Source organism: Apteryx mantelli, chromosome 4, assembly GCF_036417845.1.
Source record: "Apteryx mantelli isolate bAptMan1 chromosome 4, bAptMan1.hap1, whole genome shotgun sequence".
In the NCBI taxonomy this organism is placed as follows: domain Eukaryota; kingdom Metazoa; phylum Chordata; class Aves; order Apterygiformes; family Apterygidae; genus Apteryx; species Apteryx mantelli.
Window position 1 is genome coordinate 69016022 of NC_089981.1, and position 144179 is coordinate 69160200.

Below are 144179 nucleotides of genomic sequence, written 5' to 3' on the forward strand. Positions count from 1 at the left end.
CTAGTTGGAGGCCTGTAGCTAGCGGTGTCCCCCAGGGGTCAGTACTGGGTCCAGTCTTGTTCAACTTCTTCATCAATGACCTGGATGAAGGGACAGAGCGCACCCTCAGCAAGTTTGCTGACGATACAAAACTGGGAGGAGTGGCTGATACGCCAGAGGGCTGTGCTGCCATTCAGAGAGACCTGGACAGGCTGGAGAGGTGGGTGGAGAGGAACCTGCTGAAGTTCAACAAAGGCAAGTGCAGGGTCCTGCACCTGGGGAGGAATAACCCCATGCACCAGTACAGGTTGGGGGGTTGACCTGCTGGAAAGCAGCTCTGCAGAGAAGGACCTGGGAGTCCTGACAGATAAGTTAACCATGAACCAGCATGGTTAACCATTAACCCTTATGGCCCAGAAGGCCAATGGTATCCTGGGGTGCATCAGGAAGAGTGTTGCCAGCAGGTCGAGGGAGGTGATTCTCCCCCTCTGCTCAGCCCTGGTGAGGCCACATCTGGAGTACTGCATCCAGTTCTGGGCTCCCCAGTACAAGAGGGATGTGGCACTACTGCAGCAAGTCCAGCGGAGGGCTACGAAGATGATTAGGGGACTGGAACATCTCTCTCCTATGAGGAAAGGCTGAGAGAGCTGGGCCTGCTTAGCCTGGAGAAGAGAAGACTGAGAGGGGATCTTATCAATGTATACAAATATCTCAAAGGAGGGTGTCAAGAGGATGGAGCCAGACTCTTTTCAGTGGTGCTCAGCAACAGGACAAGAGGCAACAGGCACAAACTGAAACACAGGAAGTTCCATCTGAATGTGAGGAAGAACTTCTTTACTGTGAGGGTGACAGAGCACTAGAACAGGTTGCCCAGAGAGGTTGTGGAGTCTCCTTCTCTGGAGATATTCAAAACACGCCTGGACGCCATCCTGTGCAACGTGCTCTAGGTGACCCTGCTTGTGCAGGGGGGTTGGACTAGATGATCTCCAGAGGTCCCTTCCAACCTCAGCGATTCTGTGATTCTGTTGGGGGGAGGGGGGGTGCGGGGAGGAACTTCTCTTCTACTTGTATTTCCTGAAAGAGGACATGACAGAGAACCTCATTCAGTGGGAATTCACACTATTTATAATGTGTAATGAACCCATAGGAAATAGAGACAATATCTCTGGGGCTGCAAGTCTCCCCTTTCAAGGTAGTTCAGAATAAAATAACTAGGCCTATGTTACAGAGAATAAAAACAACTTGCAAAAAATCTATCTCTCTCCCCTCATCAAGACCTATACTTGTAAAGAGTGAGAAAGAAAGAAAAAGCATGCAAAGAATTTAATCAGAAACAGTGTCAAGGACAGGGATAAAAACACAGTTTCATCGTTCTGTTACTCCATGTATAGAATTCTGCTCTCCTGGAAGTCATGAGTACATCACACAGTCTTTGTAAGCCAGGATAATAAAATGTCAGAGTCAATGTTACAGCAAAGGCAGAGGAGGAAGGCCACTAAATAGGCACAAATGTCCTAGAGCATTATTAGTTGATGATGATGCTGTTCTTGCCTAATGGAAGAATGGGCTGTAAATCTACAAACTGGTGTGAAGCAGCACTGTAGTAAGAACAGCTGGAAGGAGATCCCTGGAAAGCAGAGACATCCTAGGTGTCAAATTGTCTCACTGAGGATTTTGTCCTGAATGCCCACCAGTGCTGTAGGCAAGGTGTTGCTACAGTTATTCCAGGTCATTCTACACAAACTATACCTTTCCTTTCCTGGCTCATTCTAACTTCCCACCAAAGAAAATAAGTTATTTCAGCCACAGCATTTTTTGGAATGACCAAGGGGTTTATGCCAGCCAAGTCATGCATACTGGGCGTACATTTCACCTCTTAATAACCCTGCCCATCAGACCCACATTTCATAAATGTTTAGAGCTCTGGCTCAGTGAATGTATTTTTAATGTACCTCTTTCTCTTTGGGTTTCTTCCTTTTGTTTTGTGAGCGTTGACTATCTTAACATTTTCTGTGTAATTAAGTAAGCAAATTAAAGTAAAGTCTTGCTTATGACTTTCCAGACTATTTCTGTTTCATCAGAATTAAAGGGGACACTATTTAGAAGGTTAGATATTAATTGCTTAGAATTCATATCAAGCAGTGTGAGTGTCACAGGTAAATATACACAGGAAACTCGTTTAAGCAACCTTAGTAGTAATTAGCCCATTTTCCCCATAATGCTATGAAAATATTATTTGAATGCTTTAGCAAATGCATTTTATTTGCCCAATAGGCCAGAACAGTTTCTCTGGAGCCATTATTCTACACTGTGTAGAATACAATAGTCTATGTATTCTGCACAGACTGTGTGTCACATAATATCATTCCTCTATCTGCATATACTATATATTTTATACCTTTGGGGTTTTTTTCAATTCTATTTACTAGTCAGCTGCAATTCAATTATACTTATGAAAAATAATGCTGAACCTGAATATTACTGCACATCTCCAGAAATGTGCATAAACTTCCAGTAGGTACACAATTAAACAGACTGTGACTGGATCTGCTGAGATCACAGCAGCAACTTGTTCACAGTGCAACTCTGTTTTCCTGCCAAAAGTATTGGTATGCTGCACTCATTTGCATGTTTTTTCAGGTCTAATAAATAATGCAGTTGCTATCAATATAAACCTTTTTCTGAGATGGGAAAGATGTAGAACATCCACCATCTACTTACTTTGCAACTGATATTGAGATTAAGGATTAAATGAGTAAGAACAACTCCTGTCTGCTTTACAGAAATACAGAACAAGAGGGTAAAGGAAATGGCACTAGTTTGACCATTCCAGAGAAGAATGAGACCTTTACAACAGCATATGTAACTCTTTTCCAGCTTTTAAGAGCTGATATCATTGACTGCTGTGATAATAGTTACTTCTCTTAAGTTCGAAACACAGGGGAAAATAAACTGGCAATCAGACTGATGTCATTTTTATGACTTGACAGTTCACTGTCTTCAAGAAACTTGGAGTTTTCAAGATTTCAACACAGCAAGGCATTTACTGCTAGCCATGATGGCTTGTGACCTGTATGGGTTATTTCCAAAAGACTAGAATCCATGAATATTTACCTTCCGCTAATCTGAGAAGACGGGAAAGTGAGATTTTTCCATCCTGACAATAACAAAAGACTTCTTTCTCACCAAGTATTCACTGAGCAAGACAATCAGAGCAAATGCTCTGTGATCCACACAGTCTCCAAGAGAGCATCGCTCCTTCACCACTGTCCACCCAGATTCAGAATTGTTTAAGTGCTAACACAATTCAGGAATCTCCATAAAACTGAGTGAGAGACAGCCCTCTGGTGAGGGGACCCCTTCAGAGAGTACAGTCACCAATTCAACAATTGGAAAGCGGCTGCTGCCATGTTTAGCTGAAGTAGGACACCTGCCAGGAAGCAACCTTTCCTCTCCATTGCACTTCCACAAATCATCTTCCCAGAGGTAAAGGCTGTGCAGAGTGGGAGGGGAGAATGTCTGATCTTTTACTGGAAGGTTGCAGACCTTACTTGCTTAATCAAAACATTTATTGATTACACTAGCATAATACAACAAGACAAAACTTAGAAATGTTGAATCTGGCTTTAAGATTGTTCCAGTATAAGCAGAGTCCTAACCATACAAAGATATTCTTTTGTTCACATATGCACAAATGAAGAAAGATCCCTTCCTGAGCTAGAAAGAAATAATGAAAAACTATTTTCAAAGTATTGCTTTACAACAGGTAATACAGCAAACAACCTTGACTTGCATTTAACACTGTAAAGTGATTGGTTTGTCCTGTTGTTTCAGGGTTTGATAAGTACTTCAAGGGAAAAAAATGACAAGCTGCTGATAACAAGACACTGGATCAAAATGAGAATGAAAGAGCATTTAGGCCATCCAGTGCTCCCGAACTCTCCTCCTTCCCTCCCTCCCACTGACTTTCTAGTTTTCATGTCTTCAGGTTTCCTTTCAACCTTCTAACACTTCCACTGAAGTTTGTGCAAATAGTAAGTTATACTGTTCCCTGCATCTTTTCCTTTAAGGGATTTAATTTGTTAATACCCTTAAAATCCCATGTGGAGCCATCAGCCTTCTTGCTACTCTTGCACCCTGGAGGGAGGAGGTATAGGCACATGAAGAAAACCCATTATGAGTCAGACAAACTATTTTGATGAGGATATTGAGGGCTGCCTTCTTTAAGAAGGCCCTCACAATGCTCCCTAAACACATGACCAAAATATGTCTGCTGCATTCCCAAAGTGGGTAACAGGTCATTCTAAAATGCTACTGTGTTCTGGTGAATGACTAGAAGATATCTATTAAGTTTTAATCACAGCATAGACTTATTGTTATCAGAAAATGGGGAAGGATTTGAAACATGTGGCCCTTCACTGACCTCCTGAGACTGTTGGATCCACTCCAGACAAAACTTTTTCCCCTGATGCAATTTATGAACAGACCTCTTGGTGTCACTCCACAGAGAGTGAGAGATCATCTTCCCCTGCTCCTTTGCAGCCCCTCTGCACAGGAATTGTGTCACAAAGGTCCAAAATATAGTTAGAGTCTACCTCCAATTCAATATCCCTTTAACATACAGCTATAACCACTTACTCTCATGAACTCTGGCAGAAATGTGCCATGAACTGGAGAGGCCGAAACGCACTGAATTTGAGCAATTACTGTTAGGTAAGACCTGTAGCAATAACCAGTCAAGCAAACAGTTGCTTGAAACTATGTTGTCAGCTATACAGGCTGGAACAGGGCTTTCACTTTCACCTGCCATCACTGAGCAGAACCATGAATCAAGGCTAGGGTAGTCCCTGCTACCTGATGTTCTGTATTTAGATACAACAAAGCACTAACAGTAAAACAAGGGGAGGAAACTTTAAGGGAAGATAAGGTTTTTGGAAGAAAATGAGGATATGCCATTCCTGAAAGATATGCATGTCTGTGGGGCTTGACTGTTCCCTCTCTTCCACTTCACACTATCTTTGCCTTTAGACAAGGAGGAATAAGTTAAAAGCTGCTGCTGACAGGGCAGCATTTGCTAGCTGTTCTGCAGGGATGAAAAGGGCTATATAAAATAGAGGAGCAGAGATTAATTGGGGTATTTTTCCCTGACCTTTTTTCATTTTCTTTTGCAAGTTACAGTAGCACAGTCACTTGTGCTTATTACATTGCACTCAGTGATTTAGTTAGGGTTGGAGATTCAGGCGTAAGATTGGGAGAAATTAGGAAATGAAAGGATTGGGAAGAAAAGCAGAGTATCAAGGGGAGGAAAGCAGACAACATAAGAGTTCAGTCCTCTGAAACAATTAAAAAAAAAAAGTTAAGAGCTAATAGTAAGAAAGAATTAATCTGCAGCACAGATGAATAAAATAGGCTCAATTACCCAAGTGGCATCAATGAAGTAGCCGATCCATTGGCAGAAAAGTAGTAAAAGCTGGAAATGGTAATTAAATAGCAACAAAGAAGGGCCAGTCAAAAGGTTCAAATGTCCTACAGCATTGACCAGGCAAATTAAATAGCAGAAACAAGCAGGCTATGCAATGGCTGGATGAAGCACTGACAAAGTTTGAGACAGAGCAGCGGAACGCACAAGAAGTCAGAGCTCAGTACCACCTGCAGTCTTGAGGGCCAGAAGAAAGGAGGTCCTTCTGACTGCTGCAGCTGGAAATGGACTTTTCATAGTCTATTGTGGCAGTACCCATAAATTTGTTCTATCCCTGTTGTGTGACTAGTAGTTTCTACTTGAAGTTCAGAGATTTCTCCAGACTCTTATCATGCTATATGCTGATGAAGATCAGGCTACCTGCAGAAAGAGTTCCTTTATCTTTTGAAGATGGATAGCTGCCAGTAGTCTTGGATAAGTACCTTTTTCTCCATCATTTCTTGAGAATGAATGGCAGTATTGATAACAGGTGATGCAATCTACTGTTTTGGATGGAAATTGAGACAGAGGCAGCTGGGAAGTGTGGGCGGGTGAGTGATACTCTATTTGACAAGGAACTGGTAGCCAACAAAATTTAACAAAGAGTAGAAAAAAGGAAATTTAAGAGACTTAATGAGATCAATTCATTTTGCTTGTGAAATGAAGGTTAAGAGGCCATTTGATCATCATTTGTATGGAGGTGCATGAAGAAAGTGGTCTTTACTCAAAGTAAGAAGTAATCCAATGGTTGAAAATTCAAGATAGACAAACTCAAATACGTAATTAGCATTGAAGACAGTTAACCGCTACCATGGATTAACAAGAGTTTGGTTATCTTTCTTAACTATGTTCTCTCTCAGCTACAGCTTACTAGGCTGAACACAAATAATTTTAAAGGAAATTGAGGATTCTCTATGTGAGACAGACACCTTAGATGGTTACACAACCTGTTTTAAAATGTAAAACCTGTTAAAGATTGTTTAATTTCATGATACAGGGTATATAAAAAAAAGCATTTCTAGAATTTACAAAATGTATGAAAATAAACTAGCACATGAAAAGTGAGGTATTTCTCATTTTTGTGACTGCTTCTGCTCTTTCTTGTGGTATTTGTTTGCACACATTATCAGAAACTTCTGTTTTAATGAAAGCAGAAAACAGAATTACAAGCAGATATGATAGGCAGCAAGAAGCAGATATGATAGGCAGCAAGAAATCTGCTGTGGCTCAGTTTGCTTCCACCATTTCTAGCTAAGAGAATTACTAGAAGCGCTTTGTTCATCTGAACTCAACTAGATGAAATATCTAGGCCTCTGAAACCATCCTGTATGATGTAATAATACCAGTCAGATCTTCCTCAATCTGTATTAAAAGCAAAAACAGACCCATGCAGTCATGTTTTCCTTTTGTACCATTATGGCTTCATTGACCTTTTAAGTTACACCAGTGCACATCACCTAAAAATCTGAACCATAAAGCATACACTATTTTATCCTTCTACAGTAGCCTTCTGCCTGATAACCTCCACCTACTCATGAGAAGGACGTCCCTGTGAAGGAAGTTATGTTCATTTGTCCCATTTTAAAGAATAAAGTATCTGCACAGCCCATAATTAATGTGTTTTTGACATGTAGTTCTTTCAAAGCAGGTCTTTAATCTTTGGGTTCTTCATCTGAGCACAAATCACCTTTTTGGACCAAGCTGTGCCAGGCATTGCATGCATATGCAAAAGAGACAGCCTTGCTGATAGCATGCTTTTCAAAATTCAGTGCAACAAATGTAACAAGTACTTAGGAAGACAGAGGTTTCTGAAAATAAGCATTTAGCACAAGAAGAAAAAAATTAAGAAAAATATTTTAATTAAGTAATACTAAAAGTCATGATACGTAAATAAAAACAATCAAGCATGAAGAATTTCAGCAACAGTGACTACCTCCTACTGGCCACCAATCTACTCATTATCAGCTGACAACTTAACATTACAAAAGAAACCACTTACAGGAATATGGAGTGTTTTTGAATTTAGGTTAGTTCAGGGACAGTGTCCAAAGCATAAGAGACAGAATAAGAAAGAGTGTGTAGACAGATGTGGGATAACAGATCCCTGGTTCTGAGATTTATCCTCCCTTGTTTTGGCAGATTGGTCTTGGAGATAAACACATCAGTGTTAAGAGTATAAACACTGGTGTTTAAAACACTTACTAAATGTAAAAGAAAAAAGAGCATTACAAGTATTTCTGGGTTGGACCTGCTAGGTTACAAACACACCGGACAATTAAAAAAATTAAAAGTAGAAAGTGCAGAAAGCAATTAGCAATCAGTAACGGAGAGTTGAGGAACTGTAAATAACGAGGAAGAATCAGACAAATGCAGACAGACATATAGAGCATTCAAAATGCTAACAGATGACAGACAGCTCAATGCAGACGAATGAAATGTAATTATGACTTTGATAAGCCTTCATGGCACAAGACTACTCTTTGTTCACAATAAAATATGAGGAATAGAGATGAAAACAGATGAAAAATTGAGAGACAAGTCATTGTGCATCATTAATGACTGATAAGAAACAAAGAAGAAAGACAAATCAATGCATTTAATGAGTCTTAATAGTCCAATTGTGGATGTCTGAGGATTAGTATGCACATGCTTCATAAAATATGAGTATTAAAAAGAATAGTGAGAAACAAAAGTTTCATCTTCATGTGCTGTTAAATACAAGGTGTCTTGCTGAGCACTCAGCTAGAGAAATATCAGTTTCCTTGACTTCTGCATCTTCATCCACAAATTTTAATCAAGATACATAACTCAAACAATTGGCTAGGTGGCCTACGGATTTTTTTTTTTTTTTTGCACATTTCTGTAAACTGTTATACAATGGCAAGGCCAGAAGTAACAGAGTGTCAGCATAGCTGTACCAATTCTTGGATTCATTGCAACAAAAGCAATGTGATCTGACTCAGCTGATTTGGTGGAGTTTTCCCTGCTAAAGGCAGGAGACCTTTTTTCACCCACTTCTGTCTCAAAGGTATAGAAGTCCAGATCTGCAACAGTAACCAAGTCCATAGACAGCAACATCATGCTCCTTCCTTCACAAGAACTACAGGAGAGATATTCCCAAACAATCTATCTCCATGTCTCTGATGATAGATTTCTTATGATCTCATAAATTTCTAATATTACTGCCTGGTTAATCTAGAATAAGCTTAATTAAGTCAAATCAATCCTATCAGAGCACAAGGTAAGTAACAGCAAAACTAGGCCCTGAGGATGTGGACAATGGAGAGTACTCAGGCATTGCAACCCTCAAGCACAGCATGGCACAAACACGACTGAGCATTTCTGGCCAGTTAGAATGAGAAAAATGCATGTGAACGCAGCCTTTGTAATAACAAGAAGGGAGGCAAAACCAGAACTGGGAGCTCTGATCATCTGCAAGTCACACACTTGAAAATTATGAGAATCAAACTGCATTTCCATTGGAAAACAGGATGAAGTGTCTAAACACCAATTTAGAATTTCTTTTTTCCAGTAATTATCTTATTCACTTACTTTGTATTGGTTGGTTAGCTGGTTAATTTGTTGTTGTTTTGCAATTTGAGGATTTGCATTTTTGAAAGTTAGAGGCTTTTTTTTTTTAATTAAAGAAAGCTGTGACTATTGACTCATTTGCAGTGGCAGATCAGAAGAGGGCTGGTTGAAGCTACCACCTACCCCAGCTGTTCACCCATCTCTTCTCATTTTCCCTTATCAGGAAGAGCTTTCTGAGACCTGCAGTAACTCCTGGTAGTCACCAGTTTACAGCCTAGCAGAGAAAGGGAAGCTGAAAAATTGACCCTGGTCAATATTAACATGTCTTTTGCTGTTAACTGCAGAGGTTCAATACATCCCTACATGCTGTTCTAGCCCTAGGGCTAGAAGTATCTGCAAGAGCACAGCAGAGAGCTTTGAGCAACCACCACTTCAACCACCTTAGTTTAGGCGATTGCAATAGTTTCAAAGTCTTAAGTAATCACCTTACTCTAGGAATTAGCTATGCCAGGTTATTATGGGGGGGGGGGTGGAACAATACACAATTCACAATGGTAATACTGCATCTCCTCTGAGACTGTTTCAATCTCATGAACAGCAATGAGAGACTAAAAAAAGTGAAGCACTGATACTATCTTTAATGAGCTTAAGAACATTCTCACACATAGATGAATAATTATGTCAAATATTAACTGTAATAAACTAGCTAGCATGGATTGGTAAAGTCATCTACTGTCTGAGATCACAGCGAAAGCTTGTGTTTGGTGTGCTTATAAAATGGGCCCTCATAAATGCTGTAGAATGCGTCATTCATCTATTTGCCTGAAAACATTACTTGTTTGTTGTAAGTCAAGAATGCAGTTCCTGGTGATTAATATGTTAAAGTATCCGGGCCCTGAGAGCACGCATAGGCCTTGACTACCCTGACCAGCCTCCCCTGGGACCCCCACATACACCCTCTGCCCCAGGCCAGGGGTCACATTTCAGTACAGGCATACCTGTTTCCAGCTCTGTCTTCTGGATGGACCTTGGTGTTGCAAGCAAAACAGTCTCTCCAGCTCTGCTAAGCAGTCCCTTCAGGGTGTTCCTGCTCCAGCATGGACTCCTCCATAAGCTGCAGCCCTTTCAGTGGTGTAACTGCTCCGGCATGAAGAGCCTCCTTCCAAGAGTGCGCCTCTCATCGTGTCTCCTGCAATGTCCTCTTTACTTGCCTCCTCTGTTGTGTTTCTCCAGATGGATCTCTCTGCACTTCTCAGGTGTCTCCTCTCACATGCACTCTCCTGCTTCTCCTCCTGTGTCTCTCACCCCTAGCAGGGATTGCCCTTTCTTAAATACATGAGCAGTAGCAACACCTACTCCTCCAAGTGTAAGTTTTGGCATGCAGCAGGTCGTTTCCATCCACTGCAGAGCCCACTGGAAATGACTGTGACTGGCACAGGGCAGCTCGTGGCCACCTTCTGCACAGGGCTCGCCCTGCAACCAAAACCTTGCTTTTAAAGCCAAAAATATCCTACTCCTTGCCTCCGAGAAACATATTTAAGACAATTTGAACATACATCCATTGTAAACGCTACTTTTAACATCATCACAACCTTAATATACATGCATTATAAGTTTTACTCTTTCTCCCAGACAATAGGGATTGACATTGTTACAGTGTGTACACACATTCAGTAGAACTCTACCCCATGCCCTTGGGAACCAAATCATCATGGTTAACTCCCTTACAGGCTGAATACTACTCTTCACAACTCCACCCACCTCTTGTCCCTGCATACCAGGCTGCAGGGGCTAACACTGTAACTAACTGAATGCCTATACTACCAACTTCACCCCCTCCTTGCCCCTTTAAAACACAGAACTAAGAAGATACAACAGTTTGAACATACCTATTACCATCTCCACCCCTTGCTTCTACAGACTATATTATTCAGTTTAACATCACAATAATCTGAACTCTTATAATGAACTTCAGGTCTTGTCCCTGCAAATCACATAGCCAAGACTGAAGAGCACACAGCAGTCTGAATATCTATTCATTACAAACGCGACACTCTGTCCCTCCACGGGAATATCTCCTTTGTGGGATTGGCAGGATCAGTCCATTGCTGCATATACCCCTACACCAGCTGGTCCCCAAGCCCTCCTCCATTGTGCACAGTGGTGTTTGGAAGTGGCGTAGTACCCAAGCTCTCCTCTCTGGAGCCATTAGCTGTATCCCAGTGGATCCGGTTTCCCAGCACCGCCATAGCCACTGCAGGGGCATCTCCCTGGGACAGCAGCTGGAAGCGTCCTGCATTTAAGTTCACTTTGAGTGAAGGACCATCGAGTGCTTGCACTCTTGAGTGCAGTGCTCCCACAGGTCAGCCTAATCACCGGCCTGAAAGGGCTCCGTTTGTAACCCGCCAAGTCGTCCGTCCCCGTTCCAGGAGTCGGGCCTCTGCGGGCTGGCGGCTTCCACGGCCCAGCGCCCAGCCGCTGCCGCGGCGCTTCCGACCAGGGGCCGGCCCTCCGCGCCGAGCGCCGACCGACGCCTCTGTTAGCAGGCCATTATCCCGACAAGGCCTGCCAGCTGCTCTCCCCACCTCAGCCAAGGCATCGCGGCCACTCCAGAGCCCTGCTGGGGCACCCGGCAAGCCTTGCCGCCCCACCGCCCGCAGCTTCGGCTGGCACTCTCGGATGCCGCACGCGGAGGCGGCCCCGGCTCCAGACCACCGCGACAGCAGCTCCAAGCAGGGCCCGTCCCAGCTCTTCCCCGTCGCCTTCCCATCAGCAAGAGCTCTCCCGGCCCCCCTTGCACCAAGGCCTCCACACACCACAGCACGACACGACCAGCTCCTCCAGAGCCTCAGTCGCCACGACTGCCCCAGGCCCAGCCCGTGTGCTGCCCGTGCTCTCTGACAGTTCCTGTTGTGGGAAACTCGGTCTCTCCAGCCCTGCTAAGTGGCCCCCTCGGGCTGGGCCGGGCCGGGCCGCACCTGCCCCGGCGGCACCCTGCGGCCACAGCCCCTCAGGGTGCTGCAGCTCCCCCAGGCAGGGGCCGCTCTTCCCCAAATAGGCCCCAGCAGCGGCGCCGCCTGCTCCTCTGATTGGTCACAGGTTTGGTGCGCGGGGCAGCGTCCGTTAGGGAACCGGCTGGAACCGGCGCAGGGCCGCTCATTGCCTGCTCCCGAAACCCTGCTGTTTATGCCAGGTACAGTGAGTGACAGCCTTGTCTCCAGCCCTGTTGCGCCCAGCTAGACTCCCTGGATGGATCCTGAGCCAGACAGGCTGCCTAGCCATGTCTGCGTCTGTTAATGGACCCTGTTACCAGCACCATGCCCTGCGCACCCTACCCTGATGCCGGCACAGCCTCTGTCTGCGGTCACCCTTGGCTCCCAGATTGTCCTCCTTCATGGAGCAGCCCTGCTCTGCTGGTGTTTGACAGTAATTTGGACAGTAAGCCAGTAATCACCGAAAAGCCAAGACTGGCCCTAACAAAATTTCATAGCCAACAAGCAGGGACCAGAGAAATACAAGAACAGTGGCAGTGGAACTGTATAATTAGCCTGTTTGTTCAGTCGTGGTTGAGTTTAACAGTGTTGAGCAAATGCATAAAACAAACTCCAGAGGCGTTCCTACAGTGAAAACCCAGCTTGCCTCTGAGCTTGTAGACGTCCATCCCTCTGCTGAATGAATGCTGACAACGATGCACATGCTTCGAAAATAAAATGGATGAGTCAATTCCTGAAAACTCTCTTTCTCCTGAAAAATCATTTTGTTTGGACTCACTAAAAGTTACCAATAAACTATTACACACTCAAGCTTCTTGATTCTCTTCAGGGAGAACTTCACTGCCTTCTTGAATCCTACCAAAAAGAATAGTTATAACTTCTTAGTATTCTTTTTTGCCTGAAGCACAGAAAGGAAGATCATTTTATGATGTAAGTAAAAGTTTCAATTTATCCTGGGGGCATATTGCTGACTATTCTTAGTAACTATTCTGCAGAGGACATTTCTGTGTGCAGTGTGTTTAACCAAATAAACCCATACTTGATTCTAGGTGAAATGTATCACCACCAAGTAAGCAGAGTTAACTGAAGACAAAACTCATTGTGACTTGAGGAAGACTCCATTTGAGTCAAAAACAAAGAAGCAGACTTAGTCAAGTATTGCTTTTAATTCAGTACGGTAATATAAAAAATACTGGAGTATGAGCTACACAAACCTTCTCATGTGCTACATGTGTACAGAAGTTTTTTATATAAAATGATCAGCACTCTTCACAGGCTGAATGCATGTAGTACATGTAAAGCTGATATAGGTCATTCCCTAGAGACTCTTCAAGGTCTTGAGAATTGCGGAGACTGCAAAATGAAAAACTAAGAGAAGTGGAATTATTATTTTCTAACAACTCTTTCTACCTGAATTAAACTAACTCTGAATTTGTAATCCTGGTGCAATTTAGCAAATGGCTTTTCTCACCAGACTGGTTCCTTCAGTATTACGTTGGTGTAATAAAATTCAGAACCTTTCCAAGTTCTTCTGTAGTACTGGAATGAAATTAAGACAAATTTGGCTGATACCAGTGATAAAATATTTTTCATAGCCTCAGTGCAATAAGTAGCCTCATACCTTTCAGCAGGGTATTTCTGCTTCCAAGCAGTACACACACCTCATTAAAGCACATCCCTCTATTTCTTTGCCAGCAGGCAATATTTAACTGAGTGGGTGATGAATGTTTCACTGGTTTGGTAAATCTAGTCAGAGATCCTTGTTTCCCCTACCAAGAGTTCCTCTAAGTCTAAAAGGCAAGACCTCCCTGTTTACAACGATCTATTAAAGTGGCATAATCTGTAGATTTAATTACTAGATCTTAAGAAGTTTAGGACTGAACAAAATGAAGCTGGTGCCCTATGTTTTGAAACTGCTCGAAGAGTTGCTGACAGCTCTGACAACCTTTTTATTCCCCTCAGTCCACAAATCTGTGACATGGGTGCTTTGTACTGCTGAAGAGCAAGATGAATGGTTTCACAAGATATTTTCACTACCTCAAAATCCTCTCAAAGGCCTGAAAGCTTAGTGCCAATTTATCGGGATGCAAAACAGATACCATCTGCTTAGTCATTCTGCCTGGATTTTTTGCTTTCCTTTCAGGTGATCAGTCTGTACCATGGTGACAAGCTTTTCTGCTCTCAAGTAATAGCCATTGGAAATAGGACCTTCTAGCAGAGCAGCATGCAGAGATTCTTGCTCATTTATTTCTGAATTTGGAGGTGTAATAATGTAGCCTCTGATTCTTGATCCTTGATTGTCAAGGTAATGTCTTTATACCTTCTTGTGAAGGAAACTGAATCTGATTTTCCTTTTTGCCTATCCCTTTTGCAGCAACATGTTCTAAAATAAACAAACAGGAAGGGTTAGAAAAGGCTTCACAAAATGGCATTACCTCTTTGTCATAATTAAGGAATTAAACCAGAAAAAGCAAAAATCAATAAGTTTCAATAGAAAATCTACATTCTTTTTTGTATCCTGTTACACATAATTAGCTTATACTAGAATTGAAGGATGGTTAACAACTGTTTCTAGATAGAGCTCAAGGTTTTTTAAAATATTTTAGAATACAATTTGCTAGTCTTATGTGAGGTTCTACATGGAAGTCAATAAAATTAAGAGTTATGCTAGGAGACCTGGGGTCTATAATAATATAGCATTTTAGTATTTTTTTCATGTTATCACTTTAAACAATATTGCAAGAGAAACTTTGACCACGCTAATTATTTTAAAGTAATTTTCTCCTCTCTGACTTCCATAAATCGTCATACTTATAAAATCTGTCCTTTCATGTTTATTGAGCTGAAAGAATACTGGATCCTGTTAGATCATTTAGAATGACCTTTCCATAATTGTAATAGTCCCCTTGAAAACACAAAAAGTTGCAGGAAAGAGCTTAACAGTGACAGCAGCGAAAGAATGAGTTCAGCCTGCTGAATCTGTGGATAAGAAGTACAAATTAATCTGTTTTTTAATCAGTAGAAAATTAGAATGAGCAAGCTCTTGAGGTCCCTTGGGAGATAGGGCAGATGGCCTTGTGATCAGCAAGTGATGCTGTTTCTGGAATAGATTGATAGCCCGCCTTCTAGCCTTCTCCCCTTAAAGTGAAAGAAGAGGGATGAATGCATAAATGAATGCTGTGTGACTTTCACTGAGGTGGTTTTTCAGTTCTATATAGTGCAGCCAGAGTATGTGTCTGATCGAAGCATGTGGATTGTTTTCCAAAAGGGTAAAGGTTCAGTCACAGAGCCAGGTATGGAAAATTTTCCTTTATTACAAAGTCTGGCTGTGATGGTGAAAAGGACCTTAATGATTTTGTTTAGAGTCTGTTAAAGAAACAACTTACCTGGATCATTTTTATGCTATTCACAAAGTTTTACTTACGCTTTCCACTCCCACTATGGTGAGTAGTGAGGTGATAATAAATAAGCTTTCTTTTTTTCTCAGGTGTATTGATTTCAGCCAGATGCTTTTCTTGTCCTTCCATTTTTCGCCTCGTATTTTGCATACCTGAAAAAACAAAGAAGCAATGCATAGCAATGTTAAATTACCACCACATTCTTATGTCCCTTATGATTTAGCCATTTAAATTACCTGAATTTGATCAGATTCAATTAATTGTTGGCTGGATTATTCTATATTTGTGCAACTGTTTTCAGCATAAAAATTAAGATGGGCAACTGACAATTTATCTGTAGAATTTTGTCTTCTCTACAGTCTCTTTATTTGCAATGAGAAGGCACAATATGCAACATGATTTGTCATAGTTTACTTTGGTCACAAAGCGTAGTCAGAAAAAAGTTTTTTTTTTAACTTTTAAAGTACAATAAAATATTATAGTCAAGACTTCCTGTCTTGCCTGTTTGTCCATTTCCAAAGTGTTTGCCATCAGATGGCATCTAGATGGATCTATTGTGATTTGAACAATATTCAACAAGAGTCTCTAAGGTGTTCATAAGGAAAGGAAAAGTGAGATTTTTCAGCAAATTTTGACCAGCTTATTTCCTGGTTTCTTTGGAAATCAACTTGACAAAGAGGTTGCAAACAGAAAACCTTGAAATATCCTCCTCAGGCTTAAAGACAAAAAGAGATCTACAAGACTCCCAGATTCCTCTGTCTCCTGGGACACATCTGTGAAGGATGGCCAAAGGCAACTCTTAGAAACAGTTTGTCATGATACTGTCAAAAGCTAAATGCAGAAATCCCTTGGAGTAAAGAAGGGAGAGCCTCTACGAGGTCAAGGCTATGAAGTGCAGCACCCAAGGCACTATGCATACTATTACAAGGTGATACCTAACAACACATACAAGTCAAAAACCAGAAGGTAATTGTGGGCTGAGGGAAAAGGGGGAGGGAAAGAAAAGCTGGTGAGAGACTCAAGAAACGAGGACAGGCTAATGATATATTTTTGTTTTGTTACTGTTTAATTTTAGTTAGAAATAAAATCCAATTCCTGCACTCCAGAATTGTAGAAATTTACTGTTTGAGAGTCATATCACGAATTGTGTTGAAGTCTTGGTTGCAGAACCAATATGATATTTTCATTTTAAGCTCACAATAGAAGTGAGAGCTCAGAGAAGATACGTTTATGTTGAGTGTGGGTTTTTTCCCTAGTCTAGTGTAGTTCTAGTCAAAGTACTTCATTTGTTTTAAGTTACAACAGAACACATTTATCCCTTCATCTTGTCTAGAATTCAAAATAGAATATAATGATGACTTAAAAACTATTGGTCTGTCATAACATACATTTTTGTGTCCTTTAAATACAGCCAGGAAACAAGCTAGACAAAATCATTCTAAGGTCAAAATTTTCTAAAGCTCCCTTTCCCTTCCCTTCCCTTCCCTTCCCTTCCCTCCCTTCCCTTTCCCCTTCCCTTTCCCTTTCCCTTCCCTTTCCCTTCCTTTCCTTTCCTTTCCTTTCCTTTCCTTTCCTTTCCTTTCCTTTCCTTTCCTTTCCTTTCCTTTCCTTTCCTTTCCTTTCCCTGATTTTACCAAAATTTGGTGAAGAATTCATATTGTAATTTTTCTGTCTGCTGTGTGAGTTTAAGGCCTGATCCAAAGTCTGTTGACACAACTCAGTATGTTATAGACCAGCCTCCTAGTTACAGAAATACTTCTAGCTCCTTCTACCCATCTCTTGCAAGCTGCAGATACCATTCTAACAATATAGCTGAAAAAAAGACATTTGTGATGAAAAGTCGCTTTTGTAATGTTTTTTAATGTTATACTATTTCACATACTCTTACAATAACTGAGGTTGTATTATGGATCACTGGACCATCACTTCAGGCTAGCCATCTTGTATGATCACAGACAATTTAAAGAGAATATATTTCTATATTCTCCTTTCAGTTTACAATCTTTCAACCATGCAAAGTGGTTTGTTAAAAAAATGCTTCACACATTTATAGTAGAGAAAAAATGTTTAAATTCCAAGTAATCAGACTGTAGCCAAGATTAATAATTGAAAGAAGGGGGGGGAGCTTAAATGTGGTCGAGGGAGAAAATGGGGGAAGTTTTAAAAAGCTGTTGTGTAGCAGCCCTCAGCCAGGCTGCAGCACGGCTGCGGCGGCTGCCGGGCGGCGGAGGCGAGCGCTGTGCTCTGCTGCCCCCTTGGTCGAGCGGGGGGACGTGCAGGCAGCCGGCGCGCCGCCCGCCCACCTCGCTGCCCGCCGGCGGCTCTGCGGGCAGCCAGCTGCGGCAGCTTCCAGTTTACAAGGTTTCCATTTTGCACACAAGCGGGGCAATGGAAACTGTAATCATGACTCTGTAACCTGAATCGATCAGGCCTAATCACCCTCTCCACTTATATCATCGGTTATTATAAATAGGACAAGAATATATGCGATGTATAAAAGGTTCTTTGGGGGAGGGGGGAGGTGTTCCTCAGAGGAGGTTTATTTGCCTTTTCTGTTTAAATTCAGCAACTTAGAAATGTAGGAAGGAGGCAAGTAATGTTTTCTGACCATTTTCTTATTATATGATTCTTCTCCGTCTTTGTCCAGTCTTATCTTACGCCTTTAATGAAGAGAGAAATCAGATCCCCTTCATGCGCACCAACCTGCCTCTGTGTCCTTTCTGCTGCGTGACTGTTACAAGGCTGGGGCTCTGGAAGGAACTCCCTGCAGACCATCCCACGTCCAGGCTCCGACTGTTGTTCAGCTGCGGTTAGAGAAACCCCCTCCTTTATGGAGGCAGAGAAGGGAACAAAAACACCATAATTTACTGAAAAAAGAAATATATATATATATAAATGAATAATAGAAACCCAGTGGAGCTCACTAATGTCTACATCTTCATGTTACAAGTGCTGACAGCGTTGTGTCGCCATCAGACTCCGAGCTGGTGGTGTTGAGTTTGGAAAGGTTTTGTGCACTTCATTTCATCTTTGAATTGCACATGCTTGCTTTTGCATTTTCAGGCTCTTTTTTGCTTCGAAGGAAACATGTTCTGACATGCTGGAGTTTGCTGGTGGTAAATATTTCCTTTGACTACAGAGTGCATCTGTGAAAAAGACTTTCATTTTTTTTCCCATGGCAATACATTTCTTTCTGGCTTGCTCCTTTCTCTGTTGTTATTAATAACCAGTAAACGAGTTGAATCCAAAGGTCTGAGTGAAACAGCACTTTCAGATCTGTACTTTCAGCTGCATCATGCTGAGGAAAGTGCAGAAGCTCTGTATATGCATGTGTGAGAGATATTCAAGCGCTGTGTATGACAGTTTGCATACCAGACTCTGTGACAAAGTAGGGACCACAGGTGAGTTCCCAAGAGATCTCCCTTGCTGTGGGGATTGTTCCAGCCCCTAACCACGGAGGAGAAATATTCAGCTCTCCAACTCTTCCCCAGAGTTGATGCTTCTGATTTGTTTCAATTGAAAATAACCAAGAATAGAAACTGACACATAATAAAAAGTCCTCAGCCCTCAGTGTGTTGCGATTGCTCTCAAATGAGCACTCCCACATGGACTGAGGTCTCAGTGTCCATGCGACAGAAAGGACTGTAAAGGGTTAAGCCGCTGACTTGCTTGCTAGGCAAAGTTTGAGGAAGAATATGTCTAAGGCTGAGTACGCTGCAGCCACACGTTTGAAATCTGTCACCCTCACTTAGGAGCTCTGCATCTCTGGTTGTCACCAGTGAATAATGATCACACATCGATAAGATCGCTCTGTGGCGTTGCGCTGGAGTCGCCAGGGGAAGAGAAGAAAGGAAATTACCAGGCATTTAACCACTTTAGCCGGGCGTTCTTCAGTGTCATCAGTGGGGTGTCAGGGCTAAATGACCGGCTGGACAGCAGCTTGGAAAGTAAATTTCCTTCTTCTTTTCCTTGAGAGAAACCTTGGATGATGGTTACCATTGGCAGCTATGGGAAAAAGAGACCTTGGTGGTGATCCTTAAAACAATACCATGCCGGAGCCCAGCTGTTCTGCCACCTTCTCCCCTTTCAACCTGCCTGACCCAGTGGGCTTTGGGTGATCTACCGAGGAGGACCTACCTCAGCGGAAGCAGGTAATGGCTAGATAAGTCACTTTTCGATTGTCACGATCTTGATTTGACCAAAGTGTGTCCTAAGTATCTTTCGCTAATTTGATGTGCGGGCTGAATAAGGGGCCGCAGGCAGGGAGGGATAGTCTCTCTCTCAGACGGTGGGGCACGGCAGCAGCCTGCAGCCTTGCAGAAGTTTTTTAGCGTTTTCACTTTACTCCGTGACTGAGGGGAGTGAGGGTGGGGAGGCAGAAATGTCTGTCATCGGCCAACATCTGCTTTGTTTTATGTGTTATCGACAGGTTACTAATACCGGGAACGCAGAGAAAGAAGGGACGGGTGGAGAGGGGATGAGGAAGGTTTAAAAGGGGGAATTTGTCAGGAGAAAATGCACCGGTTGTCCATCAGCTTCAGGAAAGAGGTATAAATCATGTGCAAGGAGGTGCTTTGAAAAGTATGCACGGAGAAAAAATAGAAAAAGAGAAACAGCAAAAGAAGACCAGGCTTAAAAGAAAATAAGGACCCAAAGCAACCTTTGAAAGAGATTGTTCATTCGCTTTTGGACACTACAGGGCTCCTGCTCCTTTCATTCTTCGGGTCCAGCTGGGATTTGCGGGCAGAGACTCGACTTCAGAGCTGCCCCGTCTCTGCCGGGGAGGTTGGCTGCCCCCGCGGGCCGGCGCCGTTCAGACCGCTCCTCCCCGAGCCGGCGGAGTTCTGCGGAGCGCACCGGGGGTGCTGGAGCAGACCACGGCCCCGCGAGGCGACAGTATGGGGGGAGCGGGGGGTCTCGCCGTCATCTCTTTTCGCCTCGCCGAGTCCCCCGCGAAATGCCAGGCTACCTGCGCTCCCCTTCCGCGCTTCCCCGCCATCGCCCCGCGCGGCCTCATAGGCGAAAGGTGCTGCGCGGCACCGTGCCGGGGCGACCTCTTCTAGCGGGCAGGCAGCACGGCTCGGCTCGGCATGGCTCGGCTCGGTATCTGAGTGCACTGTAAATAACCCGGCTCTCTCCTAAGCCCCCTTGGAGGGCGCGGGGCGGGGGGGCGGCCGGGGCCCGCTGGGCGGGTGCCGGAGCGCGGGGAGCCCGCGCCGGGCGCACACACCGACGGGCTGACCCTCGCACCGGGCTCCGCGCCCAGGTTCCTCGGCACGGCTTAGTGAGCCTTTGAAGTCGTGAATAATTTAGCCCTCCCCAAGTGAATGGCGAAGGAGGTGCGGGACAATGGCGAGTGATTCAGCTTTTGAGGTACGGCTGAGCAGAAAATCCAAGCTAGTGTGCAGCCAAGGGTGAGGGGGAAGCAAACCCCAAGGCATTTCAGTTGCCTTTTCTAGTTCCTCGACACATGGCATTGATCAGCTCGCCTCTTCTCTCCTCCATCCCTCCCCATCCCCTCTCTTAAAGTAACTTGCAGCAAAAGTCATATTGTGCATTTTCTTTAATAATGGAGGAGTTTTAGATAGTTTCTCGTCTCTTCGCACACCCCACGTCCTACCTTGACGACTCTATCCTATCACTCAAATGTTCCTCGGAATTAAATAGTCCTGTCTTTATCTGGACTTGTCAGGACAAGGCAGGAGCTTACTAGGCAACTGGGCGGCGGGGGAAGGGTTACCCCGAAAGAAGCGCAGACAACCCAGAATGCACGCCCACGCACACGCACACATACACACTCTAAAGGTGCTGAAGGAGACATTAGTATGGGGCGGGGCGGGAGGGGAGGAAGGCTGTTAGCGCTTTGGGGCAAAAGATGGTTTCTCCAGCAGTTTTAAAGTCCTTCTGACTGATTGTAGAAATCAGACGGAATATTAAAGGAGGTCCATCTATTCCCTGAGGGTTGGACTTTCTTTTATTCTGTTACATATATTCCGTGCTGCTACTGCCTACCTAAAAGTTCGCAGGGGAGAAGGAGAGGGAGAGAAAAAGGGGGGAGAGGAGGGGGCGGGCTCGTCGGTGGCTGCACATGAAATAACGCCATGTTGGTGGAGAGCACGGCTGTAATTACTGCTAGCAGGGTAATCTCCCGGCTGGGACCGCAGCTCGGGGACTTGCTGCTCTTTCAGCTCGCTCCCTGCCTTCCCTTCCGACACCCCCGAGAGCCCCCGGAGCAGTGGGGCCGAGGAAGCCCCGCTGTGAAGGGCGGCGAGAGCGCGCCCTGGCCGCAGTCCCGCGCCTTCCCTACGTGCAGCCCCGGCCAGAGAGTCCCGGGCTGCGCACCCCGCCGCGGGGGTGGCCTGGGCTGCGCACCCTTGCCGCGGGGGGATATCCTGGGCTGCGCACCCCCCCGCCGCGGGGGTGTCCCGGGCTGCGCACCCCCGCCGCGGGCGTCGCCCCGCATAGGCCCCCTCGCCGCGAGCGGGGACGCGGGGGGCGAGTCCAGGGAGACGGAGCTCGCTAAAGTGCCCTCAGCAAGGAATGGGTTAAGGGTGGGGGGGGAGAGAAAAAGAAAACCTAGCCTGACTTTGCCTCTTGGAAAGCTTTAGGTTGCAGCCCTGCCTTCCAAGCATTCTTTAAACTAGAAATGTGGGAGGGACTCCAGGAGAGAGAGAGAGAGAGATGGCTATCAACTGAATTCATTACTGTAAACATCTCCCTGGGGTGTCAGGCAGGGAGGAAAAAAAGGCACGATTTACATTAGCAGGGAATAGTCAGATCTAAGGCATCATTACTGCTAAGATCAGCCTGCAATCCCGGCTGAAGGCAGGCGCAGGACTTGAAGAGACTGACACACGCTCACACATATACTCACATATATGTGTCCGATGCCTCCTCCGACTTCTGAGGGTCCTGGTTCTCTGTGCCTGCTCCTCATGTGATCCTCTTACCACCTCCAGAGGACAGAGAGAGAAAAAGAAAGAAAGAAAGAAAGAAAGAAAAGAAAAGAAAGAGACAAAAAAAAAGACCAGGCATACCCGCCGTCCCTTCTCATTTATTTTTTACCGGAGAAGGAGGAGCGGCGGGGGGAAGAGAGCGAGCGGATCGAGGAGAGAAAGTGCGTTGGGGATGCCAGAGCCGCGGGCTGCGCGCCGGAGGAGGAGGTGGCGGAGAAGGGGGGAGGACGATGCCGCTGCCTCGTAAGGGAGGAAGGCGAGGGAGGTGCGGGGGTCGCTCCGGAGCGGCGGCGGCGGCCGGCGGCGGCCGGCGGGGAGCGGGCCCGCGGGGCCGGCCGGGACCGGCGCTGGGCGCCCGCACTGCGCGGCGGGCGGCGGCCACCAACGAGGAGCGGCGGCGGCGGCGGAAAAGTTTTGGTGTGGGGGGCAAGAGGCGCGGAGGGGGATTATGATCGGTGCCGGCGAGGGATTCTCAGACACCGCCAGGTACAGTCGGGATTTCATTTCTTTCTCTTCTGCTTCCTGGTAGTTCTAGTCCCCGGGCGGTTTAAAGCCCCGGCGCCCTTTGCCTTCTCCGAGCAGGCAAAGTTGACCAGCCGGGATCAGGTTCTCGCTCAGAAATATCGCTCCCGCCTCATTAGAGACCTGTGTCAGCGAGTGTGGGGCACCAGGCACACACACGCACGGATTTATGAATGGTCGGCGGCAAGTGTTAAAGAGGGTCTCGCGGTTATTTTGTGCCAGCCTGGGTGTTAGGAGAGCTCGCAGCTGCAGCGGGGCCCCCGGGGCCCCCGGTCGCCGCGCGCCCAGGCGCGTCGCAGCGCCGAGAGGCGGGCGCCGACCCCGGCCCCCGCGGGCGCCCCGAACCCGTGGCGGGGCGCTCGGCGCCGGGCTCGCCGGGGAGAGCCGGGCGCTGCTCCTGCAGCAGCAGTCTCGGCAGGGTGCGTGCGTTAGCATTACCGTCAATATTATTACTATTTTCGGGGCGGTGGTTTTGAGAAACGGGAGCTTTAAAAGATGAGCCTTGCTCGAGAGAGAAAGTAGGTTTAGCTCCGCGCTGGCAAGTGTTAAGAAATCTGAAGGCAAGGGAGAGCAGGGAAGTGTGAGCGACAGGAGAATTCATCGGATCCGATCGGCAGCCTCAGGAGCGGGGGCTGGTCGGAGAGTGGGTGGGGGCGAGGTAAAGGAATCAGGGCTTCTGAATACAAAGGAGCCCCTCTTAGACCTGCTGAATTAGATAGTGGTCGCTGGTAAAATAATAATAAATAATGCAGAGAGGGGGAGGGGAAGAACAAACAAAAAATCACATCCCGAAAAAGAAGTCAAACAGCTGAAAAGACCTCTCTACAACATGAGATAAAACCCCATAAAAGATAAAAAAAATCAGCAGCAAAGTAAGGGAGAAGCTCTCCACCTTCTTTTCAGAGTGGGAATCAGTCAACAGGAGCTTTTAATTAATTTTAATGGAGGAAATCTGTTTTAAGGCTTACAATAAGCTAATAAATCCAAGGCACAAATCCGTGTAAATTCCTGTACTGTGTGTGGAAGGTACTGATTAGATTTCTTCAGATGCTGCTTTTTGCGATGCAGAGCTCAGCTAAATAGAAAGGAAGAAGTTCCTTGCATGAGAATCAGGAAAAGATACTAGAGCAAGTCAGACCGCTCTCTCTCTCACACACACAGACATGCACACAGACACACAGAAAGACAGGGTGTGTGTTAAAGAGAAGTTTATTTACTGCATCTAACTTCTCAGTGCTTGCAGGGAAAATAAAACCAATTTAGAGGTTGAGACTGATCCCTACTCAGGTTTAAAAAAAACAAAAAACCTTCCCTGGACTTCATTCATTGCTTCATTCACTGACGTAGTCTTTCTCCAAGAGTACCTTTATATAATTTCATTTTCAGAGGAAATTCATTAATTGGTTCAAAAATACATGTATTTGGAAGGGGGAAAAATCTGTCCTGGCATTTTATCAAATCATTTTTAAGGTACTGCACTTATATCCCTACCTACCTATCTTTCCTTTCTTCCTTAAGAGTCAATGTATACAGTGTTATCACTGAGACATAATCTTTGCATCACCAAAAAGATACAAGTGATGTTATTTGAAAGTCACCATTTCTAAGTGCGAAAGGTGAGGTTAAAATGTTAGTGATAATTTTGTTCCTGAAAATGGTGCAAGAGGAGAAATTTCAAACATCTTTACCATTTGTAGGAGATTTGCTATTTAAAATGGTAGGCAGCTAAAAGTAAGAGAGTGAAGGCCTGGTATACAGTGTGTAAAGCAAGTCAAATCACTGTGTAAATACCGTGTCTGTAAAACTACCTGTGACTAGACCAGTCATTGGTGTTTTCCATAGTCCAAGGCTGTAACAAGAAAAAATGGTGCTGGAGTGCACCCAGCATTCTTAAAAGATTCACTCCTCACACACTCATGCACCTTATATTTTGCATAAGGTGAAGTTATCTGTGTTTGGCTTTGAGAATCTGGATCTAATCTGAGCCACTGTTGCAAGTCACATTTATATCCTGGCCTGCTGGATAGTTTGATTTAGGACGTAGACATATCTCCTTTGCGCAACCCTACACTCTCCCAGTTGGAATCTGCATTACACAGGCTATGGTTTCCATTGAGAATCAAGAATGTGCTTGTCTTTAACTGCTTAAAATAGCAGTATCTAAAGTTTAGGATGTCATTAGGGCTGACTTCCCTACCCTTCCCACAGAAATGAAGGATAGTCATAGTTTTACCAAGTCAAGAAAACAAAAAGGAGTTCAAACAAGCATCACTATCAGGCTTTTCCTGTACTGCACTTTCTATTTAAAGGACTAGAAAGAAGGCACACTTAAGATAATATTGCTTCCAGGAAGGTGAGAGCTTTATTTCTTAATCATTTCTCTTACCTCTTTAATCTCAAAATGAGTTCATTTTTCACTAGACTGCTTTCATATAACTTTGAGGCTTCTACCAGACTGATTCAAATCCAGTCCATTAGTGACCTCTATCTGTGAGAAGTGTATAGTCATTGGGTTGGGTTTTTTTCCCCCCCTTTTCTTCACCGTAGTAGATTGGAAACAGAGGCTATGAATTGCTTTGCTTTTTTATACCTGCAAATCACCTGCCTCACCAGGCTGTCAATGTCATATCCGTTATGGACAACGTGATTTCTTAGCAATTTAAAAAGGAAAGAAAGAAAACTGAACAGTAGTTCCAAATATGCATCAAGAACTTGAACTCTAATGTCAGATAACTATTCTAGGAAACACAGATAATACAATGAACATTTGCAAAAAAAACCAACAACAACAAAAAAAAAACCCCAGAAAAATAAAAAGTATCCAGTGCTATTGAACATCAGTAATCAAAGAAGTGCATTTATGTTCGTCTGATGGTTTAATACTTACTCTAAAGCTGGCTGACTGTATGCGAAATTTTATTGCCCCTGAGTGCTTACATAATAACTGAAACTTGAGACAAACACTCAGACCAGATATACTATAAGTAGACTTTATAGTAGCAGGGTGTTTAAAAAATGTAGAAAAAAATCCAGCTTTGTCTGTATTAGGAATACATGTCAGACATCAAGGAAAAGGGGGTCTTTATAAACAGATGGTCTCTTTTAGGGGATTATTAAACCCAGCTTCCCAATACTAATTTGTCTCTTGTTTATATCCACAGCTATATTCCATGTTTTAGTTAGTGATTGTAAATGGCAGTTGAGGACTTGATCAGCAATAATTTTGTGTAGGTGAATACCATTGTCTGACATTTCCCAGATTGTAGCTGATTCCCTTAGCACTTGGTAATATGGTGTTTTTAGGTGTTTTCTTCCCTCCCCTTTGGGCAGTCTTTTCAGGAGCCTTTCTGTCAATGTTATTTATTTATTTCCTCAAGAAACCAAAAGAACCGGAACTTACCTCAAAGGTTTAAAAATTGCATTTTCTTTTCTTCTAGTAAAACAAATATTTGTATTTTATTTGTCTTTAAAAAATAGAAAAGTATATTATATAGAAGAAGGCTAATTTAATGTGCACTGAAGATACAAGATTTAGTTCCCTAGAGCTATGTGTAACCTACTCCTTTCAAGTAATTGACTTCTTTTAAAGAAAAATAACCACAAAAAATAGTCATTAAAATGTTTCTTAACAAAGATATTTTATTCATTTATTCAAAACAAACCCAAACCTTAATCCATAGGTAATACCCAGGAAACAAGCATTTGAAATAAAAACTATTCTCTACTTAACAAATTTTATTCTAGTCACATCAAACAATATGTCCCAGGAATAATACAATTTAATCTGATATTTTCAGCCACTGGTGTAAATTGTTAGAACCTGATTATACCTTTCTTTTCTTATTGGTGTTTTACACAGCTAACAGTCTTTTTTTCCTCTTTGATTCCTTCTTCTGGCATGTCCCTTTGAACTGAATCAAAACTAAATACTAGCAACATTTTAAAACAAATCCATCATGTTCTGTTCAGCATTCCTGAAAGCTTAATGATGCATAAAGAGATCCGTAAGATAACTCTTTTAAAAAGAAATCTTAGGCTCCCAGCTCTACCTAGGAACAATCTCCTGTATATTTTACCTCAAGCTGTGACTGCTTTATTAATTAATTTATTATTTTAAAAGAAACCTTCTCTAACATAATTTAAAGTGAGGCTGCATTTATAAAGTCATGCAGCCTCTAGAATTGTTCCTTATTCAAAGGTATACCATCACTGAAACAGATTCTTCGGTCCTTCTTGACAAAACTTAATAGGCTTTTGATGTACAGGATCAGATCATTTGTAGGCTGGGTCTTGCAAAGTGGTGATTTTATTTTGGCCCCAAGCGAAACGTGACTTGCCTCTGACAGGAACTGATCAGCGTTTTGCAGGATCTGGCTCTTATGAAGCAGAGTATTAAAGGTCACCGAAAATATTCTGGTATGACTTTCAAGTCAGAAGGCCACTTTCATAATTATTAATCACTGGCTAGCTATTCACCTGGTATATTAACATGGTAATTTTCTGTGACAGTTATGGGTTAATGACTGCAGTCACAAAAAATCAAAGCAAAAGAATCAGTCTGAAATGTAGCTGGGACAATAATCTATAGAGATTCCTGTCATGCTCTGCAGTCTGATTTTACAAACCCCAGCCAGGTGGGGACAGATCTTGAGCCAGAGATTACAGAAGAGGGCATTTAGTTCCTTTTATTGTCATTTATTTGTGAAAGTATCAGTGAAACCATTTGGATGGAGGGGAAGGAGTTCTGCTCTTTGGTCAAAGTACCTTATTATAGCCGAGTTGTCATGGGTAATTTAATTATCTGCAAAATACAAAATCATATAGACATTAAATCATCTCCTTCCTGAAAATATGCTCACTATGACTGAGTTCATCCCAAACTATACTATTCCGACAAAATTTGTTTAATGTCAGGGATCATGAGGGATAATTACAGGATTAGGGCAAAAGATTTTATAATTTCATCCTGCTGATTCATTAGCAGTTAACCATCATGTACAGCAACTTCCATGTTCGGCACCATCTAGGCAGACTGATGCTAGACTCTTCTCTCATAGTAAATATTATAAACTGTACAGAAATACTACATGACCCATTAAAAGCTGGAAAGGCCAGAGCTGTGAAGAGAAAGCATCATCAGCTCCTTTTCAGAACAGAAATCACTGTGTGCTCTACAGCAGTGTCACTCCCAGTTCCTACTGGCAGCTCTTGCCACTGCTTAATCAAAACCAATAGGGAAAGTTAAACTAGAGAGAAAAGCTTTTCGTAATGGTAGGTCCAGTCCTACACCATATAGTCACGCAAGTAGCTGTCACCACACTGAGCGGTTCTGTAAGAGCTGGCCAAGGTGCATCACAGGGAAGAGAGGAAAGGACACAGCTGTGCCTGGCTGAGCACTTCTGGGAGTCATCAGTGATGTCTTCATCCCAGTCTCCACAGAGGTCACCAAGGACTAAACCACGGTCAAACTGCAGGCATAGGATCACCAATGACAAGCTGCTTTGTTCAGAATTGCAAACATTTCCTTCTCTTGAGATTTCCTACATACTTTTCCTGCAAAGAAAAAGAAAAGTAGTAACAGAACTGTTCTCAAATGTGTATGGCGTTCACAATGCCACCGTTAAGGAGTACAACAAGAAATAATTTATTTCTTTAAACCATCAGAAACTTTACTGACTGAACAAGAGATTTTATACACAGTTCTGAAGAAATGCATTTCATATATGTAGTATATATAATCCGTGTATGTGAAACATGTACAGGTAACTATGAATTTATAGGTAATCACAGACCCTTCAAAACATGCTCTGCTATTGCATCATTTATTTTCATTAAAGAATTATCACATTTTTTTTTGTTAGTGAATTGAAAATCAAATCAAACCAGAAGAAAACCATATATTTTTCTTCATTCTCTTGGAAGTTTCTAAACTGAGTAAAAAACTGAGGTGCTCCCAAGAGGGATTGCTCCCAGGGCTGATGGAAAGAATCTGTAGCAAATCTACCTATGCTTGCTAAACAGAACTTCACAGATGAAAGACTGCTTTTAAAATTAATTTATTTGATTACGGACTCTGTTCTTCTCTCTTTCACTGGCAAGTTAATTTCACAGGAACTCCTCTCATGTTTAGGGATTACTCATGTGAGTAATAATTTGAATACCCCAGAGTGATGTCATTTAGCTGTAACTGAAGATGATACAACCCCATCAGTGTGTCTCTGGTTATACTAATGTATATATGCTTACATTAGTAGTTTCTTCATGTGTGCGTGTGAAAACAAGCTATATAGGTAGAAGTCACATTTAAGTGATTACAACTACATCCGTTTTAGGGTTGTAGCAGCATACATGTTTGTCATGGACACAGTTTACATAGTTATATTGCTACAAAACCTATGTGTAGACTACACATCAGATCTGTGTAACGCTTTATGAATTATATTTTTGGTGAGATGGTTTTAGTGAGCTGTTGCATGGCTGAAACATTAGTTGAAACAATGTGAAATGTCTCTAAATGAAGAAATATTCTTTGTATTACCTTATAATTTCATTTGTGATCTAGGAAGCTTTTTTCTAGGTGGTGCTTCCAGTGTCGTTGAAAGATTTGCATCAAGCTTAATGTACCCCATTTAGCAAGCTTGTTTGTCTTGTTTCACAGGCCACCCCATTGACTGATCTAGATTTAGCTTACTCTTATCTTTAACCACTTAGGTTTGGAGTTAGTTACAAACTCTCTTAGACTAAACATTCCTTCTTAAGCCATATCAGTTGAAAGCTTGCTGTTTATTTCATAATAAATTATAGGTATCTAAAAAAATCTGAAGCTTTATCACTTCAATACCTGAAACATTTACTGTGAATCAGATGATTGGAGGACTCCGATTTAATATGTTAATGTTCTACATACATATTGCATCATGCTGTACTGATCCATTACTGTTAGCACCCACATTATTCATTGAACCAGAGAATCTGGAGGTGGAAAAGATACAAGGCTCACCAACAGTTCACAATCACCTCTCTAGTATATTCCTCATAAAATGTTCATTCTTGCTTTAAATGTTTTTAAAGTTTTTGTCTGAAACATTTTGTCCTTTGAACAACCCATAGAAAATTAATTTCCATCACAAAATCATAAGTAAACAAAAAAACCTGAATAGTTCTGTTGTCCAGCCTGATACATTTCTCTCTCTTTAAAACAAATTTAGCTGTCTAAAAACAAGTTGCCTTATGCTGAAGATGAGTATATGGTTAGAAACTGTTAAAATTTAACAGAACATGAACACATACACACATACACACAGCATCATTCCCAACTGTATTGCTAAATCCTGTGTATCAAATTGGTATATGCCCAACAGTGATTTCTGAAATAGCTCATTCTGGCCCTATGCCATACTGCTCAGTGAAGAGCTTCTTCTTGCTGCAGTTCAGCAGTAAATTGTAAAATGCATCTTGCCAGTAGAAGTCTTTTTTCATTTGAGAAATTACTTTAACTGTTTGACAAAATTAATTTCACAACCTTTTCCTTTTGCTGTGTTGTGCAACAGAATAACAGTCTTTACTCAGAGAGAAGTGTCTACTATTACAGCTTTGGAAATGCCTAGGCAATAAAGCAGCACAATGGACATCTCTCTTTTTAAAATGTGTACTTTGAATGCCACAGACAGAGCCAAGTCCCCTCATTGCCTAGAGATGCCTAAGCCTGTGTGGCAGAGCATCTGACAGTAAGGTCACTCTAACTGCTTTATCCATGTTGTGCCCTATCAAAATCTCTTTTATATGCATTTGGTATTGCATATTCAGAATGCTAAATGTGCACATACACACATGCAAGGACACAACTCATAAGCAAAATCTAAAAGAGCTTTCTGAGAGAATCTGAGTGGCAAAGGATCACTTAGCAAACTATTTCCTTCTGATTTTTCAGACTAATTATTTAGCACCTTCCTTTTTTTATATATATATAATAGATGACAGGGCAATTCTACAGTGATACTGTAGAATTTTGAAATGGAAATAGTATATTAGCTTTTTTAAAGCTATTTGCCTTTCTCCTGTACTTCTTTTCCCTCACAGTTAATAGATTACTATTTGCACAAGTAGTGCTGTGTTCACTAGAGTTTTGAAAAGAATGATGCAATTGGATTTGTATCTTTTTTGAGTGCTGGTTATAAGGTGCTGGATCTGTGTCTCTACACTAGTGTACTAATTTTTAGTTTTATAAAAAGCAGCACAGAACAGGAGCTATTGAGATCTCAGTGCCAACAAGATGGTTGTCTTCTATCCCAGACTGGATAATCTGATCAGTATCTGTCTAACTTAATATTTAGTACGTAATACAGTTTTCAACTAGATAGTATATTATAACACAAGTCAAACACTCAGCTCTATCCTCAGATCAGCACAGTGGACCTTTATAAATCTGGAATAAATGAGATGTTAGAGTTGCTGCCAGCAGCTCTGGCAACAGAACTGTTGATCTACCCAGATTCTCTTCCCTGCAAAAATTTCTTATCAGCAGATCCATACATCCTACGTGTCGTGACTGGATTTACAGATAAGAGGACCCAATGACTGAAAGTGGATGGATGGCATAAGCATAAATAGGTCATGAGCTACCAACTGAAGAGCTTGATCTTGAACCCTGGGCGGGGGGGAGGATTATAAATTTCAGAAGCCCATCTAAAGATAAGGAGTTCTCTAGGCAGAACGGTTTGGCTTTAGTTCTTTGCCCTTCATTTGTGCAGAGTTTAAAGTGAATAAATCAGTCTGTATGGGCAGAGATGACTCTGAAATTCATAACCACTCATCTCTGTGACATTGATGGAAACTCTGTTGGATCAAATGCATTGGTATTCTAATTATGAGCCTCTGATATTCAGAACTTCCCTCAGGCCATCAATATCTTATATGCAATCATATTTTACAAGCTGCCGAATGATTGTCTGGTTATACATGTGCTGACCAAGAGAAAACATCCTACAGTCTAGTCAACTCACTGCAGAAAGATAATCCTCTTTAAGCACTAAGAGAATAAACATATTTAAATTTCAGATGACATCAGTCTCTGTTCACCGGCTACTTAGGTCTTGTGAAGAATTATTTGGAGATCTTGGGGAGGGGTACTTGAGTACAGCCCTGTAAATTGTCTTGTGTTGAATGATAACCACGCTCAGCAGAAAGGCATTCTTTTTAACTCCTTCAGTGCTGTGCTAAAAGAGTATCTCCTGCAAATAGAAGTGAAAAAATGCAAGGAGTAGTAGCCTTACTATAAAATCTATACTTCCTTCCACCATCTAGGGTACTTTTATTGACATATATTTATGTTCAGGTAGTAACATACTTCTCTCTCTCTCTTTATTTTTTAAATACACACAGCAGCACAGGCCAAGTCAGAATTTTTAGTTAGTTCTTCAACTAAGAAGGATTCTTATTTAAAGCTGAAGTTCATTTTGTTATGACTATAACGCCAGATGCATTTAGGACACCAAGTATCCTAAAGATATTATCAAAACTAAGATAAGTAATAATTGTGAAGGAAGCTTTTATTTTCTTTTAAATATTTCCCATATTGTTTTTTTCAGACCAAATATTGCAACACTGTGCAGAGGTAGGATAAAAGCAGGAAGGAGAAAGTGACTAGAAAATAAGTGGGCAAAAACTGGATGAAGGTGAGCAATCAAAATTCTCCAGACTGAATAAAATGCAAAGGTAAATAACTTCCAGTGCAACAGGAAATCAGAATTTCCTAATGATCACAGTTTTAATAATCTAAATGATTATTAATCAGAGAGGGAGAGTGTTGACTGCCACAGAAGGGAGAAGTAGGGGTATGTAAAATCCAGGCAGAGCTGAGAGGGGAGAAAAAGATCTGTGAAGTTCCCCCAGTTTTTTCTGTTGTGGAAAAAGCACATGAGATTTATTAGGCAGAGTTAATGCTATCTCAGAGTGTATTAACTGCAGAACAGAGTCCTGGTGGTTTGGTGAGACAGGTTCGTTGAATTTGCATTTCCTCATAGTATTATTCCATGTCCTCATTTTCGTGACCTTAGAAACTGTGCATGTTAACCTTAAGAAAAAAGTGGTATATAGAGTAAAGATGGGATGGAGATATCTATTAGTGAGGTAACTAGTCTCAAATGTTCCTCTTAGGCATCGGTATATACACAGAAAGTCTACTTTATATAGATAAATCAAAGGGGTATAATGAATATTATTTGTTATTTAAAATATATAATATAGGTCCTGGCAGCTTTTATGTTGCCTGGATTTCTATTGCCATTAGACCTCTCATTTGAAAGAACTTCTACTGTATAACAAAAGACTGAATTAGAGGAAAACGAGGGGACAATACGGTGGGGGCAAATGGCACTGAAGTGTGTCATTATTTTCCTGCTTTTAAGTAACATGCTGCAGGAAATGATCATCATGCACTGCAACATACAGAGTTGTGATGTTGCTCCTGTGTCATTAGAGCATTCATGCTGTCCTGTTGATTAAATCACTGGGTAGGTCAGACATTGATCAAATTCTACATTACGGGCTGCGCTCGCAGTGTGTTCTCTCCCCTTGCAGCTGGAGGCAGGACAGAGTTCAACACTGAATTCTAAAAGCAACGAGGTGACAGAAAGCAGTGCACAGCAAAGGACTGAACTGGCAGAGGTCACACAAACTCTGTGTGTGTGCAGGCATGCGGGAGGGTCTGCGTTTCTCCCCTCCCAGGCACGCTAAATGCCCATGATCATCATCAGCCCCAAGTACGGGCGCTGAAAATGAAGGAAACTGATCCTTCATGGGGAAGGTTATACTGGGGATAAATGTCCTTGCTTTGTCAGAGTGTGCAACTTTTGTATGATTTCTGCATTCTCCGCAAGTGTTCTGGTAGTGATAACACTTGGAACAATATGTAACTCTACTTGATATACTTGCTGCAAGGTAATCTTGAGGAAAGTCTGGCAAAGTGTCTGACTAGAATTCGGTTACCATAGCTGCAAAAGAGAAGAAAAAAAACAGAGGGAAGATGGCACTGAGAGAGTTAACAAGTTAGCCCTTCGTTCTTTCAGATCAAACTTCCTGTGAGTAATAAAACACAAGTCAAATGAATTTGGCTGGTCTCAGTCAAGCCTCTCATGGATAGTTGCCCACATGGGAATAACTACCGCATAGATTAGCTCTGTGAATAGTTTCAGGACAGGTGTGGGACTGAACTGTATTGACAGAACTGCCCCGGGGGACTTGTGTACTATGTTTCACTCATTGTTTTCTGTCTTCCATTTTCACAAGCACTAAACTTCACCTGAAAACATCTTTTAAGTAATCATTTTTATGGATTTGGGGGAAACTCATATTTTGTCAGCTTTGCAAGTCTTCTGTTAGATATTCCGAAGAAATGAAGTGCAAGGGGAAACTAAAAGAATACCCTGAATTATTTCTTACTTGTCATCATTTCTCTCTGTTCTCAGGAATGTTATTACAGTTTCTGATCCAACTTCCCTAACACAGTCTAAGACAAATTAAAAAAAAAAAAAGTGCAATATTTTTAAAGCTTTAAGAGAGGACGGGATGACACAGGGTTTCTCCCACTGAAAACAAAACCTTTCTGTTTCTATTTGAAATCCAGACATAGTCTATGGTGATCTATATGAAATGAATGGTGGACTCAAGTAAACCCACCACTATTAACTGAGCCTCATTCTTCCAGTCCTTGTCAGAAGTGGAAAAGATTTATTAGGTAAAGAGGATGAACTACTCTTTCACCTCCATGTTCTCTTTTTCGTCTGTTCTTATTTCCTGTAAAACAGAACTGAGCCTAAGTTACACTGTAAAGCCCTTGTAAAAAACACAGTCAGAAACAACCTCTGCACTAGTTTTTTTGACATAAAAAGAAACAAGGCAAAGAAGAGGTAGGAAGAGCAGAGAGTTAATAACAGCACTTGATCAAGAGCACTGCCACACAAGCAGATTCGGAGAGCTGCTTGATATTAGATGTGAAGTGCTTGTGTAAAACAGGGCTAGACCACCCTGCCGCACCTGAATGACATAAGACAGAAAACTTGCTTGTGCCATAGCTGTAAGGCTAGCCTTCCTTCTTCAGCGATAAGGGGAAGGGATTGTAGTCTGGAAGCTGATACTGGGCTTTCTGTGCCCTAGTTTCCTCTGAATTAATAGACAACCCTACTCTTCAAATCTCTTACATGAAGTAAATATTCTTTTCTTGATTTAAAAAGTGGAATAATTGTATGCTTGTGCCTAAGATTGTCAAGGTCAAGTTTACAGCACTGCTTTAGTTACTAGGTAGTTCGGAGTTTCAAGTGCATATGTGAAATGGGGTTATATAATTTACTGATGTGTCTATTTATATTTCAATTCATATTTTTTATATCCATCTCATAGCAATTGCTATACCATTTTCAACTGACACATTTTCCATGACATTTTTCAGGCTTTCCACCATTGCTGTATCTAATGAATCTTGCTTTTCATGTGCATGTGATCATATGGGCATGTAATAAGACTCTGAAAAATTTACCAGCCTAACCTTCATCTGCTTGTGTCAGAAGACTACAGGCATAACATTTTTATCGATGCAACTCTAGACATTTGGCACTTGCATTAAATTTTAACTAATAAGTTTTAGTGAATTAAATACTTTCTCTTGCTACAGGAACTCTCTACTACAGGCATGGGGAGAATAATGACAGATGGCCTCTATCAGTTTGCCACTTTTTTAGTTCAACTAAGCCTATAGGTGTCCATATTTTGATCCTGGTGTTGGCTAAGTAAGATACCAACAGTGTGAGCAAATTGCTTTAATGTTACTGGAGATAATTGAGTACTGCTGCTTTGTCGGTGAATATTTAGTTCTTAAATATACAGTGAGACTTTACACTGTTGCCTCAGAACAGAGGTGGGAAGAAAAGTAGGGGTAGCATTGATGACTGGTAACTAGTGTTCTGTTTTAATAAGTGATTTGACTGTCTTTTGCCAGCACAAGTTTCAGTGGTACCCTAGAAGCTGTTAGTGGCTAAGAATAAATGTATCAATTCTGAAGTCATTGTTTCCTTTATAGAAACTAGTATGGTGTTTTGCAACCAGACATAAAACAATCTGATTAATAATGGGCCACATTCTGTTCTGTTCTGTTCTATTCTATTCTATTCGATCTTATATTCTGCTCATCGCTATAGTTGCCTAATGTCAATCTTTAAAACTTTAGTGTAAGATGTCTTTACAATAGAATTCTGTAGTGTTTGATAGTATCAAAGGACTTTATTTCATGCAGAGAATTATTAATATATGCAACAGGAGACCTGGTCAGTCAGAATTACAAAGCTTAAAATTCCTCTCTGAAGGTGAGAGAAGGCAGAGTTTTGTACCCATGATTATTTATGACCTTATGGATCATATTTATAACTCCACTGACTTCATACACATGAACAATCTAGATAAGTAATTAGAAAAATGACATGAATTTTTCTGCATATTCTGGGAGCAAATCACAGTGTCGCAAAAGGAACTCCCATTGGATCGTTCTTTTATAATGTAATATACAGTATCTCTCTCCCTCTCTTGCTCTCTCTCTTTCTAACTAGTATCTTAACATCTAACATTTCAGTCCCTAGATATGTTGAAACCTAGGTCTTCCCACCAAGATTAAAAGGTTGTACTTTCATGGACCTATGATTCTATCTTTTTCAACATCTCTTATCTGCAGGAGCTACTTCAGGAAGGAGCCTACAGGTTCACTAATGGATATAGGTACAAAGCTATCTTTTTGCACTGTGTCGAAATGAGTTTAGAGCTGACAAGAACCAAATCTCCCCTTCCCTTTGCTCTTGTTCTTTTCTCCCAGGTAATTATAAAAGTTGAATTCATCAGCCTGGAATATTGCTTGGTTTTCAGGCAATTTTCAGTAGGAGGATTCCACTTGTTGTGCGTGTGTGTGTGTGTGTGTGTGTGTGTGTGTGTGAGAGAGTGAGTGTGTGTCTGTGTCTGTCTGTGTTGTACAGTTGCTGACAATCACACAGGGATTCTTATTTCTTTCTCTTATATGCCTTGCAACCTTGGAAATAAAATCATGTGAACACATATTACCTTCCTGTAACAGAAGAGGATCTTTCTGACAATTTTGTACTATTTAAGTCTTTTCATGAAGCACCACTTCCAATAAGGGAAATGGAATAATATGAGCTCAAAGAGCAAAAAACTAGTGTGTGACTAGTCACAGTTCCACCATAGATTTTCTCTAGTATAAATCAGGAGTCATTCTTCTGAAAACTGGAATTATTTTAGATCTACACAGCTAAAGCTGAAGTGATTTACCCCTTGTTTCAAATCTTCATCCGTGGGGTAAAGCAGAAAGAGGATGAATTACTTTACATCAGACAGCCTCACTGCAAAATGCAGTTAGAACTATAAAAAATCAGAAATGCAGTGCATTTGCAGAACTGTATGAAAAGCCGGAAGTGGAGGGTGCTGATGGTTTATGCATCAGTACATGGATATCAATGCATTGGTAAAACAAATTGCAAACTATATAAAAAGCTGCTTATTTCTGCACCCTTCCACATCCATAATTGAACTTAAAAAGCAAGTGCAGAAATCCACAACATTTTTGGAAACAGAATCAAAGCTAGAACATTTAGTCCAAAAGGAATGTCTAAGAATTCAATTTTTAAGTGTGTTATATTTTCATTAAAATACTAAATAATAGGGAAATTAAAAATTACCCTCTACTTTTTAAAATAAAAGGTGAAAAAGAATTGGTATCTTGTAAGCAGCAAAAAATATCACATTATCTGCATCAATTTTCTTGACTTATTGTGGTGGTTAGCATGCCAACCTGTAGAGAAACTCCTACATGTGCTCGACATGTGGTCATTCTGCCAGTTGAGTGTGTGGGCCCCAGGAGAATAATAAAAGTAAATCCAGAAAAACTACTTCCAGCCCAAGTGCAAGCATTAAAACTGTTACAATAATCAGATAATTCCTAATAAAGTATCTGTGTCTGGGAAAGTAGAACTTCACTGTCTGGAATTTTTCCACATACAAACCAAAGGGAAATTTGGAGTACATAGCAGCAGGATATTGTGAGACTGTTCAGAAGGCACAACAATAATTTAAAGATTACTGTAACAAAGGAACTATTATTATTACTATTACATGTTTTATCTATATATATATGTATCACTTTCCACAGAAAGAGCTGTATGCACGCGATCAGTAGAACTTACATAATCTTTAGTTAACTAGAGGGTGCCATGGTTGTTTTCTCAAGAGTTTTGCTCTCCATTGTAGCAATGTAAATGAGGAATATTTTCTCATGATGATTTTGGTGGTTATAGACTATTGCTCCTGAGCAGAATTTACTCCATTGACTTGAATTTACCAATACATAAGACTGATTTTTTTCCCCCAAAGCTTAAGAATGATGCAGCTATACTCATTTTGCAGTCATTCATGCTAAAACATTAGAAGTTGCTTTGATTTTTCACTAAAACACCACTAGTGACTAGGTTACTATTCTTGTGAAGTACAGGCCTCCATTTTATGCTGTATATGATATTGGCTCCTTCTATTTCCAGTCTGAACAAAAATAATTTTGAGAAACCATCCCCTTTCCACAGCTGAGGCCCAGTTCTGCAGGACTTTGCATACTTTTGATTCCAGTCAAAGTCGTTTGGTGTTGAACATAACAACCGTTTTGCAAGGTCTCCACATATATTTAAACAGACAGATATGACTTGTAGCTATCTCCAGTGGAAGAAACAAGAAGCAACATCCATTGTGTTGCTAGTTTTTGAGTGAGAAAGATCTGAATTAAAAAATATATTCTAAAGTATAAATCTGAGCCAGTCTGAAATACAAGCCCTTTCTGAAGATCAAATTTTCTCATACCAACTTCTTTCTAATTGTAGCAGTATTACCTGCACAGTCTACCAAATATCAGCAACAAGTAATAAAAGTCACAAAATGGGCGGCGGGTTGGCTGGCATACAATGAGAATTAAAGCAAAGACCAATCTCCCTCAGTAAATGTTGATATGAATTATTAAATGTAACAGTAGCAAGATGTAGACTGTCAGAAGCACTTTCCTTCTAAAGACGTGGGAGGAATTAAAACTTATTTTCAAAGGATTGCCTTTTCATGTGTCTTCAGTGTCTTGGTTTCCTTGAATTACACAACTTGTCACTTTCTGTACTAAAACTTCCTAAATTAATTTCCCAAATGAAGAATGTTTATTGGAATAATTTCAGCAATCTGAGCCTCCTCTGAGCAATTTCTCTTATATATCTTCTTTAGAAAATCTGAGGTCTGAAACTTCCTCTTCTGAAGTAATTCCTGGCAAGAAAATAATAGTGGGTGTGATACCAGTGCCCTGAAACTATGGCAGCTAACTAGGTGATCTGATAATTAGTGTATTGAGTATACACAGGAGAAATGGGTAACCCAGGAGCCCAGTGTGATTCAGTTTGATGCTAGAATATATGCTCTGTAATATGAACACATAGGTCTGCTCCTCAGTTGGTCTGTACTGAGATAATTTTTTTGGTTTCAATTATGTAATGATGAGTTATACTAGTTTAAGATTTGAACTAAGGAACAAATGGTCAGCGAGACTAGCTGATTTCTAGATTAGCGAAGGTTAAAGAAAATGTCCGATATTAATGACAAAGCCATTCCTCTTAGATTTAGCACAAGATCATGAATTTTCTCTTTGGCGGTATGCACATGGTTGGTTGAAAATTCTGGAGTAATTTAAATTTAAAAAAAAATCAAAACAAAACATGTCATTTGATGAAACAAAATATTTAAAATGATTCAGAATTATTTATTTTCTTCCTCAAAACATTTTGATTGGAATGGAAAAGAGAAATTTAATACTAGCCCATTGTCATACGCAATTGATTAATTTGAATATAGTCCACCTTTAGACACTTGAATAGCTAATAGCACCAAAATAGCTGAGAGCAACCATGTAATTCTCTGTTTGATATAAGTGACTGAAGATCCTGGATCCCTAGGTGATGCTTTGACCCTCAGCAAAATCAATAGATGTATTTCTCACTAACATAAAAAGAGCAGGATTACATCTTCTAAGTACCTTTCCTGTGTTCCTTTTGGACCTGTGTGACCACAAATTATATCTTGTGTTCCTTATTAGGACTTCACTCAAACACATCATTGGGTAGCTGTTAAAGTTTTAATATGTTTATGAGCACTTAATGCTTTTTTCTCGTGCAAAGTAGCATCCATCCAACAGAAGACCACATATAAACCCTGAACTTATAATGTGCTTACTAGTTTTAAGTCTACTGCAAGGCCTTACAAGCTACCTGGCAAGGGTATATTCTTTCCTTCCTGCACAGTGCACTGATGGAGCATGCATACTGAGAGAAGCATACACCCCAAGTCAGACAAAAAATACTATTAAAGACACTTGGAATCTCAGCTAGCACATAAAAGTTTTTTGTATAATTTAGCGTCAATACTGGATGTTAGCATCTGCCAGCAAACAACATGTAAAAATAAAATAAGAAAGAGTTTGTAGAACTAGGTGCCAAGACTTGTATGTATATTTTGCCATATAGACTTCATGTAAAATTCAATCTTGAATTCTTCACAGTTCCTAACATGAGTTTTTATTTTTAAAAGTGTTTGCCTCTGGATAATCATATAGAAATCAGAGAAACTTGCTGAGTATTCTCTGAGAAACTGGAAATCATGATATTTGTCTCAATTGTTAGAATGACATCTTTCCTCTTTTACTCATTGTTTCAACTAAGCAGAACATCAGGGCGTTTTCCTAAGAGCAAGATCTATTACACAGTCTCAGTTCTAGGCAGAAATAAAACCAGCTTTGCCAAAGCACTGATGGATTAGTGTTGGAAAGATGCCTGCAGTGATAGGGGCTGGTGCAGCTGGCATAAGGGAACTTTCCTGACTCTGTAGATTAATTAGTTAACTGAGTTTGGTCATTTGGCATAGCAGAAAGGAAATGACCAGGACTGAATCTTACCATAGAATTCATAACTTATCCATTGAAAAAGAATGCTTGGGCTGCAATATCATTGTCTTCAATTGGAGCTGTGGGTAAGTAATTGAGAAGATAATGGGGACATATGGCAGTGAAATAGCAACAGGAGTCTATTGACTGCTGACAGAGCTTTTGTCCAGATGCCTATTCATAAGATTTGTTATGTATTTATTCCAAATCTAATATCCATAGGCCCAATTAGCTAAACTCTTACAAATGCCCAAATTTCCATTCACTTCAGGAAGCCATGTTCACACAAAAGATGTACACATGTTGCAGCCAACACTTAAAATCTCTGAGAAGATACTATGATCACTTATGTTATTGAATTCTGCACGCATCCAATTTTGCTTTCTTTTCCAATTACAGTCTAACTACCATTATGTACCTCTTCAAGTTTCTTTTCCTTGTTGATGGACTTAAATGCCATAAATCATTTTAAAATAAATCTTCTTGCAGAAGAAGTAATGCCTCACAGACATAAACTGCTACTTTGCACACAATGTAGGGAGGTATATTTTGTACTTGCATACTTTAGGTGGCATTGATAACATCAACATTTATATTGCCATAAGCATAGCTTGCACTAGAGTGTCGTTTATATAGTGTTATGTTTCTTGCAAGTACACTTCCTGTCAAATTCACTTCTGGCTTTTTGAAGGTAACTATACAGCAGTACAAAGTCGTATGTACGGAGTTTCCAGTACTTTTAATGTTATATCTATAAAAATAATGACCTTTGTGCAGCCATCTGCAGTTTTATGCACTGCCTTCAAACTCAGAGGTTCTTTAATATTATCAATAGCAATAACATTATCTTAGTAATGTGAGAACTGTAGCTGTCCAGACTGAATGTCAGTGGTAAAACTGCATTGGAAAATATGCCCATCTGCATTGGTTAAAAATATAAGTATTAAATCAAAGCATCACTCCTTCTATTTCAAATACTTCTCAAGTACTTTGAGCAAAATTCAGAAGAGTTGCAAAAAAGCCAAAAGCATTAAGATTATCAAGAAGGTATTGAGGATGTCCAGGCTCAGATTTCACTAATTTTTAAGTGTTGTTGCAAAAACATTAAAAGAGTTTTGGTGCCTGCAAATTTTTGTGATAAGCTTATCAAGTATAATAAAAAGAAAAAAGAAAGAATGAAAAAAGTTCTTTTACGGGAATACCACAACAGCTTTTTTTGCTGTCAAAAGCTGGAAGATTTAAATCTGCTGGAGGATTTGAATTTCTCTGGACTGAACAAAAATGGAATGGTTTCATTTCATATTTGCTTTGTTTTACAGTTTTCCAGGATTTAGGACAGAAAATGTTATCATTGCTTATTAGTATGAATCCCTTACAAATGCACAAAAGTTATTAAAGCATTTCTAGGTCAGATACACAAATAGTGTACATTATCATCATGCTCTTTGGTGCAAATAGCCAGAAATGAGATCTGGCTTTCTACACAGATTTTATTTTAGTTTATTTGATTCAATTTTGGTTTTATACTGTCATTTTCATTCCCTGTAATAAGTTGATACTATGCTGGAACTATTTAAGGGGATTATAGTGTGGGTAAATTTTAAATCATGCTACTTGCCTAAGCTTATATTATTGAAATAATGCATAAAATAATGCATTATAATGCATGATGATTTTGTCAAATCATGTAGAAGTACATTAGTGGACAAAAACTATCACCAACATCAACAGCACAACAACCTTTAAAGTTTAGTAACTGAAGAGCCACTTAGCACCATTGTGCTTTAGTGATTAGAGAAGGGATTAGCATATTACAGAGACTGAACTGAAATTCTGGCTCTGCAGAAAGATGTTGGCTTCAGACAGCTGAGATTTCACTCCTGGGTCTTATTCTTTTTGACTCTGCTGCTGACTCACTGAGCTTACTTGGTCTTGTCATTTTACCTTTGGTCCTCTCTGAATCCCAGAATTTCCTCCAAAAGCCTCTTTGATGAGTCATCTACTGTCTGTAAAACACTTTAAGATACTTCAGTGAAAGATGATCTTTGTATGAAATATCACTTCAAAATCTAGACACCTCAAATTCTTCAAAATTTAAGCCAACAGCAAAGACAGTTTCCAGCGTTTTTTAAAGGAAACCTGTAAAAAAAAGTTAATATTATAAGGAGACAAATTACAAATATTTAGCTGAGAAGAGAGTTGACTAAAAGGAGGTAATACTGAAATACATAGGCTGTTATGTAGATAGGGAGAAATTAAGTATTCCAAAGTACTCTTTTCATTTTATCAGAACAAGGATCTATACAAAGAATACTATAAAAAATCAGCAAATATTTATTAAAATTATTGTATTCTCTGTAATTAAGAATTATCCTACTGAATTCAATGCCATAAGATATCCATAAAGCCAAAAAAGTTATGGTTTGGACAGGTATCAGATATCTGTACAGATAATGAGACATTACAAAAAACAAAATATTTTACAATTATGAGGATATGTACCCTTGTAAGTGAGTGAATAAGACAGTCATTAATCATTTAGGCAGAGCTACACAGAAACTTAGAAACTTCTGTACAAGCAGGTGGACAGCTAGACTTTAGGCTCTCTTTAGTCTTTTGGTTCTTAAGACCTCTTGAAGCCTCTGATGGCTACTGCCTTTGATTGAACTTAATTGCCCTTATTCTCCCTTCCCACATGTCTAGCATACATTTTCAGTATGAAACAATTGATATGTGTAGTCTGGATCTTGCAACTTACTGAATTGTTTAAAACTTTGTATTATCTTCTTTTTTATATGTTTTTAGCACTAATCCTATCATTCTGTCTAATACCTTGTAGCCTTCTCAGTGTCTAATTACCAGGTTTAGTACTGGTTAAAGCTCCTTTATCTGAGCTGCTATTCTGTATTACTGAGCTGTATTTTATAAAGATTTCTCATATATATACATACATATATCTCTATATATACATATATAAATATTATATATGCCACGTACATTTCTTTTTAGAATTTTTGTCCTGTGTAGCAGTTTCTGTTTCTCATTTGCTTTGATGAATTATGACACTAGAGTAATAAAATGGTAGCAGTTTTTGCCATTGCAAGATTAGCCTGTAACATGGGTAACACTATAATAATTTATTATCACAGCAGAACAGCAAAAAGGAAGACTCTAATGATTTCAGCTAGTGGTATTCCTAGAAAATACCTAAATATATGACAGCTTTTCATCCAGTAGAACCTGTGAGAGTGCCAACAGGGTTAGCATTTTGACACTTAGGTTTTGAGATTACAATGTTGTTTACTGACAATATGATGATGCCATAGATAGTGCTTTTCATTTCCAAAGCACAGCATAAGTATAAACAAATTGAACCTCCCGACCCTGCTTTGAATGTTATCCCTATTGTTGGGAAACAGATGAAGAGAGGTTTTTATGATTCCTGCGAAGCAATTTAAATTAGTCTCAGTATCGTGAATTAAACTCAGTTGCTGGGTTTTCAGTAAAGATGACACTGAAAAATGCAAAGACAGAGTACCTAATAGGAAAATATATTTAAAAATTGAAGATTCCTCATCTGAGAAGAGAGGAAGACTTAAGGACACATAAATTTCACCCTAGAAACCTAGAAGATTTGAAACAGTAACTTCTGAAGCGTTCTTCATGATTGGAGAATAGCACACACAGAACATATGAAAAGGAGGGAGAAGAATAAAAGGAGTGATCTTTGTTAAGGTGGTTGTTGGTGCTTTGTCTTGGTCATACTCAAGGATTTTAAAGACATTTTGAAATAAATATACATATAAATATACATGAAAAATGGAATGGAATGCAATTTGCATCAGCTAAAGATGGAGAAGTCATGCTAGACTAACCTGATAGGAATATTTAATAACATAAATGGTTTTCTAGAATATAGTGCACCTTTGCTATCTGGACTTCAAGAGAACATTTGATATGGTGAAATTACTCATTTAGCATGAGAAAGAAACTTAGAGACTTGGGAGACTTAGAATCAGTTAGCTAAGTCTGAAGCAACTAAAGGGAAGAGAGCTAAAAAAGGAGCCATTTGTCTCAAGGGATATTATTAGCAGAATTCTTCAAGAATTATCTTTGTGGCTGACCATATTTAATATTTTCATTTATGGATTTAGTTTATTACGAATAAAATCAACCAATGACACAAATTTGAGAGAAATTCTCATTCCAGAAGAGGACTGCAATAATATATGAAAAGTGTTTGACAGTTATAAGACACAGGAGTAATAGATGAATGATGAAATTCGGTGATATAAATTGAGATATCAGGTACTAATAAACTTACATTGTTGATTAACAAAATGGGAAGGGAGACCTGAGTGTATGAGTCAACCACAGAACACTTATGAACTATTTGTATGGCTTGGCCATGAGAGAGAGAGAAAGCAAGAAAGAAAGAGGGAGAAAAGAGAGAGAATGAAAGAAGGAAAATGTCTTAGAATGTATAAAGCAAATTATTTCCAGTAGATAATGAAATCTTGATGCTTCAGAGTGGGAATGGTTAGGACTTTATAAGGAAGATCACAGAGAGTGTTCTTGTTCATATTCAAAACAGATGAGTTTGAACTGAAGCAAGTACAGAGACCATTTTCTTCGATAATTAAGAGAAAGAAGAACCTATCTTTCATGAGGGGGCTGAAAGAGCTTGTCTTAACCTAGGAAAATAAAAGCTGAGAAAAAGTATGATTGCTTTCTATAAATAAATGGTGGGGGGATGAGCTATTTTTACTAAAGGACAAGGTTGCAAAAGAACAAATGAATATAAACTAGCTATGAATATATTTATTCTGCAAATTCATAAAAAGGGTTTTAAGATGGAGCTCAAATGTGATGAATGGGATTATATGACATGATTACTTATGATATCAGGGAATTGGATTCACTGACCCAGGATGTTTCCTCTGGTTCTACAGCATGTGCTCATACAAGTTGCAGTTCTGTGCTCGGACCAGTGATTAGTTACTTCTTCTGCTGAGATCTTGTTCAGCATCATCTAAAGTCACTTCTATTTTCATTTGCAGCTGTGATGAAGTCAGGGAAACAGGGTTCTCTCTCTCTCTTTTATGTAGAAGGAAAATAAAGCTACACTTCTGCATTTTCCAGTGAATTTTCAAGTTTTGCTTCATGTGTTCTTGGCAGAAAAACAGATCAGGGTGAGTGAAAGCAACAAGGTACGTGAAAGGTGGGTGGTAAAATTTTTGAGCAGGAATTATGTAGGGGCAGGTACAAACAATAACCAGTTTTACAGCTACTGAAGCAGTACTTCAAATATGAGCACTAATGTATATATGCATGATACATTTTAATTTTAGTATAAAAAACATTAACAGCTACTTTGATTTAACATTAAAGAAGTGCTTTATTTTCACAGACATATAGGAATTTCAAATATAGTGATGTAAATATTTCTCTTTACATGTTTTTTGTATAAATTCCACTGACTGTGAGTGACCTCGATGCCTTTGAGTGTCCCAGTGCCTCAGGTGACCTAACTGATTCAGGTGACTGGGATGATCAAGGTGCATCAACTCATATTGGTGACTCCGATTTCTTTCTTGATGAGTGGAGTATACACAGTATTCTCTTTTCAAGAACTGACATTGTTGCTAATTTCCCTAGGAGGACACATATGTAAGCTAAGAACAACTATATAAAGGTGTCCATAAAACTAGCCGTATAGCCCTTGGGCGTGATGTTGTGAGAAATCATTAGCCAAAATAACATTATGTGCAACTGGTCAAACACCTTGTATACAAGTCCCCTTTAACAGATAGAAAGTTTCTGTTTGCCTGTTTTCATTTTGATTTTGAAAGAAATGTGGAAATCTTTGCAGTAAAGGTAAATGAGTGGTAGCAAAGAGAAAGGAAATTCTGGGGACAAGTGCTAAATCATTTATTCACCCACTACGAGTTGTGAGGGCTATTAGTCAGGCATAACAGTAAGCCAGTGATAATTTTGAGAATTTCATCTCTGTCTTCCTTCTGCTGAACACATGTGCTGGATCTGACTATGGTATTGTTAGACATGTTATAAGAATATAAAAGGAGTATGAGAGCAGGAATGGAGAAAAATTGGAGCTTGTGTCTTACATTAGGCCCTGCCAGTCAAAGTGAACATGGTCTGACACAGTATGATATTTGTACCCGGATGGTCTCATGGGCTTAAAATTCTTAAAAAGAAAACTTATGCTGAGCTAAGTTATTAAGAGTTTCATCTGAATAAGAAATGAAGGATGTGGCCCTTTAGAAACAATGGTTTCTCAAGAGATTCCTTTGTCTTTGTCAATTTAAAATGATGGCAAGCAGTAGCAGCGTAATTATCGTATAATAGTAACTGTATTAATAGCCACCACATAACAGCTGAAAAACATTCCTTTTCTATCTGGGCACGTCACCTTAGTACATTAGCAAAGGTTCAAAAACAGAAGATGACAGGCTTTCGTAGAGAATCATGCTGTTATAATAACATTTTCTCCTGTGCCATAGCTTCTGGCACTGGAACCCACCATCCTGTCATAAATTGCTGACTTCAGTGTGATGTAGCATTAATATTATGTCTTTAACCCCTTCTATACCATTCCTCTGGGTAAGCTTGTATCAGATTTAGAAGTAAGGGAAAAGCTTTTAAGGAAAAAATTGTGCACATAAACAAATTTGTTTATTACTGTATCTCAACAGCAAGAAACAGAAATTCAGATTTTCGTTAGAACCCTCATTATTTTTTTCAAAATTATGGTATTAATGATGATTTTTCTTTATTTTTCAATTTATGTGAAAGAAAAATTAGATCCCATGTCTTTAAAGAGCAGGTCATCCTTCACCGTTTCCTGATAATGTCTTTCTACATCAATGTTTTTATTTTAATAATAGCAGATTTTAATGGGAAAGAGGAAGAACCACTCTTTAGTTGTTCCAGGAGAGAGGTTACTCTCTTATTTTGATGATTATAACTCCTTTTGCTGTATGGATCCTAAATCTCAATCTTTTTCTAGCCCCTTTAAGGTACGTCTGTTACTGTGAAATAGTCTTTGTCATTTCCTAGTCATTTGACTCTACTGATTCTTGATTCATAAAGAAATATATCTGACTCTAGAAGTGACCAAATGCAAAGTAAGCAGACAGCTAGAATGGAGGCAGAGTAAACCAAGGTTTCTTGGCTTGTTAGAGGATCAGACTGTCTGGAGTGTCAATTTACAACTTATGAACTTCACCACAGCTGAAAGGGGAGTGAAAAAACAGTGTGGTTAGTGACTTGAATAAATAGAGAAGAGTTCACTTGCTGGCAACAGACAACACAGATAAAAATTAAAATGTATCACAAAAATGCTGACCATTTCTGAGTTTCTTAACTTAGAATTACAACTCTAATTCAGAGAACAATCTTTTACCTGTTAACTTAATCCTTGAGTTTAATTCTTCCTTTTCAACTCTTTAAGGAACTGGCCTTTTTCTAGAGCACATGGTAAATGCAATCTTTTATTCATTTCTTCTTTGCCCTGCATGAACACCCTACCCTTCACCACAGCTTTGCTAGGTATACAAAATAGTTTTGCATTCCATGTATTGGAGATAAAGAAGTCCTCAGCCACACTGAGTCAGACTGTTTTAAACTTACCTACTTTTCTGCCTTTCAGATGGTGATTTCACTTAATAACTCTATTTCTGCAGCCACATGGCATGGAATGATACCTTCTTATATTTATTTGTCTATAGTTAAATTCAAAGGTGATAACGCAGTAATAAGAGTCAATTAGATTTTCAGTTCCTGTTTCCCCATTCACTGGAAGAAATTCTATTCCATACAGTTTGGGCCAAATGTATTCTTGGCATAATTCCATTAAATCTTGTTTTTTGTTTACATTAAATTCTAGTCTTATATAGGGGGTCTGATCTGATATGAGATTTAACTTGCAAGATGTGGGATAAGGGAACAGAAGTTGATGTAAGATATATTAGCTTAGATTGCCAGGACTGATATATTCACCTCTGAATGCGTCTCATTTTCTTTCAGTGCACATACAGTGTGAAAGGATAGAGGAAAACTAAAAGATTGACCTTTTAAACTGTAGAATAATATTTAATATACAGCCAGTTATAATTAGATCTCATCTAGTTTACAATATCATTTTGATTTCTGTTTGCTGGAAAAAGCACACTCCAAAACTGAGCTGATCCTTGATACTAGAAGGGTGTTCAAATATATCTTCTTTCATGTTGCCTTTGCTCAAACAAGGCCAGATAATTTCATTCCAAGAAGCCAATTATCCGCTAACATACCATAGTATACAGACAGAAAGTATCACTTTGATTCAACCCAGGAAAATAATACTGTATCTTCCATTCTGCACGATCTTGGAGGTGTATGCCACTATTCCTGGAGGTGATGATAGGCTGCGAGCCTTCCTAAGCTGTCTGGACTTCTGTCACTCCTTTTCACACCAGCTCTATTTTTACCTTTTGAGAACTCTGCTAGAATCCAAGAACAGCATTCCTTTACAAATTTCTGCAAGGTTTTTGCTGTCCCCTGTTGCAATTGCAGTTACTATTTGATTTCCACTTTTTTTTTTTGGCTGTTTTTTAGGTTTTATTCCACCATCATTTCAGTTCTTACCTAAATTATAAAGGGTAGATGTTTGCTACAGGGCTTGGGGATTTAGCCACAGGGTTCCTATTAAAGTTAACAGAGGCTGTAGATAAATCTGTGTGCAGCATGGAGAAACTTCCCCTGCAATGTTTTGTTTGCATATGAGTGTGATTGTTTTTTCTTTGATACTGTATTAAGAATGAAAAGAATAAATATGTTTAAATGGCTTCCCATTTTGATGCAGAGTAGAAAATATACTAAGATGCTTATACATTAATCTGTATTTACCCATCTTGTCATTTTACTGACTAGCAAAGATTTATTTTCACCTTTTTCAATAATTAATTATTGTAGTGTTGGTTTATCAGACTGAAAGCCTAGAGCAATGCAGGTCTCTGATTATTTATAAAAGAAATACAGCACAGGCACTGTGGAAGCACGAGCCGTTCTTTTATCCTCCTTTCACACATACATATTGTCTCACTCTATCCCTCAATTTAGCCTAGAGTGTCTGTTCTGTGAATAAGTGAATAATTTCATCTCCGTGCTTATTTGCTTTTTTGGCCTCAGAAGGGGCCAGTTACTGCAAATGGAAATTGTGATTTTGTGCTGTGCGCACCTGTCCGGTGATAACTGCTAAAATCTACTTACTTATTTCATACAGAACTGCCATCAGCTGGCAATGACAGTTGGATCCGACTGAGACAGTAAATAAAATGTCAAAGGTTGAGGGGTCCTGTATCCTATTTCTAAGGTTTTCAATAAAATAATTCTTCATAATTATACTATTCTGATACCACATCTACAATCTGCATTCTTTTCAGGCCAGTATTTCCATTCTAAACATTTATAGACTGAATCTAAGAGCAGATCATGCAGAAACTATTATGGATCTGCCTAACTTTAATGTGGAAGCTAGGGCTAATTGCATTTGACCCTTACTGCTTTGGAACAAATCTTCACTGTCCTAGCACTAAATCCTGATTATTTTCTGTTTGCAACTCAAAAAAAAATCTGTGAAAATGATAAATATGTTTAACTTTATAATTGAAAATATATTTTTTTCTTTAATGATGATGAAAAGTAGAACTCTTGGGATTTTCCAAGGTATCTAATTTCAGGTTTACTAAAATATATTTTTCTCAGTTTTATTCTTTAGTTCAAATTAGGTTGTCCATCACTGCTAACTGTGAGACCTAGATCTGGCTAGGCTAACATGGCTATGGCACCTTGTTGCCAGAGTACATGTCCAGAAGGAAGTGTGAATCCAGATCTGCAGTTATCCAGATCCATCATTTCTTCCTGCATGGCCACAAAGAGCAATGGGAGAGCTATAGGCGTCTGGCCAGGAGGACGTGTATTAGCTGATTATCTGTTCCCTCTGAGAAAAAGTGAGAGACTGGTTGGAATCGATGCTCAGACTGGGTCTGGTCCCAGGTCAGCAGTACAAAGATGCTGGTTTGCATTAATAATGCACATCTTAACCATATCTTCATGCTGTTAGATACAATTTCCAATTAAAAATCTAATGAAGGCAATATAGTCCTTCAAAACTTTTCAATATTGTTGATTCAGGATTTTCCAACAGAAAATATGCACTGCTGGCAAAGAAGTACTAGTCTAGTGCTGAGCACCTAAAATCCTATTAGAAATCAATCTAGCTGTGATTGTTCAGAATCTCCAAAACACCATTGTCAGTTTTCTGCTTCAATTAGTTTATCTATAATATTTACACACCCTACAGAATTTTTGTGGTGAATTGTTAATGTTTGCAACATGCTTTTAGATGTAAAAAGACAATAAATCAAGTGTTGCTGTGTTGCATACACTGCTAACAGCTCGTAGTCTGAAAAACTTCCTGATTTCATCTGGAGCTTGACTGCCATACCTCCAAGTTTCATTAATTTTTGACAGTCCTTCATGAGATCAGAATCTTATTTTCTTTATATAATCACAGTCTTTAAATGATACAAATAATAATTTGGCATTTAGAAAACACTCAGACATTAGCACTGTTATGATTATGTGATTGGAAACAGGAAACTTTATTAAAATATTCAACCAGTTGCTTTTGGAATGCAATCATAGTATTAGCTGCCTCTAACTTTTTGTTAAATAGAATTAGAGAATTTTCTTTTTCATGTCTGTTATTCCCATCTGGGTTTTATTCAATAATTATAGTGGGAGCTGATTGCAAATTCTATATTTAGGTTAGCTAGCAATTTCTTTACAAAGTTTTATTGTGACCTGTTCCTTCACAAACTTTCACATCTCTGTTATTTACAGTAGGCATCTGATATTAGCTGAGAGATAGCCCCAAGGCTTTGTCCCATGTAATTCAAGTTCTTATTTAGTTGTAATGCAAACCATTGAACTTTGTCATTTCTGTTCTCTTGCTTCTGAGCATATAATCAGTTTTCTCAGACAAAGTACAGACTATACCTTTTCCAAACTATCAGAAACTGCTGGTAATGTTCTGAGGATATCCATCATTTTTTAGAGTGACTGTAATAGGTTGAGGATGAAGGCCAGAGTCTTCACACATATACATATGCCCTTCCCTTCCCTTTAGCCCAAGACGAGGCATGCATGCTCAGTGCCACATCGCTGAGGTTGGGGACATGCTTGAGCCTTCCTCATAAAAACCTGCATCTGACAAATGGCCTCATCCTGTCCACCCCTCAGTGACAACGTGTGAGAAGAGTTCTCACCTGGCTCTGAGAACTGAACATGTGAGGAGTCTCATCAGCCAGAGACTAGAGTCAGTCTCACTGGGCAAGCTTCATGTGCTAGGCATAAGATGTCAGTAAAACAGCCTCCCTCCTAAGGGACTCACATGAAGCAAAGCCCAGGTACCCTCATCACCTCCCCGCCCCCAGCCCCTCACATACCTGTGTTTCTGGGGAAAAGTGGGGAAGAAGCAAGCTCTCCATGCTTTGCCCATGGGTGAACAGTCTCCATGGTCATCAAGCTTAATTTCTAGCCACCTACCAAGCATCCTTTGAGCAGTTCTTTGTATGTAAAACACTAAATACTTCAATAATTTCTATTGTATATACTGGTTACACTACAGAAAAATGTTCAGAACTTGTCTTGCTGTCCAGCTTTTCTCTGGTAAAATAAAGTAGTAGGAAATGTACTGCATATTCCCAGTTGACAATTCCATCACCAGCCTGGCCACAGAAAATTGGTTGTCCTGGGGGTCAGATGGGCCAGAGCCAACTGTTTACCAGAGGCAACTGTTTGGCATCTGCTAACAATTGTTCTCAGATGGTGAATGGCTGTGCAGGGGCTGCTACCAGCCAGAAGAGTTTAGAGCAGTCTGAAGTGCCTCTAAATTTTGCAAGTACCAGAGCTACCTTAGAGCAACAGAGCAGGCAGTATCACACACCGAGCAGAGCTGAGAACCTGGGATTTGCAAACCCTTTATGGCAGCATTATACTCCTGGTATGTTCAGTGGAGATGTGAGAAGAATACTGATTCTGCACCAGTATCCTTAGTATTGATAGAAAAATATTGGAAGGAGCCTGGCAATCATACAGCAAGTATTTAGTTTACATTGTTTTCTTTGCCTACTATCATATGTTACAAGCCAGAAAATACTTACCAAAGCCCTGTTTAAGATCTCAAGTCAAAACCATTCCTACAGTAGGAAGAACATAGGATTCAAGAGTAGGAGCAGCCTCTGTAAATGCAGTGGATTTATTAAAGGGAATTCCCATATAAGCCTAGGAAGTGAAACACTACCCACACTAGACAGGAGGACAAATAATGCACTGTCTCCAGAAACAATTGTGAGTGGAAAAACATTTGTATTTAAACCCAAACCTGACAATCAATTTAACTCAAAGCATGTTTTTAAGACATACCAAGCATGCGCTTCAGAGACTGTAACGCTGCAGTGGGGGGCGATGCCGGGGGATACAGGGCAAGGTATGTGTGCTTCCTCTCCCAGTTTGTGGGCATTGGGGGAAAAAACCCAAACCCTAAATTATTCATCAGATATCTTTTCCACTCCTAAAGGAGACCATCAAAGTCTTGAAACAAATACAGTGCAATCAAGCATTGATTTAATCTTGTTAAACCTCTGGAGACAGCAACATATTAGGTAATCCAGGACTCATATCACAGGCTTATGTTGTTCATGTTCAGAATTCTTCTCTTATGGCTAGAGGCCTAATTTACATACAATTCATTTTCTCTGTTTTACATATTTTTGCAGCGGTCTCAATCATGATCATGTGGGGAAGTCTACCTGATGCTATTTTACTCTTAACCATAAGAACTGTTTTGTGATGTGTTCTTTCCATACTTTTTGAGTCCTTGATATTTTTTTTTATTCCTGCACTCCCTTTCTCTAATCTTTTACCAGTAGATTATCACTTACTGATATTTTATAGTCATCTTTATTATTTCTTTGTTCTATTTATTATATACATAAATATTCAGGTATGTGCTGTTTACTTCCTCAGTATCCAGTACTACTTCTTGGGTACCTAGCATCCCCAAGCCCAAGCATTTAATTAAAAAGAAACATTTTAGACAAGTGTTTTATTAAAATCAGTAGGCCAAGAGATTCTTTGCACATTCAGGTCCCAGCAGGGGGGTGTCTGCTGGATTTTATAATAGTTGCAGCAGAAGTCAAGTTAGACCGAACTTAATGAACTGGCCTAGCTGTATGTCTGTGTTTTTATAGGTTTTCTAATGTTCACTGTTTTCTTAATTATCCATTTGCTGTTTTTGTATTGGACTGGAGCTACATTACTCAATGTTTCTATGATACTTGAGAGATGAAAAGTACATTTGCTGTAAGTGCTAAATGTTCTTATTAACTTCTATGAGGAGATCCCAGACATCCTGAAATCGATCGGTATAGCACAGAGAATCTTTTGCAAGGAAAATGGATTTATTTTCTATGTGTTTTTCATTGATGCCATTTTGGAAAAATATCAACACACTAAAGGAAACAAAAAGTTCTGTTCACAAATCTAAGGGGAACTTAGTTAATGCTGCTGGAGACTCAATTTCTTTGATATTCAAGAGGAAAAAAACAACCCTTAGAAATTCTGTTTTGAACCATTAGGAATCAAAGAAGTATTCAGTTCCCAACTACATACTGTCCTTTCAAAAATGTAGATACCATTTAATTCATATCAGTCATGGGAGAGAGAAAACAACATTCAAAAGTCAGTCCACCCCTCACTGAAACCCACAAAAATCTTCTTCTGGACTAGACCCTGCTTCACCTTAGGGACTGGGGAGATGAGAGAGAAAGAACGTAGAATGCCCTGAGGAGAGAAAGGGAAAGGAATGATGGAGGTATAAAGGTATAATAGGGGGGAAACCTCTTAGTTTCTTTTTACAGAACAGAGGGAAGAATATTCAATACATTGTTTCAGCTGGTTTTTTCCTGGCTACTTCACTGTTAACAAAGATTTCTTCTTTAGGAAAGAAAAAAAAAAAAAAAGAGGGGGGTGAAAGAAGAAAAAACACTTTATTTAGAAGATTTGACTGACAGCAGATAAAGTTGCATTGATTTGTGGAAAGATGTGAGGATAAAAGTAAAAAGAAGAATCCCTTGAATAAGTTAAAAGTTTTGACTGACAAACATTAACAAAGCTACTGTAACATGTAGCCACATTTTTATCATTCCTTCAAATTAAATCAAACCATGGCTGTCAGATTTTACACAGTGCATGATGGTGCATTGCATCACCAGATGAAACTTCAGGCTAAATTTTCATTTTGAGAAGTAAATTAAACACTTAAGTATCCTATGAAACTGATGGTGCCCATTATCTTGTTTGTTATTCAGGTCTTTAAAGAACCCCTTGATGTAGCAATAATTGCCTGCCAGAATCAATGGACCTTATGGAAACCAAAGTTTCAGATGCTTTCTTCAAAATATTGTTCTCAAGCTTATTACGTTTAATGTCACTCAGAACAGTCCCAAGAAAGTTGGAGAAAATTGCCTTTTTGCTTGTTTCCTAATGTGCCGAAAGTACTCTGTTGCAGTTTTATCTTCTTGTCATTCCACAAAGTATTAACTGTGTTTTTTGTGAGCTGCCATTGTTAATAACATAACTCTTACATAAACTGCAAAGATTCTGAAGCCCTGAATTAAAAAGTGGGATGGAAAAATCAAGTGATGTGATTGCCCTCCCATGCAGTTAACAATATAAGAATATAAGTACTGATGTTGGGTTCAATCCTCCAGGCTCATTGACTTCAGTAAGCCTGCCTACTCATGTGCATAAAAATTCTTTCAAGATCACGCCCAAGGTTAAATCATGAGAACTTGGAAATGGAAAACTTTAAAAAGTACTTTTGAAAATAAAACAAAGGGCCAGCTGAAACTAATGGTAAATTTTCCATTGACTTCAAAGGCAGTAGAGTAGAATCAGAGCCATGTAGCTTCATACATGGGAAAGGAATCCATGACTATGATTTTGTACTAGTTTCTCAAATTTGTAGTTTTATTATAGAACACGTTCTTTTATCATTTTAATCACTTCTGGTTTCTCTTGAAAGAAGCACGTATTCTTACAGACTAGCACAAATAAATCCACCCTCCAATATAAAATAAATATCAGAAATAAATATCAAACTCAAATAATTTAAAATTAAGCCATAAAATGACTAGCATGCACGGCAAAATCTGGTTTATATTCTTATAATTCTAATTTTGATGAGAAAGATAGATATTCTAGATATTCTAAAATATCAGCATGCAACACTGTAATGAAAATCAGAATTGTTTTTCTTTTTTAAGAGAGGAAGAACATTCACATTCTTGAATTTCATTGCTACATTGTGGCATCAATTTAAAAAAATAAATATTTCTCCACAAATGTTAGATAATTTTAGCATGGAGCTGAACTGAAGGTGCTAAAAAACATGCATTTCCTTTTTCTACATTTTTTTAAATGTCTGTCTGATCTCTTGGTAAGACTTTGGTTGGAAATGTCAAAATATTGTCAGGCTAATGTCAGGCTACATATGATCTCTGCTGGTCAATCAAAGCACAATAAAATGTCTTGTTTTCAACAACAGAGAATTTGGCGCTGGAAGCAGAAATTCCTGAAAACTGGAGATGCATTTGCATTCCTTTTTTCGTTGGTGTTTGGGCATATTTGTGTGACTGAGTTTTGAATGAGCTTTGAAAGAGAATTGTAAGCTGCTGTGTGGATTTCATCTTAAATATTTTTCTGTGGACATGTACACCACAAAACTGATTGTAAGAATGATGAACCTTGAGAACAGAAGCTCCTCCATATGACTAATGTGACCAGTTGCAAATATGAAGGACATTTTCAATAATAAGCCATCTCATTGCTGTAATTAGCAGAGTATTTCTTTGTATAGTTGTGAAGAATGAATACATTTTAGAAAATCATGATATTTGAGTCAAGAGCATCCCAGTAGCAGAATAAGACATGACATTTGTCAGTTAGCTATTCCCCTTTTTTTAATCTCAGCTTGAAGAGTGAGATGGCTCATCTGATATTTATGCCTATAGAAGTTCAAGCAGCATTAAGAGACAAAAAGACTACTTATTCTTGGCACAGTTTTGCCAGTGTGATTTGTTGAATCAAGAGATAGAAGTAATTTGCCTACCTGGAGTATCCTGGTATTACTGATATGAGGTACATTTTTTGCTGGTAAGGTAAAGTAACTATCATGAGTTCAAACACCTCTCATTTCAGGCTAAATTAAAATCTGGCTGCAGTAAAACCTAGGCACTTTGATATCATGTGGGCCTCAATATTCCAGGTCTATATTTGACTTCTACAGTGTGTAGTGACACAGTACCTAGAGGTGTCTTTTTTGCTTTGGTTTCACAGTGCCATTCAAAAGCCACAAGGACAAATTCCCTCTGCAATTCAGAAAATGCAGACTTGCAACTTTTAAGCATTTTAAAGGACTTTTGTCATCCACCATCAGAAAGAACAAGGTAAAACCAGCATGGTCACTTTAATGGTACTTAAAACAAAGATGGATTTGAACAGCTACTGTGGCTTTCGACAGTGTGTGTGTGTGCTGTTCTGTCACCCAGCACAATAGTTTCCAAGCTGTCTTAGCCACAGCATCAGGGGAAGCTGTGTACTTGTTTCCTTGTAACCTTGTAAATCGTACTGTCCATTTACTTGCTTTCAATAAACAAAAGAATTTCTGCAAGTGCTTTCATTAAATTGAATTCTCCACTGTGACACTAGTCTTCTTCCCTATGCTTGCATTGAATGACTCTGTCTGAGGTTGGCAGTAAAGGCTGAAGGGAAAAAAAACATCAAAATAACAAAGCTGGAACAGTCAAACCTCAGACCATTAAGGGCCATGTCTTCAAAGGTGGATGTCTAAGCAGAGAGAACATGTGGTTTCATTGATTGAATGCAGACTAGGAGACAGGAACTTGTAACTTTTAATTTTACTTGTGCTCCTGTCTCACTTTGCAACCCTTAAGCAACTTAATTTAACTCTCTGAGGAAGATCTGGTGCTGCCTTTTTTAGTGTTACAGCACCAATCCCAAAGTCCAAGGGAGATTTAAGACACACTTTGAGTTGTCCTCATTGTGGGCTGCTCCAAGGGTGCAACAAGGCCTCCTGAAGGAAGCTTAGAATAACCTTCCAAAGTAGCACAGTTACATAAGATCCTAAAGCCCTAGGCCTTACCCCCTTATATCCCATATACGAGTCTTATCCTACATTTCTTATAGAAGTCTGAGCTGCTTCTGATATTGTCTGTGCCAGAGCAGTTTTGTCCAAGGAGACCTAGGGTTTTGTGTCATTCCTGTATGCTGCCATGACACTGTATGCAGTCTGCAGCCAAACACAAAATACACAGCCGCAGAATCTCAGTTTCTAAATCTAAACTGAGATATAAAAATACTTTCTGAATTCCAGAAGGAGGCTAGTAATGCTTGTCATGCAGTGATTTTGTGAGGGATTGTTAGCTGACCCTCAGAACAAAAGCAGCTGAATCACAAGGCCTTATCTCCCAGGAGAAAATGGGAAGGGCCACTAAAGGATTCACAGCAGGAAGAACAAACTATACATCAGCTCTTAGCTAATGTATTACCTTTTAGTGACACCGTTGCCTGTGATAGCAGGGGTCTGGACTCAGTGACCTAGGAGGCCACTTCCAACCCTGTGTTCCCATAACACACAAATGAACCAGGGAATTAGCCAGTCACCTGCTGGCAGCCATCTGGTCAGAAACACGGTTAGTGTTGCAGTTCCAAATGTGGAGCTCTCAAATCCCAAACTTACACATGCAAATGAGCAGTGGGATGAATATAATTAACTATCTATTGTATTGCCAGAAAATACCCTCGCAAAACCAGCACATGAGCATTTGAGGCCTGAACTTTGGAATCCTTATTTTGATTACCTGAATGCAAAACCTGAAAAGTTTTAAAAAATCAGGAAATTAAAAACAAAATTTCCTTTGTTCCTGCTGTGACACTGGCTTGATGAAGCCTTTGGTAAGCCATAAACCTGGTTCCTTGCCTGTTGAACACAAGCCAGCAGAGGATACTTTATCTTGTTTGTTTTCATCACCTTTGTAGTGAGATATCTGGGACAATCTATGAATGCAGCTTGATGGAGAATACTGTTTTTAGGTGCTTGGCTTCATTTTACCTCCTATTATGCTCAGGAGAGATAGAGTTATCATAAATATTCAAGTAGGAAGCCAAGTGGATTAATTGGATTAATCAATCATATTTACTTAATGCTTACATTAAGCTTAAGAAACACATCTACTTGTTTTACACCTTATCGTTTGTACGTTCTGCCTTGCAATTTTGCCAGTTCTCCTGATTTTATTATGAATCTAAAGATACTTGGCATTTTTATTATGGCTCCTTCTCCTGGAATCTTGTGAGTCTGGAAGAACTTGAGCTTTTCTATTTTCCCACAAGATTCAAGACTTTGTGATTATAACTATGTGAATAGTACTTGCAAATGAGATTGCTAAAGGTTTTCCAGGCCACCACAGCATTTCTCAGAACATAAATGAATTTAGCAATTAAACAGCACCATTTAGAGCTTCTCTGTGTGCAGGGGGATTCTACTTGCTATCCATTAGAAGGCTGGTCTCACTTTGATTCTTCATCTCATCTTCTTCTACTACTTCTGACAGTAAGGTGATTTTCATCCCAAGAGCTTGGCAGGGAAAAGATAATCTCTAAAAAGAAGAAAGCCTGAAGAGTAGAGCTATCTATAAATGTTGAAACAGTGGTGTCTCCAAGCAGCCCCTTTAGAGGTCTGCCCCACTGCTACTGGGTCAGTATCAACCACAGGTTCGGTGCTGGAGGTGGGAAAGAGAAGTATGACTGCCTTACATGCAACTGTCTCCTCTTCATATTGTTTCAGACTCTACTTCCTCTAAGAAACAGGCTTAATTTACTGCTTCATTTTTCATTATACTCATCACCCATTTTAATGACTAATGACTGGATTCTACTGACCTAGTCTGAATTAAAAAGGATGATCAGGAGGTAAATGATAATGTATACAATGACAAGTATTACCATGGCCACCAGGTCTCGGGATACAATTATCCTTTAGTGATAGAGCTGCGTTTGAACCTTCATGGCTATGCTCACGTTATAAGATCATGCTCACTGTGTCCTGCAGTAGCTGACACAAAAGCTGAGCTGACTATTATAGACAGAGATTGCAAATGCAGCATAGAAGTATGGAATTGTGACTGCAAATTTGTAACTGCACATTTTAGGGAAGGAGAAAATAAACAGGTTGCATTTCCTATTAGCAAACATTTACTGACTGCCACCATTATAGGTGTCAGGAGACCATCCCTGGAATTTATTTTATTTAGCTTAGATCATTCAAACAGCAGAAAAGTAGTGATCATTAGAAAAAAAAAATAATGCAATTGTTATTGCTTAGGTATACAATGGCAGAGAGGAGTGGAAGTTTTTGAAGTGTTTATCTACCAAAAAGGGAGCAGAATTCATGGGATGGGATGAAATTGAGTGCAGGATCAAAAGAAGCAAGGGTGTGAATTTCCCCTGGTTTCGTTTCTTCTTATCATTGTATTTACACTGAAATTTTATTTGTCAAATATATCAAATGTAGAAAGAGAGAACATTTTTGCTAAACTTTCCTTACATTGAAGCTCAACCAAAGTTATGGGTTCCCTAGGTTAGTGAAAGATGAAGCTCTTTCAAGGTACTATATCTCAAAGAAGGTGGAGTGAGCAAGTGGTTGTTTTTACAAAGGACTCTGTTTGACAATCTTCCCAGCAGTCAAAAAGAAAAAGACATAACCTAGCAAGTTCACACACTTTATAGACTTTATATAGTTGCTGGTCCAGTGACCTCTTTCTCCAAAGTCTGGGCAGGATACTGAGGAGAAAAATCCCATCTATATCATACAAAGAATAGAAATGGAATTTTAAAAAGAATTTAATGATGTTTCTGCAAAGCTTAGAGAAATAAAAATTACAGATGTGTTCAAACTGAAACCCTAGATTCAAAACATTCGGAGCTTCAAGGCAGTACAATTCTATATACAGACATTGTGGCTTGGGTTATTCTCTACAGGAAAGGTTCAAAGGTCATTGAAGATATGGGTCCAAACCATGATGATAGGTTTCATTTCCTTCAGTGGTCAGTACTTCATTCTGTAAGGTTTCCAGTCCTCTAAAGCTAAAGCAAGACATTGCTATTTTAGGGAACTAGACTTACTGTAGCACTGGAAGCATCTGTGACATTTTTGCATCATCATTTCACCATTTTATTTTTGTTCTCACTTTAAAAACTCATGGCCTCAAAAGCAGTACAAAACAGCAAGCTCTCCCTCTTCCTTTTTGCTGCATCTGGAATGCCCAGGAGTATATAACGATTGCTTTGGATGTACATTATTTGATCAGTTTGGGTTTAATATTTTATTTATGGTTATTAGCAGTTATCTGAAGCTTCAAAATGCAGAATTCGAGCTGTGTCAGTGACTTTTAAGCTATCAGATACGTTACAGAATGGCACTGTATTTAATTTCTGACTGAAATACTCTGCAAGTGTAATGGACAGGTCAGTGTGTGCAACATTTCCACTGTTGTGCTTAATCCATAGTTCTGACCATAAAGTGTGACTCACTAAAAACATAAGAAAATCTCAGCTGAGATAGCCCAGTGGTCTATCTAGTTCAGCACTCTCATATTGTCCCCAACACTGACAATAAGAGATTGCTGGAGTTGCATTTTGCCATCCATTCCCCTTGCATGTCCGCAATAGTGCTGCCAAACTGTGTAACTGGAGAGGGCAGAGGATGCATCCTTGCCTCCTCTCTTTAAGGGAACATGTTTCAGGACCTGTCATCCATGAGATTGTTGAATCCTCTTTTGACTCTTCTGATACTGTTTGCCTCCACAGACTCCCGTGGCAGCATGTTTCAGTTCACTATCCACTGTATAAAGAAGTACATTCTTTTATCTGTTTTAAACTGATATCTTACTAATTTTGATGAATCTCAGTGGCTCTTGGTATAAAAAAGGCTATGATTTGCCTACAGGAATTTTCCTGACTCAGTCCTTGTTGTTGGACAATGTGAGGCAGGCACTCCCCCGGTGAAGATTGGTGTCTGTGAGTTTATGGTTAGTCTGCTACAGGTGCCTACACAGGTCATTTTAAATTTACTTTCATCATAGTCGTAGCTCAGTAATTTTCAGGAAGGGAATTCAAAAAGTGACGAGCATAGCCACAGTGAATGCGTTTAAACTTTGGATGCTTAGTCAGTCACAGAATCACAGAATCACAGAATCGCTGAGGTTGGAAGGGACCTCTGGAGATCATCTAGTCCAACCCCCCCTGCTCAAGCAGGGTCACCTAGAGCACGTTGCACAGGATTGCATCCAGGCGCGTTTTGAATATCTCCAGAGAAGGAGACTCCACAACCTCTCTGGGCAACCTGTTCCAGTGCGCTGTCACCCTCACAGTGAAAAAGTTTTTCCTGATGTTCAGATGGAAGCATCTGTGTTTCAGTTTGTGCCCATTGCCTCGTGTCCTGTCGCTGGGCACCACTGAAAAGAGTCTGGTCCCATCCTCTCGACACCCTCCCTTCAGATACTTGTACACGTTGATAAGATCTCCTCTCAGCCTTCTCTTCTCCAGGCTAAACAGGCCAAGCTCTCTCAGCCTTTCCTCATAAGAGAGATGCTCCAGTCCCCTAATCATCTTTGTAGCCCTTCGCTGCACTTGCTCCAGTAGTGCCACATCCCTCTTGTACTGGGGAGCCCAGAACTGGACGCAGTACTCCAGATGTGGCCTCCCCAGGGCTGAGTAGAGGGGGAGGATCACCTTCCTCGACCTGCTGGCAACACTCTTCCTGATGCAGCCCAGGATACCATTGGCCTTCTTGGCCACAAGGGCACATTGCTGCCTCATGCTTAACTTGGTGTCCACCAGCACTCCCAGGTCCTTCTCCGCACAGCTGCTTTCCAGCAGGTCAGCCCCCAACCTGTACTGGTGCCGGGGGTTATTCCTCCCCAGGTGCAGGACCCTGCACTTGCCTTTGTTGAACTTCATGAGGTTCCTCTCCGCCCACCTCTCCAGCCTGTCCAGGTCTCTCTGAATGGCAGCACAGCCCTCTGGCGTATCAGCCACTCCTCCCAGTTTGGTATCGTCAGCAAACTTGCTGAGGGTGCACTCTGTCCCTTCATCCAGGTCATTGATGAAGAAGTTGAACAAGACTAGACCCAGTACTTACCCCTGGGGGACACCGCTAGCTACAGGCCTCCAACTAGACTCTGTGCCACTGATCACAACTCACTGAGCTCTGCCATTCAGCCAGTTCTCAATCCACCTCACTGTCCACTCATCTAACCCACATTTCCTGAGCTTGTCTATGAGGATGTTATGGGAGACAGTGTCAAAAGCCTTGCTGAAGTCAAGGTAGACAACATCCACTGCTCTCCCCTCATCTACCCAGCCAGTCATTCCATCATAGAAGGCTATCAGATTGGTTAGGCATGATTTCCCCTTGGTGAAGCCTTGCTGACTACTCCTGATCACCTTCTTTTCCTCCACATGCTTGGAGATGGCCTCCAGGATAAGCTGTTCCATCACCTTTCCAGGGATGCAGGTGAGGCTGACTGGCCTGTAGTTCCCGGGGTCCTCCTTCTTGCCCTTTTTGAAGACTGGGGTGACACTGGCTTTCTTCCAGGCTTCAGGCATCTCTCCTGTCCTCCATGACCTTTCAAAGATGATGGAGAGTGGCTTAGCAATGACATCCGCCAGCTCCCTCAGCACTCGTGGGTGCCTCCCATCAGGGCCCATGGATTTGTGGGTGTCAAGTTTGCTTAAATGATCTCTAACCCACTCCTCCTCCACCAAGGGAAAGTCTTCCTTCCTCCAGACTTTCTCTCTTGCCTCCAGGATCTGGGATTCCTGAGGGCTGGCCTGAGCAGTGAAGACTGAAGCAAAGAAGGCATTCAGTAACTCTGCCTTCTCTTCATCCTTTGTCACCAGGGCACCCACCCCATTCAGCAAAGGGCCCACATTTTCCCTACTCTTCCTCTTGCTACTGATGTATTTGAAGAAGCCCTTCTTGCTGTCCTTGACATCTCTCGCTAGATTTAATTCCAAATGGGCCTTAGCCTTCCTCGTCGCATCCCTGCATACTCTGACAACGTTCCTATATTCCTTATCCATGCTTCAAAAATATTTGGTTATTAGTAATAATACTAATGAATTCTATTGCATTGGCAAATTTTTCCCCTTCATATAATTCCTACGCAGAAGATTTGAGTAAAATACATTTGGGGGGAGTGTAATGCTTAAAATATTTGCATAGAATGTGAAAACAGATTTTTCTTTCCTCTTGGATACAAGATGGTTTTCTGCTTCACTGGAACAGAGGAGGGCAATATCTCCCAAGAGGCTCAAAAGCCTTGAAGATAATTGCTGCCAGGATGGGTTAGTTTAAGCTTGTGTTTGGATAGAGCATGTGGCAGTATCTCTCAGGAAGTATGGTATTAGGAAATGCAGTTCATTTTGATTGAGCTAGCAAGGAAAGGATTATATAGTAAACAGATTCCACTGCTCTGGACTGAGCTGGTTCAAGCTCTTTGGAGTCAGTAAATCTGTTATCCTCTGCAGTAGCTGCAATTGTTTGATTTTTTGTGCTATATTATTTCACACCAGTTTTTGAATTCAAGACAGCTATTTGCTATAATGGAGCAGAGGGGTCTAGATAAATCTGAAATGGAATGTCTGATAAATTCCTGACAAATCCAAACTGAAGTTGTGTGTTTGTGTGTTTGAAAATACTTAGGTGACTTTCCCCCTTCAATATTTATTCTCATTTTCAGCGCCTCTTCTGTTCTCCAGGCTGTACCTCCTGAGCAGCACAATGCAGGCACAGTAGCCCAAAGAGAGAAGTGAAGTAAAGATATCTTTGTGGTATAAGAAAATTTCCTTTTCTAAGCAACATCTGCAGCTGCTCCAATTCACAGAAACCTTTTCCTGGATGCTTATAGGCTCTGCTGCCATTCATCTATCCATAATGCAGTGGTTTCTTCCTCATCTGCTCCTTAAGTATCCTTCCACTTCTGCCAGTATGTATCTGATATGAAATGAAACAGGAAGGCGCGAGCCTGCTGTTATGCCTCCATGCTGTAGAAATATTTCCTTGGCCATTGTAACTGATTTGCTTTTCAGTCCCCTTATCTTATAGCCCCTTATACAAAAGGGTTGTGTAGAGGTCAGAACAGACTAGCAGAAGTAAGAGAGTTGAAAATACCATGAGTTGGATTTAAAGTTAACACTGGTTTTACATCCTACATCAGTGGGTTACAAGAAATGTATGCCTTACTAGTATATAGTATATAAAGTATAAATAAAGACCCCATGCCTCCAGTATATAACATTTTGGTGTATACATAAACGGGGATCCCAGTTCTCTCATGCTTAGGAAGACATTTAGACCAGGGGCCTGCCTCAGTTTTTTGTCCAGTGAAAAAAAAACACATCAGCAAACCCCCAAATCCCTCAGCAGATTTTCAGATGAAGTCCATTTCAGATACCCAGAGGTCTACATAGCAAACGAAAGAGTGTCGTATTTGATTCATGCAGTGACCTGAACAGATATACTGCTCTGCAGACAGAAGAAAACAATAATTGGATTTTTGAGCAGGCCTATATTGCTGCCCATGGGATAGCTTAAAACTCTACCTCACATTTTTTTATATTTGTCCCTCTGGCCCTTTCTCGGGTTTTATTGTGCACTGCCTCCCCGCCTTCCTGAACTCATTTGAGTCTAGTTTTGTATAAGCACAAAATGCTGATAAGAATACTACTGTGATACCTTGCAGTAACGACTATGCTGAAAAGTAGCACAAGGCAACATACTGATAAACAGTCCATTTGCCTGAAATGCCTTGCCACATGTCAGACGGAATTTGCTCTTGGGCTGAAGGCCAACTCAAGGCTTCTGTACCTCTTAGGTCCCACTTAAAAGCTATTAAGAGAGTTTAAGTGGTGCACAAGTCTCTTGCTGGCTGTCTGCACAGGGCTAAAGATAACCCACTGTGAAGCATTAACGGTAGAGGACTCTTTCTCACTCTACTGCTGCTAGGTGCCATTTGTGGGCCTGCTGGCAATTTTGATCTCACTGATGCAACCACACACAGACCTCAAAGGCAAAGGGGAGAAGGAGAAAAACAAAGCTGAATTGCTTTCTGTGCTCTCTTCTATCTCTGTCAGGATTCATTCAGTGTGAAAGCTTTGAACTTCTGAAATGAAATAAGCCTAGTAGAGCTCTTTAAAAAAAGTTTTAGAGCAGTTATTGGGAACATATAATGACATTTAGAAAGTTTAGGACCGAATACCAGGGATTTAGTATGCTGTGAGCTGCTTCTGCATAAACACATGTACATGGTGGAGAATTTCCTCTCACTCAATACCTTGTGAAGGAAATTAGATACTTACTTGTTGCCTTTACTATATCCTTTTCTATGATCCTGGTCAGAACACTTACCATACTGTGTAGCATGCAAAACATGAGGCAACGTGAGGCAGAAAAACAACTGGCTGCAGCAACACATTTACAGCTTTTGGAAACGCGACATCCATTTGGCTCTGCTTTGTCTTTGTGTACCCCCTGAGCTGGCAGCATCTTCGATCCTTCAAGGAAGAAGTAGAGCAAGAGAAAGACTGAGAAGTGGCTTTCATCAGTAGCCGCAGATGTAAACACTTGCTTTTCTGCTCTGCCTTTTCTTCCCAGGGTAACTGAGGTGCTGCCAGAAATTAGAAGCAGCTAATAGTTCCTTGGTTGGTGTCAACTGTTGCAGTCGGTGTTTAAACATGTAATCCGTACTCCTTCATTCTGCAGGAGCAGGACTTTTGCTGGCTGACACTGCCTTTATTTATTACTTTGTGACCCTTTAAGATCTTTCATGATCTTCTTGTGGTTTTAGCACTAAGGCTGAGAATCAAAGGTTAAAAATGTCTGTTTACAATTTCTAACTTCTTCTTATTTACATTTGTACCTGAAACTGAAACTTCCCTGTGTTAAATTCTGTACAGTCCCATACAACCTCTGCTTCTCAAAGAACTTTGAAATTAAATAGGCAATCTGAATGACTGCTGGGGAAAGGAAGTGTTATTCCACTTCACAAAAGGAAAACCAAAGAAGAACAACATGCCAAAGAATGTTTTGTCACTGCCAGAATCAGGGCTTGTACTGACATTCCCCACAGCACTGAATAAATTTTTTAATGCCACCACCTATCATATTTTTCTCAACCCTTTCATTCCTCAGATGTGTACATACTTAGGACATGTGCTTAGCCATCAATATTGAAAAAAGACAGTAGGACCCTTTCACTGAAAATAGGGATTATCATACAGAGTTATGGAAATCCTTTCATAATATATTTTGGACTTGGCTGAAATGTGAAATTTTCTCTAGCAAATGAAAATGAGCAAAAAATAAATGGCAAGCCCAAATAAAATTAACTGAAAAAGAATAATCTGTAAATGGTCCATATCATTGGTAAACTGTTCTCCCCTCCTGCCTCTTTGATATTTCTTTCTCGCTGGACTCTAATGGAAATCACTGCTTTCACTGGTGTCCAGATATAGAGTGGATTTTACGAGAATGCCACAGCATGCTGGATGTTTTTGTACTGCTATAAAATAGGTCTGGGAGGGGGCTTATTATTTTATTATTTTTGATTCTGATGTTATGTAGGATCACAAGGGTTTTCCTGTACAAAGTGCTCTAGTGTCATTCTTGGAGTATTGAGAATGTTGTGCTTTTCTCCACCTATGCATGCAGAAAAGAATAATTGTTGCATTGTTGGAAAAAGATAAAAAATCCAGACCTTTGTCAGACACCGTTGATGCTGAGTTATTGTACAGCTGATAAATAATTCAGCTATTCAGCTGAGTAGAGATTTCAGAGGCATAGCTGTCTATTCTTTATCCATCCTTTTAATATCCTTCCCCTTTCCTGTTAATTGGTTATTTGATGACAATGATTTAAAAATTATTTTGATAACCTTACATTTGCCTGTTACAGATGCTGTGTCATAAGAGTGAGATTTGGTCTCTAGCTGGGAAACATCTGTTCAGCGGTCCCATAATGCCTATAGCATAGATAATGGGTCCTTTTCAATGTTGAGGGGCAATTAGGGTGCAAGCAACTTTCTTAATCTTTCTTGATAGCACCTTAGAAGTGTTTGTGATATAGTTCTTAACACTGTGAAGGATCAGCATGTTAAGTAATATTAAAAGGGAAAGGAGTTATCTCCATCTGGCTTTGTTGGAAGGATATACATATGATGACACTTACAGCTTTATTTATATCCAGGTACCTCAGAGGTTGGGGAGCAGCTAGTGCCATATTTTCTCCCTGGGCCATGTGCCACAAATAAGGAAGATAAGGAAGTGGCAGCCCATACTCATTTTCCAAAGACCCTAAATGACTGATATCCCACAAGGTAATGTGACACCATGCAGAACCTCATCAATAATGTAGCACCATGCAACACACTGAAAATGTGTCAAGATGTTGTCTCCACAGAAGCAATGTTTAGTCACTTAGGTCACTAAAAGCAGCTTTTTCAAATTACCCACAAACGTTTTGCCAGGCTGCCCACATATCGCTAGATAAAAGCAAACTGTTTGCTTCACAGTGCAGAATAATTTATAGGTAGAGACCAATTTGCTTGCTAAGAAACAGCAGGTTGCCTTCATTTTTTCTTAGTACAAAATGCATTATGCTAAACACAGCACAGAACATTTGTGTTCTGAAAGGGGAATTATTTTAAATTAGTTTGGTATGATTAGTTTTTTTCAAACAGACGTGTCCAGTTTTTGTCACAGAAAGCTGTAAGCCCTTTGGAAAAGGGTCAGGAAAGCAAACAAAGGATTTTTTTTTTTCCTTTTACTAGGTTAAGTAGAACTATCCAGAGGCAGATAATTCCATTTCATGACAACTTTCAAGGTTTTAAAATATGGAATGTAAACACTATTTTATGAACGCTTTCATGAAATGAAATTGTGTCAAAACTTACTTTTTTGCATAAAATGGTCAAGTTTTTATTCTTCCTGTCTCCTTTTCTCTCTCTCCCTCTGGTCATAAATGATCAGAAAGCATTGGACCTAAGGCACATTTCTTATTGAAAACATAATCAAAACTGACAAATCTCCATGAAACATTTTGGCTTCAACTAAACCATATATTTTAATGAATATGCATTTTGTTGAAATGTTCCAGATAGCTCCTCATGTAAGATTCTTTTCATCTGCCATTTCCAACTTTCTCAGTCCAGCTTTACATCATCACATATTACATTGCTGAGTTTATGGAGTCCTAGATGAGATCCATCAAAGCTATTTCAACTAAAATATGAAATCAGCTCTTCAGGCATGAAAGACTAAGGAATTAATTCACCAGCATTCTAAATTGATCTTTCTGGCTTTTTGACATATTAGTTAAGTTTTGAACAATACAGCATTAGACTGGTGAAAAGTCAGACTAGGCCTTGGGGGAAGGTTAATAAAGACACCAATAGCCCTTTGCTAGTAGATGCAAAACTCCATTTAATATCAGTCCTGGAGGTGATCATCTGTTCCTCTTTGCCTGCTGGAGCGAAGATATCATGATGGTCACCATCTGAACTAAGACTCGCAACAATCAGCAATTTTATAATGAAAACACAGATATTTCCTTATAAACAGATGCTTGGCTATCACAGACTTGGGGCTGCCATGAAGTCCTAGACAACTCAGAAGCTCAAGTTAGTTAAAAACCTGGAGTTCCACATGTTTTCTTTTCCCAAGGAGTCCTATCTGCTTATGAAAGCAATTACAGATTTTGTTTTGTAATTTGCCATTTGTGTCCTCATTACCTTTTACTCTGACAACTGCAATTAGCTGAAATAGTTGTTTTTGACATTTCCTACTTTAGAATTCAGAACTCCATAGGCAGGAAGTCCTTAGTGGCAGGCTTCCATTTCTAGAACTTCCCCTCTGGTACTGTCAGAAATTAAAAAGGTCATAGCAAAGGTTTGTGCAACATTATTCTATGCAGATGGGCATTCAGCTTGGACTGGATGGTATGACAACACAACAGATAAGTTCAGGTAGATAACACAGGAATGTCTACTAATGCAGCTTGCGGTAGGAAATGTGCTATTTCTTTGATATTTGCCATTAGGTGTTCAACAGACTTTCATTTCTGAAATCAAGAGATGATAAACTGTTTTTATTACTAAAATAGTCATATCCCCTGACATACATTGACTATGAAAAAAATTGTATTGACCTACAGAGAATCTGTGGGCATGAGCAGGAATGAATCTTTTGTCACAGAATGGAAACACAGATATTCTTGGGCTCAGAGGCTCCAGTAGCTGCTATTTTATTAATTACCACAGGTCATACAGTCTGTATGAAGTTATGCAACATCGAATTTTCTGAATAACTTCCTTCTATCATAAATAAATAACTGTTAAAGTAAACACAGCAACAAGAATACTTTAGTCCAGATAGGCTGTATTCTCCATCTGAACTTCTACACTTGTTTATGGACAAATATGCAAAACTGAGTAGGAAGTGTGGCACAGCACACTGTCCAGCAGGATGAATGGCAGCTTTGAATTTCTGGCTTCACCTCAAGTGTTTATACCATAGTTCCTGTAGTTACTTCAGTGCCGCATCCTGAAATACAGTGGTCGCTCTAATAGTCATGTCAGGTAGTTATAGTCTAGTTTGTTCTCTCTTTTGACCTGCAACTGTTTCCTACTATTCTGTAAAAGGAGAAAACTCTGCTGTAGCTGAGCTGTATTCTTTCCAAATTTTTCTCTCTCCCTTTTTTCCATTTCTCTCTTTTTTTTTCTCGTCTCTTACATGCCTCCACATGTCTATATGATAATTACACTCTGTAGATGAATCCACAGGTAGAGATCAGTCTTGAACCATGATGCAAATAAAATTCAAGCTGGAAACAATGGTCATTAAATAGAGAAAAATTAATTTTCCCAGAAACAAAGTGTGATACTGCTCTAAAGGTTTGTCAGGCGTGCAACACTGCCAAACAAGACAGCAGCCACTGGTGAGCCCAGACTTTTGTTAGCAAAGAGAAGTGTGTTCACATGTGTGCAGGGAAGGACACAGTGGGAAGAAAACCAGTACCATATTTATTAATTTGTTTGTTTATTGACGGGAGAGAAAGTTTCCTGTTGTCTTAGCTCCCCCTCCTTACAGTCAGGAATAGATCTCTGTCCGATTCCTGTCGACTGATGGGAAGCTGAACATGGCCCAGATTTCCAAAGACAAAGCTTTGGTTGATTATACTATGAGGCCTTTTAAAAAGGGATTTCCTGAAGCCTGCATGCTTCTGGAAAATGTCTCTGTTTCATAATTTGCAGAAATGTAGTTGGAAAGAGATAAAAGAACTGGAGGAGAGGGAGGTTAGAGAGGAACAAGGGGGAGAAGGGTGGAGAATAGTCTTCACTCACATTGTTGCAAGACGTACCACTTGGTGAACTTTCTCCTTTCTGTGCCAAGGCAAAGCCAAATGCATTTCACTTTCCTCCAACAAGCTGCCTGATCTGAGCTTCTGAGAGTGATTAGAAGTGCAAATTGGGGGGCGAGCCCAGAAATGTCCCAAGCAATGTAGAGAAGAAAGAAGAAAATATGAAAGAAGAGCTCACTCACTGTGTAAATTTGCTGAGTCATCCTGATAACAGAATTGCAAAGGCAATAATGTCTTTTCTTGCCAAAATCTATCCATATTGACTTCACAGCATCTGTAACACTATATAGAGGAACTTTCAGGTTTTCTTTTAGTACTAGCTACTCATCGTGATCCTAACAACAATATTCACTTTAGGAGAAGAGGAGACCACAGACAGGACTTCTCTTAGCATTAGTCTCTCCTCTTCCTCCTTCCCTCTTCTTCTTATATAATACACAGCCATAAGCACAAAGCAGCCACAGCATTAAGCATGCAATGAAGCTTCTTGTAAAAGCACTTTGGCTCCTTGAGAAATAGTGTCATTTTTCTCTGTGCCTTTGATGCAGAGACTATAGCGTGACATTAAGAATTTTCAGCACTAAGTTCAAAACCAAATAGCTCACAGAGAAAGATATACAGTAAACCATCACCTTCGGCACCTAATCAGTACAAAAAAGCATAATGTTCATTCATGTGTAGATGTAAACTCTATTTATATAGAAAAGTGGGATATATCAGGTATTATTGCATAATTATTTTTGTTATGAGCTGATAGAAATACAGGGACATTTTTCTCAAGCACTGTCTGTGCTAGGCTCCAAAGAAATGGAATTGGATTTGTTTTCTGGTTGTCATTTAATTCCGTACATAATAGCCTTGTACTTACTGTATATGCTAATGATATGGAGTAAAATTATGACTTGATTATGACCTTGGTCTGCAGTAAAGCCAAGTAAATTAATGCTGAATGGTTTTGTGGTAAATGGGATTCATTGACTGGTAGCAGTGAAAATGGTAGATATGACCATTTGTGTTTGTTTCTGCTTGCCTCTCCATTTTTGTTGCATGGCGCTCAGGTTCAGATGGTGCTTAGTGGTTAGAATATCATAGAAATAGGACCTAGGATTCCTAGGTCCTGTTCTCAGTTCTTTTAAGGATTCCTTGAGTGACTGAAGAGCCAAGTATTGTTATTTTCTTTTCCTCTAAAAAATTAACAGCCTTAATGTAAAGCATGAGAATACTAATGAAGCCAAACAACCTGACTCAGGAGTCCAGCAAAATAACTCCTGCATCTATAACACAGGGTTATAAGTAGCCATGTGCAGGATGTGCTCCATACTCTATTTTTCTCCCTTGATTCATATTTCTGCATTTTCTCCATTAAACATCGATGGGTTCTTAAGCACCCTCAGGGACCTTGACTGCTACACCTCCATGTCTGGAGGTCTGCAGTAGGAAGGGTGTTGAGGTTGGCCCTGAGAAGCTTCAGAGCTTCTTCTTAAAGCAGCATAGACACAGACACTGAGGCAATATTGATCAGTGAGATAGGAAAGAGTTATATAAAATAGCTATTCTTTTTTTGCTAGATACCAAAAATTTATGAATGAACAACATTTTCAGTAATATATTTATTATTGGAACATGTTTGTTTATTAAAGCTAAATTGTTTCATGGCTGTGCATAGCAGGGTGACTGAAGCTTGAAGTTGCGTGGATACCTCTGACTAGTGCAGGGGAGACTTTACTGTCCCAGTTTGCTGCCTGATGTTCCAGTATAAATACTTTTAATCAAAAAATTTGAAAAAAGTTGTTCAGTTTCAATGCAGAACAAAAACAAATTTGAAAACTTTACCTACCACACAAAATGAGAATTGTTCCTCCCCAGCTAGCACTAGTCATGCCAAAAGGGAATTTAAATAAGGAAGGTTTGAAGAAAGACAGTGAGATAAAAATGTTGATCAGAAACTCCTCCTAAGATATGAATGGGAGAATTTCCACTGATTTCAGGAACTCAGACCACTAAACCAAGTTTTCAAATATGGCCACCTAAAACATATGTATCTGTTCTCTTCTATTTCAGTTGCTCCTCTCATCCTTATTGTGTCATTCCCTAAATCTTACTAGGATTTAGTATTCCAGTTGCAGTAACTCAGGAAACATGCCAGACACTTGGAAGGCATGGCTTGTTCTCCAAGGAGGATATAGTGAGAAATAATATAAATCAAATGTACAGGATAAGGAACTAGAGAGTATCCCTTTAGGAAGCCAGCATGGCAGGGATGGGGAGAAAGCATAATCACTCTATGTGTCTTCAGTCTTGTCAATTAGCTAAAGAATAAACTGTTTCAATTTTCCAGCCTTCTGGAATTTGCCTGGTTTTTTTTTTTCTTCTCATAGTGTTATTTTTTTAAATCAAACAGGTTGTTTGACTCTTTAATCTTTTTTTTAAGTCTTTGGGGTAGAGATTTCTAGCACAGGAACATAACTCCTGCATTCCTGCATTAGGGTTCCTGAGTCTTGCTGAAAAATGCTACTGCTGCAACTGTTACCACTACTATGAGTTATTATTAAACATTTGCAAAAGAATGCTGAGGTAAAGCCTTTCCCAAATAATTTATTTAAACACATTCATTTCTATCTTTCATTCCTATTCCTTCCCTCTGTCACACCACAGTCAACACTGAAGTGATAAATATCTTCTTAGATTTGTCCTTGTGCTCTTCCTTAATACAATCAGAAGCAGTTACCTGACTGACTATGCATATTTTCTGTACTATGAGTTTTATAGTCTTGGTTTATTAAGCACTGCTAGCTGTAGTTTAGGATGCTGGCATTAATAAAAGGACTCATTTTCTCAGCAGCAAAAAGGGAGAAAATATGCCATAGGAAAGTTTTAAAAGATTTCTACGGGCAAAACCCATGCAACCATAAAAAATAAGAGATAAACTCCAGAGTGCCAGCTTCCAAAGTGCTGCTATGCTTAATGACTGCCCAGTCAAAGGAGTCCTAATAGCTAATGAATGGTGTGTTTTGACTCATTTTACTAGATAGGAATGCAATCTTTTATTCAGATGCCAGGTTTACAGAGGTGAGAGGTACTCTGGGCAGAAGCCTAGAGTAAGGTGAATGTGCCTCTTTAAGCCCCTTTTAATATGACATTGCCTCCTTAGGAGATTCTGAGAGAATCAGGAGCTGTGGCCTGTGGCTACACATCTTCAGCTGGGCTTTCTATCACACTCAGGAGTCAAACTAAACGCAACTGAAGTTATAATCAAAACAGAAGTTGGTGCAGGATATTTGGCCTTTTAGGATGTGCAGATGGCTTCTCTCCAAGGAAAAGGAGTGGAAGAACCACAAATGTTCTGTATGGTCCCAAGCATCTCAGAAGAGACTCTGCATGTCCTTTCTTATTTTAAAAAGACAATGTCATAACAGATCAGAGCAATATGATCTAGATGGGAGACAGGCCATAATAAAGGCAGATAAACTGTCACACTTACGCTCTTGTTAAGATGTAATCCTGTTAGAGTTTCTCTACAATATCATGTCATCTCACATAATTGAAACAAAACTACTCTTGACTGAAATACACCTGTGAGAGTGAAAGCCTCGAGCAGCAGAGCAGCTAATCTTACTGTTTCTGGAAGAGGACAGCATACAATGCAAGCATATGGTACATTTACCATTTTGGATGCATGATAATAGACTACAGGACTTTTCTGGGTTTCACTTTTTATCACCAACTGTTCCAGCCTTGGGGCTGATACCTGGTGAGACTTCTAAATAAATATAGTAATCTGCAACTGCAAAGATTCCTATTGAAAGGTTGTAAGAGTTTGACTCCTAAAGAGAGTTTCTACACTCTTGATCGATGGGGTTCCCATAAGCAGCATTTGGGACATATTATAAACTGCACAGCTGCAGCAGAAGAATGAGCTTTCAGATGCCATGTACTGTTGAATTACATTTCTTGCACATAAGCAGCATTTGGAACATATAAATTGCACAGCTGTAGCAGAAGAACAAGCTTTCAGATGTAATGTACTCCTTAGTTACATTTCTTGCACTTCTGGAAAGGATAGACAGGACTTACATGGCTGAAATAAAGGAAAATAGATTTTTTTAAAGCTGATTCCTGTTCACTGAAACTCTGTTTTCCTGAAGCCCCAACCAATGAGTTTTGATTTGGGCCAACAAAGTGGAAAAATATCATGCTTATGTAACTGCAGTCAAAGACACTGAGATTTACGGATGCTTAGGACTTTTCAAGGTTTATAACCTTCATTTTAGGTTCAAGTACATAAAATGGAGCAACTTTTTTGCAATAATTTAAAACGACATTTAACAAGGCAAGACAACATCATACATTGCAGTATCTTTCATTGCATGCTTTAGAAAGTTGACTCATTTGGTTATAAATCTGAATAATAAATAGTATCAGAGAAGGTGAAAGTTAAAAAGTACACTTTAAAGCAGAAAATACACAACTAAAAACTTATCTGTACTAGAGCTAACAAATTTGTTGAAAAAGCCATTCACAGACAACTCTGTAGGAGAATTAAAAGAAGTACCTAATCTTTATGGTTGCAAAGAAAATGTTCTCCAGCAAAACTGCAATAGTTTTGCCTGAGAATGCGCTGATATCCTAAAACAATACCTTAGCAGATGTGAACCACTTTCATTTAGTGGAATGCTAATTCTGAAGTCTGTTGACAGCACAGTTCACATCATTAACAATATCAAGATGATAGTTTTAGCAAATATATGCCTTACAGCAGGATATCTTGTACTTGTAGGTTACCATACTTATTTAAAAGACTCCCCTCATAAGCTGCTAATTCAGTGTAGTGAGGTGCAATAATCTGGCAGTATACATTAAGTTGGAGGAGAATATACATAATGGCATGCAGAACAGAAGCAGAACATTCCAGAGTATGGTAGGAAATGAAAAAACATAGAGTGTGATTACATAGTAACAGCTTAGATCTACTCTGTTAGGCATCAATGACATAGCTTTCATTAAAGTCAGTGGTTCTGCAAAAGAAAAAAAAAATACTTAAGCAAAAATTTCCAGTAAAATGCTTAAGTTTTAGAATTTGAAACAGATTGTGATTGAAACAAAGACTGGAGTGATTGATCTAGCCTGCAGTGATGTCACTAAAAGTCCTTCAATCACAGCAGTGGCTTTGAATCAATCTATTTCAAGACTACTTAATAGTAATACTAAACCAATGTTTAATATTAATACCTTTTTTTCCAGAATGCCATAAAGAGTACAGCCTTAGAATAGTCTTCTAATGGGCTAGATCTTCCTTATTAAACATTTCATGTTATTCAGATTTTTCTTTTTCTCTTCTTTAACAGGCTGGCTGCATCCAGCAGATAGCTGATATGAGGACTTTGCCGACTGAAGAAAGCTGATTGTAACACCAACAGACTTCAGTGAAAGGAAGTATTGTCCCACCAAGCAATTCACATACAGACACCTTTTGGTAGCTTTAAATTACCTGTTGCTCACCTGCAAAGACACAGCTATTGTTTCTTTCAGCACACATGGAGAAAGGCAACAAAGTTTGTAACCCTGGCTAATAAGACTGTGGCTTTCTTATGAGAAGTAGGAGGTAGGCAAGGATTATTTTATCCTTAGCCTCCAGGACTTTATCTCTTGCCTGAACACTGGACATAAACTAAAGCCAATTCTAATGACCTGAGATTTTGCTACCTGTGCTTTATTATTGTTATCAATTCTTTAATACTTTGGTACTTTATTTCTTTAAATTAGAAATGGGCTCGTGGACTAGCATGTGGCCCACAGATTGGGCTGTTCTCCTGAAATCATGGCTTATCTTTTCCCTGGGGCTCTACATGCAGGTCTCCAAAACTTTGGCCTGTCCAAAAGTGTGCCGCTGTGACCGAAACTTTGTCTACTGTAATGAGCGAAGCTTGACCTCAGTGCCTCTTGGGATACCAGAGGGTGTAACCGTCCTCTACCTCCATAATAACCAAATTAATAATGCTGGATTTCCTGCAGAGTTGCATAATGTCCAGTCTGTGCACACGGTCTACCTATATGGCAACCAATTGGATGAATTCCCCATGAACCTGCCCAAGAATGTCAGGGTTCTCCACCTGCAGGAAAACAACATTCAGACCATTTCTCGGGCTGCCCTAGCTCAGCTCTTGAAGCTGGAAGAGCTGCACCTGGATGACAATTCCATCTCTACTGTTGGTGTTGAGGATGGCGCATTTCGGGAAGCTGTCAGCCTCAAGCTTCTGTTCTTGTCCAAGAATCACCTAAGCAGCGTACCAGTAGGCCTTCCAGTGGACTTACAAGAACTTCGAGTAGATGAAAACCGAATTGCTGTCATTTCAGACCTGGCCTTCCAGAATCTTACCAGTTTGGAGCGTCTGATTGTGGATGGCAATCTCCTTACTAATAAAGGCATAGCTGAAGGTACCTTCAGCCATCTCTTCAAGCTCAAGGAATTCTCAATAGTACGGAATTCACTAACCTACCCTCCTCCTGATCTTCCAGGTACACATCTACTAAGGCTCTACTTGCAGGACAACCAGATAACCCATATACCACTTACAGCCTTTTCAAACCTCCACAAGCTGGAGCGTCTTGATATTTCCAACAATCAGCTTCGGATGTTGGTAAAAGGGGTATTTGATAATCTGCACAACCTGAGGCAACTCACTGTGAGGAATAATCCCTGGTTGTGTGACTGCAGTATTAAATGGGTCACTGAATGGCTCAAATTTATTCCTGCTTCCATCAATGTACGGGGTTTTATGTGCCAGGGACCAGAACAGGTCCGAGGTATGGCAGTCAGGGAGCTCAATATGAATATGTTGTCATGCCCCACCACCACCCCTAGTCTGCCACTTGTCATCACTCCAGCCTCAGCTACAACCATGCCAACTACATTGGTTCCCACCTCATCAGTTCCTCCCCCAAGTAGCAAATATAATCCTCTCACTCCCACAATAGCCACACTCCCCACTGTGCCTGACAGGGAGGACAGAGAAAAGGTGACACCTCCCGTATCTGAACGGATTCAACTGTCCATCCATTTTGTGAATGACACTTGCATCCAAGTTAACTGGATGTCTCTTTTTACCGTGATGGCGTATAAACTCACATGGGTAAAAATGGGCCACAGTCTGGTAGGAGGAATTGTTCAGGAGCGAATAGTTAGTGGTGAGAAACAACATTTAAGCTTGGTAAATCTGGAGCCCAGATCCACGTATCGGATTTGTTTAGTTCCACTGGATGCATTTAACAATTACCGAACTGGAGAAGACACTGTCTGTTCAGAAGCCACAACCAAGGCTTCCTATTTAAACAATGGCAGCAACATCCCCTCCAGCCATGAGCAGACGACTTCTCAGAACCTGGGCTCCCCATTTCTGCTGGCAGGGTTGATTGGGGGTGCAGTGATATTTGTCCTCGTGGTCCTGCTCAGCATTTTTTGCTGGCACATGCACAAAAAGGGGCGTTACACCTCCCAGAAGTGGAAATATAACCGAGGCCGTCGGAAAGATGACTACTGCGAGGCAGGGACCAAGAAGGACAACTCCATCCTGGAGATGACGGAAACCAGCTTCCAGATTGTCTCCTTAAATAATGATCAGCTCCTTAAAGGAGATTTCAGACTGCAGCCCATTTATACCCCAAACGGGGGCATTAATTACACAGACTGCCACATCCCCAACAACATGCGATACTGCAACAGCAATGTCTCAGATCTGGAGCACTGTCATACGTGATAGTGAGGGGAGATGGGGGTACCTAGGACAAAGAGCAAAAACTCTGGAAAAAATAAACCCTCCAATAACAACGAAAAAATTACATTTGATAAATGTTACACAGATGCATTTATGCATTTGAATACTCTGTAATTTATACGGTGTACTATATAATGGGATTTAAAAAAAGTGCTATCTTTTCTATTTCAAGTTAAATGCAAATGGTTTTGTAACTCTTTGCTTTTTAAATCTTTAAAAAATATTGCTAAGTACTGTACAGGGTTGTACAATAAGAACCCAATGTCATGGCAAAGGAAAGAATGACTCATTCTTCAAACATTAACCACTTTGCTGTCGAAGCTGTCTGAGGGATCTAAATTCTTAGGTGTCCTGTAGTACAGGAAAATAAGTGCATATTAAAACAGGGTCACTAGGAATAGACAAAGGCAATTCAGATAAAATGGGTACAACTCTTTTGACTCAAACACATAAGTTGCTGTTGAGCTTCAAACAATTTGAAATTATTCTGTTCCCCCTTATCAGTTTTCTATTTCCTACCTCCAAGTAAAAGCTGGAGTTCTGAGTGCTACTAGAAAGACCGTTTTTGGTTTGATTAGTTTTTCCCCAATATACTTGGAATAGGAAAGGTAGGCAGAACTCAGTGCCAAACTCAAAGTGACCTTGATTCCTATTTGCAAAAGCTACTCTGAAAATGTTCCCCCAAAGTATATACTTTTAGTTAGAATCTATTTCTGATTTTCATTATGATTAAGAAGCTTTAGGCATTCTCTGACCGTTCTCAGTGGGAGATGAAGGTTGTCAGTATGTAACAGATAACTGTCATTAAGTTGCACCTCTCTTTAATAGAGCAGCATTTGTTGACACAGCATGTTCAGGTAAGGCGTGAATAAGGGAAATTCTCAGCTCCGTAGAATTCTTTTAGAATTTGCAATCTAAAAGTGCAAATTACTGAGAACATGATACAAAATATGATGTCAATGGAAAGGTTGCCATTTACTTTTATGGTTCAAGCCCTGTTTGATTTAGGAATCTGAGTTCAGTATGGAGAAGTAAGAAAAACAAAGAAATAAACAAACAGAGAGAACAAAGAAGAAAGGGACTTTTTTTTAATTACTGGAAAGGCTTCCAGGCCTATTATGAACTGAAATATATTCAGCAGGGGAAATTGTGTGTAAATTCTGTCTGTTTTTTTTTTTTCATTTTTTTTTCCATGGAGTGTATAGAGATGGACATTAACTAAGTATTTGATTAGCTGAGGAATTTTGAGAACACAAGTACACTCTGTCCCTCCAAATTACCCTTCTTTTATCTTAAGCTTTTTGGAAGTTTTCCACAATGATCTGTACTTTAAAAGCAGTAGGTGGGCTTAGAATTTGCTCTTTTATTCCCTCACATTCTTCAGCTGGAATTGCTTCTGCGTCCTTGAGCTTTACATGCACTATGCAAAACATCATGCTTATTTTAAACCATGATGCTGCTCTCAAAATTATATAAAGTTCCAGCAACTCCACTGACTCTGTGGCTGCCAAAAGATCTGGATTTCTTGCCAGCTCAGTGGTGGATTTTAATTCTTTTTCTTTTCAGTTTGTTTGTTTTTTAATGTGGCTCACTTTCTCCTGAGCTTTGGGACAAAGCAAAAGTTCACAACAAGGAGGAAAAAAGAGAGATAAAACTTTCCTGAGGGAGCAGGGAACCAAAGAGAAAACTTTTTCTGGTGACCAGCTAGGGACAAGGAAAAGTCAATAGAAGTAGACTGGAAGTAAAGGCTGAAGCATTGTCACTATGGAATGCTTAGATTTTTCACTTTATGAGGCTGCTTATGTTGGGAGAGAGGTTTTTAATCCTTTCCTTTGCTTATTTCACTCCATCCGTTCTTGAACCCCGGCAATCTATGAGTGTGCAGTTTCTCAAATCGCATGATAACACTCATTTGCTGCAATGGCAAAATGAATCCAATTGTTTGGTGACAGATGGCAAAGTACAGTCATTATGTAAGGAACTGCATCCTCCCCCAACACCTTTTATACTCACAGTTTGAAATTTCACTCTATATTCTGTATATTTGCTATTTTCTCCAGCTATAACAGGTATTTTAGGCAACCTGTGTGGCTACTGTAATAGTAAAGTCACTGAAATTTTGCTGAATAAAGGCTGCCATATGATTTCACATGGTGTAATTCTAGGTAGACATGTCTATGCAAAGTGTTTTCTCTGTGACCTGTTTACTCAAGAGTATGGTGAGAAGGTTGATACTTTTGTTTTGTTTGTTTGATAATACTTTAGCTTCCAAAACCCATAAGACAAGCAGCAAATAGTTGTGCTTCTGCACGCTTCCATTGCAAGCTGGATACATAACAGTTTGTTTGAGATTAGGCAGAGCCAGAGATTCCCATGAGGTGTAGAGGTGGTATTTAATTTCACTAAAATAACTAGCTGTACATTTGATTTCAAAAGGCATCCTTCAAATGTACATGCACACTAGCATTTCATACTTCAATGACTGATGCTGGAGGAATCCTTATCCTCCTCGATGAACATAATCTGTTCTAGGCCTCAGGATACCATAGTTTCAAGACGACCTAGGTGCCCTATTTGTAGCAAATGACTTATTCAGGAAATTCAGCTGTACGGTACATGAATGATCCACAAGCCCAAACTGATGACAACAGAAGTGGTTAGTGACCTAATAAGGTGAAAATAGGAGGCATTCATAAACTATTTGGTTTGATCTTGGATGATTAGATGTATATACATATATGTGGAGCATTACTGGGTTACCTAGATCAAAAATCAAAGTGATTATAAAGATAGCATAGTTTATGCTTCTTTTCAGTATGAAGAAGAACGTATATATTTGTATGGGATACTGACAAAGTTCCTTTTCTAAAATTACACTTTTTAAAAAAAGTAACATGCTAAACCACTTATACCAAAATTTATGGAGAGAACTGGGAGCACTGTCTAAACAAATTCATAGTTGTAGTCAAGCAAAAGATCATATTTTACATTGGAAGAATGTTTCTTCCAATTCTAATTGCTATCCAAATGCAAAACAGTTCATGGACTTCAACCTACAGCAGAGTTTGGGAAGTTTCAAACAAAGTGTCAGAGTCACACAAACAGCTGAGACTTCTTTTCAGGACACATCTAAATAAGTAGAAAATGGACAGTTTGCACTAAGAAAGATATTTGGAAGAAGTCTGGACAAAGTTTGGAAAAATTATTATGGACAACTATCTTTTGATGATGTAAAATTAAAGTTATATCAGTAGCTTTTTCTTTGGGCTTCGTAAAAATGGGATCATCTTTACTTAGTGCAAACACAGATACTAACTAAAGGGAACTACGGAGCAGAAGCCCCAATTGTGTGCATATACAACCCATCAGAAATTCCAGAATGTTCACTTGCAGGTCCTAATTTGCACAGGTTTGTTGGACCTGTGGGCAAAGGAGTGGTCCACAGACAAAATTTGACCCATCTTTCATTGTATACCTCTAATGGCTGACATAAGTGTATGAAAGAGTTGGTGAGAAAGTTTAAGTGAAATTATGTTAAACCATTATCACAACAATGTCATGTCCAGTGCTTTGGTTCCATTTGAAGACTTATTTACAAGCAGGTCCCCATTTTCACAGGTTCTGTGACTATAACAAGTGTTCCTTGCCTATGAGCAGAAGCAAACACTTGATGGATGCAGGGACTTTATGTTAAAAGGTTTTCACTGGAGACATTATTATTGAATTTCTTCATAAGAATATTTAGGGGTTAGGTTTTTTGGACTGAAAATATATTAGGCGTTTTCCCTGCTGGCCAATAAGAAAAATAAAATGAATGTGACATAAAGGAGAAAAATGAAATAGTTTACGCTATTTGATACTAGAATAGCTCTACTATTTTTTTTTATCAATCATTTTCTCTTTTCATGAGAAAAAAAATCTCCCTCTGGGAAAAGTATTTATTTTAATTTGCAAGTGAAGAACTTTATGCATATCTTATTATTGGTATAATTTTCAAAGGTCTGCATGAGACACTTTATTAACGACATTGCAGTGAAAGTTCAGTCTCAGCTTTTGACAGTGAAGTGGTTAATTCCCATTGAATTCTTCATTTATAGTATTCCTTCACCTTAAATTCTAACAAGGAGATATTAAAATTTTTCTTTAGAACATAAGAATAACGGTTTTACTTATGACTTATCTTTCCAGCTCAGTGGAAAAACAAAACAGAAACGAGTGCCAAAACTAAAAGTTACTGGCTCTGAGCCTCATCAAATCCTGCCTGATGCTCTCTCCTAAACACAGAGATAATCCTAGGAAGTTGATGATCACTCCTTCCCTGAACTCTACTGAACAGGGCATTTGGCATGCCAGATGATACTAGAGGCAATTTTGAACCATTTGGCATTAAACTTTTGTACAGCATAGAATGTCTTTTTTTTCAAAAGGACACTGGTTAGTAGTCCACCTGGAAAACTAGTACAAAAGAGGTTTGGCAAGCTTTTATTATACTGGGGCTCTGTGAAAATGTGCCTCATGAGAGCTGAATTCTGATCCTCTCAGAAACAGATAAGCTACTAAACAAATTGTTATGATCACTTGGTCCCAAATATATGAAGATGATCTTTCATAAAATTGATTTTAACTGAGACATGCACATTTGATTCTGTTCTGTGTTTGGTATATTTTCTATCTTTAATATGGAAAAATAGATGGTTTGAAGTTTGCATTATCTGTTTCCTGCAATCTGCCATGTTGCACGCATTGTTAACTTCAAAACCTCACTATACACTATATATTATCTTGTTGACATACTCAGTAAAGAGTTATTTAAAAAAATACAAAAATCCTTCTGTATTTATATGAGCAAATTAACTAAAATGAGGAGGTGAATATCTGAAAGGGAAAAAAGAAAGACAAAATATCAAAATTCCATATTTTTGCATGTCCTATGTAAAACACATTTGCATGTCCTATATATTCTGTCCACCCTCTCTTCAAAATCTAATAGACAAATTTTTTCATCTTCTATCTTTCAAAGAGTTAACCCATCTGTTACTTCAGTTTCTGAGATTTAATCTTATCTGTGTAAGATTATTTCATTTTGATAAGCATATAGGAAAGCACTGTAAGAGAAGAAAAGATTGTAATCAAGTGTTTTAAATTAGTAGGTACACATAAGGAACTCTGCATACATTTATACCAAATATAAATATGTGGAAGCTGTGATTAGTATACTTAAGAAGTTGCTTAGTCATTTGATAAATGCAATTTACAGTCATTCTTGTCAATCTTAAACCTGCCTTTTACCTATTATTATCTATTTACTCTATTTCTATGAAAAGAAATGTGAAATTTTTTCCAATTTTCCCTTCAAAATTGTTCTGGAATCTTCAGAATGCACAACATTCAGACATGGGCCTTAATAAATTTTTGTATACCTTATACCTAATATATATGGTAATATATACAGTATGTATAAAGAGATGCTTTAGGTACTTAGAAGAAAGATTTCCCTCTTCTAGTAATATATACAAGAACTAATTTTGGATCTTGACAGGGCCTGAAATACTGAATCTTAGAAGCTGTGTCATTTCAAAGCTTAGAAATGTGACGTTATTGAGTGTCACAGCTCCTCTATAAATTATCTCTTTCTTTATCTTAACCCTGAAAATGAAGTAAAACTGATGATGACTGCTGCACAATTCATTCACATCTACACTGTCCTTACACTTCTTTGAACTTGCGATTTCCTCTGAGCCAGCTCAGAACCTTTTAACAAAGTTACTTTCTTATCTTACCATGGGACTGTGGAGAACAGAAGTAAAGTAAACAATAAGTGCTGGTGAGCATTTAGATATTTCTGACAAAAAATAGTTGCAAAATCATCTTTGCATCATAATTTTCAAGCAATGATTTTGTTCTCTCTCTCAAAAAAATGTTGACAAACAGACTGCTTCATCAGATAATCTTTGAATAGCTCCAAATGATTGATCTTAGTAGTAAAAAAACTTCAAAATGCATTTACTTTTTATAGTTCTAAGGTGATTAGTGTGTCTGTCAGTTATATGGAGCTGTTCATGCACATGTGCATGTGTGTAAAAGTTCCTGGAGCTATGTATAGAGACCCCCCAAAGCAAGTATATGTAGGGGTAATTTTTTCAGTATTTTTTTAGTCAAAATTTTTCAATATTTCACTTTTAAAAATGTTCTTCTATCTAAGAAGAATTATGGCACCATATGGAGACACTACATTTGGTCATTAAAGCATGAAACACAAATTTTAATTCTAGTTGAAGCACTCCACTGTCAGAGAAACTTAAATTAAGAGTCACTAGAATACTTATATTATGCGGGTAGAAACATGCACACATTTGATTTCTTTTTTATTAATTTGCATTCCTAAAACAGATGAGTACACTCTTAGTGTGAATCCTAGCCCCACTAATCTCACTTATAAATCAGAATATTTATATGAATAATATGTATATATATCAGAGGGATATTAAACCAGCCAGTGTGATACACTATACAACATGTAGCACTGCATCCCTATATAAAATGAATCAAATCACTAAGTAAGGCAGTATGCCTACATATCACATTATAAGCTTGATAGCTTTTTTTCGAAGGCCAGGGGAGAAGTGAAACACAAACACTGTACAGAAAATGGGGAAGAAAAATACATATTGAGCAACATTGTCCAAGGCACACAAAGTATGGGCATTTGAAGCCACAAAGAGGCCACTAAGCATGACAAGAACATATACATTGTATGCTTATATTGTCATAGCTTGACTAAGTCCTAAGTGATTGCAAAAATGCATATATGAATATGAAGAGTTTATAGTATAGTTATACTATAGCTGGGACATCTCATTCAGAGTAAGAAGAATCTTGATCCCGTGCACTGGGCCTACTGTTTGCCTTACACTGTGTAGAGCAGATTCATATACACAAGGAAGTAATTTTATTCTCACAAGGATTTTGGAGAACAAAAGTCATATTGTCTACACAATCCTGTTTTTCTAAGCGTAGAATGCCTTGAAGAATGAAGAAAGTATATAAACTGTATGGTAGATCCAGCTCAAATCTACTTGTGTATTTACAGCTTTAACATGCTCTGTGCAAAAGCAAGAAGTCTCAGTGATGAACAGTTAGGGTGCTAAGGTGGACACAACTCATCTTGAAAAGCACAATTGCCAGAATGATTCCATTAAAATGGCCTATTTCTTGAACAAAATCAGTATTTCCACTGCTATAGACATTGAACAGGTGATCACATGAGAGAAATAAAATTATTTATGTTGGGGAGAGAAGAATATCTCTAAAGAATGGAATGCTGCATTTTTTTCTTCTTTGAAATTATGTGCTTGTAATGAAAGAAAGGTAGATTTTGTTCTGTGAATATGTAATATAATAATCATGGACAGAATATACAGATGCTCCCCTTTACTGAATGAGTATACACATGAGAAAAGACACACACATACACATTTGTGAGATGATTTTAAATTTACCTTACAATCCACTTCTAATACATATACAGTATTCCAGAACAATGAAATCCTTTCTTATTAGATAGAAATGACTGCAATCCCTTTCAAAATACAATCAAGGAAATGTGATAAAATGGCAGTCTAATTACAGAAAAGGCACAGTACTTTTTCAAACAGCTTTAGCAGTGGTTAACAAAAATAAAATAAACAAAAAAAAAAAAAGAAGAAAAGACTCGCACACTAAAATAGCTTTGTATTTATACTTGTGTGATACCTCCTTCCAGATTTCTAACCCACTCAATTGAATGTCAAACTATGGTTTGGCTTGAAAGTCAAATGACCCAAATGACAGTGTTGTAAGCCTATCCTGGTATATCTTTACAAACTGATTTGTACATTCACAGTTCAGGAAACAATATGGAGTTCATTGCTCTCTGCCTTACAATGCTGATGATAAGATTTTCCCCATTAAAGAATCATGTTACGAAAATTTGTGAGTTGGTGTGAAGTCAAGTACTGCAGTATAAGTTAATGTGAACAACTTCATTTATTCAAGCAGGGGATATCATGTCTTTGTAAGGACTGCAGAAGCAATGCATGCACATTAGCCATTTTCAGAAAAACCTTTCTCATCAGTATTGAACATTACTCCTAGCTGCCAAAAAGCACTTATGACTTAACAAGCATATATGACTTAGAAAAATAAATAAATGGAAACCTGAAAAAGGGGAGACATTCCAATGATTATAGTTATTCTAACATTGTACAATTGAGTACTTTAAGCAAATAAAAATTCTCATAAAGGTGTTGAAGCTTTTTATATCAAAGGTTCCTACTAAGCACATATTCTAACTATATCCCATTCACAAGTGATGAGTCTAGGCAGCTTTTCACTTACATTTGCATTGTAGGCTAGTCTTGAAGTCAATCATTTCTTTTTTGGCTGAGTACAGTAGTCATGCTGGTAACTTGAGCTGGGAACACTGGATAAATTGAGATTTGTGGTTATAGGAACATCATGTTTATAGGTTCAATTATTACAGATTATCATCAGTAGCTGCACAAAGAGAAGGGGAGAAATGGTTTCTTCTTCCTCGGCCACGCACATCAGACTGGCTGCTGTAATGACCAGGGAGGAAGACAGCTACTTCACAGAGACATCCCTAAAATAACAAGGTGTCTAGAACAGAAGGGAAGTAATTGGACTCACAGCACTTCTTTTTGCTGACAAGAAAGCTGGAAACTGTAAAGCTGGAGCATTTCATAAGGGGACTCAGGAAATTACTGGCCCTCTGCAGCACGATATGGGACCTTTGGCCAGTACTGGACCCCATTTAGGTACCTTCAGTGATGTATGTCCTCTTGGAGGTCTATACCAAAAAGCACAACCCAATCTTATAAAAGCAGGTGAGGACCTGGGTTTTATTTCATTTTGTGGGCCTTTAATAGCCATTTCCTGGAAGTTCTGGAATTCTAGGCTCAGCACTAAATTCAAGATAGAGTATATGACCAGTCAAGTTTGGAAGGTCAAATTTTTAATGATTCTCCTTTTAGCAATGCAATTATTAATAGCTGCATGACAAACTAAATTCTAAACCACAGCAGATGCAATCAGCAGTTTAGAGGTAAGACTGGAGATCTACTGAAGGCCCCTCTTACCTTCAGTTTAAATGGTTCTTATTATTCTCCATTATTCCTTGTCCAATTAATCCCTTTCTAAACATTTGAAACTAAACAGCTAGTACTGTTGTTTATATGTCACAATACAAGGAAAAAGTTTCTACAGAGCCATTATGCATGCAACTCTGATGAAAGATTACCCAGCAAAGCTAGAGAGAGGCTGTCAGTGTGAACCATTTGTCATAAGGTAATGATTTCTTGCTGTGGTATCAATTCAATTCATATCCAGAATATGAAGATACAGAGGCACCAATCTCACAATTTCCCTTGCATTTACATCAGTTCTACTATACATCAACCTTCTCTAGCATGATTGGCTTAGAGGACAGTTTCTGCTTGCTGACATTACAAGATAAAGTCATTCATACATGGTTACATTTAAGACTAAAAACATGAAAAGAAAATCTGTTTTCTGACTGCCTGTATTTTTAGGCTGCTGTAGAAGTAATTTGCTGTTTCTTTCTACTGCATTACTTGTCTTTCACTCATTTTTACACATGCAAAAGACACACTGACACAAGCACACTGTATTTATACATATATATCTACTCACACATACATACAAACATATATGCAGATATATGCTATGTATTTCTATATGTATAAATATGGATTAGTTCAACCTTGTACAGATCCTTTGCTCTGGACTTACGTGTCATTTCAGTTCCACTCAAGCTTCACAAAGCCAGCATAGGTGTAGAATATCACTAATTTTTTTTAAAGAACTGTGTTATCAGTATTAGTGAGAGCATATTTTTAATAATGGGTGTGCTTTGACACCCCATGCACTACAACTTGAATAATACAGAGAAGATGAATATAGCCCATGAAAGTGGATGCTATGCACATTCTGAAATATACTTTCCAATGCACAAAGCACATCTGAGGAGTCAGTTTATAGCAGGACAATTATGTGTGGTTGTTAAACTATATGCAGAAGAAGATGTAGGAAAAGGCAATATGTTACTAAAACCCAGTATGAATAAACAGGAAAAAATGATGTTTCTACAACATCAGTTTTAGGGTTAACTTTCTCTCTGCCATTTTCTTCTCTGCCACCTATTTTTATTGTCCTGTATATGCCAGTTTTTCCTTCTCATGTAGACTGTCTTCCAGCTCACTCTTCACCTTCTGCTTCATGAAGAACTTTTTGTTGTTATATGAGAGTGTTGTTGGATGCCCAAAATGAGGGCTTCTCTCATGAGTGAGGGGACTTATTTGTATGTAGCAACCTGGAATGGTCAGTGTCCTTCTTAGTTGCCCACCTCATATTGCCACTTGTCCTCCTCACTGTTTCAAAAAAAAAGATCTTGCTGAGACTAGCCACCTAGCTACTGTGCTATTACAGGAAGAAATAGTAATTCACAAGCATTTGCTAGGAGACATTCTTGTAGTGTTCTATTTTAGAAGATCTATATTTGCAACAAATATGCGGGGGAATATCCGTCTGTGCTGCAACAGCACCTTTTCTTTTGTTCCCTGACATGCCACTTGCATTTAGCTGATGAAATGAAATATGAAAAATCCACCCTTTGTTTCTCTTGCTTTTGTCATTCATATATGATTTAGGTGTCCTGAGCCCATAATGAGTAGACATAAACAATCATTTCTCAATCACTGGGAGCTGGAGCTGCTAGTGTAGTCTCAGTGAACATGTGTTTGGGCCTGTGATGGCCTAGAAGTCCTCTAAGCTCAGTACATAGCTCCAGTGATCTATACTTCCCCATTCCTGTGGGATAACTCTGATGTAGAAACAAGAGTATTTCCACTGAGATCCACAAAGCCATCCCACCCCTTCCTGAGGTCATAAATTGAAAGAAAAGCATTTTTCCTCTCAGGCGAAGGAGGAGGTGAGGATAATGGTCATGCTGTCTACCCATTTCCCCCCCAAAAAAAGAGACAAGTCATCCACGGACTGCTCTAAAAACTAATTCCTTCGCCAAGTACACATTGTGGCCTTGTGCTAACTAGACCCTGTACTCTACAGTCCCTCCCAGCTGTTGGATAGCAGTGCTCTCCTTCCGCCAAATATGTTAACTCTGTGGTTAAAATGTCTCCTGTTTGTGCTTCCACTGTAGTTCCAAAGATTCAGAGATTCTGCTCTGTATCATACACAAAGAGATGCTACAGAACAAAGTATATACTTTTTGTATAAGGGATTTTTTGAAATAGTATTTTTCTCTTCTCCCCAATTCCTATGCCTCCTATAGGCAACAAGAAAACAAAGCCTGAATTTAAATTCTGTAAAGCTGGTGAAATCAGCTATTTCAAAAGCAGAGAATGCCAGGCTGTGGGAGAACCTTGATTCTTCCTCTGTGCTTAAATGCGTTTTACTGTAATTTTTAATTGTTTATTTATGTACTGTGTTTTTTGATAGGACTCCTGCCTCATTCATTGTTCAAGATGGAAACAAAGCAGGGCAGGGTATTTCATGGAGAGCTGTGAACCTGATATTTCCCACTCTTAAATATCTGTCTTGGCAATTTAAATAATATTTTAATACGGATTTTCAGGGTTTGTTTTTAACCCACAATATTGAATAGACATTGCTGAATTTCTCTCTCATATTCAGAAATACAAAAGCATACAAAACATACACAATTATTAGCTACCTCCATTGTTTTCCAGCTACAGATCATTCTTGCTTAGCAAATGAAATGCTAGTTCTCCTCTTAGTTTCTGAAGTTTCTATAACTGACTTTATTCTGAACTCCAAAGGTAATGTAATATTTGTGAAAAAATAGAGAGAATAGAGGTTTGAAAGATAGAAACTGTGCTAGTACAAGATACATTTTAGATAAATATGGACTCAGACATAAAAATACTATTCAGATCTGGGATATTTAGATATAATAGAGGTAAAGATAAAGATAAATAAGATACCTGTATCTGAACAATGTTTCGTATCTGTGGGATTTAATTAGGGTTATTGTTTATTTTAAGTGCCTGAATTAATAGACTATGGATAATTTTCTGCCTGGGTCAAGAAAAAAATAATATCTGATACATATATTTGCCAATATTTTTTTTTTGAATCACTCTTTTTTTTTCTTCCAATGATATCAGTGTCTGCTAAGTTACAGCAGTTTTGGAAAACTGCATGTCTGTCAGTTAAAACAAAACAAAATTTCACAGCAAACATTCCTCTGGCTTGTTATAGAAGATAAAGAGAAATCGTTTAGAGATAAATTTTTGCATGCCCCTATAATCCAGCAAACAGAGTTTGATCAGAAGATAAGATTGATCTGTGAGTTTCCAAAGCTGATCTTAATTTGAAATTGTGCAGAAAGCATTGTCAGATGATGGCCTTAACTGCATTGATTCTAAAAGATGACATGCACTCATTTGGATTTAGCTTTTGACAGCTGCTGAAGAATGAGATTGAAATAACAGTAGCAAATAGAGAAGTTACGAGTAAAAACACTAACAGCATTATTGTTGATACTGAGTACTATATGTCTGAAATAACAAGAATTTCCTTATGTTAGAATTTATTGCTTGCTGTAAAATACAGTTGTATTTTCTAATGAACATTACAGCCTTCACAATTTTATATACAGGATATTTCTCCTAATTATTTAAAAATTGTGTTTCGGAAAACATCCACTTTAGAAAAGTCTATCCATCATGCTGATTTCTAGCCCTTTGGTGTATAAACTGTTTCCAGCCCTGATAGGTCTTTGGTATTGCTCTCTCTTTGATTTGTTGGCAAGTTTTTTCCTTTTATTTTTCCTGCTTGGCTGCCCTGTCTGGAGCAGATCATACAGAATACATGGCATATTCTTTCATGTGTTGGTGCTTCTCAGCAGAGCTGGAGAGGTGGGGAGAGAAAAAAATCTGATGGACCCTTTCAGTCCCCTGATGGCGACCCCAGCAGGGTCTCAGCGGTGCCTTGAAGGGGCAGGATCAGACCAGTGTGATGGGCCGTCTCCAGGCCGCAGGGGTACTACTTGCCACGTGTCTCTGCGACTCGCTCTGGCACGCTTGAATCAGCAAATGGGTCCCTGCTGAATGAGCTGCAGGGTGTTTATGACCCCTTTGGGCAACATGAATGGCACAGAGGAGACTTAAACCCAAGTTGTGAATTTTGCTCCGTATTCTGCAGTTCATATTCACTTACGACATGCACTCTGTTCTTCAAAAATCGTTAGGGCCGTAAGTTAAACTGACAAAACCAAAAGCTTTTGGAGCTTTTGGGGAAATTTGGAATCAATGCTAAAAGCTCTAGTTTTTACATATTATATAATTTATATTCATATTTTTGAATTATTATCCTTTAAGAGCATGTGAATGCATCTCTTTTTAATAAAGATATTATCAAACTGCATGGAGTTTGCATGGGAGTTTAAAAGGGCTGGAACAGTCTGTGGATACTATTACAGCCTTCTTCAGAGAGAATTATTCTAACAGCTTCAGCAAGTGCTGGACTGAATCCTGAGTGCAGAAGCACACCTTTAGCCAAAAACATGCTAAATCCACTGTCGGATTGGAATAACTTCTGTGGAAGGCCAGCTAGGTCAGTTAGGGTTTCTTCTGTGAATCTGCATACAACATTCTAGCTGGATTCTAGCCTTCGGTGTGATCTAGGGCATAGAAAACAGAAATTCTGACACCAGAGTGCTAATGATCCTGAGTCTGCAAACATGCTGATTTTCGCTTATAATGGGACAAATGATACATCCTTCACTGACCTGCTTGAGATAAGCACCATGTAAAAGTGAGATGTCTTTGCTGTATCATTTCTATTGAAAAACATTTAATTCACCTAGATGCATGTTAGAAGGAGATAAGAATCTTGCTTACCATTTTAGCAGAGAGATTTCAATTGACTCATATATGGGCTCCACAGGATTACAAGAGTCATGCAAGCTTCAGTGGAATATTGTCACAATATCCACATTTATGCTTAAAATCATATAGGTGAAAAGGAAATGAAGTTTGTATGTAAAGCCAAGAATTCATTATTAGGACAAGCAAAATCTTAACAGTCTAATCAAAGAGTTAGTTGAGATCTGTTACAGAAAAAGATGAAAATAAAGAAAATAAAGAAGAGGATAAAAATACAGAAAAAACCTTCAACAATAATAATAATAATACAGTTAAAACTGTTGCGAATACACTTTCTAGTTTCTACCCCTTTTTCTGGTATGCTCTTCCTTCCACTGCCCCTCAGGATCCTTCTCTTTGGTGGGATGGGATACAGCAAATCAGCAGCGTCCAGAATCCTTTGCTGGCAAGAGTATGCTTCTGATATTGATGGTATCTTCTTCCTCACTTTAGGATCTTCTAGGGTAATTTTTATATCTTTGTCAAAGTGTTTTACACCTTCCTTTTTCTTCATCAGTTTGCATGTCTACATTACATCCAAATTCACTACATATGGTGCATTTTGTGTATGTTAGATGTTCTTTGTTGTCTTTGTTACCTCTAAAACCGGTTTTGCCCATGTCTGTGTTTCTTTAACCAACCACTGATGAGCTGTTTATAGCCATGGAGTCTCCAGTGCCAGCCTGTGCCACATCTCTTCTCACCCCATGCCTGGACTCCTCTGTGCTGCATACTGTGTCCTGATTCTCAAGGCCTCTGCTGTCGTACCAGGCCTGTATTTTTCTATGCTGTTTCACTACATTAGAGTCACAAATATCTCATTCTATTCAGAGTAACTACTTGTTACAACTATATGTATTAAACTATGGTTATACCATAGGAAGATAATCAAAAGTAAAACAAATCAGACATGGTTACTTGGTCATTAGAAAAACTATTGTTACAGCTAAACCAAATGAAAGCAAAGCTGCAGGTAAATAAGTGCAGAGCAAGTAAGACTGACAAGTCTCAGACCTGAGGCCTCACAAACTCAGTACAAACCCCGAGGTCTGTTACTGACAATGGCAACACTGTATAACTGGGCTATGGGGCTGGAACAGATAGCATATGTGTATTCAAAATGCTGTAAAAGACTTCCGATACCTGCTCCCTAAATGCAATTAAAAATGTGTTTAAAAATTTTTTATTTTAGTTTTTTACTACTAGCCCTCTCCACTTAAAGGTATATGATTTAGTCTAAATAAAGCCTCCTGAAAGAGAAGTGTGTGGTGTAAACCAAGGCCAAAGTAGGTAATAGTGTCTACAGTGATTCAGCAACCTTAACTCAGATAGGGAAAATCTGTTTCTGAGAAATATTTACAACCTGTCAGTTCCACTTTAGAAGACACTGTCCTTATTGGTGTGATGGCTGGCTTCCCTAACAAGATTGCATTTCTCTAAGACTTTGCTAAAGTCTTATTCTCATGCTCTGGCTTATTTTTTTCTGAACAGATTCTGAATCGTTAACTTTACCAACATTTAAAGTAATTGATTAATTAAGTCTTGTACTGAGATACTACCCTCTAAGTGAAAAATTTGGTGAATCATTGCTCATTCTTAAGAGGATGGATACTCTAGATCACTCAATACTTCTCTAAGAAGCATGTTGTCTCATGTAGGTGTATTTTATATGCCAATTCATCACTCACATAAAGGCTCAGGGATCTTAAATCCAGCTGAAGGGCAAATGTAATAGAAAACATATATTAAAGGAAGTTACATCATATTTAACTGTGATGCTTTAATGCATCTCTGTTCCATGGGACACCTTCTGTACTTTTACTATTTAAATAGAATCCTTATTGGGTTTCCTAAAATGCTACAGCCTAGTGCTCAATGCTTAAATCAAGGACATCCTCAAAGACAAAAAGTTTACTCATTTTCTTTTTCTCTCTCTCTCTTTTTTTTTTTTTTTTTTTGAACAGCAGTCTTTCCCCTGTTTCTTTGTCTTTTTTTTTGGGCGGGGGGGGGGGTTGTATGTCTAAATATATCTTGTCTCACTCACAGTATCAAATATGCCCACTTGGTGTATTTGTAGATTTGTGGCAGGTTAATGGGCTTTGTTTTCATCTAATTAAGTGTCATTAGGTGATCAAAAGCAACTAGCCTTCACAGCAAAGAAAATGCTTCCTCTTTTAAAGAAGGAAAACCTGTAGACAGAAAGCATTTTTTATATTATTATTACTTCTACTTACAGTTCACAGGCTTTCTACTTTTAAAGAAAATGTATTCCTGAATAGATAGTGCTGAAATGTGTAAACCTTCATAAAAAATATTTTAAATCACTAGAATCTAATTCTGTTGAATTTTCAAATAGCTAACATAATTGAAAAAGTATTTGTACCCCACCTCTAAAATTCCTGAAGCTGGGGTTTAAAAAAGCTGAAGAAAATGTCCACAGAATTTGATAGAAAAGGCTGCCAGTGTTGCTTTCATTCGTTCAATGATCAAATGAAATGATTTGAAGTTGTTTTTAAAGCAGACTTTTAATACCACAAAAACAAACTCCAGAACGTGCTGATTTGCTTCTGATCACTGCTCAGCTGGATTTCCCCCATATTCCTTTTCACTTTCATTCTTGAATGTGACTTTTTTTTCCAGCCCAGAAATGATACAAAACCACTTTTTTTTAAGCTTAGACAATTAAGTTTTTAACTAGTGGAAGAGTATATTCTAGACACACTTCTGTGACCTTATGATCCATGTACATATGTCTACAAACAGCATTAGATCATTTTGTCGATTTGCCTGGTAAGGGTACTTTAAAGTTCATTCTCCAAAGCTGTGCTCAGTTTGACTTAGAATATCTCTCTACTATGCTACTGGATCTAAATGTTAGCTGTTTTAAATGTTTTGCTTTTGTCAAAGAAAAAGTCTGTTTATTAGCAACTTTTTAGTTTTGGTACTTCAGTAATTTCCCTTCTGCCTGGTGTTCACACAGTTGGTATGTGGAAGATTTGGTATTCCAAGCATAAAGAAGTATTGTAAGTCTGTATCTGCTTCTCTTCATGCTTCTTCCTATTCTTTCTTCTTCCTCCTAGTTCCCTGTTGCTTCCTTTATTTAACTCTAATTTTGTAGAATCTTTAAGTGACAATATCACAGAATTCTTCCCCCAAAGGTACTCCAAGCTGTTGTAAAGTACAAGTTCCCAGCCAGGCTTTTCCCTCCACAAAGAAGTGTTTTATGGACAATTAATGAACCTGAAATTCTACGAATTTATTTCGTATGCCCACATCTTTCTCCATTCTTCTCTCCCTTCCTTTTTCCCTCCTCTTTCCATGATGTCCCTTCTTTTGCTTGAGTGCCCACCTCTGCAATACCTCTGTAGTGTTTGCAGAGGACTCTGAGTTCCTTCCACGTTACCAATCACCATTTAAATGTGGAGCTAGTTAGGTAAAAGGCAAAAAATGGTTTAGGTGATTCAAAGATACACATGTAGCGATTAGCCAGCCAGTGCATAACTGTGCAGTGCCCAGCTGGCTGAGCTCCATCTAGCTTTCTTCGCGAAGCAGCATTTAGAGAGTCTTTATACTCTACCTAGTCATCAATTTTCACACACTTGTGAGCATCTGGTTGTCTCTGAGACCTTATATTCTCACACTTGTTTAAAAATGACCAATAAATTGAAAAAAATTACAAGTACAATCAAACGGGCAGACACAGGACACAAAATGTTCATTTTCTAAAGAAAGCAATCCAAAAATGGTGAAGTGGTGCTGCAAGAAAACCATCTGTGAAATAATTGTAGACCACGTTGAATAGGGAACAACAGTGCATTGCAATGATAAAGCAGAAAGAAAACCAAACAAATTCCACTCAGAGTTGTATTAACAGCATTGCTGCTTATTATAAAAATAGAGTAATTGCATAAGCCTCACTTAGGCATGAAGGTTGAAAATTGTAAAACCAGAAGGGAATAAGAGAAATAAAGAGGAGAAAATAGTAATAAGGGATGTAGTTCACCCCATGGTTCATTACAAGGTTCTCTTGTTAAAACATTAAGGGTTGGATAGTATTTATGAAAGCCTTTTAGTATTTAGAGAGATTCCTTTACAAAGAAACCTTACAGCCTGTACTTTGTAATAAGTTAAGCAAAAGTGATCTGCCCAAGATGTTAAGATTTAAATGCAGTTTTTAAATAACCCAAGGTGTGAAGGGCCTCTCAACAGAAGCTTTGTTGAAAGCTATGTAATACCCAATATTGTATAACACAGCCTTGAATGCAAGGCCATTTTCAGTGCTTCGGAATATGTTTACATTTCTGTTTTTGAATTTATTTAAACTTCAAACTAATAACAACACTTCTAGAGAAACACAAACAAACCATTATGTTAAATAATTTTTAAAACTTCACATATCGTCTAAGAAACAAAAGTGCAGTTTAACTCTGCCCTACTGGATCAGGAAATTGGGGAAGGGAATGTCTCCATCCAGGATGGAATGAACTGATTCAGTGAAAATATTACCAAGCCCATGGGTTACAAAAGCCATGAGTCAAGCCATCAAATATTCAAATTAAGTATAAAAATCATGATTTTTTTGTTAGTATTTTGTCAGGTCCTTGTTTTGCTTTTGCTACTGGACATTTGGGAGACAATCAGGACTGATTTTCAGGCCTTTTTACACAGATACTTTTAAAGTGTGAAACAAAAATATAAAATCTTGGTTACATATTTTTGTTTGATTCTATTTAAAAAAGATGGCAAAATGCCAAAACTGTTAGTTGCGCCACTGATGAAGAAATATGAAGAGTTATCAAAACAAATAATTTCCAAAAGGAGGATATAACATTGATTTCATTGCTATATTGCTGAATCAGAAGTCATTCCACTAAAGTCAAGCCTAGAACTGTGGAAAAAAAGTAAACTATAGTCTCAAAGGGCATAGTTAAATTTCAGAATTTTGCTGCATCTTAAATCAAGATGAGAAGCTGAAAGCTTCACATTTTCCGGCAATTTCCCACAAATATCCAAGAAAGGAAAAAGAAAAAGCAAAAACAAACACAAAGCAACAACACATTTTCATTTTGACCTTATTGCAGTGTCCTACTTTCACAGATTCATTCATTCCTACAGTTATATGAGGTGAATTCCACATTTATTATTTATGCTGAAAATATTATTGAAATAACTTCCTGTAAAAACTGGATAAGAAAAATTGGTTCCTATTTGACACCTCCAAGATTCACACTCCTCACCACAGTTCCACCATCCAAAGAATTTTCTTTGCCATTGATTTTTGGCTTTCAGTAACCCAATCCGCAGTGTCTTTCCCTTTGGGACAAGGGAGTAATATCCTCCCCTTTTACTTTCCTCAGGCTGTTGGCCAAGTGATTAACTGTGACTGCTTCAGATGCTCTTCTAATAACAAGAATATAGTTTTTCAAAGACAAATCCAACCTGTTGTGTGCGTTCTTTGCAGCTGCTTCTGTAAACAATTGTCACCAAAATAATCACAGGTAAAATAATGCAGTCCTCCCAACTCCTTTGATTGATTTCTGAAATGTAAATTCTGCATGGATCAGTTCAGGAGGCACTATCTTGATCTCCCAAACTATCTACAATGGATACAGATTTGAACAGTTTGAGCAGAATCTGCCAATTTAAGCTGATCAAATCCAATGGAAATTTGGCTGAGATGGCTGAAGCTGTTCTAAATTTCTAGTAAATTATCTACCCTGAAGAAAAGAAATAAATCAAAAATTGTTATTGTGTTGAGCCTTTGGCAAATCATATGAAAACTAATTTTCCAAATTGTTCTTACAATATCACCAGGGTTGTTTAATATAGCCCCTGTCCTTAATTGCAACACTCAAAGAGTTGCTTTTCAAACCTCTATGACCTCATATTCCGGGCTGCAACTTTGTCTGATAGGATATCTTCATCAAAGCCTGGTATTTTATCAAAAATATTTCTTTCTATTGAATTTTCAGACTCTAAACAGATTTATGTTCTTGAATGAATTCCCCTTTTATTGGTGAGTAAATCCGGCAGAAGAGGAGTTTGGGACCCCATCTTTTTCCTGCATGCCATGTTTATAACCTCTTTCCATCTCTAATAGGTTTTCAAACTATTAATGTGCACAGTTTGTGGTACAGCCTGACTGTGCCATTTCCTGACATTGTAGGTTGATTCATTAACCTGCTCATTTCCTTAAAGGCTCCCCTCCCAAGAATTTTGCATCTTAAAGAAGTTTGCAAGGATTAAGGCTAACAGCAAGTCTTCCACTTCAAAAGAATTCTTGCAACCAGTCTGGCTGTACCACTCCTTTAGACTTTGATCATATTTTGTTGCATCAAGTCTAGTGTGGATTTTAAATCACCACATAATCCTCTGAATATATGAAGTTCTTCTTTCAATCTAGTGTTATTTTCACAAAAAAAATTCTCCACTGAGGTCTGAAGACTTCTGGTATTTCTTTTTGTAAAGGTGTTTAAACTGATAAACAACGTAGACTCCTGAAGTAACTTGTGGTAGGCAGACAGTGAATAAGGTAACACTATGCTGCTATCACAATCTTTTTGGTTATATATGTACTTGCAATTTAACTTTAAGCATTTTGATGAAAATGGCTATTAAGTGATTTATTTCTGGGTAATAGGAAGCCAATTTCATTATTTTATAATCCTTTAAAAATAAGGATCATTAAAGTTGTCATGCTATCTGAAAAGATTTCTCTTGGGAGATTGATCCAACAGGACTTGTGTTAAGAATTCAGGTTCCATATTACAAAAAGCAGTTGCTTTTAGACATTATGTAGCAGAATTTCATGCTAGAATTAGAGGTAGGGTATTTTTCTCCATCTAGTCTGATTTGGAACTGCACTCGTAATGACCACAAGGACCATTTAAAGTGGTTCTTTGACCATCTGAGAGAGGAAGTTAGTGGGGGTTCCCAGGAAGCAAATGTCCTTGTCAGCTTTTGTGGTCTGGTCCCAGCAACTGCAGCAGTACCTGCTTCACCTGACCTGCTAGGATGAAGAAGAATCATTTCTTGAGCATATCAGAAGCACTCTTGGTTTTAAATGAGAACAGTAAGGTAGTGGCTATGTAAGTATTGTGCACTCATAAAGGTCTACAGGTCTCTCCCTGACAATCCCCCACATCATTGTGGTACCTCTCTGCATAGACACAATTTTCTATGAGGAATTTCTCTGTGATTTTCTGCCTGCAATGGCACATTAGCATAAAGTTTTCTACACAAAAAAGTTATTTTCCTGGCATATAAAATCACTGTGTGATTTCTGTGTTGAGGGTGATCTCATTCAGCAGGACTGATCCTCATCCCATACCTCCTCAGACTTGCCAGTATTTGTGTCAGTGAGCAGATCCTAGTCCTTAGCTATCTTGGGCCTGCTGACGGTGGCAGCTGTATCTGCAACTTGACTGTTTTTAGCCATTCTACATTAATCATGGCAGAAGAGTCGTCACTTCCAGGCAGCATGCTTGCAGGTAAATAGTACAGAATTCCCACTAGTGAGAGGCCCTCTACACATTCCCACTCAAGAATAAATTCCTGCTCTGCCCCAGCAGATCACTCCAAGCATATTATATTAACAGCACTCTCATTCTTCAAGGCCTTTTCCAGGACTATAAACTTAACTGTTCTCAAGAGCAGCAGGTTGTTTCTCTCTTTGCAGTTACAGCCAGAGCTGTAACTGTTGTCTTGGGTGAAGAAGTCCTTAGTTAGGCAAAGAATTTTTTTATTTTGCAAATTCCCTGTGATATCTAATCTTTTATTCTCCAATAGAAACCTTCTGCTAAAACTTTCTTTTTTCTCTTACATGTTCAGTAAACTGAATGTCTCTCCCTGACTACACCTTCAAAACACTTTTTATTGCATATTTAATAGACTGTGCTTCAAGCAGCTGGGCAGTAGGAACACAAACTACCTTGACTATAGCAGTCTTGCACAATTCCCTCGGGATCATCAGGTTTCAGGTGTCCTATTTACTACATTGCCACACAGTTATTACTGAAAAATATTATTTCCTCTCTTATTCTTGTGATGCAGTCCCTTATCTATGCAGCTTACATGGAATATTTTTTTTTTACCCTTTGAATTTCTTGCATCATTATTTAGGGGAGTTGTGAACTTGTCAGGACCCAGTTTTAAGGATCACCACATCTGTTGATATAGAATGGCTTGCTGCTCACCATATGTATTTTAATGACCACAGTCTGAACCAGATTATGGCAAAATGCAAATAAAAAGCATTTAAACCTCTAAAATGTACAACAATGCTACAGATTTTTATAAAAGACAGGTGACAAAAGGAAAATACACTTAATTTAGCTACATTAATATCAGATTTTCTGTACACTTCCTATATTCACCTGGAGGCCCTCTCTCACCAAATGAGTCTATGTCTTTCTGCATAACTACTTTCTGAGAGTTTCCTACTGCACAATCAAAAATTCTTTCTAAGGAATACTGAAGTTTTCTTGTTTGTTTTGCTTTGCCAGCGTGAATCTTTTCCTAGGAGCTTTTCAAGCCAGCCCTTTCTTGGAATGCTCTGGGGCTTCCCTTCCAGAATAATTTTCTCTTCCCCAAAGCTTGTTCATCTGTAACGACCTAGAATAAAGTTTTGACATTATTCCTGTTAAATTATAGACTAGCTTTTCGATTCTTTGGAAATGCAAAATTACCTATGCTTGATTTGCCTATTAACATGTCTTGAACTCTTAAAGGAGTAAGGTACTTTCTTCTCATTTGATGTCTAAATGTGTACATTCCAATGTAAAGTGTCTCCAGGTACAAAACCTTATATTTGATATCAACTTGCAAACTGACAAACATACTTAATTCAAGCTTATATATGGAAAAAATGCCTGCCATTCATTACCAGCTCTTAAGTGAGACTAGACATGACATTAATCAGCTCTTTGGAATGATAATGGCCTGAGATAAATGTTCCCCAAACTAGTCTTTGAGGGATACTGGAACAATTCACAACAAGCATTGCATTGGCACTTTCCAGTGAGAAAACAAACAAAGCTATTTTGTTGGAAATGTTATAATTAAAGTTATAACTGAACTATTGTACAACTACTGAGATTAGGTGCCGAGATTAAAATTCCTGAAACAGAACTTGAAACATATACAGATATAATTATTGGAAATAAGGCTGGGGAGGGTGCTTTAAGCCCTATAATTCTTCCCTCTCTCCTGCTTTCATAGCATTCCAGATAGATGTCTGTTTGAGCCTTAGTGCAACATGTAATGTGCCAAGGAAACGCATCTACTGCTATTTAAACTTTCCCCAAACCCAGTTTAAATTCTTGCTGAAACTACTTCTTATCCTACTAACCCTGGACCGGGAAAACAAAATAAAATCTATTATTTGCTCTGCAACACCTCTTACATTTTAAAAACTGTTAGTATGTCTAGCCTCTGTCGTAACTAAGCAAGGCCAGATCTTTCAATCATTTCTCGTAGTTCATGTTTCCAATATCTTTAACCATTCTTTTCTTTCCTCATGACTCTGTCCCAGTAGCTCATTTGTTTCTTCAAGTGCATCACCATATAATGACATAAAATATTTACTGAGATACTTGCAGTGCTAAGGAAATCAGAAAATGATATCACTTTTACAGGTGTTGCTCCAGTTTGGCATTTTGCTTTTCACAACAGCATTACACTGTTGATTCATGTTCAGCTTGTGGTCGCATCTTCTCCAAAATGGAACCTTCTTCTCTTCCCTAAATTTTAGCAAAGATTTGTTGTTGATCAGCTTGTATTTGCTTGTTTGGAACTGCATCTGTTTTTTGCATACTATTTCTTATAGCTGTCACTATACCAAGACATGTATCCTTTCTCAAATAGCATCTAATAGCAGATGCTTAGGGTATAAGAAACAAGGAAATTATAGTGTGTTCCTTCCTTTCTATGCTGCCCAGCTTTCAGCAATCCACAGCTCAGAAACTTCCTGCACTGGAGGTTACATCTAAACTACTGTATTTAGCGATCCTTTGATAGACTTACTATCTACAAACTGGTCCAGTTCTTTTTTTTGAACCCACTTCTTGTTTTGGCATCTGCAGCTGCTTGTTACAGCAAGTTCTGTAAGTTAATTATTCATTCTGTGAAAGAAATATTTTCTTTTGTTTGTTTTTAACTTACTGGCTGATAAGTTAATTGGGTGTCCCTTTCTTATTATGTCAGGAAAACAACAAATCATCTCCTATTGAAATATGCTATTCATGATAATACAAGCCATTATCATATTCCTTGTCTCCTGTCCCCGCCATCTTCACTTTGAAGAGAACTAATCCAGTTAGGGCTCTCCTCATATGTTTCTTATCTCTAATCATATTTGTTATCTTTCTTGATGCTTTTCAAGTTTTTTAGTATATACTTTTTGAAACTTATTCAGGATGCTGGGGCACTGTAGCTTCAAAACATTGCATACTGACCATTTCCCACTTCTTCTTGTGTTAATTCCAAAAATTGCATTTGACCATGAGTGAATATTCAGCTGAAGTCCTCAGAGAAAAATTCATAATAACATATAAGGAACTCTGCTATGACTACCACTAGTTGAATTTTTCTTTGTGCATAATTACTTGATTTTTTCCCCCTCATGTCTTGCTTTACAGTTATCTACAGCAATTTTCATTTAGAGGGGAATCCTTCTTCACAAAGGAAGCTTTCTAGAGACCCAGATGGGATGTGGCACTTAATTGTCCATCGAAACTTCTGCTGTCTCTTTTTAAATCTTCTAATGGCTAGCAGAACTTAGCTTCATCACAACACTCATTAGCAATGGAATTGTGAGACGATGACCTGTTGTTTGGTCACTGCTCTCCTGAAGTAGGTTCAATGAAAATTTAAAAGCCTCTGAGTATAGGTGTTTTTTTCTTCAGAGACCAGCTCTGATTCTTGTTTCATTCAGTCACCTGGCACATAAAAATGGAAGGGCAAGACCTCTCCCTTAGGCAAAGTACCAAAAGAAGTCCTTGACCTCCTCTATGTATTATGTAAAGCCTGTCTGATTAGTGTAAAGGCCAGGTAGCTAAGGATGTTTAGCATTTCTATATTCAAGATCTTCTAATCTGAAAGGGAAAAAAGTCATAGTTTGGGGGATTTTTTGTCTTGTTTGTGACAAGCTCTATGAATCATAGTCTGCACTCAGGCTTCAGTTACTGGAAAAGTTCCAGACAGGAAGTGTGAAAACAGATTGTTGGGGTTTTTTTGCACTGAAGAAAAAGGAAAATAATATTATTTTTTGTTTGTCTGGTAAAATCTGACACTGTAAAAAGATGGGATGAAATCCTGGTGCCTTGGAAATCAAGAAGAATTTCATAAAAATAAATTTTGAAGGAAGTCCTAAGGTACTTCAGTGGAACTAGGATTTCAAAGGAGAGCAAAAATGCAGTTATTCTTTCTGGAATTGAGCTTCTGTCATAGACTGTATGAATTTATTTTGTCCATTTCAGAGCAAAGCTACTTTAATCAAAATAATAGTTGAAAGTAGTATAAGCTAACTTATCCTGTTTTAGTCTGAGAACGGATTCAAGTGGACACATCATCTGTTACCACAATTCAGTTTTAACTTTCATTGGAGGCATAGTATCAGGCAACTACGCAAGGGCAGCGACTGTGGCATCTTAAACTGTTCTGGTGATGATGGATGCAGTGGCATTTAAAAGATGTGACTGAGCTTTTGCTGATTGTGTTAGGATTAAGACTTAAATTAAATCTAAGAGAACACTAAATCCATTAGCAAATGCTGATCTAAGTGGCAAATTTCTTTGTTACAAAAGCTAAGAAAGTGTTAACTCTTTTCTTTAAAGTGCTGCTATCTGATAAGCAGACAAAACTTCCAAAAACACAGTGGTCCTTACCAAGAGAGAACTTAGGTTCTTCCAGGGCTAGAAACAACTTAGTGAAGATTTTAGAATCACAGGTTTGGATGTTGGAATCTCTCACAGCAATTAGGCAGAACGTAGACTCACAAAGTTGTTTTGTAGATTTCTTTGAACTATACTAATTTAGCTTTATACTTTTGTCTTAAATAATAATGCTGTGTGAAAAAAGAGTCATGATCCAAAAGTCATGCTTAATGCTTCTACATCAGCCAAAAAAAGAACCTTGCTTCTCCTCTAGATACATGATTAAATTTCAGAAGCTGTTTTTCGGCTGTGTGATATTTCCGTTAATGATCGTAGAATTAGCACAATAATTGGCTAGAGCTATGTTAATTTTATCTCTCTTAAGACTATGTTGGGGACAATTTAACTGATGTCTGAATCACACTTCGTTAATAATAGAAGCAATACATAATTTGAAGAGGAGTCTTTAAGATTCATTTTTAGAATAAACCCCTAACAAACAGAACAGAGGCCTTAGGCAAATACAAGAAATAAAAAAGGAAATAGATTGAATCCAAGGGCCCATATGCTGCCTACAAATCAGGTCTATTATCTTTGCTTACCTTATGGCAGAGATATCGTTTATAAACCATCTTTATTGCTGAGCAGAGATAAAAACTGTACTTTAAAAATACATTATAGCTTATCTCTCACAAACAGGTGAAGAATCTGCTCTTTCTTAAAACAAAAACAAAAACAAAAGACTAGGTGTGTATTTTTACTTCATTTATTTAATTGCAACCCAGTGCAAACATAACTAACGAGAAATACCGGCTTCTTTTTCCCAGACACAACGCATGCCATCTGCTCAGACTGAGCACTACCAGCTCAGCACCAGCCATGTCTTCCCAGACACCTGAATATTGGAATTCAATCACACTGCAAAATTATTAAATCAAAAGGCCCAAAAGGCCAAAGCTAATATCCCTTGAGGTTGAAAACCATCCATGCTAGCTCAACAGCTGGTGGTTTGAAATATATTTTAATGATTGGGATGAATGTTGGGTGGGTTTTTCATTTGTTTTATTGTTTTAACGTAACTTTTCTCTGATGGCAAAAGACTTGTACTTTCAGAAATACTCTTGCGTACAGGAAATGCTCCTGCTCATACATATAGGAAAACCAGTTTCACCTAAGCTTTTCTGATGGCATTTCAATCAGATCCTTCTCTCACCCTCATCCTCACTGTTTAAAGCCAACCAAAGTTGGTGACATAGGGATGTACCCAGCGGAATTAAATTTTTCATTTCTTCATTAGCAGATGGAGCTGTGGTTAAAAAAAATATGAAAAAAAATTGCTGGAATATCATCCTGTTTCTCTTACAGATTTCCTGTGTTGCTTTAGCCAAGTCACTCAAACTTTCACTGTAACATAAACTCTAGGATTAGTGCATGTGGTAGCTCTGTAACGATCTTTATTATTGTCTTTGACTTGGATTCCCTGTCTGGGTAAAATAGGACAATGGAGTAATACCCACTGTAAAAGAGCTATAAAGCTAAGTCTGTTAACATCTAATTTTTTTGATAGACCATTTGAATACATATAATTATTCTAGTAAAAGCAATAGAGGGTTATACCTTCTATACATCAACTGTCAGGGTATACCTCACTGTACAATAGTCCCACTAACTGCTCACAGTAATGCAATACTAACTTCATAACACAAACCATTCTGGTTTGGATGAATACATCTTTTTCACAGGGAGTTCTGGAAAATTTCCCAGGCTAATCTAAGCACACCAGTATACTGAAAAGCTAGCAGTAATGTTTACCGACCTCACCTAGCATTTGCCAAACATAGTAGTAATGGATGGTGTCTGGTTCATTTGTCCATTTTCTGCAGTATGTTATGTATATTATGTTCCATTAAAAAAATTGTAGCTGAACAGCAGGGAAGAAGACCACCTGTTTGACCTTTCAAGCTGCTAAATTTTGGATCCCTTTGGAGACCGAGGGTGAGATTATGCCTCTTAGAGAGCAACAGTACATGTGGAAGTGAGGGAGGCTACAGAGTGCGTGAGGGATCAGCGGAGACTGAGAGAAGGGGTGAGCTGAGAGCATCCAAGAGAAGTGGAGATGAGGAGGCTCCTGGGAGGAGCAGGAAGCAAATACACAGCCAAGTCAAACAAACACAGAGAGAGGGCTGTGTAGAGTTTGTTACAGCTCAAAGAGACCCTGAAAGCTGCTGGATTGAGAGAAAAATGCAGGAAAGATTTACCTTGCAAAAATATGTTGGGGAGGTGAGTTTTTAATCCTTTTATTTTGATCTATCTCTACTGTGCGTATTACTTCTATCTACTGATAAAAACTTGCATTAGGTTGGGTCAGTGGCAGCCAGTGAAAGGACAAGAGGCAATGGGGGCAAACTAAAATACAATAAATTCTATTTAGGCATAAAAAAAATTACTATGAGGGTGTCAAACACTGGAACAGGTTGCCTGGAAAGGTTGTGGTGTCTCCATCCTTGGAAATATTCAAAACCTGACCAGATACAACCCTGAGCAACCTGCTCTAGCTGACCCTGGTCTGAGGAGGGGGCTGGACTAGACGATTTCCAGGGATCCCTGCCAACCTCAACTATTCTGTGATTCTGTCTTGGAGGGGAGGTTGTTATGTTTATTATAATAAAAATATATCTTTTCTGTGTTTGTTTTAAGAAAAGAAGCATAGTCAGATCTATCCCAAACCTCTGGATGAACTGGGGTCCCTCAACAAAAAGCTAACATCCATGTAAATATGATGCTGCATCCATAGGTTCAGGTGACTATGACACAAGGACCCAGAAGGGAGCAAAGGCCTCTAGAGGTCACACAAGCTATTTAAAAGAATATGAACCAAACTATTTATACTCCAGTTAGGAGTCTCTTCCCCTTCCACCTGTTCCCCTTGGTCGGCTGTCTCAGTTCATCTCCTTTCCTGGTATAAGGTTGTGGTCAGCAATGTTTAGCATGTTTTCTTGCTGAGCCTGTTGTTCAGTTCTGTTTTCTTCCTGTGGAGATAGTATCACTTTATGGAGAAAATTCCACTGTGACCACAGGCCATGGAAATGTCAAAAACTAGTAAAAAATATAATCTCATGCTAGCTGAGAAATGTTTTTCCTGCATTCCAACTGCGGACTTAGTGAGTGAGCAAGATAGAGTACGAGAGAGAGAGAGTGAGCAGCAGTAATAACAGTATTCCTTTTCCCCAAACCAATGCAGCAATCAGCTTTACAATTACAAAGATCCATTTCACTGGATTTTATAACATGAGCTGAGATGAAAGGAGAGTCTCTAATCATGAGACTATTCCCACCCAAAGCTTTATCACTACTTTCTATCTACCCTACTATCCAGTCTTCTGACTTTCAGATTTGCAGTCTATTTTCTCGCCTCTGCCTTCCTTTACATTTGTTTTATTGTCTGTCACATGCACATGCAGAGAGAGAAATAAGGTTTCAAATCCAGCTACTCTTGGATTTATGTTGTCTTTTGTCTGTTTTGGTCTCCCTCCCACCCCTTTTCTTATTGATCTATTTTGCCCAGCATGGCTATCTATGGACTTTTTATTTAATTTAGTGTGTCAAACTGCTTCCTTCGAATGGGGCAAAGGAACATAAATGTGGAGGAAGGAAAAGAGAGCTCTGCAGACTCACCAGGAGTGGCAGAGTGTTCAGTCCATGCATTCAGTGTACAAAATAGGTAAAAGTTCCATCTGGAAACAAAAAATAGGATTTTTTTTGTCCTCTACTTTGTTTTAATGAGAGTTACCACTTCTCAAGAACATCCCTGATGATTAGTTCCCCAGCTCTGGATTCAAGGTGCTTTTGATTTCTACTAGAATGACAGACCTCCTAAATACTTAAAGACAAGTTGCACCATCTATCCTCATCTCTAGCATAGCAACGGTATTTTCCTACCTCAGGCCTGCTGATGATGTGGGTAATATGAAGTGGTGGGTGAGATATGGCTTTATTGTAGTGCAACGATAATTGTTTTGGAATACTTCCTATTCTTCTTTGGGACAAGCACTTTTTTATTTGCTTTGTTTTCAAATGGAGAGAGAGAGAGGGAGAGAGAGAGCACATTCCCCCAAAACAAAGGACAGTTACCATAGAACAACTGCTGGTAACCAGAGAGCATGTAGGGACCCTAATTCCCTTTCATGGTCTGAATTTAGACTAGAACTTGAACTTCCAGCTGTTCTTTAACCAAGGCAAATGCTCTAAATAGTAGGCCCTAAACTTAGTCTCTTTTTAGCTTCTCAGTTAAAGCACTGGATTTTGTAGGAGCTCAAGATAACTTGGATGTAAAAACATCTGTGTCGTATCCCTTGATATATATTGTGCTCACCAGTGACCACAGAAAAATATTTCCTTTGCTGAAATCTCCAGCTAATGATCCATTAAAAAATCTCTTCTTTAATGCATGCTCTGTCTTGCGCCACAGAAATTCCCAGATGAGGGATGAAGAAGCATAGGACTTAGAGACTTACGCAAGGAGGAACAACAGGACGTGGATTAATTTCCTTCCCCCTTTAACAAGGGCCTTTTGGATATCACAATGACAAGGTATTTGCAACGAACAACTGAAGAGTGAGTTGATCGCATATGGCAGGTTACCAGATGGTTTTTAGGTAAATAGTTAATTAAGAAAAAAGGAGCTATATGAGTTATGAGTTGCAGAGTGGTAGTTTCCTTCATAATCAAAATAGACACTCTATGTGAACATTTAGCTGAATGCAGCTTTATCTTTGACATAAATTATTTAACACAAGAGTTTGCTGGGTGGGTAGGATGGTGCAGTTTCTCTTCCCCTCCCTCCCTCCCTTCCTTCCTACTTTCCTTCCTTCCTCCCTCCCTCCTTTCCTTCCTCCTTCCCTCTTTTCCTTGCTTGCTTGCTTGCTTCCTTTTTTCTCTTTCTTTCTATCTCTCTGTCTGTCTGTCTTTCTTTCTTCTACAAAACCTCCCTCTATGCCAGGTGTAGAAGTTATATTTAGTATCAGTTTTCAGGAAAAAAAAAAAAAGGAGAAAAAAATCAGGAAAAAATTTTGGAAAGTTAGTCTGCTTAGAATAATTATTTTGTTGGTCTGTTGTGGCTTGTTAAAGAGTGTTTTAATAGCTTCATTACCAGCCAGAAGAAACTAACTCTTTCAAGGGTAAGAGCTGATCTTTAGCAGAACGATTGTTTCTGACTTTTTCCCTGAGTAAGCATTTGGGCTGAGCACTTTATGCAGTGGAATGAATTTTCAAAAATCCCTGCTGGTTCTGAATCGCACTTACTTTTGTGCAGGCGCAAGAGTTTTAGGAGAGGGAGGCTGGGGGAAGTGACCCTGCACAATTTCTAATATCAGACAGCATTGTGTGAAGTGGGCTAAATGTCACTGCTATAGAGGCAACACGATGAGAGGATGAATGTTTTTTGCGTGAGGGATGGCTGCAGATGATCTCATTAATCTTTCGTTTTATGGACGCTAGTTTCAAAGGCAGGCAAAAGTGACTCAGAATGTACAAATGGCATAAAGGCTAGTCTCTGGCCACTCAGGGTACAAGCAAGCATAGTACAGAGTTCGCTTAAATGTCACACTGAGTTGTTTTCCCTGGCTCTGAAGGGCTTTGCAACTCCACTGGAGCTTGGAAGTAAGGCTCACATAGATACAAAGGAAGATGCTCACATTTACGCCCAGATGAGAACATTTTTTAGGACGCTATTCCTGCATTACAGGAGAATGCTGTACAGATGCACTACCAGCTGAGACACCATGCAGCCAAAAGCTCAGGAAGAGCATGAGGTGGACCTTTATGCACCAGTGACAGCATTCTTCTGCTGACACCAATTATTTCTGCATATTACAAAGGGAATAACTAGAGGAGTTTTCATATTATTATCTTATACGCCTGCTCTTGTGTCTATGACAAGAACTTTAATTTTACTTTTATTCAGACCCTCCGCTTATTTAAATCTGCAAGTAATCTTGGGCTGGAGCCTAATGGCTTTTTTCCCCTGGCCTGTAACACTGAGGACTCACTGGCTCAAGGCACCTCTGGAGGTGGAATAACCACTCAGAGAAGTCTGCATTCCCTCGGCTGAAAACTCACCTCACCTAAACCCTGACTTTTATGAAAAACAATCAAAGTTTTGTGAAGAGTCCTATGTCCAGTAAACAGCTCCCTCTCTTAAGGAACTACTTTAAAGTATCCCCAAGGTTTCTTGTATGGTTTTATCTGACCTTTACCTAAAGACCATCTCTGCAAAAGCAGCACATCTTCCTGTGCTCCGGGCCAGAACTTCAGACAAGTTTCACTGTATAAGCAGTAACTGTGTAAGCAGCCCCCGTCAACATCACTGCACAGATAACTCAGAGAGGACTAGATAAATCCCCTGGGAGTTCATCATTTAAAAATATATATTCAGGTATGGATGTGCCAGAGATTTTAAGCTCCACTTCCTCACCCCTACTCGTCATAGTAGTGTCCAAGGGAAAGAGTGATTTGTCACAGCATATGTCAAGGCAGGCTTTTCTGTGCCGTTCTGTTCCAGACACCCTGGGAGGCCCCTCTGAGTGCTTGGCACGATGCAGTCACTCCAGCCATACTTGCCTAAAGATGACTACATCTAAAAAGAAACTACATCTTCTCTATTAACTTATTTCAGCATGTCTCAATATTTTTTTCTGAATTTGTACCTGGCACCTAAAAGAAAAATCTGAAAGATAAAAGCCATCTCTAAGATTTATTCTCCAGAATATCTTAACAGTTAATCCATGTTTACTGCTAGGACTGTTATACTGAATAATAGTTTTTGTTACAATTTTCCAATTATGTAGGACAGACATTTTTAAGGATTTGAACTGAAGGTGCCAGAGGAAGTCCAGCATATTGCAGATATTAGAGAGGATTAAATTTTCTCTGTTGTTATGACTTGAGCATGCGTTAAAAATATTATAAAACAATGCTAGGTAATTATCTTATTCATAAAAATAACTTTACTTCAAGGGAAGATTCCTAAAGTTGATAAGAAACAGCCTCCACAATCAGATGAATGTAGTGTGTTTACATATGCACAATCCTACCTATTTACAGTGTCAGGGGATCAGATCTGCAGAGGCCTAACATTTTTTCCAGCAGGTGAACAGAACAGAAAACACTTTAATTTTTTTTTTTTCTTCTTCTTCTTCTTTTTTTCTGCTTTTCCTCTGGTTCCTCCCTATTCCTCCAGGCACAATATTCGCCTGCAGTCAGATAGCGTCTGTTCTTTGGGTGGGCATGCAGTATGGGATAAGAGGATGAGAACATGAGGTCTTTTTACCCTTTTAATGCTTGTACAAGTCCAGCTATTCTCTGTAGGAAGAAATGGTTCTATATCTAAACTCTTTGAACCTCAAAGTGGTCAGAGCAGAAAAAAATTTGGGATTATGACCTGCCAGGAATCCTCCAGAAATATCTGATTTACCTATAAGTAATCTCCATACAATTTTGAAGAAGCAGTCAGCCTCCTGTAAATGTCTGTAGAACCAGTTTTTTATACATATTTAGTAACTGGTTAGATGTCAAGCTGACCGTGTCCCTTTACTTTCATTTCAGTACAATCACAGTCTATGTACGTTTGAGGAGCTGCATCATTTCTACAGCCGAATAAGACATTGCACATTCATGAACTACTTTATTAACCATTGGCTTGCACCATACAATAGGAGCTATACCCAGGAGGACTGTTAAAAAAACATTTCTTCAGAGCTATTTTGGCCTGCCTTTTTTACAGCAGGGAACTGAAAGTGCAAACTCTGCACTTTTCTCTTAAACATCAGTTGTCTTCATCTGTATGATAGGTAGATAATACTTTGTTATTAGACCAATGAGGATGTGAGCTTTAATCATCATTTGTAAAATACTCAAAGAGTGCTGGCTTAAAGAAAGTGTGTGAAATGACGCTGGCTGCTATTATGAGTTGTATCTCCCTGCTGAGGCATATACCAAATCCTGCGAACATAAATTCTAGCATACGGTGAAACAAGCAGGGCTTCCTCCAGTGACTTACTATTTATTCCACGATTTACTCTAGCAAAAAATATATACAGCATACAAGTGGATAATGTTAAAGTGCCCAACATTTTATTTGTTTCATAATATTTTAAATTACTACATGAAGAGCACATTGACTGATTTTACCTTGGATGGAACTAAAAGTCCTAAGTTACTAAGGCCTTGTGTGTATTAAGGAAATTTGTATCAACAAAACTTTGTCAATGTCAATATTCTGGTTCAAATCCCTACTCCAGATGTTTTGTATCAAAACAGAGAGGGGTGCTTGAATGAGAATACATGAGAAAATATTCTAAAAGCATCATCATCAACTTATTTTGTTCCTCTGAAGCTCAACCAATGGCTGAAGTTTGCAGCAGGTATTTACTCTAGTGCAAAATTCTTTAATAAAGGCAGAGCTCCTTTAACTGTATCACAACAATCCTTTCTAGTGTGTATATAGAGTGTAGTCCTGTCTCCTGTGTTTATACTCACATCCACTGACTTGACTCACATTTTATCTTCAGATATTACAGATGTTGTCTGTACCTTCTTCATCTGATTGGCTCTCAGGTGGGAAAATGAATGTGTGAGTAAACAACCATGCCACAGCTGCTTACCCATATGCATACAGAAATCAGCTCCCTCCCCCCCAAGAATCATATGTAGCATTGTTTATAAACTTAATAATATAGAGATACTTCTTGTACAACTAAGGAGTGCAAGTACTATTATGCCTTTAACTTTGAGATCCCTGAAACCATGTTTATATTTCTCAAAGTCACTCCAACCCTTAAGTAGCATTACACAATATGTCCTTTTTTTCTGAGATCCACAGAAAGCTAAAGGATGGAACTTCATTTTAGTTTATAACATGGACCAGAATCTGAATCTTTGCCTCTCATTCCATAGTTCTTTACTCACAGGGATGCCACTGAAAGTCCACTAATGTCAGTCCTATGCATAGCAAGAGGCCTTTCACTCTGTGAGGAGGAGTGTCAGCACCTGCCCCGTTGCCATCAGTCACAGTAATTGAGGGTTATCAAGACAGGGAGCCTTTATAGATTGAATGCCCAGGCAAACGCCCCACGTAGCAGTAGCTACAGCTACATATAAATAGCATTGTTCAGGTGTTTGTTCTGTGCCTTATGACTTTCAGGCACTGATCACTGTTTTCCTGCAAAGCTATAAAGTGAAAATGAGATGGATGAAGTGTGACAGAGAAAAGAATCTACAGATAATCCAACAAATTCACAGAAACTTTTTTTTTTCTCTCTCTCTCTCTCTTTCCCCCATGTCTTTTTGTCACAAGCACTTGCAAGCACACGGTCTTTTTTCATTGCATTCACTGAATTATAAAATACATGTCATATGCTCTAAGAGCAAGGAGTTTATGGGGAGAATTTTTTCTCCTTCTGTCTTTCACTATCATAAAAATGACCCCTAACAAAATGAATTAAGTGCTCTATAGATATTTATAAAAAATCTGCATGGCAATAATGGCTGAGCATAATATTCTCTCTGTCAGAATGATGTCAGTATGCTTTGTGTGTTATATAGAGGCTTTGTATTTTTACCAAGATGCTTTTTGCAGTGTCACTGGATTTTGTAGCCAAGTAGATGACCTGCAGAGAAGCTTGTGTGCCCAATTAACCCCTTTTAACTCTGTGCAATTATTGTTCACATCCATTACACTTTTGATGAAGAACAAGCATTAACAATCACACCATAAACCAGTACAAAACTAAAACTTTAGCAGCAGTAGTGCAACAGCTGCCAGGATATAAGAAAATAGCAAGAATAAGACATTGAGTCATCACACCACCCAGCACAGACTTTTTACTAAATGAATGAGGTTATGCACCACTGGGCTGATTGTTTGGGCAAATGAAGAGGGGATACAAGAAAATTGAGTTTCACTCTGCAGCTCAGGCACAGACTGGATTGTTTGCTCTCATAAATTCAGCTATATTAAATGGAATTGCTATTTTATATTCATGCACTGTTAGGTAAGTAGTGCATTACCCCTATCAGAATCCAGAACAGAAAATGCCTCTAGGACATGGGTTCTTGGTCACTCTCTGTGTGATGAGTTGAGCTGCTGAGAATGGAGTATATTAGAAAAGCGTTCTAACAAATCCCTGTCTTGTTTATTCTTTCCAGCACAGTTCTCAATTTCTGAAAGGAAACCAAATCAAAATCCAACCCCAGTCTGAAAGTAAGATGAACTTATTAAACCTCTCATACAAGATGATGTTAGAAATACACTGCTTACTTTGAAACTAGAGTGCTGCAATGGAGTAGTGAGGAAATAACAGAAGTGGTGTCACTAAATGGTATCACTTTTTGAAGTATAACAGTAAAGCCAGATATATGACCAGAGAATGAGTGTCCAAAAGCTAGCTGCCTGGAGAATCCAGGACAGGAACTTGAGGATCTTGAATTTAAACTTGTTGACCTTGGGTGCTGTGCACATGGATAGAAAAGTACAGGACAGAAGTGCGACCAGCTGAAGGACCTCTCCCCTGTGGCTAGTGTGTTCAATGTACTATGTGCTGGCAGGTCAGGTCAAGGAGAGCAGCAGTTGGTGCTTTCACTGTTCCTTTAGGAAATGATGCTGCAGGGAAAGGGCTATGTCTTCCTCACAGGAGGTATCATACAGATTCTCATGCAATTTTAGAAAGATTTGCAGGAATCAAAGTCAATTTTGAGGGCACGCTTCTCCATGGCCATACCAGAACTATTCATTTTTGGGATATGTCTGTCCATCAAATCAGCTCACTAGACCAACTTACCCTGTAGCTGTGTGGTCATCAGGCCTGACACAAGCATCAGACCTGACACAAACTACAGTAGCATATGCCTAGGAGAATGATGTGTGTGTGTTCACATGAAATTCCCTTTCTGCAAGGCCCTCTTGGATAGTGTATCAAAATGTGACATTTTATCATCTTAATAAGATCAGATAAAACAGACAAAAAACATCAAGAAGTCCTAGCATAGTAGTCCATAAATAAGACTTTGCAAAGCAGAAAGGATTCAGCCATTTTCTCAGCAAATAAAACAAGCAAGTAAATGCCTAATAGCAGTAAGATCAACTTTGTTGCAGTAAAACTCTACTTGAATTCATAAAACTGATATCAGCTAAGTAGAATTATGAATAAAAATGGGATTTTTTCCAAGAAAAAAGCATGGGTAACTATCAGAAGATGAATTATTGGCAATTGTAATCTTTTTTTTTGAAAATGGATTTAGACAAGTGCCTATCCACCAAGGCACTGTAGGTGCTATCATTCATATGAAACAAATTTTTTGACCACAGAGTTACAATAAAATTAAATAAATCAGCCAAAATCTGACCAGTCAATGCATACAAGTAATCAGTTAGTACAAAATGAAAAAAAAAAAATCTGTATGTGCATAGTCAATTAATCTTTACTTGATTATCTCTTTCTCTTCCTTTCTTATCTGTTTATTAAATAGATTGTAGGATCCTCAGTGATCATGTTAATTTTTTAATAATTTCATAGATCCTGGCCCACATTCTAAGTAGACTCTCAACATAATACTGTAATAAAAATATTAGCAAGTGACATCAGTATTAACTACCATAATAAATGGAACCTTTTCTCCAATTCTACTCAAAAACCTCACAAGCCTGAAGGAAACCCAGACAGATCAAGTTAGAATCAATAAAGTGGGAATTTTGACGTTTTTGCTCCCACTGAGATAAGCTTATCTCTGGAGGTAGTATTCTATATTCCCTAGAAGTTACCAGGATGTAATCACAGCCTACCCCTACTCCCTTCTTCCTAGACAGCCTTGTGTTGAGCACCGTCACTTGACAAAAAGGCTACTTTCATGGTTCAGTATCACTAGAGTATTTTCATTTCCCAGCTAAGCTAGTATTCAGGGAGCTTGTGATTCACAAGGCCAGCACAAAGTTACCTTGACGATCACAAGAATCAGGTCTCTCATTTAGCCAAGTTCAAGTGAGATCACAGTAAAGCACAGGGTCTCTCAGTCTTCCTCAGTGACTTGGCCTGTAAATAGGTTGTGCAGAGTAGAGTGCAAGTCATTTGATCTCTTCATTATCTTGCAACTGCCCTACCAACTGCAAGGGTGACATGTGCTACATGTTACAATTTTGGCTTCCTTGCAGCTGCATTTCATTTCTTTACATAATTTGTACTTTGGCACTAGAAAAAGATTATAAGAAATGAAGTGCTACTTTCAAAGTTTCAAACACCAAGTTTGTTTTTTTTTTTTAATCCTGTTTGGCAAAGGTGGCTTTAATTTGACTTTCACAAGTGCAAAAACCTATCCCTCTTAGAAGTTCATCAAACTATTAATTTTAGAGCAAGGACAACAGAGTACAGTAAAACCTTTTCACAAAGCCAGACAGCTTAACCTAATTAAATGGCTGTTTTGACAGGTGGTTTAAAGTGAAATGAAGACTATTGAGAATGGCTGCAGAGTCATGTACGATGAGTGTCTGTGTGTTTATGTGTGCAGGTAAAAATGTGACTGTGAGGGGGGTGACAATAGATCTGTGTCCATAAAGCATTTTTTTTTTCCACAAAGCCACAGGTGTTCAAAATCTATAGATTTATTTCAATTAATTGTGTTAGATATATTGACTCAGGTGAACACCGACACCTGGACAAGAGTAAAAGAAAGATGTTTATGAAGGTCTGTGATGTCATGCATCAGGGAAAATGAGATGTGCGTTTACAAGGGGAAACAAGCCTTGTAGGAAATATGTAAACATTGTTATAAGGGACCCGATTTCTGGTTCTGCTCAATATCACAAAGGGTCTTTGCCCTGATAAAATGGTGCATTTGTAGTTGGAGGTAACGAGTCTTCAGCTCTCCAAAGCAATGCTGAGTGGGCTCAGATCCTTCAAAGCCTTTCATCAGCTTGGAACAGCAAGCCAGAAGATTAGTGGACTTGCTCCTGCATGCAGCAGTTTTCCTCGTCCTCCTCCTGGCTGCAGGATGGATTCGCAGGCCCTCCCCTCTGCAGTGGCTCCCTCTCTGCACAGGTCTGGCTTGCAGAGAGCTAGCAGAGGGCTTCCAGAGTGGGGAGAGACTCAGGGTCTAAACTGTTATGTAGCCTACCGGCTTCAGTTTAGTTCGGGTAAGACTTGTATTATTTTAGCTTAACTTGTAAAAGCTTGTGCTCTTAAATATTCAGATCCTGTCTTCATTCTCCTCTTAATGGCAAGGAAGAAACCTTGTTCTCCTGGAACCTATGTGTGCTTTGAAGGAATATTATCTGCTGGTGTAAGTGACAACATTCAATTTTAGTGTCAGAACAAACACATTGTGAACAATGTAATCTGACAAAACTATTGTATGGTTTGGGTTGAGTTCACCTGTCCTGCTAAGTAAGTAAGTTCCCTTCTAGAGCACTAAAAGTGTTACACCAATTACTTTTGTGCCTTTAAAAGAAGGTTTTGTTTGGTTTTGTGGGTTTTTTTGTTTGGTTGGTTGGGGTTTTTTTGGTAACATCATATTGTCTATGCTTGCAGTCCTGTAATTTTGCCCTGGATACAGTGCAATGTCATCTGGTTTTGAATATCTGTCTAGAAAGCTGCTGATGATAAGTAATGCTGAGCAATAAACAGGCTGCTTTGGGTTCACACTCAGTCTTAAACATTCTGATTCTCACCCTGCTGATATTCCCAGACTTTCATAGCTCCTTTTATATTAGCTGTGATGTATACTACGTCACTGAAACGGAAGAAAGCCTTCATTAACTAAGGCATTGCCCTGGCAGGTCTGCTGGTTATTTCTGTTTTTTTCCTGTACAAAGATCTAGAGATTGTTCTGCAATGTGGCTTAATGGATTTGAAGCAAGGATGAAATCTAAAGACCTGACAGTTTCTGGGTTTACTTCTATTCACCTGGGTGACACTTCAGTGTCCACTCCTCAGATTTCAGCTAGATGCTTTCTTCCTTTGTCCCTGCTTAATCTTCATATTTAGGAAGCATTCTCTGTAAAGATTCACAAAACCAGTGTTCTTCCATTTATATTCCACTGGAAACTCTTTTGCGCCATGATATCTACAAGAAACCTTAAAGCTCAGGCTGCCATGATGGTGGGCTGCCATGATGGGTGAACACCACTCATCATGTTAATCAATAATTTCACCATTTCTTTGTGCTCCTTAGTCTGGCTGAATTTATTAGTTGCCTCTGTGGCTGTGTCTCTTGGTTGTGCAGTGTGTCTTGATTGTGTAGCGTGCAGTGCTTAGCACAAGAGCGTGTCTGTGAGCAGAGCTTTAAAACTCAGACAGCAATGAATTACCTTGTTTGTGCTTCAGTTTTGTCAGTACAAAAATGGGGATAATTGCAATGTCATCGTAAAAGCATTTTGAGGTTCACTGAAAAAAGAGTCAGGTATCACTAGGGACAATTCTTGACCTGATCAACAAGAACGATCCTATTTCCATCAGCGTGACTGACCAATAAACCCCTACAATGGGGGAAGGCTCAGAGGAGATGGGCAAGGACGAGGTGCCCATGAAGCTCAGGAAGAATGTAGGTGTCACTCATTAACCACAGCTTTGGCACAGAAAGTTGACTTTATCTCAACACAAAGGGGACCAGAGGGTGACCTTTGTTTTAGATAAGCAGCTATGTTGAGTGGATCAGCTGACTACATCCCAGTTGAGTGGATCAACTGGTGTAAATGTTTCTTTCTGAGTTTATCGAAAGAGTGTGAATGTCTCCCTGAGTTAGCCAGACCAGCATGGGGGAAGTGTGTATGTGGCTCAGCCCAACCTAGAGTATAAAAACTGAACAACTAACAAAACAATTTCGAAGAGAGCAATGGGCTTGAGCTGGCTTCAACCTACATATTCCTTCCTGGCAACTGGTGACGCCCAGCGTTGTGACGGTGAGCATATTATAGAGACCAGTAATGGGAATCACATTGGTGTTGTGGTTGAACTGTATATTACATTTGCTATATTTTGCTAAGTGTATACACTTGTATTGTGATTTTAGTATATTGCTGTATCACTCTGCTAAATCAAAAGTCCCGTGTAACATCAAATACCTTCAAAGTAAACTTCTGTATTAAGCATTACAATCTTCATGTGTGGAATATCTAAAAGAACCTGGTCAGAGAGTACTGGACTCTGACAGCCAGTCACTCAAAATTCTTATGTACACAGACCTTACTTATGTAATATTTAATAAACTGGACAAATGTTTTGCTGAATGATTTCCAGAATGGCCAAAAATAAAGTATAAGGAAATCTATCCCAGGATGTTTTTCTTACAGGAAAAAATTCAGCAAGAGCAGTCTCAGCTTATCTAAACCACTTCACTAAGTTCCAAAAACTTTGTGAACCTCCTTAAAGCAGCGTAGGAATCCAGTCTCCTCAGCCATTCATTGTCAGATAGAACCAATATTGTCAGATAAAGCGAGAACTGTAACAGTGATTAGGGATTATGAACTTCCGGCCATTCAAAACAACTGAGAACCATTCACTCATTCGGGACAACTGCATCACGTGTTAAACAGCTTTCATTGTGGGTTTGAATCAACTTGGTGATTAAAATGGAATAAGGTTCAAGCCAACTACACTCAAATCTTACTTAAATACTTGTAATGTATTGTACTTAGATAATACAAACCTCATACAAACTATTATAAGTTTGAAATACAGACAAATAAACCACTTTGTTTGAAAGTAAATGTCTTACAAACTTAACTGGAAGTATTATTGAAGCCAGCCAGCTGAATGGTAGGGTAGAACTGGGTCCATATTGAATAAAATAATTCATGTCCAGTCATGTTTTTATGCTTATCTCTGAGGATTAAAGACCAGTAGTGATAGCAACCATTACTGATATCCAAATTCTTTTGGAATCCACATACTTAAAATGTAATTGAAATGGGAATTTTGAAAGCAGTAAAGAAATCTTTTGGATAAACAATCAAAGGGAGACAGAAAATAAAAAAGAACAGACTCATATTACACAAACCATAGTAAAGTCTCTATGTGATAGGGGAAGAAGAGCCTACATTTTAGGTGTTTCTGATTTATACATAAAGCTACTTTTTTTTTTATAACTATGTCTGAATATTTTGATCTTGGGCTGACTGTTTACCATTCTCCTCCACTTCACATTGCCATCTGGTTTTCCTCCAAGACATTTCAACATCTTTTTCTGTAAGTCTTTATGAAGATACAAATCATTTGTATTTAGAGGCAAAGTTTCCACACTCTTTTCGTGATAGTTGGCAGCATCAAATTTTCACTCACTGCTGTGAGATCTCTAACAATAATGTCAGAAGAAAATCCAAGAAGGATAATGGGATTAAGAATCTAAGTTTTACTTTATCCTTCACTGGTCAAAGACACAAACACAAACCACCAACAGTTTAAACAGCCAAGGTGCTTACTTTCCTTATACTTGAGTCCAGGAAACTATATTGTCCACTTCAGTGGCTGGAGAAAACTTTCCTTTTTGTTCAAACCTGGCTGGTGTTCATGAGCAGTTAGCTGTCCCAAAAGAGTCCTTGCCAGAACAGGGAGTTCATTAGCTACGTAGTACATCCACAGGCATCTTAGCAATAATGGGCAATTGGGGGGTAAGCAAAAGTTAAGACAGGAATAGTGGATAAAAGAGGAAGAGGAGGCAGAGCCAGAATTTTGTGCTCTTTGCAACAGGGTTACAAATCAAGGTTACCAACAGGACATACTGCTTTACTGCCAGCGCTTGTGGAGTTGATTGAAGTCATCTCAAAGTATGAGCACACTGCCAAAGAGCACTGAAGGCTTTCAGTTTCTATAGGTTTCAGATAATAACAGGAAAATTTCAGGACATCACAGGCTTGGAACCTAATGTCTTCAGTGACAAATTAATTCAGAAAAAAAAAAAAAAAAGTTTCTCCTTTAAGAATTAAGCTCTCTTCTGTTTTCTATGGCTTTAGGTTCCACTGGGAATGAAGAGTATTTTACTGCAGAGGAAAAGGCTGGAATCCATTGGAATCTTGGCATAAAAGTAAGGAAAAACAAATTAAAAATGGGGTAAGGCAAAGGCCCAGAACTGCAGGTAAGAGAAGGTCTGGAGAAAAGACTCTCAGAGGAGACAGTACATATCCCTGAACTCAAGCTATGTGCAACTTGCCCAAGAACTGGGCTGCAGTCAAATAGAAATGTTGTTACTTAACCGCAATTAACTCTAAGGGCCAAAGTTATTACATTTTGGATGCAATTCCCTGGCCTCTCTGTTCCACAGAGCTTTAAGCATGTGCTATCAGAGCAAATCCAAAAGATTCCTTAAAAATTTGCCCTATAAAATATTTTCTTCAAGAGAAATGAACACCCATCCTATACATGCTACTTAACATAGCTCTTTCCATGATTTTCATTTTTCATTATAAAACAGCCATAACCACTCCACAGTTAAGAACGGTCACAGGTTTGTTTTTTTGCCAGCCGTCTTTCAGCCAGTCCTTCTTTCCTCCCCCTCCAAAAGCAATCTCCCTGATATTTAACATGCTCCATCATAGCTTCTCAGAAGACTAAAGGAAAAATCAAAGAAGGCATTTTAAATTGATTGTATTTCATAAAATGTACCGAGTTTTTATTATACACAAAACACAATAATCCTAACTTTTCTTCCTTATTTTAACTCCAAAAATTATTTGGCTTTTAAATCCTGGATTCATTTTGTTGGCATTGATTAATGTCTTTGGAAAGGATAGTGTAGGAGTTACAAAGATATAAAGAATTGCTTTTATAGCTATATACCATGTAACAGTTGAAAGAAAAAAAAAAAAAGCTTAGCCATAATGGACCTGATTTTCATTTACACAGTTCTGGCAGCATAAAAAGTCTTAGAGTGGGCATAAATTACATTTAAATACACTTTAGGGTTCTTTGCTGCTGCCAGAATGTGTAAAGGGGCCTTTATGTAAATAAGAGTCAGGGCCAACGTATTTTGGGATTATGTTTCTTTGGAAATCTTTACTGTACATTTACTCCCTATATTTTGACTTCTGGGACTACTTACAGATTAAGTGTACCAGATTCTTACTCTGAATCAACAATAAATGAAATCAGCCATACATATCCAACAGCTTATTTCCATTATGGAATAAAAGAAAGAAAGAAAGAAAGAAAGATTGGGTGGGTGGGTGGACCTGAAATTTTCAAGGCAGTGGGAAACCAAGTAGATTAATTTTAATAACAATTTTGATCGGGAATAATTAGCAATTCTGAGTTCTTTCTTAATAGACAAGTTGGGTACTAATGATGTTTCTGCCATTCCTTGAACTATTACTGTACTAATGTTCTCTGGTGACACTTTTGTGATGACAAATGGGAAAAAAGAGAAATAGAAAAAAACTGAAAATTTTCCCAAAAGTCATAATTCTTTCTGGGAATAAAAGAAGCTTCATAATAACCCTGGAAAATGGATTATTTTGATGAAACATTGAAGGATACATTATGAGCAACTAAAATGACAAAAATTTATGAAGCAACTGCTCTCTAACACCTCATAATTCAACTAGTGAGGTAGCCACATTAAGTTATGAAGATCTTTCCTCTGTGACAGGGGACAAGGAATCTGCTTTGCATTTTAGGATATTTGGTTTTAACAATACCTGAAAGTATCACTAATGATTCTCTCTATAGGTTTAATAATCTACATGTTCATTTTCATTAATAGTGACCTTTAAAGTGTGCAATTAATTATGTTTTTATAAAGTTTTCTTCCCAGGCATGTCTCAGTAATAAAATGAGTGCGCATGTTTCTTATGCAATAGAAACACTGACCTACGTTATCAGAGCTTTAATATCACAGTTGTTAAATGAATCATGCTTAAAAAGCTAGTGTAAGAACATATTAACTTTTCTCAAGGAAAAATTTGGCAAAAATTTGGATTAATTATGATGCAAGACAAATGTATGGCTCTTATATGAAAAAAACAGACAAAAAAATGGGAAAATGTAGCTCAGAATAATGCTAGCCAGAGTGAAGGTCTTAATATATTAAATAACTTATTAGTGACTGGGTACCTGGGAATATGTAATGAGACAGGGAATCTTTCATCACTGAAGTCACTCTGCTGACTCAGCCATGGTTTTCAGTATCAGTAGTGCCAGCAGTGATTACCAGGTTATTCAGATCACCTATCTGAAATGAATTGTGTAGTCTCATCGAGGAACGAATTCTCAAAGACCCTGGATACCCACGTTCCAATAACACATTTATCTACCTGCAAACCACACAATCCAATGCCCAGCTGTAGGGCACCTGAAACAGAATCCCAAATCCTGAATGACCAACCTTGGCTTCCTTTACAATGCATGCGGGGAGACATCTGCCTTTGAGTCACAGTGCAATCTGCCTTCCTCAGTCACCCTCTCCCTGCACACACACGAAGTGGGAAAAGCCTAAAGATAGCCAATAAAAAATGCTAAATCCAGTCCAGAAGCAATAGGAAATCTCTGTTTTCATAAGATCCAGAACCCAGATTTTTCCTTCAGAATAGATGTCAACATCTCTCCCTTTGAGTGGGCTGATTATGGACCTCAGTATAAAAATAGAGCTGTCAGAGGAGAGGCGACTGGTACTATCATAATGCACAGCATAGCCTGGTGAATAACTCGTGCCCAAGAACTGCAGAATGAAATTCAGTGTCCTCATCGCTGGGGTTAGAGTTAGGGTTAGTGGTAGGGTTACGGCTGAGAACAACAGAAAGCCCAGAGGTCCAGCTGGATTGGAGCTGGAAATGGCATGCCAAAGGAAGGGGTAGGCTGCAAAGGGACCTGTCCTCTGGCAGCCCCTTTCCAGCCCTACTCCAGATGGAGATCTTGGCTTTCTGTCTCTCAGCCCTAACCTAAACTCTAATCCTAAGCCTACACCTAACTGAAGACTGAGCCTTAGACACAGCCCCCCAACATTTACCCAGACAAAAAAGTTAGATTTGGATTAGAAGAGCAAGAGACCTGAAACCCCTGGGAAGAGTGAGGCTGAGAAGAGGTTGCCAAAGCAATGTGAGGGCTGCTGTGGGAACTCCCCCACAAGCTGTCTTTACACCAAGGGCTGAAGCCTGTCCCTGTAGAAGTCTCTGCCTGATGATATCTCTGAATCACCCATAATTGTAGATTAGGAGTTTTTACATGATTTTCACACATGGACAAAATGCCACAAGTAGCTGGTTGTTACAAATAAGTGAATTGTGTCTACAGTGCTTGTAACACACTGAAGTAAATGAAAATTATTTTAATTAAGCTACCTTACGCTACCTTCAATGCCTGCAGGGCATTGAAGTGGTACATAGACCACTTCAATAACCTGTGGGTGTTTGTTATCCTATGATAACTTTTTAATGTGCTAGTTGAAGGTGTAGAATTGCAGCTATTTTTTTCTCTCTCTCAGTCATTGCTGGAGGCTGAAATAACTTCTGGCATCTTAGGGTAAGAAAGACCAGGTTGCCTGTGTGATAGAGATAGATTGGATCCTCTGACAATCTCAGGAGTATACACATCTTGAAAAAGGCAAGGAAGATCCCTGGCTACCTTTTTTCACAGAGCCTCATCTCTGAACAGACAGTAGTGTCAACTGTTTTTTTGTTGTTTTTTGGAAATGGGCATAATAATACTTGCTTCATTCACAGCATTTGATGAACATTGCTTATGTAATTCACTTTCTGCTCAAGCCTAACAGATTTAACAATTACATAAGCTATGTTCATCAAAATGCTGTGAATGAAGCAAGCATTTTTACACCTATTTCAAACTGAGGCATGGCATGTTTAAATGTCTAGTCAAAGGTTAAATTCAGTGATAGACCTGAGAGTAAAATCCAGTGCCCCAGATGCAAGCCCTTTGCTCCAACTATAGAAAACATTTTTGCAATAATTTATATCCAATCCACTCTGCATTGACATCAAAGGAAATGAAGTCAAAAATATTTTCACAGAAAACAGGCCAAAAGGTGATTTTACATCTATTTTAGGAGACTAAATTTTGTCATATCTGTCCAGAACAGGGCCAAGAGACTAGAAAGCCTCCCAGTGTTGTACTTGAAGCGATAAAAGAAGGAATGCAATTAACTTGTCAGATATCAGAGAAACCCAAGGTTATTTCCCTTTGCTGATACAGAGGCAAAGGAAAAGAAGGAATACTCTTTTTCATCTCTTTAGTTCTTAGGTAAATACTGCATTCTGAGGAGCAAATGATTTCCATTCTATATTGAAAATGTAACCACTAGAGGGTATCTCCGTTCAAAGTCACCACACGCAATTTCCAGGGCTTTGAGCAATCTTAAATGATACAGACAAATCTTGCATTCAGATACACTGTGGGTTAGATGAAGAGGGTGAATAATAAAGTGCCATTGCCTTGACTGGTTATCTTCTGCATATATTCTTCTGAAGATTCTTGACTGTCTTGCCAAAATGAAATTTCCCCTGTTAGAAACAAAATAAATGATTTCACTATAAAAATGCATTATAATGTATTGATATGTATTGATTTTTGTCTGCTGTATTATTTAACATCACAATGAAGGACTGATACCATTTACTGCATTTCTAAGTTAACCCTTTATATGTCAACAGATGAAACCGGTTGAAAGCATATTACTATTGCCTTGAAGCTTCAGCCATTGAATTGGCAAGAGTTATCACCAATGCCAAATAAGTATGTAAGTAGAATTCAGTTATCAAATGCTTTCTGCCTCTCACAGGCACCTTGGAATTCTGATTTGTGAGACCTTGTTTGGTTTCACATACCACAAAGTAGGGAGAAGCTATAAGTGATGGAAAAACCTATCCCCCATCTACTAAACATGAAGTTGGGTACAAGATCCAGCTTCTCCACAATTTGAACTCCACGACTTTTTACAGAAAACCATGAACCTATACACTCTTTATCGCTATCTCAATTTCCTCAGCTAAAAAATTGAGGATGGTGTTACTTAATTAGTTTATAGGATAAGAATGACCATCTTTGAGTCCCCAGCCCAAATAACAAGAAATCTATTTATAGATGAGTAAACTGGACATGGGTTGTAATACAGGTATAGACCAAGGCTTAAACTCAAGCAAACAGCTGTTCTCACATGACCTGGCTATAAAAAGGGAACTTAAGTCACCTGAGCTGCAATGCAACTTGATATTCCACCACAGTATTATACAAGATGCTAGTATAATTATTTCTCCCAGTTTGAAAGTGAAAGGACTTTGGATGAAGCAGGTGAACCATGGTAAATTAAACTGATCTTCTCTCTCCTAAATACAGTGGCTTGCAGAATCTGTCCTGAAAATTTTAGATGAACATAATTCTGAAGATTCTGGATCTGTAAACCTGTAAACACAGGTTTCTTCCTGGCATTTTGCCCAGTATGCCCCTGTTTTACCCTCCATGCTCCAGAGAAGATTTGGCAATACAGGAGTCCTAAGTCCTTTGTCTCTAGGGTCACAGGGCATTTTGATTCCAGCTTCAGGAAGGAGACTGACATTCCTTGTAGCTACTTAGTGTCATCTGTGTCATGAATTTGCTGTGCTTTGTGTCAGTGTAACATCACAGAAAATATTTGCCTTAGCTGAGGCAGAACTAGCTGAACTCAAGCTTTTTCATGACCCACACATTTCCAGGGCTGTTTAGATTTTTGTTTTACTGTTACATAAAACTTCTTTGCTGTGACTTAAAGAACAGCCCCTGGAATAATACAGTGACAGAACAACACAAAGTTCACAATGAGCAGCCACTGAAATTTAACAACCTTCTAAGTGCTTTATTTCTTAACAAACTAAAAGCAGCTGTTTCTGCTTCCTTAATTATAGCTGGCCATGCCTGATTTTTAAAAATAAATGTTTTGCAAATAATCATGTGAATCAAATGACATATGCCAGGGTCTGGATCCAGTCTTATCAAATTCCTTTATTTGATATAAAATAACATCATTAGGAGCAGGTGCAGCCTGAGATGGGTTCTGTCTCTGCTAGTTCTCAATGCTTCCATTTGGGTGACTGGTAAAAATTCTAATTTAAGATATGCTGAGCACTAAGAAAACACTGGGATATTTAGGAAACTGTCGTAGCAGTTGGCATTAGAAGGACTGAAGTTAAAAACAGCTTGTGGCCAACTTGATAGAGGAGCTCTAGCCTTGGACTGAAAATGAGCCACAGCTCCATGGACAGAAATAGAGATAGAGCATGCAGTAGAGCTTCAAGCTAAAAAGAGAGATTAAAGCACTGATTTGCAGTCAGAATTATTTAGTACATTAATTTCATGTTTGAAAAGGGAGTAAATTATATGGTAAAGCACATGATTCAAGACTGATTTTGTGGCATTGCACATACATATCAAGTCAGAATTTAGGGGACAGAAAAATCTCTGGAATAAATTGGTCAGGGTAGAGAAGAGAGTGATTTAAAAATTGTGGTTACTTAAGACCTGGTTATCAAAAAGTCTCAAGTTCCGCTAAGAAGATCACTGCAGACTTAGGCACAATGAGTACTTTGGAAAATCTAGACCATTCATGTTGATACCTATGTGAGACTTGAGGTCTTTTGAAAATATGATCGTTGTCCTCAGTGGGACCACTTAACTGAATTAAGATACTTAACTCACCCTGGAAAAATGCAGTGTAATAGACTTACAGAGAAATGAGACAAAACTTAAATATTCAATATAAGAGAGAAACCTGGCAAACAGCAAAGCCTAAAGAGATCTAGGTAATGGGGATAGGACTAAAAATTAGATAATACTTGTAATGTTACGTGAAGGCCAAAGAAAATTGGAAACTTGGGACTTCTTACAGAGAGACAATATGTTATAGAACCTCCTACAATATTTTGTAATAATAATTTCACTCTATTAATAAAACATCCCACATGGAAAAGCAGTTAGGGTTCTGAATAGCAGTCATAAAGCTGTGTCTAACTTTCAAAGCCCTAAAACCATAGCATACACCTCTAACTCAATGAAACCAGAACTGCAGTGTTACCATGAGAGAGTTCACAGTTTAGCACTGGTAAACAGTGAGAACTAATGAATTAGATAAATAGATGGATAGATAGTTAAATATCTAGATATTTGTATGATTCTATAGAAAATCAAAATAATTGATTACAAGGTGCATGGGCATTAATTTAGACACAAGTAGTCTTGTTAAACACTGATTGGAGAATACAAAAAATCTGGCCACTTCTTGTTTCCCACATCCTAACTTCTTCGTGTCTGACTTCTGGCAACACAGATCAAGGTCTAGTAAACAGTGACATGTAGATGAAGGGCAATTAGGTAGAAGAAATATATTCCTTTAGGAGCACCTTTCAGACTGCCTGATGGCACTGAGACTCAACAGAATTTGACTGTAATTTCCTGCTTTTAATGTTTCCTACCTGCCTTCTGCCTGATTAGTGGTTTGTGATGGTTTATTGCTTCATTTCAAATCAATCACTGAGCTCGTCGGTGTATTGGTTATCTCCTCTTCTCCATTCATTTTTCATCCTGACTGAGGAAGACTCTATTCTTACCTCTGTCTTTCTGGGCATGAAAAAAGAAAAAGATAATTAAGGGTTTATTTTTTACAAAAGAACATTAAGTACCTTGGGTAATCCCAAGAACATGAGGGGGAGTGAGATGAAACTGAGTATAGGAAAATTTAGTTTAACCATCAGGGTACAGTTTCTATAATTGAAATTTATGTCTGCAGAAAAATTTCCCAAGGGACTCAATAGAAATAATGCAAAATTCATTTAAGTTATTTGTGGCTGAAAAAGACCAGATGACCTCGTAGGTATTCACCTCAAATTTATACAGTTTCATGAAGCTGCATTACATGACCTTTCAAATTAAATGTAACAATAGTCTATTTATTCAATACCTTTCTTCTCAAAATATTTACCAAACTAATAATCAGGAATTACTTCATCCATCAATGAAACACAACAGCTGAAAGATGATAAACAACTCTATAGCATTTTAGAGCAGGACATTAAAAATAATCTCTCAGGTAAAAAAATGGGATTATAAAATTTTGTTTGAAATATGAGCAAGATACAACCACTACTACTCCTTATATTGTCAGATTTTCTTTTAACAAGTGTTGCCTGCTTTTGAAAGAAATAATACAGATTGTCAAATCTTTCATATTGTGCCTTATAACTGCGCCACAGTGACAAGAGATTACCAACCTGAAAGACTTTGTTCAGTGCTGATTCCAAAATTGGACACTAAATGTCAGATCACTGAGAATGGTTCCAGTCAAACATAGATGCTCTTGGTCTTCTCACTTTCAGGGCTTCATGGATATGCATTTTGATTAAATAAAGCAATCTGCTAGAATGTCAGGTTAAGATAGTATGATTACATGACACATAATAATAGGCTTACAGTCAATTAAATGTATGGACCACAAGTTTATATTTAGTATAATTTTTCAACTTTCTATACAGTATTTAATTGTAAATAAAAAGTTCTATTTTTGTGATATAGGAGTAATGGAAAAGTGGAATGAGTGGAAAAGACAAAGGTTCATTTAGTGTAACGCCACATTTTGAAAAATCCTTCTACAGAGGCATTAAAATTTTTCTTGTAATGCACCTTAGTATTTGCAAAAGTAGGACTGGCAAGAAAAAAATTAATGTGGGTCATATCAAATGTTTTGTCAAGGGGAGTCGTACTCCTGCATCATAACGCAGAACTACAGCCCAGGCCTAGAAATCCTGCTGTGTTCGACTGCGGCAGCAGCAGATGCTTTGGAGACATCGCGTTAGAGACTCTACAGATGACGCAGCTCTAGATACTTTGGTGGTAGCAGCTGATTACACTGGAGGAGATGGACCAAATTGCATGTTGATCTAGTCCTAATGCTTTGCGTGTCTGCTTTTTCGCTGACACATGCAGTTCTCACTCTCTGTGTGTTCTTGGCCTTGCAGAGAGGCATCCTCTGCAGACCAAAATAAGATCTGTGAAGAAAAAGGGTTGTCTTATGTATTCTTCAGGGACAGGACAGTAGAGTAGGTGCAGTGTCAGTCTGCTCTGATGTTACAATTCTCATGTTTGATTTTTGGTTTATGTTATTTTATTATTTTTATTCAGTCTCTCCTTGTTTTGCCCTCTAACTTCCCAATCAGTAAAAAAGTTTCAGAAGACTCTCTTAGTTGATGCTTTGGGTTTAATATTTGTTACACTGCAGTTAATCAGATTCATATTCCCATTAAAACCTTATAATTAGATCCTGTCTAGTTCTGTCTGCAGTTTTCTATTGAAATTTCACCCTGTTTTTGTTCAAACTCAATTAGTTTATTGACATTCTGTGAGACTTTCACATTTCCTGTGTGAGGGGCATTGAATGGATTATTATTTATGACAGCAATTTTCTCTGCCCAGGATGTGATTGGCTTTGTGACCCATATTCCACCAGCATTAGCTGAAGGTGCAACAGTTTGTCCTCCTCCTATTTCACTTCTGCTTCTTACGTGATAAAATAAATTATTCGCACGTGGGATTAATTAACTTGATATAAAGGAAGTTTATTACGCAGGTATCCTGGACAGAACGTGCAATACATTTTTACCTCAGCTCTGTTGCCATGGAGGTGGAGGGCATCACCTGCATCCTTCCCTGTCCTTGCTGAAAAGCATCCTGATTCTTTTGGTGGTACTTCCTTGCCACTTCACATCACATCCATTCTATTTTGAACTGTTAAATCTGAGCTTGCCATTCAGCATAATTAAAGCTAAACTCTCAGGGGCTGTATCTACACTTATGTCTATACCATATACTTAACTAACACATTGTAAACAATAATAATATGCAAAGTACTATTATTATTAATACTGGCCTGCCAGCTATGTCAATAAGCATCTTTTAAACAGTTTTCTGTGCTGCAGGTGAGGTAGGTGAAATATATAGTTCAACATCACCTCATCTATAGTGTTTGAATTTGTATTTTTTGTAGTTCTTAGTGAATTTTTGCCTTGCATGCTTTTTGTGCTTTTCATTATAGTTTTGTCAGTGAGGAATATGTAAGCACTCCCTGACTGTCCGCCCTAGAAAATCACTGTGTGATTCAGCAATATTTACTCTAGAAGGATTTTAGCTTAAAGGAATTGCTGGAAACTTTTTTTTAAAAAAACGCATTTTTCCAAATAGAACAGAAATTTATTAAAAAGCATGTTAAGTGCTTAAAAATGTTTTATTACCTATTTGGTCATCATTTAAATTATATTGCTATCAAGCACCAGGCAAGTAAGCTGGGTGTAGCCAATACTGTATAGGATAGATGTACACATATATTTTGCAAATAAAATGTGAGGAAATCCTAGAATAACTGAATAGTCATTAACACACTATGTTTCTTTTTTCTCAGATATATAAAAATACTTATGAGTGGGATTTACAAATGTGATCAGCATTGTACTTAATCTGCTCCGGTAGAAGTCATTGAATATTTTAATATTTACTTCAGGGCAATCGGAGACCTACACTCCGTGCTTTTGAAAATCCCATCTTACCCACATGATTTTTTTTCCTATTTTCAAAGAATTTTTTTTTTCTTCTATGCCAAATCTCATTTTATCTGAAGTGTCTGATTTAATATCCTGTCATTTGATGAAGGACCTATCCAGCAAGAGTTATTAAAATATATATATATACTTAAATATACCCCTGCTTGATGTTAAATGGAGATTTTAACTATCCTAGCTGCAGCCCAATACATGGTAGCTCTTAAAGCTGGCTTCATGCAGGGCAGCTCAGGTTTAGAAACAATACAGTTATGTCCACCTAGCATTGCACCTATGACAGTGAGCTTCACAGCACGTGAGGAAACTAGCAAACCTGATTCTAAAGTGATGCTAATTGGTCTTCACAGTGCTATTTGGTCCTGCTGGCTCGGCTTGGTCGTGTTTAGTGAATTCTGAGCATGTGAACAAGTCTAAAGACATATGAGATATTTGTATATGGATACAGTCCACTGTCCATTCATCTGACATTCCTGAAAACAATATGCATAATTCCTTTCATTTCTATATCTCAAGATATTTGATAAGTATATTCAGAGCCTTTGGGTGATACAGCCAGGAACTTCACCTCCAGAGCACTTTCAGGATGAAGAAATAGAATAATAAAGATAGGAAAAGGATATACCTTAGTACCAGGAGGATTGTAAATATTGTATTGTAATTGTCCAGTATGTTATAGCTGATATTTTTGGATGCTTTGATAGTATGACACTCTAAGTGAAATTATGAATTGTCTTAAATGAAATCCATAAACCTAATGGTCCCTGACTTTGGATATATTCAGAATTTGGAGCTGGATTTTTCTAAATGCCGTTCCTTTTAGAAAAAGCTAAGAATAAACCAGGTTGAAATGTCTTGTATTGTTCAGTGTTTAGGATATGAAACCTGTCTTTATGACAAAATAAACTTCTAGTAAAGATAGGTAGAAGGAATCTGAGAACAGATCAAGAAAATTGTTCAAGTCACACTGCAAATAAATGACTAAGTGACAAACAAAATTCAGAAAATCACAGGACCATTCCCCTGCTCTAATCATGAGATGGATGAATGCAGTCTCCCTGTAAAAGTTATTATCACTATACATACTGAGGGAGCTGAAGGGATGTTCTATTTACATTTTTTTTCAATTCTTTTTGCACATCTCATATGTGATAAAAATGCATTAGCATCATTAGTCTGAGTAACATAATTCATTTGCACATGGCCAGGAGGTCTACAAGCACAAGTAGCTGGGGAATTCTTACGTGTCATTTCGTAACATATCACACAGCTCATTGGAAATCTACAGTGCAGCAGACGGATGCCTTACCGAGAGGAATTTCACCTGGCTGCCAGTTAAACTGTAGCCAAAACCAGCTTCATCGTCAGGATACGGGGAAGGGATATAGAAAGTGGAAAAGTGAAATGTGAGTACTCTTAGAGTATATTTTTCCACCTTGCCAACCACACAGAGCCAGGAAAAATTTATATTTATCACTGGAAAAATGATTCCGTAGACTCCACTGGTGGTAACAGTGAAGCATTAAGGATACTTCAGTGCTCAGCAGCAGCTCTCTTTTTCAGTTCCTTCTACACAGTACCAAAAGTGATGTTATGTATGAGGTAGGATGGGTAGCTGGAATAATACCAGAGCACCTTGATGTGGAAGAGGCAGGGAAGTAAAAACCATCCTTGTGCTTCGCCAGTGCACGTACGGAGCCCACAATTTTACAAAATGCTCTATGCTGCAAATTCCTACAAGTCAGTTTCCTCAGATATAGGACAGAGAATAACCAGACAAGAACAGAAAAGATCAACTTTCTGTGCTTTAACACTTAAAAGGTAAGATTTGAGGAGAGAAGATTAGTGGGATATTCAGAAGCATCCATACGTATCGGTTGTTGTTTCTGGGAGTTCTTTGTCTTTGTTTTCTGCTTTTCAAATAAAGTCATGTCTTGTAGAGCTTCCTATTCTCCATTTTAGAATGCCAGAAAATATATTGTTCTTTAATCAATAATTCTTCAATTTATTTTTTTTTCTTCCTGAAATGGAATGAAATTAATATAACTTCTTTCTGCATACAGGTATCCCCCCAGAACAATTTTCGAAACACTTTGCTTGATAAGATCTTAAGGTTCCATTCCAGTGCTCAAGATTAGATGTAATGTGATAATAATATTACATCTTATCAGTAGTATCATAGAAGAAGTATCAGAATGGAATAGGATCTTAAGATGTCAGATATCCCACTCCTCTTATCTGAGGCAGGACCAATTATTTCTACAGTATTTCTGGCCACTGTTTATCTGTCCTGCTTTCAAAGATCCCAGTCTTTCTTCCTGAAAATTATGCTGCTTAGTTTTTTGCCCTACAGTGGTAAACTTGGATAATAGTTGACTACTATCCTCTTTGTAACAACCAGTTACATTTTCAAGCATTGTATTCTCACTGTTCAGGCTCTTTTCCAGACTAGCCAAATCCAAGTTCAGTCAATTTTTTTCTAAGAGTTCATGTTTTCTAAATGTCTAAACTGATCTTTTTTTGAATTCTTCTGTATTTTAAAGCACTTCATACTTTTAGGTGCAGAGCCCAATACTGCAAACAATATTGTAGGTGAGGCCTCACTTGCGCTGAGCAGAGCAAGATAATTATTTGTGACACATAACTGAATTAAGACACTTCCACTCCTGTGTTACAGAACCACATTTGTGTTTTATTCATTTAATTTTACAAGAGCATCATTGTATTGACACACATTTTCTGTGGTCTTTGCTAACCCCCATTCACCTTTTGTTAATGCTTAGAAATATTTCCCCTTTATTTATTCCCTTTTTCAGATTTTTTTTTATTAGGCTGATTGATTGTTTATTCCTCACTGTATTTCCTTTGCAATGATCTGCATTGAATTTCCTCTTTCGTGTTTTAGACTCATTTATCATTTCATGGCTTTTTGGATTTCAGTCCCAGAATCTCACAATGCAAATTTTAGGTGCAATTTACTCTGTTAATAAAGACATTGAATTACTCTTGAAAGGCCTCTGTGGAATTCACCAATGACAACAACCTTCTGTTAGGCCCATAGGAATTCAAGAATAAATTTAATCAGCGATAGCTTAATACATTAAACTTGTTATTGTTTTATTTAGCCTACTAATTTTCTACTGTCTTATGCTTCTACCACTTTGTTGTTAGGATTAGCTGTGTTAAGCATCAGATTACAATGAATTTTGTGAAGACTAAAACAAAAAGCCAATGAACACTTCCTTCAGCCATTATTATATTTTTAAACCTGTTTGAAGAATTTTTCTAAACTTCATCCTTTTACATCCTTTATTAATTGTAAGTTATTGTGCTATTTTATTACCTTTGTAATACTGGTCTATGTCCTTATGTTCTCACTCAGGGACGTATTTCCTGGTTTTTACTTTCCATGCTTTTTTTTAAATTGATCTTCTGGTCATTAAGGGTTGCCTGATGTGGCTGATTTTATCTCTTCTTATTATTATTATCTTTATTCTGATGTGTGATAGCAAAAATAAAGTAGAAATGAAAATTAATTTTGAAATGAAAAGAGAAAAGGTTTTATTTTGAGAAACTTAAAATGGAATATTTCAGATGTCTGTGTTTTTGTTGCTTTTTTTGAATTTGTTGGGTATTTACTATTTCCTAAGTAAAATGTTGTGATACAGGAGTGTTTCCATTAAAATCAGTTTCAGTTTGGTCACATCAACATTTTTCCAGAGGAAAATGTTTCACCGAGTGCAGTCAGATCTAGGTGTACACTAAAAGAGGGATGGTTAGCACAGCTTTCAGTTTGCTTGTCTCCTGCTTTGCCTTTCAACACTAGATGCCTCTCACCATAATTTAATTTATTATATCCTTTGCACACAAAATTCATAGAGATATTGTGTAGTATAAGAGGTACTGAAAACTAAATGCAACTTGACTGAAAGACAAAGACATGTAGTTGTTTATTTATGCATTTTGAAGATGTTCTGTTTTAAAAAAAGATGATATAGCTGAGTGGCTAGTACAGAAAAGGAACTTATCAGGAACTTGTAGTCTGTAGATCTGCTTTCTACTGTTTTCAGCAGAATATTGAAAATGTAGCATACAAAATTATTTCAAAAAATTCTACCAGTTATGAGAATTTAAGGAATTAATTTTGTTAAATTTTATGTAGAGTTTTTCATAACTTAGGAATTTAAATAATTTATTTATTTAAAATTTTGATGATTTAAAAAGTTTCATGTTTGTTGGTGCCTGGAGAATGTTTAAATAATCCTCAGATGAAATTTCCTAAACAACCACTCATCAATTTTTTTAGCTTGTATGAGGGAATGGAATTAACATCCAGATAAAATATCTGCATTTTAAAACCTCCTAGGAATAATTTAGGAAACTTAGGGCTTTAGGCAATGGTGTTTCAACCTCTTCTGCAGTGCCTGTCGTGGTGGTGACATCAGCAGATGGTGCGTTCTTGGGTGACTGTGGGTCAGGTAGGCTCTCCAAAGATAATCTTAGAGGGGAGATTTAGTTTTATACATGGTAGGCTCCAGGGCAAAGTTATCTGAGAAATAAAAATTCCCTATGTATATTCAGCAGATTCAGTTCTTTTGCTCTGAAGTTCAAGATTTTCTCCCTTTTTCTAGAATTCACTATCTCAATGATTCAGATGGGATCCTGGCCTTATCTTTGGCCCCACTGCATGCCTGTAGGCCCTTGCAGGTCTGTAAGTCTTCACAGTGATCCAGCAGTGTGTCTCCCTTGCAAAGAAGTTCTCAGGGTTGGTCTGCATGGCCACTGACAGGAATTCCACGCTCAGAGTATCTGCGCGTGTATCTGGTGAGCCTCTGGGAGCCATGATATATCGTGTGGCACACCAGCTCCCTGGTCACACCGTCACCATCATCATTGGTTTGTTTTCTGCTGCTAGGTGGAGGATTTGGATAAAGTCCTGAAAAACTACTATCATGGGTGGTTTTCATCTGTCAGTTGATGAAGTGATAGGGTCAGAAGTAGCTATAACTGTGGCATTTGTTGGACTAGGACAGAGATGTTTTGGTTACACAGAAGAGGACATTCAGCAGATGCATGGTATCTGAAAGTATAGCCTCCAAAGTGAGCCCAGCTAGCAACTAAGAGCATTCTCTTACCTTAAGAGAATCCTAGTTATTCCCACATCTTGTGCTCATATTCCCCCAAGCACACAAAAAGGACAAAAATATTGGGGAAGGCAAGGATCTGCAGATATGCAAAAGCAGTCTCAAGAGTCTTCTGTGATTTTCAGCAGATAGATAGGAAGGATTCATTACACTAAAGAGCAGTCTAATTGCCCATACTGTTAATCCATGAGCAACAGAACTTTTCTTATATGGAAAGGGAAATGGTCTAAATGGAATAATATTTTATACCATTATTAATGCATTAGTGGGCATCTGAATTTGCTTAATTCGTTTACTATGCAAAGAATTCTCTATAATGTCAGTCTGGGTGACAAGAAATGATAACTCATTTTGGTAATGTGATATAATTTTTTGGCATTTTTTGAAGTGGAATAGCATAACTTATGTTGTTTCTGAATGAAATATCCGTGCTTTGATTATAGTATTTGTTATTAATTCTTCTGGTGGAGAAAAATATTGCCAACACGAAGGACTGAAAATACATGGATCATGCCTTAGAAAGTCATGAGGCAAACTTAAACCACCATATTTCTAGATCATGATAGCCTTTGGCTTTTTTTTTTTATGGCTTCTGGTGTTTTGAACCTTCACAGATCCCAATTTTTAGCTTTTATTTTTTCCCAAGGAAAATCAAAAGAAAGGTGAAACTTGCATCTTATTGCAGGATCCAAAAAAATGAAGCTTTAAGAAAAACACCAGATTTATGTCAAGCCCAATAGAACTGGCCGCATTACAACAATTCTATGGTCAGGCCGTGGAAAAAGGCCAGGAATTTGCTCACCGCACTTTTACTGCTAAGGAGGCATTTTCAGGATAGTAGATTATGCCATGCACACAATGCTCTGCGTAAAAATCATATTTCAGTTTTCATTTTCCTAAGATCCAATTCTCAGTCACCTAGACAAGATGGAATGTAGTTTTGTTTTATGTGAAAAAGGGCTGTGTTTTTTCCCCTCAGATGGACCCTTATCCTAAGTCCATTAGGTGGACTTGGGAACTAGTCTAAAATTATAACTTATCAATTATTTCTGCAAAACTAATTTTATAGAAAATGAACACACAAAAAAAGGTGCTATCCACATATGTAGGTATCTTTTTCTCCCTATTTGTCTGTATAAAAATCCATCCCTGTAAAAATCATTATTTTATGAAACAGAATTAACATGGTCTTATACCTTTGATTAATTCAGCTCATATTCCTCATTAGAATTGGAATTGCTTTGTCTAAAAGTACCAAGAGCATGAGCTGACCTCAATTAGGTAGAAGTCAGAATGTGGCTGTTGGTGACAACTGTGCCCCTGGTACGCTACCTCAGCCTCACAGCAGGACTGACACAAACAGCAGCCTGATGCAATGGTAGAACCTGTACTGCTAGAAGTGTTATCCTTAAGATAAGATACCCAGAAGATGTGTTGTTGCTTTTGGATGCTCAGAAAATAGTAATTGTGAACATGGAAAAATTAAGGTCTGTGTCTGGCTAACAACCCTGCACGCTAAAAGAGTTTCTCCATATGGAAAACTGTATGAGCAAATATCTCAGAGCAAACAGTAGATACACCAGTTTTCATTTGCAAACAGCAAATATCAAAAGTGTTGATTATTTAAATTGTTAACATATTTTTGTTTTTGTCTGTGACTAGTTCCTCTTTGCTTCACCCAGAGTAATATTGAATGTGGTGAAAAAGCTATTATCAATGTTCCCGATTCCTCCATCATGTGACTGGACAATACCTTCATATATTTGATGCAACATTTTTTACCACATGTACATATCTCTGTAGGTTTGCAGACAGCCAGGAAGATCCCCAATATGTAACTAATTACAAAAGAAACAAGTTTCCAAAGAATTTTTTGTTTACTGAGGCTTGAACACGTTACAGAGTTCTTGTGCATTTGTACACCCATGCAGTCGCCTGCAGTGAGGATCTGGCTGGCTATGGCCAGAGATGGGCATGTGGCAACTTTGAGTGAGAAAAGAGGCATGTGGGAGAAAGTCATGATATCCTTTACAAGTAATGGCCATAAAAATTAAATACTCTCACCCTGTAACTTGATAATGAATAACCTTTTCTGTTTTTATTTTGTACCACGTAGTTCTGAAACTTCAGTCACATTATATTTGTGCACATGCACACAAATACAAGTCTATCCGAAAATTTGCTGTTGCAATTCCCACTAACCAAAAAGCATTACAACTATCACTGGTTCATAGCACCAAGTATTTTTATAAATATTGAAGTTTTCATCATGGTGCAAACTAAATGGAAAAAGTGGCTAAACTGATTGATTTAACTTATTCATTACATTTAGTTCAGCTAGTTGCTCATGTTAGCATGAGGTTTATAAATTTCTTCTGTAAAGCATCTGTACAAGCAAGGGTGAACTGGCAGTAAGGCTGAACAGATTCATACTGAATTCAAAGCTTGTGCAGCTCATAAAATGCCTCTTATCTTGACTCTGATCAACCCCACATCCTAGTGGTCTACTAAAAACCTCAGTCTCTGTCTCTTTTTAGTGTAGATATTTCTATCTGAAGATATATTTTCTTTTAGAGTCCTGAATTGCAAAGCAGCACAGCGCTCAGCCATTCTTGCCACCACTGTGTTAAGTTACCCTTTGGGGTAACTTAAGAAAACATGACATTTTGCATCTCCACATCTTTTTCCACTGTGGATTAATTCGCCATATGAAGTCAAGAATGCTTAATGCTGGAAGAGACTGGGGTAAAACCTTCTGAATCAGTAGCATTTTTATTTAACACTGTCAAACACTCTGAAAGCAATTTGTGCAAAAAACATTATATACACTAAAACTATGTCCTTGCACTTTTTCTCCATCCATTTTCTCTCAGGCAAAACTACTGTGATGTCTCTTGAGCTCCTTTAAAACAAAACAAAACAAACCAAAAAAACCTCTTCTCATGGCTCTACTGCTCTGAAACAACAGAAACTATCAGTTTCCACTCAAACTTTTGAAATGAAACATTCTTTCAACCTGGGGTCAGCGCACACATACTGTTACAATTCCGTGCAAGCCTCGGTCCAAAAGAGCTTATTTCTGTGATCTGATCTGACCGAGTATGCATCTGCCAGGAAAATTCACCATTACCAAGCTCAGAGCCATGCCAAATGTAAAGAACCACACATTTAAAACCTGAAAAAAGAAAAAAAAAAAAAAAGAGCAATGAGAAGAAAATCTTGCTGGTACCGCTTACTGACTACAAGGGGCAATTTGCATGGTTTTAATTTGGTATTGGTTTGTAGTAGGAGTAGAAAGGAGTTTGACAACACTCTTTCTCATGTAAATGAAAAACATGTTTCTGTTAATGGGGTTTTAGTCAGCTGTGCCAGCTGGTATAGTAGAGCAATCTAACATTCCTTGTTATTACATATGTGTGTGCTCCAGTTTCTGTATAACAAATTTAGTACGTACAAGGTTTGAAATCTGGAAAAGGCAGGTGAAACCATGCATCACTGAGTCTTTTAATTACTTATCCATTTTTGAATAATGTGTTAGTATAATAAAATTAATCTAAAACTTAATCTTTTATGAAATCTCTCACCCAAGATTTTCAAACTCAAATTCTCATTTATTTGGGCACTACAGTCTTCACTTACACACTTAACTTTAGACAGACATTTGAAAATGTTGCCCTTAGCTCTAAGAATGCCCTTGCCCTCACCTGTGCTTGCTCATAGCCATAACTACTCCATGGGCTAAATCCATGGACAGGAAACGTACCCGAGTGCCAGAACTTGTCTGATCACAGCACCAGGATTTTAGTCCTTCCCACCTTTTCAGGCTCAGACAGACACAGATTCAGGCTGAGAACTGAGTCCTGTTCTGCCAGCATATCCCCTATGTTACCTCATTACTGCATGCTCATTATCTTTTTCATTCTTTTCACCTTTAAAAAAAATATTTTATTTTTCATAGTGCTTTTGTCTGTCTCTTTGTTTTTCAGTGGGCAATAGATTTCTACCTGTCACTCTACTGTATCTTTCTCTCATGGTTACCAAGACCTACCGTTTATTATTCTGGAGTTTCAAAAGAAATCGGCAATTATTCTTTCTGAATACCTCTGACAAACAGTAATGAATTCATATGCTTCACTTAACTGTACCTTCTCTTGGGTTATAAGTGAATATACTTCATCCTCTTTGCCTTAACTTATCTCTTAGGGTAATCAGAATTCTATCTTTCTTTTTTCTTTCTTTTCTTTTTTTTTTTTTCCATCTGAGATGACTAATTACGAACAAATGGGATGAGGAAGTGTCATTCCAAATAAAGAGTCAGTCAGAAGTAAGCAAGGGCAAGGGAGGGATGTCAAAGACAAAATTTCATAAGCTGTTTTTATAACTTCTCAGTTCAAAGCAGGAAGAAATTTTATGACAAGATTTGCTTTTGAGCAGGTTTCACAGTCTGAATCACAGGCATTCTCCTAAATCAGCCAAGATTTCAGACAGTTCTGATTTTTAATCCTTTCTGTTTGAAAAGAGCTGGAACAAAAACTGTCAAGGTATGTTACAATCCAGGGATTGCTTCCAAAACTGTCTTCAAATGTAAAAGGGATTCAGTGTGAGTCTGAGGTTTTGCTTTTTAAAAAAAAAAATCAAAATACATGGTGCATCCTAGGATGCATACATATCTCTATCTAGATATCTTTGAAAGTATCTTAACTTCAATCAAAAAAAAAACAAAAAAAACAAACAAACCCAAAATACCAACCTCCCTTAACCCCCAGCCATGTAATGTTGTATTGTCTGTAAATGTCTAAGTACCTACTTGTTGTTCTGTTGTTCTTTAAGGAAAGTGAGATTTGTAGGGACACAGATTTGCTTTTCCTGCTTGTATCAGTTGGTCTAATAACTTCTTGAAAATCCTGATCTCCTTAAAGAACAAAGGTTATCGTTTCCCTTTTATTTAACATGATTCAAACTTGCAAGGGTTAAATAATAACACTACTGTTCCTTTTAGGATCATTTAAAAAATCACTCAAGAAACCTGCCAGTTCTCTAGATTCAGGAGGGTTTCTGGCTGCAATTCAATAAAATAGAGGGTTTTGAAGGCATGTCAATGGTCAGGGAAACCCAAAACAGCGGGTGACAGATATGAAGTTCTTAGAGTAACCCTGAGCTATCCAGATAGCCAGGCAGTGTGCACTGTATGCCAAATAATGCGCAAAGGCATGTGTAGCTTATCTCGGCTGTGTGCAGAGCAGTCTGTGAGCCAACTGGTTGATGTAGCGTAAGATGGAAGAGGACCCTTGGGAGAAGCTCAGTATCAAAACTACAGTTATACAGCAATGTTTTTTTTGCTCCTGACTACATTCCTTCTGTCTATTGTTGTTTCTGGCTTTTAATTTTAAATATAGTTGCATTAACTTCTGATGAGATAATAGTTGGTCCATCTCCAGATAGTTATTCTGGGATGATATCTTCTGTTTCTGAATAGTTGACTCACAACTTTATTTTTTCCAGGGGAATGTGAAGGATGGAAGATTACCAACCTGGTAACAAGTATTTCATTTCGTGCTCTGATTTTTGTCCTTACTGATATAATTACTAAAGGAAAACAGGATTTAAACAACACACAGCTTGTTACAGAGTTTTAAAGCACCATTTGCTCTGGGCTATTATCTTTCTCATTTTACTTGAGGCTTCAATGCAATGAACATAGGTGTCTTTAAAATACATTAGATTACCTAGACATGCACATGTATATAACTCCCTCTAGAAGAAGACTAACTTATTATGCAGCTCAGACATTTTTTACCCTGAATACATACTGCCTCGGTTTCCTTCTGTTACTTTTCATAAGGTAGCTATACTTTTAATGCAAACTGTATTTACATTTCCACAAAAATAAAACCAAACAAATGAGATTTGGGTTTTTTTGTTTGTTTTGTTTTGTTTTGAAATTAAGTTAAAAGATATAGGCTGTACAACCTAGTACTATTATTCCTCCCACTTAACTTTGGCTATTTACAAGTTTGCTTCACTACCTATTCTAGAACTCTAGGCCTCCTAAATAGAGACTAGAAACACACAAAAAATCATCAAAGAGCAGATCTTCTCAATTAGCTGTTACTTCTTTTTTAAAACCAGATGAATTGCTCTTTGAATATGCATCTTTCAGCAGTACTTAATACAGGAAACTAGAACTTATTCACTTAGACTAGATGTCTAACCTTTAGAGAGCTAAGGTTAGGAAAAATGATTTTTCTTTATGAGGACTGAAGACTTCCCACTTCTGAACAACATGGGGAATTACAGGGCAAGTTTTCTATATCCTGTCCTGCCACATTTTAGAAAGATTTTTCTTCTAAAATTGAAATTGAAATTACGTCTCT

At 38.6% G+C, this 144179-nt stretch overlaps 1 protein-coding gene and 1 long non-coding RNA gene across 8 annotated transcripts; one reads left to right on the top strand and one right to left on the bottom strand.

Moving 5' to 3' along the window:
- Positions 1–12624: 12624 nt before the first annotated feature.
- Positions 12625–19703, bottom strand: LOC136992090 (uncharacterized). Its single transcript, XR_010884200.1, has 3 exons — positions 18063–19703; positions 15386–15511; positions 12625–14344 (listed from the first exon to the last, which is right to left on the bottom strand). It is a non-coding gene; the product is annotated as an uncharacterized lncRNA (long non-coding RNA).
- FLRT2 (fibronectin leucine rich transmembrane protein 2) lies at positions 19497–81396 on the top strand. Of its 7 annotated transcripts, none has more exons than XM_067296892.1 (3): positions 19497–19510; positions 32425–32511; positions 76821–81396. In XM_067296892.1, the coding sequence occupies exon 3, from the start codon at positions 77241–77243 to the stop codon at positions 79227–79229; it is 1989 nt and encodes a 662-aa protein (XP_067152993.1). In that variant the 5' UTR covers positions 19497–19510; positions 32425–32511; positions 76821–77240; the 3' UTR covers positions 79230–81396. The 7 variants fall into 7 exon arrangements, with proteins under 7 accessions (XP_067152993.1, XP_013796082.2, XP_013796080.2 ...); XM_013940628.2 differs by lacking the exon at positions 19497–19510 and adding an exon at positions 21922–22476; XM_067296893.1 differs by lacking the exon at positions 19497–19510 and adding an exon at positions 22629–22801.
- The last annotated feature ends 62783 nt before the right edge of the window (positions 81397–144179 follow it).

Bases quoted from the DNA above. Each gene is read 5' to 3' on its own strand.
- FLRT2 (XM_067296892.1), top strand. From the start codon at position 77,241: ATGGGCTCGTGGACTAGCATGTGGCCCACAGATTGGGCTGTTCTCCTG.